This window comes from Cyprinus carpio, chromosome A1, assembly GCF_018340385.1.
Source record: "Cyprinus carpio isolate SPL01 chromosome A1, ASM1834038v1, whole genome shotgun sequence".
In the NCBI taxonomy this organism is placed as follows: Eukaryota; Metazoa; Chordata; class Actinopteri; order Cypriniformes; family Cyprinidae; genus Cyprinus; species Cyprinus carpio.
Window position 1 is genome coordinate 16,400,899 of NC_056572.1, and position 144,179 is coordinate 16,545,077.

Below are 144,179 nucleotides of genomic sequence, written 5' to 3' on the forward strand. Positions count from 1 at the left end.
TCCTGTAATTTCTGAGGGGCCAGAGGTCTTGGGACGGAGTCTGCAGTGACGCCCTAGAAATTGAAGCTGAAGCTACAGTGTGATACGGGCTGTTGCACATTAATGTGTTCATCTGAGCACTTGGTTTTACTTTACTGTCACTGTGTGTGTGTGTGTGTGTGTGTGTGTGTCAGTGGTACATATAGAAATGTCTAGTGTGATGGAGTGTGTGCATGTTTTGTGAATGACTGTGTGTGTATTGTTCATTAAATTTTAAAGGCTGTACTGGGATCAGAGCCCAGGACACAACAGAAGTCTAAATCACACACACGTCTCATAGACCAACAACATGGTTACAGAACCACAACTTTCCTTTGCCACGGTAATGCCAGTGTGTGTGTGTGTGTGTGTGTGTGTGTGTGTGTGTGTGTGTGTGTGTGTGTGTGTGTCTGAGTGTGTGTGTTAATGTGCTGAGAGTGAAGGCTGGTTTATGACCAGGTCCAAAATTAGTACTCACCAAGTAGAGAGTTAAAAACATTTTAAACAGTATTTTGCTGGTTGGCTGCTCACACTATCCTATTATCATAGCAACACAATTACAGCTTGAAAAAAAATACAAATAAATAAAAAACGTTTTATGGCTGATAAAAATATTTAATTTACCGACCATTAACAGGTGTGTCAAAAAGTTAATTTTGGACCTTGTTTGTGACAGAAGAGATGATAAATCAGGTTAAAGCATCATTAAAACACAATACGGCCATCCGAACATGTTGATACTGGACGCTGCTTTTCATCCACTGATGAAGAACACCACATCAACCATACTGAACATCCTAAAAACCACAGCTACAATAACAATACAGCTTAAACAACTGGAAGCGAATGACACTGGAAGTATTGCATATTGAAGTTACAAATGGTCGCACTCACTCTTACTCTAAAAATCAGATGGATAGCAATTTATGCAACACAGAATGTTTCAAAGCAGCTTCACAGTAATAAACAAGAAAATAACAGTATTAATGTTGTTACAGCCTTATAGCAATAATCTAGCAACAACACTGAAGACATTACTATCACCTAGCAAAAACCCTAGCAACCATGCTACACATTAGTCGCATAGCAACACCCTAGCAACCACACTGCACACAAAGCAACACCCTAGCAACTACATGAAAATACCATTATAGCAATATAGTCACTTAGCATCATGTTGGTCAGTTTTAAATGGACTAACAGCAAATGTCTAGTTTCTATAACCCTTTGAGTTTGAGCTGATCAGGACATGGACTGAAGATGGGACAGCGATGCTCTGCTTCATCTATTCATCTATGCTAACCTAATTGAGCTAAAGCACCATCTGATCTGTCAGCCAATCACATTCAGCATTACTGACCACATGTCCAATCACACTCATCGATCTGACAGCAGATGTGCCTTGTGTTCCCTAGTAAAAATGCCATATCTCATGAGTAATATTCTCTGAAATATATTTCACAGGAACAGAAATAAACAGCACCTAAAATACACTAGCTGTAATTGCATTGATAAGCCATTATGTCACTCAGAGCCCGATACTCTGTTTACTCATGGCTAAAATAGAGCATAAAGTCATTTTCTGATAGATTTGGGCTGGTTTTGAGCTGGTACTCACCATCGGCCTGCGATTCTCCACCAGGTTCAGACCAACAATACCCAAGAACGCTCCAAAACTCAGCTGCCATTGAGAAGAGAACAAACCAACATACTTGATTTAACATGAAATAATAACTTCTACTTACAGCAAAATAATGACAGACTTTAAGGCTCAAACGTGCTGTGACCTGCTGCTGTTCTGGTGTTTTATTGCAAGAATAAAAGGACAAAACAAAGAGTTGATTAAAGTGTTGAGATGTGAAGTTCTGTGTGGAATCACTCACTATAATCCCGGGATAGTATCCAGACACTGCCACATTATCCGTCTGTGTGGCCGACAGCAGCCCGACCACAAGAACAAGAACAGAGAGTCCACACAGAGACACTGAACACCAGAGAGCCGTCCGCCGCCGCTTCACAAACACATCTGGACAATCAACAACAGAAGCACAAGTATAAGTCTGTTACACTGATTTCTAATTGTTGCAAACGCAAACAATATTGTAGGCCAGTTCTAAGACCTGCTCTATGGTCAAACACTAAAGCATTACAGACATAACAGTATGATTGTGAAAAGCACTACACAAATAACATTTTCTTGATAATCGCACAGCTATATATAAAGTTGTATTCATATATACTAGCTGACAACGTGTGCTAACATTCCCATTAAGATAAGAAAACCTGATTTCTGATAAACATAAAATAAACAAAATGTTTAAATGTTTTAAAAACGTTTTTTCTTGGTTATGCAAATGTAGGGGCACATTTCATTTTATCATTTTGCAAACATTATTGGAATGTTACTTCTGAATGTTCTGTGAACGTTCTGAAACATGTAACATTAAAAAAAAGCTAGACAGAAAAAAAACGGTTTAAATAAGTTTTTTCTTCTTTTTTTCTCCATTTAGAGAACATTATTAAAGACCAGATATCTGTGAATTAACTTTGAGAAAACCTTGACAGAAAGTTCCTTGTTAGCTTAGACATATAGGCTAACTATACTAAGAACTTGATTGTTTATTTACCTTTATAAACTCATCACAGACATTATGAACGTACAAATAAAGTAAGTCAGTCAGTCACAGTCACGATGGTCAACTGATGAGCTGATGTTAGTAATGATCATTTTATGTTTTAATGTTATTGTTATGATTATAACGTAGATGAGCGGAACTCACCTGCAGGATCCGCGTTCTCCGCATTCGTCTGCGGCGCGTTCTGGGGCTGCTGCATCGCGTCTGTCTGATGTTTCACACACAGAATTTAATCCACAAAATAAAGTTTATAAGGAGACTTTTCCTTCGTATTTATAATAATCCCCGGTCAGTACCGCAGCGGAAAGACGCGCCTCTCCGCTCAGATGCTTGCGGGACTGACGCTCTAGTTCACAACCAAAATTTACGCGACTGACCTGATGGTGACGCATGAGCGTAGGAGAAAGCAAGCGCTCACCGCGACGCTACAAAACGTCTCCGGTTACTGTCGTAATACCTAGGTTCCCTGAGAGCGTTCACTCTACATTGCGAAAGATTCACAATGTGAACTTCATCCCCTTCTCCATATGATAACACCAGTGCAATAAATGGGCAATTGTCGCAAATTATGCAAATAGCATGCAAATTCTGACAGCCCGAACCAAGGACTTAAAGACCACACCAAGCAAAGGGCCAATAGCAACTCTGCAAGGAAAACCTTCAGCTGATAGGCAGAACTATACCAATGAACATCTCAGCAGACGTGGGACATCAGGGTCAGAAGGACCTTCTCTGCTGGCCCTATAAAATAAAATTGTGTGAAAAATGTTTTTTAATTATTATTATTTAGGTATCATTTGTATTTGTGTAATTTGTGCAAAATGGCCTATTATTAGTTTAGTTGCGGATTAACTGGAATATCCTACATAAAAAAAGTCTGTGGCCAGCACTACAGATAGTGCTACCTTTTTGATCAAAGACGTCACATCTAATTTGTAACGAGCATTAGTGACAGAATCATCAGCCAATCAAATTTTGATGTTCAATGACAGCACGCCCTCTGGGACTAGCGATGTGCCCAATACTACCCCCAGCGTTTAGTTGGGAATTTCCAAGGTATGAAAGTGAAATTCAAAGAAAAGAAAATCACATCCAAATAATGAGGGTTCCACTGTATAGAGCAATACTCTAATGGAATTATTGGGCTCAAGTCAGTCACACCTCGACTTTCTTCCAAATAACGCACATTTCATACATAATATTTTAAATACAGGCCTATAGTTCCTGCACATTTTTGTTTTTCTGAATTGTGTGAAATGGCTAATAAAATAGGTAATACAAAATGATTATGTGGTCACCAAGGTGAATTGGTTTAGTCCTGACTTCTGGTCGTGAGTGACAGTGTTGGGAGATGGGATATCTGTTGATTGTCGAGTGCCAAATAAACACAGAGATGGACAGGAAAAGGTCAAAGCCATCAGGTGCCCAATTTAAAAAAAAAAAAAAAAAAAAAAAAGGAAATGAAGAAGAGGAGAAACGAGCAAAAGATAAAGGTATGCAATGTTCTGTCTGTATGATTATTACGGTATCCATGTCATGAATGAAGGGCTATGTTAATTGGTGGGTATAACTCTTTAGTTTGTTAGCCTTTTTGCTTTGATACTTGCTATGCTTATACAACAATTTGGTTTTAGCTAAACAAACACGAGATCTAATTTCACCATAATACTGTGCTTTGCAACAAAACTGTTACAAGTTCAGTTATTATTTATTTCAGTCAGTTGGGTTAATGTTAGGCCCTGTTTGCCAATGGAATTTTCAAATCTGTGTAATTATAATTTAAATCGGACTACTTTTCAAATTGTATTTCATAAACCAACATCTCAGAAGTAATGTCAAAACATTATGGGGTTTCAAATAAAAAAATTACTTTCTGTAAAAGAACAGGGCATTGTCCACCTTAAAAAGTGTGTTTCCTGTTGTAATTGCAATAGTCAACTGGATTCTCTTAAGTGTGTTTTTCAAATGTTGTAATGAAGGAATTGTGTAATTGAGAAATATAATTTTCTCTTTCACTTATGTTGTTATAATAAAATATAACTGTTTGTGCAGAATTTTGTGGGGGTTTTTTTTGGGGGGGGGGGGGGGGGGGGGGGGGGGGTTCGCTCGAAGGGGGTCATGCCCAGGGTACAATTCAGTGTAGAACCACCACTGGTGCTATGAGAGGCTAACAGCTAGCACCGAGCATGTTTACTTTTTAATACGACTAAAGGGACATGGAATGAGAGACGCATGGACTTTATTTACAAATGACAGGTGAGTGCTTTATTATTTGATGAGCATTGTATCCTACACATTGTTATGGAGGTGTACGTGGTGCGTTGATAATACTGTTGCGTGGCGTGTGGATGTCCAGCATTTGTACAGTTTTGCTGCTGTGGGAGCGTTGTCTTTTAAGAGTGACGTGAATATACTTTTACTGATCCATGTAGGGAAATTTACTCTGATTTTAACCCACCCTAATCTAGCCTACTGCTGAAATTGTTTATCAGCTGTCATTATTGTTGAGAGCCTGTGTGCGGCATAATATGCGAATCATATGTATATGGCTGCATTAGCTGTTACAGAGATGTGTAAGATAGATGTGTAAGGGTATGCAGTTTACAGTTGGTTACTGATGGTCCTGACTGAAACCCCATAATATGCCACTGCATCTCAGTTACACCAAATTAGCATAACTGGCCAGAATAAAAGAGCGGCTGCATTGAATACAGGGCAGACACAACAACAGTAGCAATGTAGGGCCGTGCAACGTGACAAAAGCACATAATGTACATAGTCCTGTACAGTGTCAACAGCTATACGTGGTAACTATAGCCTCTTTCACACACAAATTCTGGATAATACATGGATAAAGTGTCCCGTGATTTGTCCTGGCATTCTTTGATTTTTGTTCATTAACACTGCCAGTAATTTTCCAGAATCACATCCTGTAAAGATCCCATAAACACATGACACCCGATAAAAAAGTCACACGATAACATGCGCCATCACTACGACACAGCATTTACGGCATTGTTCCGGGCTTTTGTTCACACAGGGCTCATTACAGAACTGATACCGGCAATGTTACTAGGTCCCCATCCCGGGATCGTTCCCAGAATGTGTTTACGTTCACACAGAAGACACTCTGGCAATTTTCTGGGATCAATGCGCTGTGTGAAAGGGGCTAACCTGTTACATATAACAATAAACTAGAAGAATAAGCGAGGTTAGTGACTCACCTAAAGCACTTGAAACGCCAAGGACGGCACATCCAACTTGTAAAACCTGACGAAAGTATTCTGTGAGGACCAGCCGACTACAAAGCATATAACCCGAAAAGACATGCTTTTAGACCAGGCCCATGAAGAGGGATAGCACTCGTTGTATGGGCTCTGATGTTGAGGGCCCTGAGAGGGCAAACAGTGCTCTGAGCCTCGGCGTCATGTGAGGTTAATGGCTTGGAAGACAAAGCGGGCAAAGAAATGACCTGCGCTTTAAAGCGGATAGAAAGAGATTTAGGCATGTAGCCCAGACTGGACTAGAGAGTAGCTTAAGACTGCAGTCCCCTGGCCCAAAGTGAATACAATCGGCATCCACCGAGAGTGCATGTAAATCTTCTATGCACTTAGCCGATGCAGGGGCAAGAAGCAGAGCAGTTTTGAGGGAAAGGTCCCTCATAGCAACTGATGCCAAGGGATCGAAAGGGGGCAAAGAGAGAGCTTTCAGAACCAGCGCTAGGTCCCACAGTGGCACCGAAGGTGGGCATGGGCGATGTAATCTCCTCACTCCCCAGAGAAATCGGACCACCAGCACATGTCTCCCAAACGATTGCCCACCAACCAGGGAATGAATCAAAAGCGGCCACATAAACCTTTAGCGTTGATGGTAGACTCCTGTTATTTAGGCTGTGCTGCAGAAAACATAAAGCATCCGACATGGGACATATCAACATGGGTCGATATCTCTATCACAGCACCATTTCACTAACACTCCCCTTTTAAAGGGGTCATATGATGCGATTTCAAGTTTTCCTTTCTCTTTGTACTGTTACATGCTGTTCGTTTATAGATAAGATCCCTAAAACTGCAAAGACTGAAGTCTCAAACACAGAGATATTCTTTATAAAAGTTAACGCCCACACCCTCCTAAAATGCCTTGTTTAAACACATCCCCACATTGTTTCTCATATTACTCTTGACAATACCCCATAGATTCTCTATGGGGTTCAGGTCTGGTGAGTTTGCTGGCCAGTCAAGCACACCAACACCATGGTCATCTAACCAACTTTTGGTGCTTTTGGCAGTGTGGGCAGGTGCCAAATCCTGCTGGAAAATGAAATCAGCATCTTCAAAAAGCTGGTAAGCAGAAAGGAAACATGAAGTGCTCCAAAATTTATTGGTAAACGGGTGCAGTGACTTTGGTTTTCAAAAACCACAATGGACCAACACCAGCAGATGACCTTGCACCCCAAATCATCACAGACTGTGGAAACTTACCACTGGACTTCAAGCAACTTGGGCTATGAGCTTCTCCACCCTTCCTCCAGACTATAGAACCCTGCTTTCCAAATGAAATACAAAACTTGCTCTCATCTGAAAAGAGGACTTTGGACCACTGGGCAACAGTCCAGTTCTCCTTCTCTTTAGCCCAGGTAAGACCCCTCTGACGTTGTCTGTGGTTCAGGAGTGGCTTAACAAGAGGAATACGACAACTGTAGCCAAATTCCTTAACACGTCTGTGTGTGGTGGCCCTTGATGCCTTGACCCCAGCCTTAGTCCATTCCTTGTGAGGTTCACTCAAATTCTTGAATTGATTTTGCTTGACAATCCTCATAAGGCTGCGGTTCTCTCAGGTGGTTGTGCATCTTTTTCTTCCACACTTTTTCCTTCCACTCAACTTTCTGTTAACATGCTTTGAAACAGCTCTCTGTGAACAGCCAGCTTCTTTGGCAGAATGTTTGTGGTTTACCCTCCTTGTGAAGGGTGTCAATGATTGTCTTCTGAACAACTGTCAGATCAGCAGTCTTCCCCATGATTTTGTAAGCCTGTATGTGTAAGCCAGGTTAAAGAGATAGGTCTTTAATCTAGATTTAAACTGCAAGAGTGTGTCTCCCTCCCAAACAATGGTAGGTTATTCCAGAGTTTAGGCTCTAAATAGGAAAAGGATCTGCCACCCGCAGTTGACTTCGATATTCTAGGTATTATCAAATTGCCAGAGTTTTGAGAATGCAGCGGACGTGGAGGACTATAATGTAACAAGAGCTTGTTCAAATACTGAGGTGCTAAACCATTCAGGGCTTTATAAGAAATATGCAAGATTTTAAAATCTATATGATGTTTAATAGGTAGCCAGTGCAGTGTTGACAGAACCATGGCTAATATGGTCATACTTCCTGGTTCTAGTAAGAACTCTAGCTGCTGCATTTTGGACTAGCTAGAGTTTGTTTATTAAGCGTGCAGAACAACCACCCAATAAAGCATTACAATAATCTAACCTTGAGGTCATAAACGCATGGATTAACATTTCTGCATTTGACATTGAGAGCATAGGTCGTAATTTAGATATATTTTTGAGATGGAAAAATGCAATTTTACAAATGCTAGAAACGTAGCTTTCAAAGGAAAGATTGCTATCAAATAGCACACCTAGGTTCCTAACTGGTGACGAAGAATTGACAGAGCAGCCATCAAGTCATAGAGAGCGTTCTAGGTTATTACATGCAGAGTTTTTAGGTCCTATAATTAACACCTATATTTTTTCAGAATTTAGTAGTAAGAAATTACTCGTCATCCAGTTTTTTATATTGACTATGCATTCCGTTAGTTTTTCAAATTGGTATGTTTCACTAGGCCGCGAAGAAATATAGAGCTGAGTCTCATCAGCACAACAGTGAAAGTTTACACCATGTTTCCTGATGATATCACCCAAGGGTGACATGTAAAGCGTGAAGAGTATCGGCCCTAGTACTGAGCCTTGAGGTACTCCATACTGCACTTGTGATCGATATGATACCTCTTCATTCACTGCTACAAACTGATGGCGGTCATATAGGTACAATTTAAACCATGCTAATGCACTTCCATTAATACCAACAAAGTTTTCTAGTCTATGCAAAAGAATGTTGTTGTCAATAGTGTCGAATGCAGCGCTAAGATCCAATAGCACTAATAGAGAGATACAACCACGATCAGATGATAAGAGCAGGTCATTTGTAACTCTAAGGAGAGCAGTCTCAGTACTATGATACGGTCTAAATCCTGAATGTAAATCCTCACAGATACCATTTTTTCTAAGAAGGAATATAATTGTGAGGATACTGCCTTTTCTAGTATCTTGGGCAGAAAAGGGAGATTTGAGATCAGTCTGTAATTAACTAGTTCTTTGGGGTCAAGTTGTGGTTTTTTTGATGAGAGGCTTAATAACAGCCAGTTTGAAGGTTTTGGGGACATATCCTAATTACAATGAGGAATTAATAATAGTCAGAAGAGGATCTATGACTTCTGGAAGCACCTCTTTTAGGAGCCAAGATGGAATAGGGTCTAACATACATGTTGTTGGTTTAGATGATTTAACAAGTTTATACAATTCTTCCTCTCCTATAGTAGAGAATGAGTGGAACTGTTCCTGAGGGGATCTATAGTGCACTGTCTGATGTGATACTGTAGCTGATGGCTGCATGGTTACAATTTTCTCCTGAGATAATGACATCTATAGATTATAGATTTTAGAAGGGTTATAGATATAGAGTATAGATTTTAGAAGTAAAGTAGTTCAAGTCAAGTCATTACTGCTGTGCTGTTGGGAAATGTCAACACTTGATGCTTTATTTTTCGTTAATTTAGCCACTGTATTGAATAAATACCTGGGGTTATGTTTTACTTTTAAAAGAGACGAAAAGTAATCAGATCTAGCAGTTTTTAATGCTTTTCTGTAGGATAGGTTACTTTACTGCCAAGCAATACGAAAAACCTCTAGTTTTGGTTTTCCTCCAGCTGCGCTCTATTTTCCGGGCTGCTCTCTTTAGGGTGTGAGTGTGCTCATTATACCACGGTGCCAGACTGTTTTCCTTACACTTCCTTAAACGTAAAGGAGCAACTGTATTTAAAATGCTAGAGAAGAGAGAGTCCATAGTTTCTGTTACATCATCAAGTTGTTCTGAGGTTTTGGATATGCTAAAGAATTGGGATACATCAGGAAAATTACTTACAAAGCAGTCTTTTGTGGTAGAAGTGATGGTTCTACCATACTTGTAACAAGAATTAGAATTTACAGTTTTAGCTACATGAAGTTTGCACAAAACTAAATAATGATCTGAGATATCATCGCTTGGCTGCATAATTTCAACACCATCAACATCAATTCCATTCGGCAGTATTAAATCTAGAGTATGATTTCGACAATGAGTAGGTCCTGAGACGTGTTGTCTAACCCCAATAGAGTTCAGAACGTCTATAAAAGCTGATCCCAATGCATCTTTTTCATTATCAACATGGAGATTAAAATCACCAACAATTAAAACTTTATCTGCAGCTAGCACTAACTCGGATATAAAATCAGCAAACTCTTTAATAAAGTCTGTATGGTGCCCTGATGGCCTGTATACAGAAGCCAGTACAAACATCACAGGAGTTTTATCATTAACACTTGTTTCTCAGGATAACATTATATGAAGCACCATTACTTCAAACAAGTTATACTTGAAGTCGCCCTCTGAGAAATACTGAAAACATTGTTAGAAATTGAAGCAACACTTCCCCTTTACCTTTTGGACGTGGCTCATGTTTATAACAGTAATCTTGGGGGTTAGACTCATTTAAAATAATGTAATCAGGTTTTAGCCTGGTTTCTGTCAAACAGAGCACATCTAGGTTATGATCAGTGATCATACCATTTACAAAAAGTGCTTTTGTAGAAAGGGACCTGATATTCAATAAGCCAAGCTTTATCATTTGTTTATCCGTATTGCATCTGTTTTTTTATTTGTTGAACCTCAATTAAATTGTTACTCTTAAATTTGTTTGGACGTTTTTTTTGTATTTTCTAGTTCGAGGAACAGACAGTCTCTATAATGTGATATCTAGGTGAAAGCGTTTCTATGTGCTGACTTCTGTGACGTGAGGCTACCACAAAAGCTTGTCCAATTGTCTATGAAACCTATGTTATTCTGCAGATTTACAGATTACAGATCGTTTGATATGTATGGAGTATTTATGTGTTTTTAGCCTAAATCACAGCAGCGTCTATCCATGTAGGGTGTAGGCTGTCAAACATACACAACTGTTAGCCAATCATAGCAGTGAGCGGTTACTTATGAGTCTACAATCCACCCCGAAAAATCAAACAAAATTCCCATTAAGTTCTAAAAACTTTTAGATAAAATAGGGTATTACTTCTAAACTATGACTTTTTTGATGTAAAAATCTTGATAACATTTTTAAGTGGACCTCAGAGAACAGTAAAAAATAATCAAAATAGGAAGTTCATGACCCCAAGTGATTCTTCTGCTGCTTTGTGAATGTGAGAATATAAACCACTCAAAGACAAAATGCAAATCAACACAAAACAAATTTACATTTAAAACGCTGACTTTATTTACATAAAACATTAAAACGAGAAAAAAAGCTAACATACACAAAAAAAGACAAACAATGACTGCAGAGTTGAGTATAGTTGTTAGTGCTCACTGGATGTTTACTGCGGTGCATCTCCGGCTGTCAAGATGAACATCAGTTTGATGCATCATAAAGAGCTTCCTGATTTCTGATTTTCCACAGCAGGACAGATGGTGGATGAGTTTAGAAGATGTCATTATCTCAGGACATGTTTAACATTCTACATCAGTTGGTGAATGATTGGACTCCAAGGACTTTTATCTCAAATTAACTTTCCAACAGACAGCAAAAGGGACGGCAAAACAGATCCAAGATCACTGTGTTGGGCAAGCGTTAGCATTCGTGTTAGCGTCAGGCTTTTCTGGCAAAGCATTAGGAATCTGCCACCAGTCGTCTACTGGTGCTGCATCTGATGCAACAGCTGTGCTGGAACTGGAATCTAAAATGAAAACAACAGACAGAGTTAGGGACCTAAGTCAAGTCACATTTATTTCTACAGCACAGATAGTGTCAAAGCAGCTTCACAGTAATAAACAGGAAAATAACAGTGCTAATGTAAAATTCAATTATTTTAGCTGTAAAGCAGCTACAGAAGACAACAGTGTCAATATTCAGATCAACCCTGTTCATGTTTGTTTTCTCATTCAGTAGTGGCAGTGCAGTTAAATCAATAATATAATTCTGAATAGTCTTTTAAACACCAACAAGCCAAGCCAAAGATCTCCAACTCCATCAGGTGACAGTAGTGAAGAAATCAGGCACCAATGTATTAGGGCTGCATGATAATGGATATATGGATAATGGACATATATAATGGATATATATGTCTCATATTTACATCATATAGTTAAGCAATATCACAGTGCAGATGTGATAATGATCTTATACAACAGTTCAATAAATAAGAAGTTAATATTATTGTGTTATTTTAGACAAGTTTATCTGTTTTGCTAAATTTTGACAATGAAAATATAAAGACAAAGCTGAACTGTTTGTCTCCGAGCAATACGCACAGGCATTTAATTTCTTAAAGTTTTGAACAAATTGGGTGAACCATTAGGCTTGTTGGATTTGAAGTGGCACTGCACAGACCGATCGGTGTATGACATCAAAAGTACAGCGAGAGCAATTCAAAAGCTTAAAGAGTCGTCTGCTCTCTAATCGCTCTCGCAGTACCTATTTAAGCCTATTCATTAAGACATTTACCACCACTTACTGGCAGTTTTAGTTTATTTAGAGCATCATTTCATTAAAGAAATAATTTCTTATTTCCATAGTAATAATAATAAAAAATATATAGTTCACCCACCAAAAAATTAAAATGTTGTCATCATTTACTCACTCTCATGGTCCAAAAGAGTATATCTAATAAATGTTATGTAGAATCAAAATATTTATTGCTGAAGCTACTTTTTGTAATGTCTGTTTGATGCTTTACACAACAATGACTTTATCTTTTGGGAGTAATTTCTGAGCCAAGTTTGATGTGCTATTAATTTGCCATTAATTAGACTTATTAATCACCACATCATGTAATCAATTAGATTAAAAATCTGAATCGCTTACCAGCCCTAATATACACTGAATAAATATATAAATGCAACACTTTTGTTTTTGCCCCATTTTTTATGAGTTAAATTCAAAGATCTAAGACTTTTTTTTTTTAATGTATACAACAAAAGACCTATTTCTCTCAAATATTGTTCACAAATCTATCTTAATGATCACTTCTCCTTTGCCAAGATAATCCATCCACCTCACAGGTGTGGCATATCAAGATGCTGATTAGACAGCATGATTATTGCACAGGTGTGCCTTAGACTGGCAACAATAAAAAACACTCCAAAATGTGCAGTTTTATCAAACAGCAAAATGCCACAGATGTCGTAAGTTTTGAGGGAGCGTGCAATTAGCATGCTGACTGCAGGAATGTCCACCAGAGCTGTTGCCCGTGAATTGAATGTGCATTTCTCTACCATAAGCCATCTCCAAAGGCGTTTCAGAGAATTTATCAGTACATCCAACCGGCCTCACAACCGCAGACCATGTGTAACCACACCAGCCCAGGACCTCCACATCCAGCATCTTCACCTCCAAGATCGTCTGAGACCAGCCACCCGGACAGCTGCTGCAACAATCAGTTTGCATAACCAAAGAATTTCTGGGCAAACTGTCAGAAACCGTCTCAGGGAAGCTCATCTGCATGCTCGTCATCCTCATTGGGGTCTCAACCTGACTGCAGTTCGTTGTTGTAACCGACTTCAGTGGGCAAATGCTCACATTCGATGGGGTCTGGCACTTTGGAGAGGTGTTCTCTTCACGGATGAATCCCGGTTTTCACTGGGCAGATGGCAGACAGCATGTATGGCGTCATGTGGGTGAGCAGTTTGCTGATGTCAACGTTGTGGATCGAGTGGCACATGATGACGGTGGGGTTATGGTATGGGCAGGCATGTGTTATGGACAACGAACACAGGTGCATTACATTGATGGCATTTTGAATGCACAGAGATACCGTGACGAGATCCTGAGGCCCATTGTTGTGCCATTCATCCACGACCATCACCTCATGTTGCAGCATGATAATGCACGGCCCCATGTTGCAAGGATCTGTACACAATTCCTGGAAGCTGAAAACATGTCACCCATTGAGCATGTTTGGGATGCTCTGGATTGGTGTATACGACAGCGTGTTCCAGTTCCTGCCAATATCCAGCAACTTTGCACAGCCATTGAAGAGGAGTGGACCAACATTCCACAGTCCACAATCAACAACCTGATCAACTCTATGCGAAGGAGATGTGTTGCACTGCGTGAGGCAAATGGTGGTCACACCAGATACTGACTGGTTTTTGGACCCCCCAATACAGTAAAACCTGTGCATTAATCATGCGGCCTAATCAGCATCTTGATATGCCACACCTGTGAGGTGGATGGATTATCCTGGCAAAGGAGAAGTGCTCACTAATACAGATGTAGACAGATTTGTGAACCGTATTTGGGAGAAATAGGCCTTTTGTGTACCTAGAAAAAGTCTTAGACCTTTGAGTTCAGCTCATGAAAAATGGGGGCAAAAACAAAATTGTTGCATTTATAATTTTGCTTAGTGCATATCTCACAATGTTATTATTTATTTTTACACTTCTTCAGAATTATTGCACTTTCACATAAACACAAATAAAAAAAAAAAAAAACATCGACTTATGGTTTGTTCACAGGTTTAGTTAAAGTTTAGTTTACATTATTATTGCAGCACCTCTTTTTGCAGTCTCTCAAACATGCCATTTAGTTCCTGTTTTGATGAAAATCCACCATATGAAATAGGAAATGTTCTCCGATTGGTTAACTGACTGGCACATATAGTGTGTTCCGGAAATTCTAGCCATTTGTTGCAGTTCTTCAAATGTGTCTATTAAAGAGAATATCTCTCTTTGGTGTGGACTTTGAGCTTTGTAACCTTGCAGATCTTTTTTGTGATAAAACAGCAACATTACACACTAACTAAAGTTGACAAAGCAACCCTCTATGGACACCTTTGCAATTGAATTGCCATTGGCTAGTAAATTTTTTCGTTTACTCACCAGACTGAAATCTACTAATAAGAACAGTATAAATCGCACTAAGACTCTCTCGCTTACTCTCTATTTGCATGTGTGTGAGTCAAAGTAACAGCGAGTCATGCGCCGTTACATCAAATATAGGTGCGCTGCGCATCCATTGAGATGAACTGAAAAAAAAGCACAGATCGAATGACAGAGAGTGAAACTCTGAAGCGCTCAGTCAGTGTTCGGCAAGTGCTATACTTATACTTAGCATCCAACTCACACATAGCGAGTAAAATCTGAGAATTTCTTAGCTATTGGCTGATATTAGACATAATTTAGTCACCTAGAGTAAAGATTTAGTTGCATATGCGAGTGATTTACTCACAATGTAGAGGGTTGCAAAGAGAAAAAGAAAGTGCCCTTTAAGAGAAGAGCTCCCATTGGGGGATATAAACTCTTGAAATCTAGCGACCACAACCATGAAGGCTTGTTAGAAGATAGCGCAAGTGCCAAATTACAATGAAACGCCTTCAGGATGAACAACCAGAGGTCAAATATCACAGACGATTATGCTTAATAAATCGTGAGATGCATTAATCATGATCATAATTAAAAAACAAATCATCATGCAACCCTACTGTTTCCTAACCAGACAAGATTTGAGTGACGAACAGTTTCTCATTCCACACTTAAAGTGAAATTTCTCCATGACACCACATAACCACAGCCAATCAGAAGGTACTGGATTTGGGAGCTTCACATTGCGGCCAGTTAAACACTGTTCTGAAAGCACTGGAGTGTGTGAAAAACACCACCCATAACACCTCACACGTGCATTTACCCTCTTCATCACTGTCTGAAGAATCCATGATGGGCTCGCCCAGCATACAGGAAACCTCTAACATGAAAACACTAGTAACTGATCTGTGTGTGACTGTATGAGACACTGCATGAGACGCAGCCCTCACATACCTGGCATCGTCCCAAGATTGGAGTTATCAAAGAACTGCGTGGGATGGTTGAGGGTGATGGAACTTTGGAGCGCACGTCGAAGAACTTGCTCTTTGGAGAGTCCAGGAACGTCCTCTTTGGCGAGTTGACTTCAGTCTCCGTCAGAGGAGGATGGCGTTTGGTCGGGGTGCATGGAGCATCTCGATTACACTCCTTCAACTTGTACGCTCGCCGCTTCCATTTGTTGATCTCCTCCTGCTGCTTGCTCACCAGACTACATAAGGAACAGTTCAAAGATGTTTGATTCATGGGCTTCTGCCACTTATTTATAGACAGAGAGGAGACAAGGTTTATGGAGGTAAATTTAAGACTTTTTAAGACCAAGTAAAGAAAATTGAATGAATAAACCGAAAGGAACACAATACTTAAGTATGTCTCTAAAAGTAAAAGTTTTGTAATGTAACTTTTACTGTAACTTCTAATCACACTGCAGAAAAAGATGTTCTCCGTCAGTGTTTTTGTCTTATTTTCCAGTGCAAATGTCTAAAGATACGTTTACTATAACAAGTCTTGTTTTATGAGAAAATCATTAAAATGAAGTGAGTTTGATTAAAACAAGACCAAATATCTGCCAACGGGTTCAGAGTAATCAACTTTAATTCGATGGGAAAATTAGTTTTCATTTTCCACTGACAGATATTTGTTCTTGTTTTAAGCATAACTTAACTTAATAAAACTTAATTTAGCTCAGTTTTACAGAAAGCAAGACTTAATTTGATCATTTTGCATCTCAGTTAATCTTGCCTTAAGACAGGAAATAACTGAAGGGACAGATCTGACGCTGCATGAAAGTGGTCAGTGTCAAAAACACAAGTGCAGACCACAGCAGATATGAAGTGATGTTTCAGTGTGGTTACCTCTCAAACTGAGTGTTCTTCTTCTGCAGCTCCTCCATCTTCTCTTTGAGGGACGTGACCGCTCTGGTGCTTGAGCCCAATTTAAGGTCAAACTCATCACCATCTGTGACTGTAGAAGACATTTACACAGATCAAATGGTGAAAAATGAAGTCAAGAAAGATATGCACAAATCACTTAGAAAGTCACAACAACACTTTCTCGATTCATGTTCTTGCTCTTATTGTTAATGATTCATCACTGAAGAAAAAAAAAAAGGTTTGTCTCCATAAGTTTTCAAGATGCTTTTTAACCCTAACCTAACTAAACTATCCAATCACTGGAAGTCAGTTGTGCTCTACGTAATCAGTCATTTGTGAATTCAGTCCGACATTGACTTATCAAATTGTCTTACATGACTGTTCATCGTCCTGCTGCATTTTCCTCAGGGTCTCTTTCAGCTTGCGGATGACATCGGCTCTGTGCTCCAACATGGAGCTCATCTGTGCAATTCTAGAATAAAACAATCACAGAAACATGTTAAATTCACTCGTCCCAGACGAAACTGTACATCAAAGGAGTAAGTGGCTAATAACCAGGCTTATTTCAGCAGTGGGATGGCACACATACTCCTTTTCATGACTAGTTGTGACTGCAATGTGATCCAGCTCCATTTTGACAAGTTTGTCTTTTAGGGTGGCAAGCTCAGCAGCTCCTGGTGTCATGCTCCTCTTAGCCAGAACCTGCAGGACAAATTTAGAGGAAAATCAAGCATGATTTGCACTCAGAGAATCAAAAACTGCATTCTGTCACAAAATGATCATCACATTATATTCAGTATAGGGGTATGCACAAATAGTCAAATATTCAATCTGTAATTATTCGAAAAATAAAAACACTATTCAGTGTTAACTACATGTTGGCTTGCTGGCCGTAAATGTAGGCAATACATGATAAATCCTAAGCACACAAACTAAAAGTCAGTTATAACTAAATGCACTGGGTGGTTCTGTGGAGTGTGTTAACAATTTGATTTTATTTGATCACAGAATGTTGTCGTCTGGCTTGCAGTTTGGAATTATTTGATCAAAATTATCTTACAAAATGGAATTACTTTTGATCAAATGAATCAGTGAAACTCATAGTATCACCACCACAATGAGAAAATCCCATGAAATCCAAACACCAGTCGCCTGAGGAAAGACTGTCCATCACTGCATTCACGACTGCAGGTAAGCGCAGCTGTACCCGAGTGAGCCGAGAAGAGAGCTCATGTGATAGCAAAATGATTGAGACATATGCTTCCTTTAAGTTTCCTCGAGGGAGAGTGGTTTAAGAACAGAAAACACAAAGCATTGTAAGAAACTTTGCTTAGCACAGTTATCTGTGTTTCTCTGCAACGTCTGTGTCGGCACACATTCTTATTGTTCTCAGACTGAGGAGCTAACTTTCATGTGGATAGTAATGTTTTTCTCAACATTAGCATGTGAGGCAATATAAACACGATAAACATAGGCTGACTCGAGTGTATGTACATTTCGTACTGTAATTGGCATGGTGTGCTTTATTTTTTTCCGTTAACTCTGCTTGAGCTTAAATGCATATATATATATAATTTATATATTTATATTTATTATTTATTTAAACATGTTTTCAACCAAAAGAAAACCTTGAGATATAACATAACGTTTTTGTAGAACTTTGTGTATAATGCCTAATCATAAACTTGTTCAGAAATGGTGACAAAAACGTATTTATTAAAAAAAAAATAATGTCTTTCTCGTTAAATACCATTTAAATAAACAAATATTCGAATATTCGTTTTTTACGAGCCCAAATATTTGTATACAATATTTTTGAAAAATGCTCGTCCCTAATTCAGCATTCAATTAGGAAAAGTAAAAATATGCTGCTGAACTAAAATGTGTTGCAATGATCTCAGCATGTTTCTACAGAATATAGATGTGCTTCTGTTTTATAGACTCAAACCTCAAGCATGTACCATGACCAGCACAGACTCAACTATTAACCAACCTCTGACTCTTTAAGTTTGTTTTGTAAGCTCTGGAGGAGGGCTTCTTTCTCTTTTAGCTGGCCACCAAGTTCCTGAAGCTGAAGATTTGAGGCATCAGCCTGGACCTTCAGTTCTTTCATCTGCTCCTGAATATCCTGTCAGACAAACAACAACTCTAAGTTTGGATGCCTTTAAAAACAACACGTTCTGTAACACTGTCACTGTGTTGATGGCAGAGTTTATGCACACTAAGTGACTGGAAAAGTCCTGCATCACCAGAGAAAAAATGCATTGTTTTAGTCAGAAGATCCAGTTACAAAAATTAATATAAAAAATGACGAGGTAAAAAAGAAAAGAAAATCCATGGATAAATCAATTAGTAAACAGTGTAATTTTTTATTTCATGCTGACTTTAAGCCTGCATAACATTGCTGGTCTCCATACCTCCATCTGTTTCTGGGTTTGCTGCACCTGCAGTGACAGACGCTGATTGTCCTGCAGAAGTTCAGTCTCAGTTTTGGGCAGGGTGCCGTGTTGAGCTTGAAGCAGAGTTATAGTCTCTCTTCTGTGATCCTTCAGCCGCTGCTCAGACTCAGCAGAGGACAATTTGAGGGGGGAAATCGCAGCGTCACATTCATTCAACAGAGCCTGTTGACGAGCACTTATGGTCAGGAAAGGTGCAGAACAAAAACACATAAAACCATTTCAAAACATATGCATTGCTTACAAAATAAAACGTATTGAGACGCTCTGTCGCTTTGGTACGCCGAGCGATTTGTCGCTCATGCAGCTGTACAATAGCAGCAGTCTGAGGAGATCTGAGTAGAGATCTGAGCTCCTCCAGTGCACGAGTCCTGTGCTTACGCTCCTCTGACACCATCACTTCATGTTTGGCTAGACCATCCTCCAGAACCTTTAGACCAGCCTCCAGTTTCTGATCCACACACACAAAAATAAGATACATTAGTACCACAAAGTAACTTTGAAACATAGTTAATACATTTATTTCCAGTGTTTTATACAATACATATTGTTCCAAAGCTGCTTCACACTAGTAAACAGGTAAATAACAGTGTTAATGTTACAAAATTAATAATACTGTAAAGCAGCTCTACAGAAAACAATAGTGTCATTATTCAGATCACTATTGATTCTAATGTCAGTGTCAATGTTGCAAAGTTCAGATATGACAAACTAAAAATGTATCAACTAGATTTGTTTCTGTAGTGAATGTGAACAGAAGCCACTTTTCCACTGACAGGCTAGTGCGAGCCAGGGCTAACAACGAGCCATAGCCTTGCACCTCAAGTAGCGTTTCCACTGTCAGACCAGCAATACTCTAAAACCTGCCCTTAACACGCCTCCCTGAAGCAAACGACACACAATCCCACCTTTTTACCAGTGAATGAATGAACACTAACTATATTGCAAAACAAACTTAAAAGCAGCAGATGTTTGGTCCTTCAATAAAGACTTAAAGACTCCAGCATCGATATTTTATCTACCAATGATTTATGATAAAATTTTTGTAATTTATTACTTTCTTATTCTTATTCAGAACCGGTTCTGTTTTTTTTTTTTTAAAGAACCGGAACCGTAAGCAATTTCTAAATTTCGGTTCCGAAAACGGTTCTGGTGCGACACGTGACCAAGCGCTGTGAGCAGCCTTGTGCTGGTGTTCTGACGATTCAGTGTTTCCCGTAAAGGATGTCACAAACCAAATAACAGAAACGCCGCCCCTGCCTCTTCAATTACTGAGCACATTGTTTCTAATAACACGCACTCCACAGACATACGCGCTGCGTCGAGTCTTTAACTGCCGAACACATTTCCCACGACTGTACGCTCACTCATGCCTTTGATAACTGTGCACGTCATTTTGTCTGACTGTACATACCGGCAGCGCGCAGCACCTGCCGCCACTAAATTACATTATATTTGTCCCATATTGTCATTAATATACATACTGACTTCAACTTGGACCACTAAATAAATAGACTGCTATTGTTATGCAAGTATGAGGGTTAGTGTACAGGTCATTTCAAGAGTGATGAAGTAATAGAAAATATTTATTTTCATGCATTTTAAATGTTTAAAAATGTATACATGGTTATAAGTATAACAGTTTATATTTCATTAATTTAGGGAAATGAACAAGTGTCTTAGTCCTGAAGGGACTATTTGGCCAACCAGCTTATTCCTCCTTGAAAAGCAAATGTTATTGATAGTGTAAAAAACATCAATGTTTTGAAGCACATGCTGATTGGCGGACTAGCATTACTTACTACCTTCCAGCAACACTACATTCAATGAAGGTAAAATGGTAAAAAACATAATAGTTATTTTAAATATATTTATCATCATTCCACATAAGAAGAGAGCACACATACTTCTTCAGTCACAGATGCTCTATTTATTTGTTATGACAAGAATGCATGAAACCCTGCTTTTAAATCTAAATGTGTACACGTATAACACAATAGGAAACACTGATAAACTCATATATTTATGCCACATTTCTTCAGAAAAAAATGGGCATTTATTATTTTTCATGTAATTACGTAATCCGAAGGTTTAAGCGCCGTCTCCTGTCTCACTATACTGTTGTGAGACGGGAGACAAAGCAGCAGAGGGAGCTCACGGACAGAAAACCAGACTTACATGAGTTACACAGAGTATATGAAATTTTCCACATCATAATGCAGATTAGGGTTGCCACAATTCTCAATATAATATTGAACCCTTCGGTACAACATGGTTCAATAAGGGCTTGTGAATTGCGTTTTTTTGGTTTTATGTTTAAATAATTTACAGGACATACTGAGAGTTTGAGTCACTTATAAAAGTGAAAAGAAAGTGAAAGTGACGTGACATACAGCCAAGTATGGTGACCCATACTCGGAATTTGTGCTCTGCTTTTAACCCATCCAAAGTGCACACACACAGCAGTGAACACACACACACACCGTGAACACACACCCGGAGCAGTGGGCAGCCATTTATGCTGCGGCGCCTGGGGAGCAGTTGGGGGTTCGGTGCTTTGGAAAAGGGCACCTCAGTCGTGGTATTGAGGGTGGAGAGAGCACTGTACACTCCCCCCACCTACAATTCCTGCCGGCCCGAGACTCAAACTCACAACCCTTGGATTGCAAGTCCGACTCTCTAACCATCAGGCAAATGTTGATGTTAGCTGGTAGTTTCATATGAAAAAACGGGAAATGAGAAGCTGTGCCGACTGTCTCCAAACTCAGATAAATTCTGCCTTAGTTCATCACCACTCCTCAATCCCCTGTTGACCCGCTTTGGACTAAGGTATTTGGCAGGTCAAAAATCCCTTGCTGGTGGCCCAGAGGAAGCCCTGATGAGGCTCACTCAAACCCCAGGAATGACAGTGGAAATGTTTCTAACCCTGGGATGCAGTAGCATGCTCACTTTTGGCCCGATAGTGGAAATGCAGCTAGTGTTTATAAACAATAAACATGATCATACCTGCAAGTACTGCTGACGTCTTTCCAACAGACGTGACAGTCTCTGATCCCAGAGCTGCTGGAAGTCATCCTGGAGTGATCGGAAAGACTGTGATGGAGTCTGAGCCATGAGCACGAGCAAGTCCTGTAGTCGAGATTCCTCAAACAAGGACACGTCACGCTGCACCTCCGTCTCAAAGTGGGTCTTGTAGCGCAGCGCCAGTCTCTTGTATGCCTCCTATAATGTTTTTTCCTTCTGTGAGCATTTCTTAATTTTGCAAAACATCCACTGTTGTGATTTGTGTCTCTGCTGATTCTTACCGCAATCTTGATCAGCACGTGGTTCAGTCTGGTTGTTTTCTTGGTGTGTTTGTCATGGACTGTTCTCTGATCCTTTGGAATGAATGGCACCAGCTGAAAGATCACAGCCCATTCTTCACGGTTCACATCAGATAAAGCGTTAGTGGGACGGTCGATGATCTGCTGGAGCTTTGCAAAGGCCACCTTCACATAGAAGTAAAACCTCAAATCAGACTATTGAAGAAGATCAAAGTCTTGAGAAGACCACACACACAGTTAACATCAGCATTTACCTGCATCTTCTGATCAGCCGCATCAATCTCAGGAACCAGATATCCAGATCTGTGTTTGGACTGCCTCTGATCAGACACACTGCAGTTCACCTCAGTGAGAGACTGAAACACAGTGACACCTGGCTTAAAACAAGTGAAAGGAACTGGTTATTCTAGGTAAGAACATGAAAAGAAGACACACACCTGACTGAGGGAATGGACTTCAGATTCCAGGAGGATCTTCTGCTTTTTCAGCTGCTCTGCTTTTGATTCAATGCGTGTCAGCTGTGGTGGAGTATGACGACAATGTTAACATAAACAGACTTATTGACCAGTGAACACCTTCCTACAACCCAGACTGCACTGGAATATGATCTAAAGTCACATACACTCTTAAAAATTAAGCTTCCGAAAGGGTGTTTTTACAGTGATGCCACAGAAGATCCATTTTTGAACCTTTCAGTGAGCAGTTCTTAAAAGAACCATTTTTTTTCTTAGTGTGAAGAACATTTTAATCATCTTAAGAACCTTTTTCCACAATAAAGAACCTTTAGTCCAAAAACCAGCTCACACCCACCAAAAGACCTGATTTCAGATCCAGTGTTTAGGAGTGTGATTTATTAGTTCAGCCACTCTTTTCAGCACATTTTAAGACCTCACCTTCTCCATTTTTCCCTCCAGTTCTTGTTTGAGTTGATCTCTCTCTTTCGTGACATCTCTTAAAGACTCAAGGACCTGCTCAGTATGCGTCTTATTCTCCAGCTGATCCTTCATGTCAGTGAGAGACCCCAGCTCCCCTGTCAACCGGTTTTTCTAAAGAAACAACAAATTATTTTAAGAAATGAGCTGCTTTCACTGCAGTGTGAGTGGTCTAAACTGAAATGACCACCATGCACCACAGAAACTAGTAACAAGCTTACCATCTCCTCAGTCTTTTGAAGATTCTGTCTCAGTTGTTCTCCCTCCTCTCTGGTTCTCTTTAGCGTGTCCTGGAGTTCATCCTTCACTTTTGTAAGTGAGGTGAGCTTTGATTGGAGGTTTTGGATCTCTGTGTTGTGCTGGACTCGTAAAGCTGAGAGATCTTCACTTATTTGACTCAACTGAGAGGAAACAGAATAAGAGATTTCCAGTATTTAATCATTCACTTGTCTTATTTAAGGATTGTTAAACCGTGTCTAACAGCGCTTACCTGCTGCTGAAGCTGAGACTCTTTCGCAGCACTCTGCTCCATCAGTTCTGCGTTCTCTTTCTGCTGCTGCTTCAGCTCCTCCTTAGTAACGTGCAGTAAATCCTGATACATTTTAGACTACAGGAAAGAATAAAAACAGTCAGTTGAGTCAGATGTGCTGTGTGGAGCTCAGATGACATTACACTGACGACATGAAGCCTCACAATCTCAGTTGCCTCCTGAAGGTCTTTCCTGAGCACCACCCTCTGATTCCTCAGAGACTCCATCTCCTCAGTGAGGGCTTGAATCTGGACGAGATCACAAAGAAATAAAACACAGAACATGAAGAATGGGTATGGTAAGGAACTCTTCTGTATCAGCCATGCCACAAGGATACGTTTTTTACATGTATTTACGCTTTGGTTTAAAAGCAAACAACGCATTGACGCAGCGCGGCTGATACAGAAGAGTGTACGGAAGAGTGCCATCTGCGTACTGCTCAGAATTGCCAAAATGGTGCTATGCTGATTTGGAGAGACACAGAGGAGAGGAATTGTTGAATAAAGTCGTTATTTTTGTTTTCTTCGTGTACAAAAAGTATTCTCGTCACTTCATGACGTTATGGTTGAATCACTGATGGCAGATGGAGTATTCTGACGATGCTTTTCATACTTTCCTGGACCTTGACACTGTTATTTATTTGGCAGTCTATGAGACAGACTCAAGGCTCCCTGTTTTCATCCAAAATATCTTAAATTGTGTTCCGAAGACGAATGAAGCTTTTACGGGTTTGGAACGACATGGGGGTAAGTGAATAATGTCAAAATTTTCATTTTGGGATGGAGTAACTCTTTAACAACATTACAATGTCTGACAACACAACCTCTAAAAATTTATTTTTCAGAAAACACATCAGAATTCACATCTTCATTTTGCATTCCAAGTAAATGTATTTTGATTTAAGGATGTTCAGATATTTGTACTGAAACAAGACAAAAATACAGTGGAAGATTATTATTAATATTTTTTTTTTACTTTTTTGACTAAGGACTTTATAAATTTAAGACTTTCTGCTCAGATTTAAGACCTTTTAAGGCTTTAAAGCCTTTGAAAGCTGGAAATTTTTAAGACCTTTTGAAGACCTGCAGAAACCCTGTACATACTATGTGCTAAAATGTCTCTTGCATTAAAAGATCACACAGAAAGTTACTAGGGATGGAACGGTTCGTGAAAAAAAAAAAAAAAAAAAAAAAAAAAAATCAAACCGTACTCTTCTCCACACACGGTTCGGCATGAGCTGGGACCGCGGTTTAACTTTAATCTGACAACGCATCGGTAATATGGTTTGCTATAAATAACACGTAAAACAAACAGGGTTCAGCTAATATACGTTTGTTGATGGATGCGCATTCTGGCTTCCCAATACATTACAAGAATAGAAATGAAAAAAAAAAAAAGGAATAAACCATCACTCGTTCAATGCGAATGCCGTATGCTGGAGTATGAGCATTTATTCCGTCATCACCTGGGTGCTGAGGCGTGCGCGCACAGATGAGACCTGAACAGCACACGTTGATATCCGTGTTTAAGCTAAACTCATTTAAGTTTTGCAAGTTTAAACATTTAAGATCCAGAGGACATGAGCTTGCACGCACAGTGAGAAGATTTGTGCATGTGCTCATCGGAAGCACGCAAACCTGCCCCTCAGAACGTGCGCAAATAGTAAGCGTTCTCTGAAGTATTGTGTTTAAATAGACAAATTCACACAAAATTGTCAAAATGCCCATCTTGGTAAGTATCCTACACCAGACATAGCCAGCTGAACATACTGTATCAGTGCATTCTCTTAAAGTGACAGCACTTTCTTAATATGAATCAAACAGCAACAACAAAGAAATTACTCACTGCTCTTGATTGAATAGCTTTTGTAACTTTAATCAAGATTAATCTTTAATTTATACAGTCAAATATGCAATGCTGTTTTACATTTCATTACTTTACTCAATTTCTGTACCTAAAAACTAATGTTAGATCTACCTAAAAAACCTGAAAATCACTGTTTATTTTATTTGTATATTTAATCTATTGTATTTATTTGTGCAGTTGCTTGTAATTAGATTTCGTTAATTTTATTTGACAGTATAGTTTTTGCCTAAACATAGCACATACCGAACCATACCGAAACTGTGATACAAACCGAACCGTGAGTAAGTTGAACCGACCACCCCTAACAGTTACGTACCTGCTCAAGGGCTTTCGGTTTCCCCGTGGGACTCGCATGATCAGACACCTGATGTTTCTTCTGTTTGAGCTCTCCTTGGACCTGAATCAACTGAAGAGAGATTTTAATGAGTAAACAAAATCTAAAGCTCTGTTCACACTACAAGCAACACACAATGACAAAGCGACATGATCCCATTCATTTCAGTGTTGAGCTGGTGATTTCCAGCGACACGAGCAACAGCGATCATTGGCGACTGGATGGGGCAAACCACCCATGTGGTGCCAACTGTCTGTTAACTCAGATAAACTCTGCCTTTGTTCATGACCACTCCTCAAGCCCCAGTTGGCCCGCTTTGGACCAACATATTCCTTACCTCTCGAACACCCTGCAGGATCTCCTGAAGGTCTCCTCCCTCACTTAGAGACGTCATACTGGAGGAAGAACCAGATCGGTTACATGCAGCATCTCTCTCTGCCATCAGACGGTCTCTCTCAGCACATGCGGACTGCAGCTCCTGTCTCAACTGCTCCATCTGTGAGGAAGTGGAGATACATTCAACTCTGATCAGAGTCAAACTCCACTAGACAGAAGCTGACAGTATTCATTAAGCTTTGGTTACCATCTCGCTCTTCTCTAACTGATCTCTCTTCAGCTGCTCGCTCTCATTTCTCATGCCCTGCAGTGTTTCCAGCAGCTGGTCTCTCTCTTGAGTCAGAGAGGCAATGTTAGCTTTAGCCATCTTCATCTCTGCTAATTTCTCCTGCTGTTGTTTTGTTCTCTCAGAAAGCAGCTGTTCTTTCTCTGCAGAAGACGACTGAATCTCTTCTTGTAACTGCAGCAACTGATAATTGAAAAATGATCACACAAGGGATTTTTTTCTGATTTAAGAAAAAATAATGGAGCTGTACCCGAAATAAACATCTTTTTTTATTTCACAGTCCACAAAATCTTCTGCTGAACAAAAGATATTTTGAAGAATGATGGCAACCAAACAGTTTCAGTTTCTATTGACTTCCATAATATGGACTAATACACAATGGAAGTCAAAAGGAACCAAAACTGTGAGGATGCCATCGTTCTTCAAAATATCTTCTTTTAAGTTCCACAAAAGAAAGAAAGTCAAACAGGTTTGGAATGATGAGGGTGATTAAATAATGGCAGAATTTAATTTTTTGGGTGGCTATCGCTTGTCAAAATTGAACCTAACTGAAGAATGACTCGAATCACTCACAGTCTCTTCCTTCTCCTCCAGGTCTCTCCTCAGCTGGTTCTTCTCCTCTCTGTTGACCTTCAGGATCTCCAGAAGCTGCTCTCTCTCCTCAGTGACAGAAGCCAGGCTTGTCTGGACTTCCTCTAGTGTCATGTTCTCCAGATCGCTATTGTTCTTCTCAGACAGCAGACTGTCTCTCTCAGTGCAGGCCGACTGGAGCTGCTCTCTCACCTGGACCAGCTATGAATCATGGGAGAATTGAGATTTACATTTGAACAGACAGGAACAGAGAAGAACTACACTGAAAAGGGTCTCACTGTCTCGTCCTGTTGCTGCTGGTCTCTCTTGAGCTGCGTGTTCTCATCTGTAAGCCGCTGTAGAGTCTCCAGGAGCTGATCTCGCTCCTCAGTCACAGAGCTCATTCTGGAGCTCATCTTCTCCATCTCTCCGCTTCTTTCAGATGCCACACGGTCTCTCTCGGCACAAACAGACTGAAGCTCTGACTTCAACTGGACCATCTGAACGAAGGGAATACTTCGTTAAAATTAAAGTGAAAGCCAGAGAGGATAAACCCACCCACAGGAACTGATAACACATTAAGATGGTTTATACTTCCACAACTGTAACTGCTGGATATTTCAAAATGATTATTTGTTGTGCATGGTGCTGGACTTCCATTTTAAGTATAATGTAATTTTAAATCTGTATGCAGATGCATAGAAGCTATTTTAGGATGAGAGTAGCCTAGAATAAGCAATTCAATTTTCCCCGTTGTCATTTTTACCATCTGGTCTCTCTCCTGCAGCTCTCTCCTCAGCTGCTCCACCTCCTCTCTGAGGCCCTGGAGTGTCTGCTCGAGTTGGTCTCGCTCCTCCATCAGAGAGCTGATGCTGGTCTTCATCTGCTCCATCATCTCAGTTTCACTGAGTGTATTGATGGAGCGATCAGACAGCAGACGCTCTCGTTCACAGCACACACTCTCAAACTCCTCTCTCAGCTGCTTCATCTGTGCAGGTCAAACCAAATAAAGTTTAAACTTTTTGATCTCAAGTCAACATTTTTTGCAAATGACTTTCAATCAATGAATCACCAACAAGCACCAATAATGATTAATGCCTAACTATTCATCAACAGAGTTGAGACATTTTCATCAATAATCCTATTGCTAAAGCAAACAACGTAAATTAGTATTTTTAAATAACACACTCATCAACAGTCCATGTCAAACCAGAAAACCACAGTAAATGAGAACTACATGTCAATCAGTCACATGATCGCGATCTACCTGAACATGAAGCTCCTGCAGCTGTTGGGATGTGTTTTCAGAGTCCTGGAGTTTGGACTCCATTAGAGTTTGTTGAGACTTCAGCTCTCGTATGGTGTTCTGAAGATCTTTCACCTTCTCAAGAGCTCCTCTCAACTCCTCTTGATTTTCAATCATCTGCATTTAAGAAAAAAAAAGGATTTATTAAAATAGGCACTTAATGACGGGCTCTTCCAGAGTAAGGCATTAAACTGATCAAAAGTGACAGCAAAGACATTAATATTGCAAAAGTTTTCTATTTCAAATAAATGTTGTTCTTTTGAACTTTCTATTCAAAGAATGTTGAAAAATGTCCTCAAAAATATGATGCAGCAAATCAGTATATTAGAATGACTTCTGAAGTATCATCTGACACTGAAGACTGGAGTAATGATGCCAATAATTCAGCTTTGAAAAACAGTAATAAATTACATTTTACCATCTACACATAGAAAACAGTTATTTAAACTCCAATATTATTTTACAATATATTACTGTTTTACTGCATTTCTGATCAAATAAATGCAGACTTGGTGAGCAGACCCCAACATTTAGTGGTAGGTTTATCATTTTTAAATGTCATGAAATTATAGAAGAATACCAATAATGTGCTCATGTGGAGGAAAACCTGTTTCTCATGTTCTTTCAAAAGCATCTCACCATTTCAACATTTTCCTGTAGATCAGATTTTAACTGGTTCTTCTCCTCATTCACGGTGTCCAGCTCCTCTTGAAGCTGCTGCATCTGTGAGAGACAATTTACACCATGATTATGAAAGCCATGATCATCAGTATCCAGGGTTGTAAAATACTTCAGTAATATTACTTGATTACTGTACTTTACAGTCCCTCCAGGATTTGGCGGGACTTTCTGATTTTTGACTGACTGATTTTGCTGCGGCTTTTCTCAAAATTTGTGGTGATATTTGCGGCATTTCTTACTGTTTTGCAGTGGAAATTTACCACAGATAACATTCTTCAAACATTGTTTTGACTTTTCTGACTTCGACAACCACTTTAGGGCTCCAGATTAACATTTGAGGACACCAGCACCATGTGCCATTAAAGCACTCACCATAATCGCACATGTACTCAATCTCGGAGATATCTTTTTGATGTCTGCATTTACATATGCAAGATGTATTTTTTAGAGTGCTTGTTCATCTGCAGTACGTCTCTAAGACTTTTCCTGTCAGATGTCAAATAGATATTTATTAGAATGCATGTAAAACTGTTTCTTTTATCAGAGTACACAGCAGATGTTTCCAGATCTTTAGCAGACGTCTTACAGATGTAATAAATATATTACATCTGATAAAATGTACTTTTATTACTGTCATTCATAATGTCTAAATATAATTTAATAAATAAAACAAATATATATATAAATTTAAATAAATAAATAAAATTTATTTATTTAAATTTATATAAATAAATTTAAATAATATAATAAATAAAAAGAAAACAGATAGAATAGAAAAAGAATAGAGCAAGCTAGTGTTAGAGGTCTTTTTTATAATTGTATAATAAATGAAAAGAAAATAGATAGAATACAGAAAGATTAGAAAGGTAGTTGGATTTATTATTTTTTTTAAAAATAGAATGGTATTAGAATGGTATTTTATTATATATATATATATATATATATATATATATATATATATATATATATATATATATATATATATATATTAAGGAGTGGAAATGGCTAATAAGCCTATAAGTACTTCTCTGCAGCCATTTACTAGTGGTAATTTAATGTATTTTTTATTTTTAAATAACTTTTTTTTTTTATAAATGGTGGCAATCTATGGAGCATGAACAAATAATGTCATCACATTAAAATAATACGGTAATACTTAAAGCTTTGAAGTGCTGAGAAAAGTTGTGTCAGGCTTTTAAAAACACTCGAAAACATTAGATGATTTCTGCCACAAGTTGTTCCTGCAGTTTTACTGTTAAATCTATGATGAACGGTGGTGATTTGTGTTTACTGAACAATGTTTTTCCTGGCTTCCACATCAGTGGCGTTTTTTCTGATATCTGTAGCTTTAGCAGAATTCTGCACTGAATTTGAATGCTTCTCACAAGATTTCACAGGGGTGTGATCAATTCTGTGGCAAATTCGACTGCTTTCTTCACTGTAGGCCTATCTCCCAGCGCTGTGCGTAACGGTGTCACGTCGCGTGAGTGAGATCAGCCCACGGCTCCGGCCCGAGCAGATAAACGGTCTGCTCTGCGTAGCCCAAAGGAGTAGTGCAGATTCGTTCCACTTTCGGTTTGTTTGTCCAATGTAGCTCTTGTAAATCGGTCATGAAGAGAACGCAAGGCTGTTCATTCCATTTTTGAAACTTTTCTTTGACTGAATGCACATTGCGATGACGTCAAGGGACGAAAATTTGCGAGCTCTTGCAAAAATTGCAGAGTTTGCTTGATTTTGCGATAAATTCAGCGATCGCAAAATCCTGGAGGCACTGACTTTAGTATTTATTAAGGTCTTATTATTAAGATCTGTACTTTATTCAACTACATTTTAAAATGACCACTTGTACTTTTACTTGCTTCTGTTACGGACCATAAATATAGCGATAAGCGCCATTTATACAGAATGCGCTTTTGTGTTGACAAAGATGCGATGTGGGCAGTGGAATAGGTAAAACATAAAAAAAGATGGGAGTGAACTTTTTTTTAACTTGAGCGCCCGTGTTTTTAGAATGCCATTTCATGCATGAGACACTGCAAGAGACGCGAGCAAAACAGTCAACCACATCCATGTTTACACAGGAAAAAAAACAATAGAAAAGCAGTGCAATCGAATAAAATAACCTGTATAGAACTACTACTGTATGTCTGATATTTCATGTTTGCATCATGGTGACAGGCTGAAAACTGCTGTTGTTTTTAAAGAACATTTATAGTTAATAAAAGTTTACTGGTGTTTTACCTTCAGCCATTTTGAATTTGAATTACCTTGACTTTTGTGATTTTCTAAAAGAATTTTCCTCGTATTATTTCTGAACACATAATATGTATAAGACAAGTCTGTACAATATGTAGTTGTAGTTTTTGCATCTTTTCAGCAAAGATATTTACAAACTGATCTGTTTAACATTTACATCATGTTGAAAACTTCATGTGTGTTGCACTTGGAATATAATTTTCTTTAACCAAAGGGTTAATAGATAAAAAGTAACCTGAATCATGTAGTAGTTACATTTTTTAAGTAGACTAGTTAAGAATCGTAAAAAAAAAAAAATCTGAGAATCGTTCAAACATTCTAGAAGCCCAACCTTTAACCAAACCTTTGTTTCTCTATCTGAAAAAGACATTATTTTATTATAGTTTATTTTTAAGCAGTTTCACGCTGTATTAAGATGCTTCAATACAATAAAAAAACTCTTTTCTTTTAACATGAGTATTTGAATACTTGAGTACAAATTCAAGTTTTACTTTTTTCTTTTATGTTTTTAACCAAATGCTTGTACTTTTGAGTAAATTTTTTTTTAATTTTTGAGTACTTTTTACACCCCTGTCAGTATCTGATGTGATCCAAATCAAGAGCTTGTGAAGGTCTCTGATTACCTGCTGGAGGAGTTCATCATGCTGTGTGTCTGTCTGTGAGCCGCTGTGTTCCTGTTGAACCTGCATAAGCTGAGAAAACATTTCCTATATACACACCTTACTTTAACATTTATGCACCATTATAAAACTCTACAGCTGAATTCAGCCTTTACCATCCCATTAGTGTCTTCAAGGTCTCTCTTGAGCTGGTCTCTCTCTTCTCTCAGGCCCTGTAGAATTTCTTGAAGCTGCTCTCGCTCTTCAGTTATTGAGCTAATAGTGTGTCGCAGCTTCTCCATCTCATCTGGGTCTCTCTGAACTTCCTCCATCTTCTCAGACAAAAGCACATCTCTCTCTCCACGAACAGACTCCAGCTCTGCACTCAACTGCACCGACTGACACATGGTAACAACAGTGTTAAATCACTCAATCTGGTAGTTAGTGGAACTGTGTGTAGTAATAAGTGTGAACAGACCTTCTGTGTGGCCTCCTCGAATGATGTGAGCAGTGTGCTGTTCTCCTGTGTGACGTGCTGGAGATCTGTCTGGATGTTCTGGAGCCGTTCTGATGTCTCTGTGAGCTGTTGGCTCAGTTCAGCTTCCTTCAGCTGAGCATCAACCAGATCACTCTCCATCTTCAGCAGCTGATCCTGAGCTTTAGATGTCTCATCTTTCAGTTTCTGATGGTCTTCATTCACACTGGACTGAGCGGATAACAAAGTGTCTCTTTCTTCTCTAATAGAACGCAGCTCTTCTGACAGACCACACACCTGAGAAACATCAAAAATATTCATAAGGCTTAGGACCAACATCACATAAAGCTAGTTTTATATTGTCAGCTTATGTCCCACCTGTTGAGAGGTCTCTTGAAGGTCCAATGTCAGCTGGTTTCTCTGCTCTAATAAAGTCTCAAGCTCTTCTTTGAGTGTCTGAATCTGCAGAATGTGTTACACCATAAGAGACAGAGTGATTAAATGACAAATCCTCACATCCTTGTAGAAAAAACAAACACACAAAAAAAAAAACAGTCAGTCACAGACCTGCTGAAGCATTGAGTTGTTCTCACTAGAATCTTCTTGATCTTGGTTCAAATGCTGCTGCTGTTCCTGCAACTCTGACTGAGCCTGCAGAATCTGAAACAAAACCTTTCACTTATTTTACTTGCATTATAGAGTTCACTGGATTTAAAAAAATAAAATAAAAATCACACCCGTCACACACACACACACACAAAAAACTATTTTAAGTAGTGGAGACTGAAATGAGAAAACAGTTTTACTGTAATTTACTGTAAAGTCATGAATATTTAATGAAACTCGCTGGTGAGAATGAGAATTATGAACAAACTATAAAGAAAAATGTCAATGCATGACTCAACTATTGTAAAAAATTATTCTTGAGGTTTTGTGAAATGTGACCTGAGATCGACCCGTTTAAATGAACTACTTGTACATGTGTTGGTGTAGTTAGGAGTGATGATTATTCTTCTCTCACCATCTCATTTTTCTTTTCCAGATGTGTTTTCATCTGAATATTGTCTCTCTCCAGCTCCCGTAGTCTCTCCTGAAGCTGATCTCGTTCTTGTGTTAAAGATGTGACTTCTGCTTTCATCTTCTCCATCACATCAGACTGCTCATGGTGGTTAGATCTCTCAGAGAGCAGAGGCTCCTTTTCAAAAACAGCAGCACTGAACTCTTCTATTAGCTGTTTTACATGCAAGAAAACATGACACACTTTAATACGGAGCATTTAAAGCACTGAGAACAGTCATAACTACTGATAGATGTTTGTGGATACATCTACTACTGTTTAGAAAAATCATATTTCTACAGCAATTTCTATATGTCAAACTGCTCAGCCACCTGATCTTGTAGTTTGTCCAGCTGTCCATCTTCACAGTTCTTCTGGTCCTCATATTGGTCGACCTTCTGAACTCTCTGTGATTGCAGGTTGTGTAATCTTCCCTGAAGGTCCTTCACCTTCTCCTGAGCCTCTCTCAGTTCTGCTTGAGTCTCAATCATCTGCAGAGAACAAAAAGAGTTTAAAAAAGGTCTGATGTCGGCTGAGATCATCATGTTTGACATGGCTTCAGGAATAAGTGCTCACCATCTCCACATTTTCCTCCATGTCTCTCTTGAGCTGGTCTCTCTCTTCTCTCAGGCCCTGTAGAATTTCTTGGAGCTGCTCTCGCTCTTCAGTTATTGAGCTGATAGTGTGTCGCAGCTTCTCCATCTCATCTGGGTCTCTCTGAACTTCCTCCATCTTCTCAGACAAAAGCACATCTCTCTCTCCACGAACAGACTCCAGCTCTGCACTCAACTGCACCGACTGACACATGATAACAACATTGTTAAATCACTCAATCTGGTAGTTAGTGGAACTGTGTGTAGTAATAAGTGTGAACAGACCTTCTGTGTGGCCTCCTCTAATGATGTGAGCAGTGTGTTTTTCTCCTGTGTGACGTGCTGGAGATCTGTCTTGATGTTCTGGAGCCGTTCTGATGTCTCCGTGAGCTGTTGGCTCAGTTCTGCTTCCTTCAGCTGAGCATCAACCAGATCACTCTCCATCTTCAGCAGCTGATCCTGAGCTTTAGACGTCTCATCTTTTAGTCTCTGATGGTCTTCATTCACACTGGACTGAGCGGATAACAAAGTGTCTCTCTCCTCTCTAACAGAACACAGCTCTTCTGACAGACCACACACCTGAGAAACCATAATGGATGAGACTAAGCCATGTAGAAACAAAGAAAGTTAGCAAAGATGTTATGCAGTTCCTCTAACCTGTCTCTGCAATTCATCCACTTTAACAGGAAGTGTTTCCATCTGCTCTATCTTACTCTGCAAACATCTCTCTGTCTCATGACTCTGATCAAGCTCCTTACGCAAGTCGCAGACCGTTTTCTCCAACACAAGATTATCTGTCAGATCTGTGAAGGGGGGAAAAGAGTGAACATCAAAATTCTGCCATCACTGACTCACCCTTATGTCTGTTCAAACTAGAGATGGACATTTTTGTCAATTTCTCATATAGATCATCAATCAGTCTCAAAAAAAAAAAAAAAAAAAACGTCCAACTTGGAGATAATGAAAATATTTTAAAACTTATGAAAATTAATATTGACACTTATGATGCATCAATGTTATCGAAAAAAGAAATTTGGAAAATGGGGGGAATTACATTTGATGATTGTGGTTTAAAAATGTCTAAAAAATACCTAACTCCCCCCTCAAAAAAAAAAAAAAAAAAAAAAAATGCCCCATAAGAGCCACCTAAAATGGGAATTCACCCAGCTTTCCACAATGAAATTCAGGTCTAGCACTCTTCCCTTAACAGTGCGCTGAATAACAGTCAATTAAAGCACAGAGAATTTACATATTACTATTATTAAAGTACCTGCCAAACGTTTGGAAACATTACAATTATTAATGATTTTGAAATAACTATCTTCTGCTTATCAAGGCTGAATTTATTTGATCAAAAAGTAAAAAATAAATAAAAAAAATATTGTGAAATATTACAAAATACAAAAAAAGGTTTCAATTTTAATATATTATAAAATGTAATGTTATTCCTGTGATGCAAAGCAGAATTTTCTTCAGCACTACTCCAGTTTTCAGTTTCACATGATCTTTTAGAAATCATTACAATTTATTTGACTCAAGAAACATTTCTGATTATCATCAATGTTGAAAACACACAAACAAAAAAAAATAATCACTGCTTCATTTTTTTGTGTGGAAATGATGATGCACTTTATTCTTCAGAATTTTTTGATAAATATAAAGTTTAATGAACCCCATTTAATTTGCATTTATCAAATATATTAAATTCGTTAATGCATTTATTAAATAGAAAAATTAAAAAATGTCTCCACTAACTTTGTGTCACTTTCATGCATGATGAAAAAAACTATTAATTTCACTCTCTTTTTTTAAAACTTATGCAAAAGTTTGAGTGGTATCATTGTTTCCACAAAAGTATTAAGCAGGAAACTGTTTTTAACATTGATAATAATGAGAAATGTTTCTTGAGCAGCAAATCAGCATGTGTGTGTGAATGATTTCTGAAGGATTGTGTTTATTTAGGTAATAGCCATTTGCACGATTTCAATCATCATGCAGTAACCAACCTACAAAAAACAAACAAACAAAAAAAAAACTCGGATCTACGCGATTAGAAATTTTGGGGAGACTATCCCCTTAAGGCTGGTTCAATTTCCCTTAAACATCCAGCATTTCAAATGTTCTGATGATCATTGTGAATTGAGACAGTACTGTACAAGCTGTCAGTTTAGATTTCATGTTGACTTCATGTATGTTCCTCACTTACTTTTTGGCACTTTTCCATCCAGAAGAGCAGTTAGCTTGGTATTCTCATCGAAAGCACCCATTAGTTCTTTTTGAAGATCCGTTTGCATCTTCTTGAAGCGAGACTTCTCCTGCTCCAGCTTGTCCTGAAGCATCTTCACCTCAGCTTCCATCTTCTCATAGCCTGTAGTCAGGGTTGCCTGATTGAAGCAGAGTCAAAAAATAAATCACTACTTATGACCTGCACACCCTGATCTCCCCTAGAGCTTCCCTCTACTCACATCTCTCTCTTTGAGGGAGATGTTCTCAGTCCGCAGGAAGGCCCATTCTTTCTTGGTATCCAAACTGAGACACTCAGCATCGTCAAGAGAGCGCCGTAAACGTGTCACTTCCTGGACAAGATCCTTGTCACTCTGCAGAATGCAATATAGCATAATGAATATGGAAAAGAACAATACAGGACGTTTGTAGTCACAGGACAGCAGAGTTAATATAAATATCTGCATATAGATCTGCTTTGAGAATCCACATCCATACGGCTCCACATTGTGTCGGTTCTAGAGTCAACATACAGTCTTGTCAAAAAAGCGGGAAAAAATAATTGTGCGAATGTTAATAAATATTGCATAAATAGTTTCCATGGCCAAACATTCTCTCCAGATGTCAGCAGCAGCCACTGAACACCCAGTAATTAAAAGTAAATACACAACCAGTAAATAAAAGTCCAGTGATTCAGTGACGTACAAAACTCTGAAGCTCAGTAGTCAGGTCTGTCTTCTTCTGAAGCTCCGATGACATCATCGCCAGGTCAGCCTATGGAGGACAACAGTAATTTAAGTTCATATATCACCTTTGGTCTTTAAGAGCAACACTGAGTCCATCTACAAGACATACATCAAGTGAACATGAACAGACCTTCAGCCTTTGGATCATGTCTTCTGAACGTTGTAAATCCTGCTGCAGTTTGGAGTTTTCAGCCTCCAATTCTCTCTGTATGGAGAGGAATTAATTTTAATTTAATATTTATCTTATTATGAGCTGTCACACAAGGATTATTAGAAAAACACGTGTAGAGACATCTTCTTAGTATTAGGAAGAATAATAATCCAAGTGAGAATTTCACGTTTTAAAGCTTTGATGTGATCACCTCATACTCTCTCTTGCTCTCCTGCTCCAGTTTCTCAAACTCATCTGCATCTTTTCTCTCATCAATGTCCTTCTGCAGAACATCTTTATCTTTCTGAAGAGAGTCTTTCTCTGCCTTCAGACTCTCCAGATCTTCAGTTATCAGTTGAAGCGTGTGTTTGATCAGGTCTCGTTCGGCAATAACAGCATCCTTTACAAAATAATTTTCAAAATGGCATTCAAAACCCATTTTACTACTGTAACGCAAGGCATTTCCAAATGAAAAAGTACATTTAACAGGCCAAAGAAAAATGCAGGATATTGTTGTTCACTCACTTTCTCAAATCCAAGACTCTCACAGAACTGAATGGCCTCTTCCAGATCTTTTTTTAGCTAAACACAGAACAGTTTTTTTATTCATTGTCAGAAGAAAGAGAAGTTTTAAAAACCCATCACTGTTCATAGAGCATGGACAAATACCTGTCCAATCTCAAATACAAACCAAGAGCTGCTTGTAGAACAGCTGTTGTACCTGTTCACATGTGTGCTGTGAGTGCAGCAGGGCTTCTGAAGTTTTCGCCAGCTCTGCCATGTTCAGTTCCAGTGAGGAGGTTTCCTCCTGAGCCTTCTGTCTCTCCTGAACCTCCTTCTCCAGTCGACTCTGCAATTCCTCCATCTGTTTCTCCAGTTGAGAGATGGTCTTCTCCTCTGATGGTGTGGCTTGAGCCTCCAGCTTGTTCTGCAACTCAGAGATCTTCAGCTGGAGTTCAGTGCTCATCTCCTCTGCTCTCTGTTTGCACTGAGTTTCTGCTTCCAGCTGACGCTCCAGAGACGCCACCTTCAACGTCAGCTCGCTCGCTTGGGGCGAGTCTAAGAAATGACTCCTGAAGGAGAGCAGACTGTCATTAATTGGCATTGCGTCTGTTTGTTGATGAATTGATGAGTGCATTTAGCAGATTGTTTTTGTTTTGTTTTTTTAAATCATTGTGATATGTTGGGACCCCCTTGAAAATGAGATGACATCAAGGCGTTTATCCTGATAAATAAGTTCAATTCAAATCCAACTAATGGCAAATGACGGAAACGTGATCAGACCTGTGCAATACTGTAAGTGATTTCACTGCTCCATTTATTTCTGCCCACATAAAATAATCAAATTATGCATGGAAAAGTTTGTCAGAAGACACAAATATGATGTATTATTCACTGAAGATTATATACTAAAACTGTCCCCTCCTGAATGTTCATTTTTAGCAGTAAACAAAACTAGGTAACCATTTAAATGGCCTATTTTGAGTGTAAAAGCAATTCTGAGACAGTAGTAAGAATAATGGTGTTCTCACCCTTCAGAGGAGTTGCGGACAGTGGTGCTGTTCATCTCCATGTCCATGTTGGGTTCCTCCAGAGCAGTGAAATCAAACCGGCTGTCAAACTCATACACATCTGTACAGAAAACATTAAAACTGAGCAACTGCTTCACAAAACTTCATCTGGGGTCCGTTCTTCGTACGTCGCTTATTACATCTGAGATGAAATGTCACATCCAAGATGATATCATCGCGCTGATCAGGATCTGGCTAATCTGTTGTTGATGATTAGTATGGCTGGATTGAGTTATCTGAGATAATAGCACGTTCATGTCGAGGTTTAAAAGGGGTTATGTATCGATACTCGAAACCACGATCAGCAATGCAGCGATTGGCTGGAGGCAAGACAGCAATGTAATGACATCACATAATTAAAATAGACACCTGACAAAAAAACTTGACAAATTTCTGGACTTTTATAAGGAAACAGCCAAGCGAACAAAACTACTTTTGTGTTATTATAGATATTTTTTCAATGTAGTAATTAGCAATTCATTTAATTTTATATTTGAACAGATTTGTTATGTGACAGCATTATTGAAAGTTTAAGGATCAAGATTATGTTATCTGCATCTCCTGCGCTCCATCAAGCCACTCCCATAATATCTGTCACCACTCAAATTAATGCACGACTCTACAGTATAGCATCTTTATCCTATAGCATGTGTGTAAGACTCAAAGAATACAATTATGAAGTAATAATTTTATGACAAATAAATATTTCAGTGAGTAAAACTGTGTCTATAGTAGGTTATTATAGACTACACGACATTATTATATTATCTTTAAATTAATTTTTAAATCAATATTATCTTCAATAACCCCCCCTCTATAAACAGAATAAAATTTAAAATCTGTAGAGTGGTGTGGCAGCGGACATATTTTGAGTATCAGTTCTGGTTAAAAAGATGCAATCTAATACTGTTTACATGAAATAAGCCTGCTCCCGAGCAGGTTTAAGCTTACGGACCTGTTGCTATGACAGCAACTCCGGGATGAGCTTCAAAGAAACAAACTATCTAAGATCATGCCAAATCATCAACAATCAAATCCAGCTAACTGAGTTAGCGACATATGAAGAACGGGCCCCTGGTGTAACACTGACCATGATTACATTTACATGCTTCACTTCTACAGCATCATAATTTTCAAGTGCACATAAAGCTAATTTTCTCCAATGATAAGACAGTCATACCATCTCCCTCATCGGGCAGAGAGCAATCAGCTCTTCTCTTCTTGATGTACGGCTCTGCAAAACTCATGTCACTCGCGCCGAGATCATCATTTAGAAGACGAGCAGACCTTAGCAGTTTTCCACCCCATGTCACTCTCCTCTTTGGAACCTTTACAGTTAAACAACAATCAGATCCATCGACTTCACTAACACTGAGGTTTACTAGTGTTAAAACTAGTGAAATCTGTTACCTTAGGGATTAGGGCGACATTTGAGGCAGTAACTAGTAGCTTGGTTAAGTTCTTAATCCTGTCCTGCTGCTCTCTCTGGAGCTGGTCTTTCTCCTGCAGAAGCTGACACAGGGATTCTCGCTCGGTCGCAGTTGTTTGTGTGACAGAGGAAACCTGTGAAATGAGTTGGAAAACAATCATGTGAGGAGATGATGGATCATGTTATTGCTGGATGATTGTCAAATAAGTGAACCACATTCTTACCTCTTGCAGACGTCGTCTGAGATCAACAATCTCATTGCGGTATCTTCTCAAGAGAGCTCCTTCATCAGAGACCTCTGTGACGTGAGGGTCGTTCTTCATGCGCTTGGCAGCACTAGCAAACTTTAACCACAGTAAGAACCCAAAGAAATTCAATACCTCTAGCCATATCAATCCAGAATAAGAGTAAAAAAGGTCTTCTCTCATACCTGTAAAGTGCTGACAGTCTCGTCGACAGTGGCTGGGGTGATGGTGCAAATAATGACAGTTTTGGCATTGCCACCCAAAGAGTTCTGAAGGATCCGAGTCAGTTTACTGTCTCTGTAATTCAAGAAGCCCCTTTGGATGGAACAGAAACAAGACATTATGCTTTAGCTACAGCTTGACCAAAAACAGATTCAGTGAGGGTAAAACCTATTATGGTAAGTCATGAAATAACTCACTTCTGACTCTCATCGGATAACTTTTTAATGACTTGACCGAGAGTGAACAAACTGCGGTTTATATTGCACCCTTCTTTAAAGCGGGCTCCTGAAATGGAAGAACAAGAGAGAGGTTATAACAGACCCCAAAAATTACCCAAATTCACTGCATTCATTATTAGCTTTTCAAAAAAGGCTCACACTTTAACTGTAAACAATTCTATGATATATTAAATAATTCTAGATTTTTACCCAATTGCTCCTAATCACTTACTGTGGTCGGTCAATTTTGCCCACAAACACGCGAAGTGCAACTTTTTTAATGCCCACTTACAATTACTGAGAATCCATTTCTTTGCTCAAATTCCATATCTAAAAAATTACCAACTTTTAAACTTCTCAGTTTGAGGAAACCATCTTTATTTAAAAAAAAAATTAATTAATTCATAAAATATATATATTATAAGGTTTAAATGAAACTGACAAAAAAAAAAAAAAAAAACATTACCCTCGGCTCCTGTTTGACTCGCCCGCTCAGCACCAGCAAGATCCACCAAGTTCTACAGGAACAGGAAACAACAATAAACTGACTAAACATATTAAATGCTGCTTATGATCTACATTACATCAGTGAATGAAATCACACCAACGGTTTCTGGTTTGTTTTGAACTCACCAAGTGTGACACAATGATGGCTCCATCAGAGTTTTCCCCGGATGCCGGGTCACTTCTCTCACGACTCTCCAAGATCTGACACGGACAAAATAAACGAGACGCTTCAGAGATGAATACTATTCCAAACACACTCCAGTTCATCACGCTTCTTACCATGCGGAAGATGGTGTGAGAGCGGCTGCTACGCTGGTTCATTTTTGTTTTTCCATAATGTCGGTTTTCTGTTCGAAAAAAAAAAGTGATGAAGAAATAAGTACCGCAGTATTCCAAAAAAATATAAAGAATGGCGGACGATCAGTGAGTGCAACTTTACTTTCTCCTTTGGTGATCCAGGACAGGGCTTGTTCCGGAGACGTCACCAGCTCTTCCGTCAGATCAGCTACGTACACGTTTTTCTGAGAATGCAGTTGGCAGGTTAAGAGCTAAAACTACTTTCAAATCCCCAGTGCGAGTCCAATGAAAGATGAAACTTACGTAGTTCCCTTCACGAATTTCCAGAGGTTTCCTTTTCCAGCTCTCGCAGAGCAAATCTGTGACTGTTTCATTGTAGATTTCCATGTAGCTCACACGCAGGAGAAACTCCTTCTTTGGACACTAGATAGATGCAAAGAAATAAAACTTTGGTTTACTTCACTGATACAGAATGAAAAATATGCTGATTATTAAAGGAATACTTAGCATAAAAAAAATTTGCTGAAAATGTACATTTAGGTGCACTATTCATTTAATCCTTTGTTAGGGGAAATGACTGAAATATAAGCTGTTATTCACTGTAAAAGGGTTCCACTCAGATCTCAAATGCTGTGCCATATGAATATTTTTTTTTTTCATGTCATGAAAATTTGCAAACACTTACATTTTTAATAGTTTTGAAGACATCAGCCATGGCAAGAGGAATCACTCCAGGGTTATGTTCACTTCCCATCATGGTGAAGGTCTTTCCAGAAGATGTCTGTCCGTAGGCAAATATCGTGCCTGAAAATAGGAGTTTATGCATTCAGAATCAACAGTGACCAAGCAAATGAAATACATAAGTACAAATCATATCTATGTATATTGTGATCATATATACACTACACAATATATATTTTCTGTATTTATTTATTTTTTTGTATTGCAACATGTGCGGTTTTGTTGACTTGTTTGCCTGATATTGCACTAAGCATGCTTTTCGAAGGATTTATAAGTACCTTTTTGAATAAATTGTAATTACTCTGATTTCTGGACTCACCGTTATAGCCTTCAACTGCTGACACGACCAGTGGCTTTGCAATGTCCTGGTAGAGCTGAGCAGTGGTCTCTTCAGCACTGAACACACGGTCTGAAACACACGAAGGTCAGAACATAAAGCCCGGCTCTACTGGTCAGTGATGATCCGCTGATGTTCAACTCACCGAAACTGTAGCTCTTAGTTTGAGCTCCATCATCATCCAGCTGATGGATGGCCTGTTTGTCAGCTCTCCAGTAGAGCTGCACTGGCTCCGGGCTTTCAGACTCCTCCTTAAATCATCAGTATCATCATTACATTATTGTTGAGTCGGAGAATCAACGTTAAACAGAGCATTAACCGACATAATGCATTCAGGTCCGTTTTTACCAGGAAGAGATGCAAAAAAAAAAAATTAAAAAAAAAAATCCGGCATGTTCAAAGTTCATGCAAGTAAAATGAATTTATTTAGTTAAAGAACTTTTCGGAGTAATATTTTTTGTTTTGTTAGAGGATTCATAGGATTCATAAATTTAGATGTATATACATGCACAGACATATATATACACATTCAAATTCACACTAATGAGAAGTTGCTGATCAGATACAATATGGGTTTAGCTGAAATATGAATTATTAATTTATGACTGTTTTATAAAATAACTATTGGATACAAACGGAACCAAAAATAACGTTAAACATTTTGAATGCATTATGCGGGTTAATGCAATAAATGAGCTGTTTGACAGACTTGTCAATAATTCTAAAACCTGGTAAACCAGCAAAATATGAAGATATTATTATTGTAATAATACATAATATTATAATATTTTATTGTTTCTATTCTGTTTTTAAAATAGGTTTACTTCAGAAACATAACAAAAACATCCTTTTGTATAGATTTTAGAGGATGTATTAGATAACTCGTCATTCCTTCACTAATAAACTTTTTCTAAATTCTCTTTTTTTTTTTTTTTTGCTTAAAATTACCTTAACACAATTAAGTACATTCTGTTTTTAGAATAGGTTTACTTTATAAATATAATAAAAACAACCTTTTCTAGAAGTCATGCATCTGTTCGCTCCGCTGTTCTCTCAGCAAATAACGTAGGGCTGTTTTATGTTACATTTAGCTCCACGCTTTTAATATTAAGCTTTTCTTACCTTTTAATAAGAGGTCTGACTCTAACGCACACTTTTACTGCGGATTCCTCGTCATTTTCACTCCATCAATGCTAAACTGACTGAAACTAACTGACTGACTCTGACTGAGCGCTCAGTGAGATTTAAATTTTCAACCCGATTTTCCATTGGACGGCGATTTGTGCGCATGCGCGCATCAACGGTCACCCATTTCCGTCGAGTTTCCGGTGGAATGTAGAGACTCTCCGACCCCGCCTTCACGATTTTAAACGAAAACTCATTGAATGTGCATGTACGGGGAAGACGCCTCATGAATATTACTTTTGAGGGATTGTCACTTCGGCGAAAGCCGTGTCATTGTTTATATGTTGTAATATTATACAATTAATTAATTACTTTCTTTTATATTTTTGCATGTTAAAGGAGTAGTTCACTTCCAGAACGAAAATTCTGTCATCATTTACTCAGCCTCCACTTGATCTAAACCTTTATGAGTTTCTTTCTTCTGCTGAACACAAGAGAAGATATTTTGAAAAATGTTAGTATCCGAACAGTTTCCATTCCGTAGTATTTTTTTTCCTACTATGGAAGTCAATGCTGCCCATCAACTGTTCAGAAACTAGCATTTTTCAAAATATCTTCTCTTGTGTTCAACAGAAGAAAGAATAAATGTTTGGAACAAGTGGAGGGTGAGTAAATGATGACAATTTTCATTCTGGAAGTTTTCTGTTTTTGTTGTTTCACAGTTTATATGTTGTAATTTTATACAATTCATTAATTAATTTCATGTTACCTTTTTTAAATTTTTGCTGTTTCTTCAATTGTTTTGGTTTCAGAATAATTTTAAATACATTTTAAATTTAGTATTTTAGCTAGTGTTTCATGTTTAAAACATGTATTCTTCTCAAATCAGTTTCGATAAATAGATTTTCACTGGTCTATCCAAAAAACTGACTTTCATTAATAAAAACCCAGCCAGAGAAATATTCACAGGAGTAAAAAGTGTGGCAGCTAGCCCCGGGCTGATGGTCTAAACTCCAATATAACAAGAATTCCTTGTTATTCTTTATTTTTCTCAAAACACACAGAGACCCAGAGTTGAGATGTATTTATGGCAAAACATTTATTTGAAATCATAATTATGACAACTATCACATTATTAAAAAGGATGATTTGGACTTCAATAATCAATGCAACCTAAAGACATTTACAGCTTTTTACATGAATAGAAATTGTTTCCAAAAAGTAGAGCTACCTGTATCTTTGCTACAGCACTTAAAAAGCGATTAATGCACAGAAGCGTCTTTGTGTTTATGGCAACAACGGCATGACTAGTCAAGAGCACCTGACTATTCTCTGACCCATTAACCGATCACTCGACCTCAGACAACATTCACTCGCACTGTGAACGACCTCAGACAGGCTCATAAAACACCGGTGGGTTATCACAATCAACAAAGGCATTAAATAAAGCAATTAAAATCAATCACTAAGACAAGTCAAAGACAAAAACATTGAATTCAGGATAAAAAGGGTTCAAAATAAATTAAATAAAAATGAGAAATGCACTGAATTATTCATTCAGACAGTATGCAATTGTTGAAACTAAAGTCTATATTCAAAACATTTGTAATCCTGAACTTGAGTTTATACATGTAATTGGTTATAAACACAAATATACAGTTATTTGTCCAATTTGACATTCAGATCAGAGAACAATGTGATTACTACTCATAGAAAATAGTATCTAATATTTATTTCACCCTTGTGCTGCTGAAAATTCTATACCTATATTTGTGTTCCTGTCAAAAATGTGCAGCCTTTTGCTTGTAAATCTCTCATTATGTTACATTATCACCAATTATTGGATTCGGTCCTTTTTGTCAACTTGTTCTCTTTCAATAAGGACAGGTTTTGTGTTTCTGGAACTGATTGATCGTAGGCCTCATTGATCTGAGCTTATGCACCTGCAGTTTATGACTGAAAAAAAACAACAACATTATTTGTGGATAATTTGAACAATATTTAATTTTTGAGTGAAATAAAGCATAATTGATGGATAATTTTGGCAATATAAACTACAAAACTAAGATGAATGAGCTCAGATCAGTAAGGCCTATGATCAGAACTTCAAAAGAAATTCAAAACTTGTGCTAAATGAAAGAAAACAAGCAGACAGTCCATTTGGTATTTGGATTTACAAGCAATTTTTGTAGGCTGGCCATTTTTACGAGCGTAACAAGGTGGGGGGGAAATCCTAAAAAATTGCAAAAATTATTTTTAGGAAGTTGTCATAGTTTTAATACAATGTGATAACATTTTGGGGAAAACAACCGGAACACAACCCAAGGGTTCATTTTACTTACAGATGTTATTACTTACTGAGCTTTATGGATATCAAAATAATGACTGCAAAGCATTTCGCTCTTTATTCTTTCCTCATTCTTAGATATTCTTTCTCATTCCGTTCCCTTTAAAAGCCTAAATGCTAATCATGCTTGAACAGAATGGTGCATGTAAACTGGCAGAGTGTATGAACTCAGTTTACAGTTCAATAATGCCAATAAGATCAATAATCACTAACACGAATACTCAAACTTCACCTTGCGCTCTTAGAATAAATGTCAACCTGTTTAAAACAGCGGAAGCAAATCTATGTTGTTATTTGACAGTTCAGTGTTGGTGTGATTATGAAACGCTACAGGTGGAGGATTTGGGTGGCTGCTCCAGGATGGACTCTCGGCGCAGGTCGTTGGGCACAGTGCCGTTTGGACCCCACACGTTCAGCTCACCGTAGATGCCCGTCTCGAGCATCTCCTCCTGCCAGGGTATGGAGATGTTTCCTGATGCAAACTCATCAAAGAACTTCTTGTCGTCGTCCTCCAGGCAGACCCCCTTCACAGTGGAGAAAGCGCCCACGTCATCCAGATTCTTGGCATAGACTGTCTTGGAATCCGGTACGAAAGGAGGCGGCAGAATCCCTGTAGGGCACCAGTGTGGTGTTAGTGCACTTAGAAGAAAACCAAGGCTGCATTTATTTGATCAAAAATACAGTAAAAACAGCAATATATTGAAATATAATTATAATTTAATATAGCTATTTTCTATGTGAATATATTTAAAAATTTAATGTACTCCTATGATCAAAGCTGAATTTTCAGCATAATTACTCTAGTTTTCAGTGCCACAAGACACTTTTTTTTTTTTATAAATTGAGATTCAAAAATTTGGGGAATATAAGAAGCTAATACTTTTATTCATCAAGGATGCATGAAATTGTGACGGTAAAGACATTTATAATGTTACAAAATATTTCTATTTCAAACAAATGTTTTTTTTTTATTATTATTCATCAAAGAATCCTGAAAAATAAAATGCATGGAAATTCAGTTTTGATCAAATTACATTTTACAATATATTCACAAAGAAAATACTTATTTTAAATTTGAATAATATTTTCACAATACTACTGTCAAATAATTGCAGCCTTGGTGAGCTAGAGAGACTTGAGAATGACCCCAAACTTTTGAACAGTAGTGTAAAGGTAAATTAAATCCACAATTTAATCATGCAGCTCACAGAGGAAGAGTTTGCACTAAACTATCATCAGCTTTACACCTGCGTCCAGTTTCCTCCAGTTGATTTCGCTGAAGAACGGATGTGCGCGTAGCTCATCACACGTGCCGTTCTTGAAGCCCAGTCTCTTGTCCACCTCTTTAGCCAGAAGACCCTCACAGATGGACTTGGCATTCTCACTGAAGTTTTCTGGGTACGTCACCGGGTCGTTCAGGATTCGCTTCTTAACCTCTTTATTCTCCACCTGAACAGCACAAAGTTTGTTACACAAAGAATCAAAATTATAGAGCCAAGGATAACAGCGGCACATATACTAGTGTTTTTGTACAGACAACAGAACTGTCAGTTTCCAACTTAAAGGGATAGTTCTGCTGAACACAAAAGATGTTTTGAAGAGTAACCAAGCAGTTGATGCTCCCATTTGACTTCTTTTTGTATTTTTCGACTTCTTTTTGTATTTTCCCATACTATGGAAGTAAAAGGGGACCAACAACTGTTTGGTTAAACATATTCTTCAGAATATCTTCTTTTGTGTTCAACAGAAGAAAGAAACTCATACTAGTTTAGAACAACATGAGGGTGAGAAAATGATGCCAGAATTTTCATTTTTGGGTGAACAATCCCTTTAAACCTTTAACCCTAACCTAGACTCGCGTAGCCAGACCTTCAGAGCTGAAGGTCTGGAATTCATGGCAGCTTTCATTGGTCAAGGCCCCGCCCATGAGGCCGTTTGAGTGACATGTCAAACAACCAATCACAGTTCATTTCGTTCAGCGTCATGTTTCGGGGCGTGGAAATGTCGCCACAATTACAGACCGGTGTGTAAAACTCTCAGACGTATTTGAAAGATTCTATGCCGTGAACTTTAAATATTTCACATACTTTTGAAACTCCAGTGTTTAGTTGATCCTGACAAGTGCTCGTCATCAAAGTTGTAAACACTACGGCTTTCTTCTTTCGTGAGGGGTTTTGTTTCCAGACAGAACTTTAAAGAACACGACACATGTCTCCTGGAAATCCTATAGAATTCAAGCAATCCGATGACGCCTTTGACACTCCTGAAGTGTTTCCACTTTTGTGTCCCATATGCATCAGACGTTTAGCCAACGGTCTGTGGGCGTGATGTCTGAGGCTGAGACTAACCCCCTGACACATTCAGCCAGTAGGTGGTGCAGTCATTAAACAATTACAACAGCCCATGTGGAAGTTTACATTAAAGTTTAAGCGTTCGGCAGACAATTTTATTCAAAGCAACATTTCTTGCATTGACACTTTAAAGCCAAAGCATATTTTATCAATTCGTGCATTTAATGAGAATCATACTCAGTACTTAAGTGTAATAATGCAATAAGCACAAACAAATGCTACCAGCACGATTCACGAAACATCCTCACCAGATGTCCTGCTGTTCAGTTCATTCACATTTACAATGATTAGGTGTATCAAAACCGCTTCAGTACATTTTGACAAGCATAATCTGGTAGTATGTTTTTAACAAAATTCCAAATGTGTGAAAATCTAGTTGGATAGAAACAGGAACCAGAGGAAGAAGTGTAGTTTCTTGGTCATTTGGTTCAAATGTTAAGACCTATTAATATATACGAATCTTGAATTGTGGATTGAATTCTTCCATTCGTTTCTATGGGATGCACTTAAACAAGATGTCCAATTAAGTCCCAGTTACATTTGGTATGTTCAGTAAATATTATTTGCTAAAATGTAAATAAATATTACTCTACTACATCATATCAGGTTTACTACGAAACATCATGTATATAGTGTATTTTAGTAGTATTAGTTTGCATCTGAAGAGCATGACATAGCGTTCTCAAGTTAAAATTTGTTCATCTTTTAAAAAACCTGTCACACGCCCCCCCCCATTCCAAGCAAAAGCGTGTTCTGAGTCACTCTGGATAAAAAACATCTGCTGAAAACATAAATGTGAATCTAATAAAGATCCTCTGAAGAATGAATGTTGAATATCACCTTCTCTCCTCGAGTCCTGAAGGGTCCTTTGGCCGCAATGAACTCGTACAGCGTGACCCCGAGAGTGAAGTAATCTACTGAGTAATCATATTCTTCACCCTTCAGCAGCTCTGGGGCCATGAACCCTGAAAACAACACACAAACACTGGCGAGGTGAGTTGAACATCTTTATGAAGGAACCTTAAAGCATCAGCTCTCATGACCCAGTGTCATCCAACAACATTATCGTGTTTATATGAACATATATGAGCAACAAGATATGATTCTTGACATGTGAGTTTTGATCATGATCTTTTGTGAACACGATGGAGGTTTTCACCTGGAGTTCCAGCGTAGCCTTTGGTTTTCAGCTGGTCATCTGCAAGCTCCACAGCCAAGCCAAGATCAGAGATACGGACGTTACCTGAAAACACCAGCATGATGTGCATGACTGAAATGGCTCTTAACCCCTCAGATTTGTGTGTACAGGTCCTTCTCAAAAAATTAGAATATTGTGATAAAAGTTCATTATTTTCCATAATGTAATAATAAAATTAAACTTTCATATATTTTAGATTCATTGCATGCCAACTGAAATATTTCAGGTCTTTTATTGTTTTAATACTGATGATTTTGGGCATACAGCTCATGAAAACCCAAAATTCCTATCTCAAAAAATTAGCATATTTCATCCGACCAATAAAAGAAAAGTGTTTTTAATACAAAAAAAAGTCAACCTTCAAATAATTATGTTCAGTTATGCACTCAATACTTGGTCGGGAATCCTTTTGCAGAAATGACTGCTTCAATGCGGCGTGGCATGGAGGCAATCAGCCTGTGGCACTGCTGAGGTGTTATGGAGGCCCAGGATGCTTCGATAGCGGCCTTAAGCTCATCCAGAGTGTTGGGTCTTGCGTCTCTCAACTTTCTCTTCACAATATCCCACAGATTCTCTATGGGGTTCAGGTCAGGAGAGTTGGCAGGCCAATTGAGCACAGTAATACCATGGTCAGTAAACCATTTACCAGTGGTTTTGGCACTGTGAGCAGGTGCCAGGTCGTGCTGAAAAACGAAATCTTCATCTCCATAAAGCTTTTCAGCAGATGGAAGCATGAAGTCCAAAATCCAAAATCTCCTGATAGCTAGCTGCATTGACCCTGCCCTTGATAAAACACAGTGGACCAACACCAGCAGCTGACATGGCACCCCAGACCATCACTGACTGTGGGTACTTGACACTGGACTTCAGGCATTTTGGCATTTCCTTCTCCCCAGTCTTCCTCCAGACTCTGGCACCTTGATTTCCGAATGACATGCAAAATTTGCTTTCATCCGGAAAAAGTACTTTGGACCACTGAGCAACAGTCCAGTGCTGCTTCTCTGTAGCCCAGGTCAGGCGCTTCTGCCGCTGTTTCTGGTTCAAAAGCACACGCCTGTGCAAGGTGGCTCTGGATGTTTCTACTCCAGACTCAGTCCACTGCTTCCGCAGGTCCCCCAAGGTCTGGAATCGGTCCTTCTCCACAATCTTCCTCAGGGTCCGGTCACCTATTCTCATTGTGCAGCGTTTTTTGCCACACTTTTTCCTTCCCACAGACTTCACAATGATGTGCCTTGATACAGCACTCTGGGAACAGCCTAATCGTTCAGAAATTTCTTTCTGTGTCTTACCCTCTCGCTTGAGGGTGTCAATGATGGCCTTCTGGACAGCAGTCAGGTCGGCAGTCTTACCCATGATTGTGGTTTTGAGTAATGAACCAGGCTGGGAGTTTTTAAAAGCCTCAGGAATCTTTTGCAGGTGTTTAGAGTTAATTAGTTGATTCAGATGATTAGGTTAATAGCTCGTTTAGAGAACCTTTTCATGATATGCTAATTTTGTGAGCTAGGAATTTTGGGTTTTCATGAGCTGTATGCCAAAATCATCAGTATTAAAACAATAAAAGACCTGAAATATTTCAGTTGGTGTCCAATGAATCTAAAATATATGAAAGTTTAATTTTATCATTACATTATGGAAAATAATGAACTTTTATCACAATATGCTAATTTTTTGAGAAGGACCTGTATGTTGAGAAGTGGTGCATTTTAACATCTTCACCTTCATTATCTAGCAGAACATTTTCTGGTTTTAGGTCTCTGTAGATGATTCTCTTCTGGTGTAGATGCTCTAGGCCTTGAATGATCTGAGCAGCATAGTAACATGCTCTGGCTTCAGAGAACCCTGGGTTATTCTCATCCACATTATAGATGTGGTACCTGTGACAAAAAGATATCTACTCTTTATTATGTTTACAAACAGCCATGAAATATTATTTTTAATTAAATAATTACATTACAAAAAAAAAAAAAAAAAAAAACAGCAATCACAAGCGAAGCAGGGCATTGACATCATCAAAAATGCAGTACATCAGAGCCCTTTCAGGCCTACTGGGTCAAAGGTTACGAGGGGTTTTAACCATTCAGTTTCAGTTTTATTTTACAAGGAAATTGAATATAGTCGTTATTTTTGAAAGATGACTTTCATACCTATTATGGACCTTGTCACTGTTATTTATTTGGCAGTCTATGGGACAGTCTCAAGCCTCCAGGTTTTCATCCAAAATATCTTAAATTGTGTTCCGAAGACGAACAAAGCTTTTACGGGTTTGGAACGACATGGGGGTAAGTGATTAATGACAAAATTTTCATTTTGGGGTGGAGTATCCCTTTAAGAAGGTGGGTTGGTTTTGGTTTCATCACCATGGCTACCCTGCTCCCAAGCAGGTTTTATTCTGAGTTAGAGATCGCAAACCAAAGCTGGACCAATCAGTTCTGAGCAAAGTAACGTATATCTGATGCAATAAAGCCACCCCCCTTTATCTCTCACTACAAATGAAAGTTTATAGTGATAACATTTTAGAGACAAATCTTTTGCTGCTAATTTTTTATTATATTTATATTTTATAGATTATAATTATGTAAAATTTATATAATATAGTTAACAATTAATATTAAACTTAGCATTTAAATTAATAGCCTATAACTATATAAATGTAAATACAAGGTTCAGTATATAAAGCTTTTTAAACTGATGAAGCTTGTTTTCTTTTGAGCTCCTTGTAATAGAAATTATTTAAATTTAGTTGATTAACTTGCACTGATATAGTCAGTTGCTGCCTTCTCAAACTTTCACTGCAGCAGTGTTTATTCCTGCCTTGTAAATGTGTTTCAATTCATTGTATTTTTTCAGAATCTCTTCATCTTCAACAGAGAAGTGAATTGTTCTGACTCTCAAGAGAAGTCAATCAAACTGATGCTTTCCATGTTTCGTGTGATTGGCTGTTTGCCGCACGTGTCACACTTTCTGGTGCACACACCTCACAAACTCTGGATCAGTTGACAGAGATCAGTTATACCAAGTGTTGTGCAATAGCTGATCCTGATCTAAACTGAGGTGGGTTTGTCAGGTTTTGTCAACTCAAAACTTATTATGCAACTCGGAGTTTGTTCATCTCGCTTCGAGATGCTTCGAGGCCACTGGTGAATTCATTAGGTTCAAAACACATGCTTTCGGATATCAAATACCTATGTGATTAATTTTATCAGAAAGGTTCTAAAGACTATCTGTACCAAATTTGGTGAAGATCAGACAAACTTTGTGGGAAATGCAGCTCAAATGGTTTTGATCTAATTCAATCACTACATGCCAAAGATGCCCAGAAAAATATCTAGATGGAATTCAACAAGCAACAATAACATGGTCATTCTAAAGAACTGTCATGATTCATAGTGTGTGCTTGACTGACCTGAGGTCTCCTCCATTCATGATGGTCATAACCAGACACAGTTCTGTTTTGGTCTGGAAGGCGTAAGCCAGTGACACAATGAATCTACTGTGAACTCGAGCCAGGATCCGTTTCTCCACCATGGCACCCTGTGAAAACAGAACAACATTAGTCTGAAGGATAATCTGCAGTTTTTTCAGTCAAATTGTTGTTAACAGTTTAGAAGAAAAAATTCATTTTAAAAATTATGCATTTGGATAATTTAACATTTTAACAGTACATAAAAGCATATATTTTACAGATTAATGCATACATTCAAAATGTGCAAAATAAATAGAATACATTTTAACAACCTCAGTACACTAACACAGATCTTCTGCAAATGCTATTTGTATATGACATCATTTGCATGTGAACCAGTGCACTAGTTTTACTTTACATATTATGTACTATGTAGGATGCATTTCACCATTTTGTTTCTCAACCAATGACCTAACAGAAGAAACACACCATTAATGATGATTGAGTGAATGTTTACAAACAGCACAGTACTTTGTTTGTAAACATTGTTTTCAAGATTTTAAGTATAAATGAGGTAAATATTAACATGAATCATGATCTTATGAATCATCTGATGGACAGTGTTCATCATTGACACATGGACACATGTACAGTCAGTATCATCTCCAGGGTTCTTCCTGTCCAGGATTTCCACAACAAATCTGTTCCATAATTAAATGTGTTGGACTTGCATTTCATAATGAGCTGAAGGCCAAAGCATTAAAGCTTCATCAGCTCTAAGACTGCCTCTGGTTCACAGCACTGTTCACTCAACTGACTGATGTTTATGGACACGTCAGAGTCAGACATTTAAACACATGCGAACTAATCAATACTGATGAAGAATAAAGAGGAACATGATGAACATGATGCCAGAGATTTATGATCACAGGAGGTTTTCAGAAATAGAAACCGTTACCAGTCCAAAACTGATAAAAGCAAAAAATCAAATTCAGAATGTTTAGTCATTTCATTTGTTGGGATCTAAAAAAGGATTGTTTTGTAGAAACTCTAGTAAAGCATATTACCCACAGTAAAGCCTTCACCTTCATCATCAATGTCACGTCTGAGCTGCTTAATCGCACAAAACCAACATGTCAATCAGGATCCACATCCTGTTATCTAAGCGTTACCATTATCAGTCTAGCAATACTTATCCATTAACCTGACATATTCTCAAAAACACACCATGACTCATAAAAAAAAATCAGGAAAAGTTGAAATTTGTGCCTAAAAATGTTTGGTTTTGATTTTATTTTTTACAAGCGATCGCCCAGGTGAATTCACTAGTTGTAAAACACATGATTTTAAATATTATCTTAATATAAACTTAATATTACACCATAATATAACATTATCAATTATCTGTGTCATTTATTGTATCAGAAAGTTTCTAAAGACTATCAGTGACAAATTTGGTGACAATCATAAGCAGCTCAAATGGTTTTTCTCTAAATCACTCACTACAGGCCAAAGGCGCTGAAAAAATATATAAACAGTAGCTGGAAAACAAGCAATAATAAAACAATGATTGTTAACAATTGCCATGATTCATAGTGTGGGTGTGATTGACCTCAGGTCATCATTTCATCAGTACAGCTTTACTTCCTAGACATAATATTTATCCATTTCAGGTCCAAAGTACCAGGGCACCAACAGTCATTTATCCTCACTAAACATATTTCAACCTTATTAACTTTAGATTTCCAATCATTTGAACAGATCATTTGAACAGTGTTCTTCTATCAGTAGTAAGTCCTTTGGATGACAATGGCACCTTTTCCCAAGAAAGACCCTCATAATTAATCTCAACCAAAGGCAACGAGCTGCTTTCATACCTCATAGCCTTTCCTCTTCCTCAGCCTCTTCTTGTTGAGCTTCTTGCAGGCGTACAGCTTCCCTGTGGCCCTCATCTGACAGGCGGACACCTCTCCGAATCCACCCTTACCCAGAACACGGAAGTCCAAGAACCAGTCCTCGGCGACCGGCTGCATCTCCAGCCACTTCCACTGCAAGAAGCGTTTAAAGTACATGGACTCTAGATAGAACGTGAAGGGAACCTCTTTGAGGAAGTCAAACACACAGGCCAGGATCTCCACAAACAGGTCATCCGTTGCTGCCTCGTGCCGTTCTTTCACCTTGGTGATGTCATTCTCGGGTAAAAATGGGCAGAAGAGCTTGGCAGAAGGCTCCATGTAACGCTGGAGTATTTTGGCGGCTTTCTGAGCTCGATCTTTATCCTCGGCTGTGTCGTATGCCTCAATGTCCTTCCAGAGGCGACATGGTCCCTTGTACTCATTGGTGATTTCCAGGTACTCTTGAAACAGCCGTTTGCCGATGGGCTGCTCCACACAAATGCTCTTAAACTGCAGATCCAGGGTTTCCCTCAGATCTTCACACACTGTGATGTGGGGCAGCTTGAGTTTGGCGTGGTACTTCTTGTCTCGGTTGGCCGCTGGGTTGGCCGTGCCATCGAAACTGCCACGGGCCGAGATGTATGCCGAGTTGGCCACCACCGTAGTCAGGCCACCGATGTCCATGGCAAGGTGAAGAAGCTGAACGTGGACTGACGGAGGGAGAACAAGACAAGACTGGCAGCTGAAGGGTCACAGCGAGAGCATTGAAGCTCAGCGCCGTGTGACTGGACGAGACTAGAGAGGCCACGGTCCTCACTGGAGATGTGTGGGATTAGATCATGAGACCCTGGGGGTCCAGATGCACAGGAATGGACAGTGACTGATCGATCCAGCAGCACGTCTTGAGTCTGATGGCAAAGTGAACGATAAGCCTTGTAACACACACAGACAGATCCACCTGACTCAACATCTTTCATAAGGCTTTATCCTCTAACTCTATAATACCTTCCTCAGGTTAACACCTCTCACTGATGGAGCGAGAACATCACTCACCATCACAATGATACTCCAAACAGCTGTCATACATCATGTAATTCAGAGTTCAGAATTATTTCAACAGATGATTCAAGCACATCTAGTCATAGAGGTTTTGCAGAACTTGAGTGACCAAATACATACAGTATGAACCACTTGATTGTTATTTTAATTCAACTACAAAGACTGATTAACATTGCCAGAGTAATAAATCTCTGAAACATGAAAATATTGCAGAATTATGACTAATAACTCTTTTTATTTGGTCTCATCTAAAGGATGTTCTGATTGCCTTCCAACACATCAAACAAGAAAAGCTGGATGATTCTGAATGACAAAAGAGGCTCATATTCTGCTGCTAATCATTGGCATTAGCTGGTCAGTATGGTTGATAAGCTGAACTGTGTGTTGGTTAGCCTGGTTTGAGCCAGTAGACCAGCTTGCAAAAGCAATGTTATATGTACAACTGCACTATTCCATCAGATAGGATCAAAGAGAGTAAAGGTAATGGAAAGAAAATTGGTGCCTTAAGATGCGGTAACGTTTACTATCATTCAGTGAATTTTCATGGGCAAAATCCAGCCATTTAAATAGGAAACCACATATCTGGGAAATTTGCATAAGGGACTGAAGAACTTGCACATGCAGATTTCGCAACAGGTTCAAGTTGGTCACATGAATTCGCCACATTAACCAGCAGAAAACTGCTTGGTTTGAAGTGACTTCTGTGTGAGCTGTGCTTTATCATACATCACTTTACTACTGACAATAGGTAATGGACCTTTTATGACTGAGAAATTTCTGTAATGCAATAAATATTCAAAACGTGGGCATGACTGGGTTTTATCCACAATGAACTGATTCAATGTTAAAAATTCTTTATTATAAAGATGTTTTTCAAAGGAGGAGCAAATTATTATATTCAGATTAAAGATTATGAAGACAAATATTTCTCTTCCCTTAAGGATTAAACAGACATTAACTGGAAATTCATTTTAATTTGTGATTAAGGTAATCAGTGATGGCAAAAAGTGAAAATAAAACATTATGAGAACATTGACCATATGAAGGAAAGTCATCTTGCTCCTGATATTGCTCTTGCTACAGATAAGAGATCAAATTTGGTGTAATTGCACATGAAAACACTATTACTGGACTATATGAATCATATTGTTTGCAATTTACCCTTCATTTTACTTTCTGAATATTTTAAATGAAGAGGTTCTCGCAGGTTTGATATTTTGCTAATGAAATTAGAATTGTACATTCATTAACATCTCTCACAATTTCACTGTGAGCACAATATGCATCATCACTCAGACAAAAAACAACCACACAATCATATAAATCATTCTTTCGGTTTAATTTCTATACATGAATAAGAAAAGTATATTTTCTATAGTATTTGTTGCATTGTACAAAAAAGGCCAGATGTTTTTTGGGAGTTGTTGATCTGTCCAGACGTGTTGATCTCATGTTGAAAGCGTCTTTGATCGAAGAGCTGTGGTGATCAGAGCTCCATCTGCCATGACAAACGTCCAAAAAAGCTCCGATATCAAAAATAGCTGCCTATGAGAACAAATCACAACAAAACAGGGTAGAAAATTCAGTCTCGGCAAACAGTGTTAGAAGTCCCCGCGTAACCCTCACTGCAGGAGTTTCTTCAAAAGTAGCCCTTAAGTTACAGCCGCCAGCAGGAGCAGCAGCACAAAGACGATCAATTGAGCTTATCTGCTCATAAGCTACAGAAGATAATAGACTGAGCTGAAGAATTATGGGGAAGCATTTGAGGTTATCCTTACAGCAGGATCACCATATGGAGTTTCAACAAGAACTGAGGGAACAAAAGTAATCTGCATATGATCCCAGCAACAGGTTCAGGAGCTCAAACTCTGAATCCATCCTGTTCAGCAGCTCTAAACCTGCCCTAATCATCATCATCATCATCAAAGTCCTCCTCATCATCATCATCCTCTTCATCCTCCATGTAAGATGTGGGCGTTTCCACGCTGGAGCTGCTGTTGTGGGACCCATTGGAGTTGGATGCACCGCGGTCACTGGAGACACAGATAAGTGTGTGTTCAAAAATCTTGTTTTGAACTGAAATCTTGTTATAATTGGCTAAATAATTAAATGTAGTGGTGCACCAAAATTTCGCCAACCGAACATTTTCAGCTGAAACAGCAATTTTCAGTGCCGAAATCATTGACTGAAATGGTGACATTTAATTAGTGTTTCTCCTTGATGGTGTGTTTTAACTGCGTAAGTATTTATTTCACACAACGTGGATAAACTACAACAGATAAACATACCAGCTGTGTGATGCTTGTACTGGATTAACAATAACCATTTTTCGTTTTTAATCAATACTAATAGGGATTCTTAAATCTCAAGAACAATCTTTTAGTCTGTGCTGTTTTCAGTTTATGCGTGAACTTCACCAAACATTATTTGTAGCACCTACAACCCAACAATTGCAATAAGCTTTGTTCTTCGTTACTTTTAATATCAAACAGAGTCTAAGATTCCAAATTGTAAATTTTATCACAAAATTCAAACAATAAATGTGGTTTTTAGGCTCTTTAATGTGGCATAACATATCACTAGCGTCATGTGAACGATCAGATCTTCCTCTTTACTACTACTTACAGCAGCAAATAAACAAAAACATCAGAAGGTGTTGAAAAAAACAGAACAACTTAAGGCCAAAGTATACTTCAGTCTTTACACATACGGCAAATTTCGTCACCAGAATGGTACGCGTGCCATACGATTTCTGTAACTGGGCGTACCTTGTATGCGCAGGTCGCACATGCGCATTCAATGACTTTAGAAATATGGCAGCATCATCATACTATTTTCACACAGAGATTGGTATGTCTATTAGTAAAAACTGTTGACCATCTTTGTTGCATTATACGCCAGTGGTGACCATTCAAAAAATGGAAAAAAGAACCTTTCAAGTTTTTTCTCCAAAGTTTGCATGCCTGTAACTCAAAAAGTATTAAATACATCTCAATATGATTTTAGATTCTGGTTCTTAAACTTTTCTTTTGGAATCTTCATTTTCAAGGCCCTATATCGTTCAGTCTCAGAGATAAGGGGATCTCAGTGCAACTCCATATTCATGTTGAATATTACTCATTTTCAGTGGTAGAAAAACAAATGTTAGTCACTTTGCTGATTGCTTATTGTATTTAAAGGGGAATGTCAGAAGAATAAATAATTCTGAAAGTAGAAATGTTACTTGTTTCCTTCTATCAAAACAACTACATAGAACATACATGTCTTGAGTGTTAAAAATGCACCAAAATGGTCAAGTTGAGGCACATTAACTTGCAGTAGTCTATTCCTAAGATTCTATATTTGAATTTGTTTCAGAGATATTTGGAAGAAGGGATTTTGCGTGGCTGCTCTATGCACACATTTTATTTACAGCAATAAACCAAGAATTACCAGTTTAATTAAAACCCTGGGTAACTGTAGGGCTGGACCAGAATATTTGATTATTCGATATTCGCTCTTGAATATAAACCACCCATGAGTGAACGAAATGATTCAGTTCATCTGGAAGAGAAGACAAAATCACCAAAGAACTCTGTGTGGGAGCACTTTAAATTGAGTGAGGACAAGACAAAGGCAGTGTGCCAAATATGCAATTTGAAACTGGCCTACCACAACAGCACCTCAAGTTTGAAAAACCAAACAAAAATCAAAAGTTCTGTAAGTAGTAAACTTTTATTGGTGTAAAAAATGAGCTGTTTTTATCCGGCATGTTAATCAGTAATTTTACACAAGAAAAAAAAACACACACTTAATTTGCTTGGAAAATACTTGCGAATACGGCAGTCATAATAGAATGTACAGTAGCCCAGCCTAATAATAATTTGTCTATATTAAAAGTATTGCTCTTAACAGACCTGTGTGTTTTCTATCATTAGTGTAGTGTCTGTTCTCAGATCATCATCTCAGATCATCAAGTCCTGCACGCGTGAGGCACGTTGCTTCTGGCTCGCACTGTTCTGTAGTATATTAAAAGTTTATTAATTATGAACGTGTTGCGTGTCCATATTGCACCAAAATGCGACACTGCACTCCATTGGGTCCGCAGCAACACACCCGCCACGCGTGAAGTAGACTGGATGAACGGTTCTCGACATAACAAAAATGCAAAAAGACAGACAGACACACAGAGATTCCTGCCTTTATAACACCGTGTCTACACCAGACACCGCGCCGCAAAAGCTGTCTACACTGGATGCGACAAAGCGACTGTTGAAAATCATTTTAAATTTGTGTCAGTACGTCATAAATAGAACGCAGCAGCAGTTTACTGTCGCAACACACCTCGCCGCATCCAGTGTGGACAGCATAATAGGTTCTACTGTATTTTGTCGCGGCACGGTGTTTGGTGTAGACATGGTGTTGAGAGAAAAATATGTTCAGCCCCCTCCCTCCGAAGCTTCGAATATTCGGTGTTGATTACTTCCAAAGCTTCAAAGCTAGAAAAAAATGGTATTCGGCCAGCCCTAGGTTACTGTTATTATTTACTTATTTGCATTGTCAACAGTCATAACTAGATTAACACAAATTCACATAAATTCACATTTGGTTTTTTAACCATTGAAAATAGGCAGGATTCAGCAATTTCTCTGGGATTAAACCATAAATGGCCTTAAAAATGAAGATTCCAAAAGAAAAGTTTATTAAGAACCATAAGCTAAAATCGTATTAAGATATCTTTGATACTTCTTGAGTCAGAGGCATCCAGACTAAAGAAAAAGGACATTTTTGGCACTCAGACGCGCAAGTTCTATGAAATTGTCTTGGTAGGATGAAACCAGATATAATTTCAATGTCATTTCATATATAAACACAGGACAAACATGAAGTTTTTTTTAGAGCGCTTGCATGTGTCAAACGCCTGCATTCACGTACACCTCAAATGGACTATAATTTGAAAGGCTTTGTTCACATAAAAAAAAAAAAAAAAAAAAGTATACTTGGGCCTACAGTGACTGATCAATTACACAAGACATGATTCATTTCAGTGTTTCAACCAAGGAAAGATGTCAATAAAACAGCTGGTGACTAATAATGTCAAGTGACATCACATTTACCTCAGGCCAACGCCAATTACTACCAATGACCATGAACTCGATAAAAAGCTATAAACAAGCCAGAGTAAAACATAATTATGTTATTAAAAAGTTGTCAAAAAAACTTAATGTCTTTTGTGCAATTTAAATGTGTGTAAAACTTGTTGATTATTAAATACAAATAATATGTATTTTTGGTTTCAGTTTTCGACTAAATGAAAACTTTAATTTCAAATTTAATAAAAAAACCAATAACATGTTTTCAGCCAAGAATATTTATTTCAGTGCATCACTACTTAAATGTCAACTAAACAATCCAATTATTAAATTAAATGTTTTAAGATGATGTGATACTCACGTGCCCACATGGGAAAGCTCTCCGATCAGCTGGTTAATGGCACCCTGGGCCATTTCTACAATAACAGACAAACTAATCAGGTTTCACTCACTCATGAAGATTGTTTTACAGCAGCTTCACAGTAATAAGTAGGAAAATCAATTATGAAAACATCTTTATGTAATACAGCTGTAAAGCAGCTCCAGAAAACAGTAGTGTCATTATTGAGTTCAGACACAGACACAGTGACTCTGACCTGTGACATAGGGCTGTAGGGCTTTAGGAACGAGGGTCTTGGCAATCTTCAGCTGCTCCACGCTGCAGCGGCCCAATTCCAGGCCGAACGCCATGCCCATGCGCTTCAGCACCTCCACGTCATCGTGGATCTCAAACATGTTGTCAAAGTTAAAGAGATACTCAAATCTGCAGAGATAGAAGCACTGTGTCAGAGACAGGAAGAGCAGACAGAGCTGAAGACACGTCACACACTCACTTGTCATTGGAGATGCTGCAGTCGATGACGGTTCTCTTGCTGGTGCTGACAATGATGAAGGGCAGGTGGATGACCGTGTTTGCTGGTGGAGGTCTCTTGTTCTGCTGCTCTGCCTGCCGATTGCGCTGCACCAGGTTTTTAAAAGCAATTTGCTGCAAATCACAAGAAATCGGTCTTACAAGAATCATCATCCATCATCATGAGCATGACAAGTTTCTAATAAAAGATTGTTTATTATTCACTCCCTTCCACCTACAACTCCTGCCAGCAACCGAGACTCAAACCTGCGACCTTCAGGTTACAAGGCCAAATCTCTAACTCACACAGCTGCCCCAACCAACCAATAAATAAATAAATAAATAAATAAATAAATAAATAAAAGTTTATATCTGTAATGACAATGTGGCGCTTTTTTTTTCAAATTTCTGATCAAGCTAAATTTTTATTTTATTTTTATTTTATTTTTGTGCAATTAATCAATAAAAAGGTGTCTTTACACATTTATTTTATTTAATTTATACTGCTTTATCAAACTAAATGCTGGTAAATAAAACATCTGTAATGAAATTTGGGACTTAAATGTGCTTAATTATGACAATATTGTGCAATTGTACACACAATTTTTTGTTCAATTGCAAGCTTTTGCTTTTATAAAGTGCAAAAACAGCAATAAAACAAACCACCACACATCTCTCTTTTTCTTGCGTTTGATATGATTAAGAAGCTCAGTGTAGAGTGTTTTTGCTGCTGTGACAGACAGGAAGTGATGTGATGTACCTGCAGTATGAGCTCCTGCAGCTGAGACTGCTTGTGTTTAATTCTCTCCAGACGTCTCTGCCGCTCGGCTTCAGAAAAGCAAACAGGTTCACACGCATTCACAAAAACAAGACATGACAGAAAGCCTCCTCCTCACTGACTGACCTCCAGGTCCTGACACTCTTGTGCTGAGTTGGTGGGGAATCCGATCCATTTGATCTCCTTCTTGTCTTTGGAGATGATGTTCATGGCCATCAGGACATTCAGAGCATCATAGACTCGTCTCCGGATGTTCTTCTGATCGTACACATGCTGGAGGACAAACATGAGTGAGCGAGTGAGTGAGTGACGGTTCTCAGTCTGATATGAAGTGAGTGTGGCAGCAGCAACTGAACTGACCACGTCGTTCGGGGACATGTTGTCTCCAGAGCTGAACTCGGCCACCAGCTCGTCTGCCACCTCATTGTAGGACGTCACCACTTTCTTCTGCACCTTCTCACACACTTTCATGGAAAAATGCCGCAAACCCTTCCCGTTTTTATCGCCCTTCCTGCTGCGCCTGCCAGAGGAATTACTCAATCATATTAAATGTTGTAAAAGAAGAGAATAAAGGAGATTTACAGGCTATGAACAGAGTTTGAAACAAAACACTAAATGGGGTGGGGGCATTTTTTAAAATGTCAATCATCTCACCTAAAGGTTCCAGTGTGTTTGCTTTTACAATTTATAGAATAAGGTGTTGATTCATATTTATATTGTTAGAAAGACACTTTAATTTGAGAGTGTACAAGTCTAGATGTTACAATGTAATAATTTTGTTGTTTGTAAATAAACAGCGCTTTAAGTTTTTCAGTTAGCTCTATCAGGCATGTGATCAGCTAGAGACAAAAGAAGGAAAATCTGACCACGCCCCCAGCACTCATTATTAAAAATATATATTTTAGCACATTAAAAGATATATCTTATATTGTAAAAATACATACTGTCCTGTAAAAAAAGGAAAAGCAGCATTTAATAATAATGACAACAATATAATATTATATTATAACAAAGTACTATAATATATTATAGTAAAGTATATAGAATTATTATTAAAGTACCTGCCAAAAGTTTGGAAACATTACAATTATTAATGATTTTGAAATAACTACAGGTCCTTCTCAAAAAATTAGCATATTGTGAAAAAGTTAATTATTTTCCATAATGTAATGATAAAAATTAAACTTTCATATATTTTAGATTGATTGCACACCAACTGAAATATTTCTATCATGAAAAGGTTCTCTAAACGAGCTATTAACCTAATCATCTGAATCAACTAATTAACTCTAAACACCTGCAAAAGATTCCTGAGGCTTTTAAAAACTCCCAGCCTGGTTCATTACTCAAAACCGCAATCATGGCTAAGACTGCCGACCTGACTGCTGTCCAGAAGGCCATCATTGACACCCTCAAGCGAGAGGGTAAGACACAGAAAGAAATTTCTGAACGAATAGGCTGTTCCCAGAGTGCTGTATCAAGGCACCTCAGTGGGAAGTCTGTGGGAAGGAAAAAGTGTCGCAAAAAACGCTGCACAACGAGAAGAGGGTGACCGGACCCTGAGGAAGATTGTGGAGAAGGACCGATTCCAGACCTTGGGGGACCTGCGGAAGCAGTGGACTGAGTCTGGAGTAGAAACATCCAGAGCCACCGTGCACAGGCGTGTGCTTTTGAACCAGAAACAGCGGCAGAAGCGCCTGACCTGGGCTACAGAGAAGCAGCACTGGACTGTTGTTCAGTGGTCCAAAGTACTTTTTTCGGATGAAAGCAAATTTTGCATGTCATTCAGAAATCAAGGTGCCAGAGTCTGGAGGAAGACTGGGGAGAAGGAAATGCCAAAATGCCTGAAGTCCAGTGTCAAGTACCCACAGTCAGTGATGGTCTGGGGTGCCATGTCAGCTGCTGGTGTTGGTCCACTGTGTTTATCAAGGGCAGGGCCAATGCAGCTAGCTATCAGGAGATTTTGGAGCACTTCATGCTTCCATCTGCTGAAAAGCTTTATGGAGATGAAGATTTCGTTTTTCAGCACGACCTGGCACCTGCTCACAGTGCCAAAAACCACTGGTAAATGGTTTACTGACCATGGTATTACTGTGCTCAATTGGCCTGCCAACTCTCCTGACCTGAACCCCATAGAGAATCTGTGGGATATTGTGAAGAGAAAGTTGAGAGACGCAAGACCCAACACTCTGGATGATCTTAAGGCCGCTATCGAAGCATCCTGGGCCTCCATAACACCTCAGCAGTGCCACAGGCTGATTGCCTCCATGCCACGCCGCATTGAAGCACTCATTTCTGCAAAAGGATTCCCGACCAAGTATTGAGTGCATAACTGAACATAATTATTTGAAGGTTGACTTTTTTTGTATTAAAAACACGTTTTCTTTTATTGGTCGGATGAAATATGCTAATTTTTGAGATAGGAATTTTTGGGTTTTCATGAGCTGTATGCCAAAATCATCAGTATTAAAACAATAAAAGACCTGAAATATTTCAGTTGGTGTGAAAGTTATATATAAAAATATATGAAATATATGAAAGTTTTTAATTTTTATCATTACATTATGGAAAATAATGCACTTTTTCACAATATGCTAATTTTTTGAGAAGGACCTGTATCTTCTGCTCATCAAGGCTGAATTTATTTGAACAAAATAAAGTAAAAAAAAAAACAAAATAATAATTTTTATATATATATATATATATATACACACACACACAAATATTGTGAAATATTATTACAAATACAAAAAAAGTTTTAAATTTAAAGACATTATAAAATGTAATGTTATTCCTGTGATGCATAGCAGAATTTTCTTCAGCACTACTTCAGTTTTCAGTGTCACATGATCTTTTAGAAATCATTACAATTTATTTGACTCAAGAAACATTTCTGATTATCAACAATGTTGAAAACTATTTTGCTGCTTCATATTTTGTGTGGAAATGATAATGCACTTTATTGTTCAGGAGTTTTTGATAAATATAAAGTTTAATGAACAGCATATATTAATTAAATTTGTTAATGCATTTATTAAATAGAAATCATTTTAAATGTCTTCATTCACTTTTTGTCACTTACATGTATGATGAATAAAATGATTAATTTCCTCTTTTTTAAATCTTATACAAATGTTTGAGTGGTATCATTGTTTCCACAAAAATATTAAGCAGCAAAACTGTTTCCAGCATTTATAATAATGAGAAATGTTTCTTGAGCAGCAAATCAGCATATTACACAATGATTTCTGAAGGATTATGTGACACTGAAACTTCTTTGTAAACAACAACAGATTTATAAACGTTTCTAATGACGAATGTTGCGTTCCCAAATGCAAATTAAAGCGGCTCAAACCAAGCGCAGCACTAACAGTGAATCCAAACCAAAAACAGTACTGTAACAGCAGACATGTAGCGCATCAAACTACAGCCTATAATTTAATTACAGCACAACCGTTGTGTATTTTATGACAGCACAACCAATCTCAAATTCTCACCACCATTCATAAACAGTCACCGGGTCGAGTAACACGTTTCAGCGCTGATTCTGCTCGTGTTTGGCGCTTTGAATCATTTGAACTGTCCTCCTGCCTGCAGATGGCGCCGCGAGCTCGTGCAGCGCTCTCAGGACCATTTCGTCCATGATGTTTCTTTAGGCAGTTTATTTAGGTAATAGTTTAAGGCCATTTCAATCATCATGCAGTAACCAACCTTTACATTGGCACAGATGGCACCAGGTTTATTAGACTGCTGTACCTTTAAGACTTCATACAAAGACTTACCGTTACCCATGCGTTTCTTGCAACTATGTTAACATGAATACTTGCCAAGATGGGAATTTCAACAATTTTGTGTATAATGTTTATATGCAATAAGCCACTCAATTCAATATGTGTGCACTGTTTGAGAGGTGGCTTTATCTGAGTGCGCTTTGGGTGTGTGTGTACAGTAAACTGTCTCTCAGAGAGCACGCGGGTACTGAGCGGAGTACTCTTTTGCTGCTTATTGAGCTTGAATGGTTTAAAATTGCTAGAATTAGAAACACGTGCAAATGAGACATTCCATCAACGGTCCTGAGCGTATTTCACGCTGAAATGTTTGCAGGAATTTCCAGCATTGTAAGCACAGCACCTGCAAGAACAGAGTAAAATATTTGCAATACCCACAAACCCAAGCTGAAATTCAAGCCCTGGGCTCAGTTTGATTATCAAATTACAAAGGCTGTGATTTAAATAAATATCTGCACTGTGTTTTAGAGTGAAGTGGCACTGTGTTCACTTACACATGAGCTGCTCATGATAAGGGTTTTCAGCATCTCGAGTCACAGTAAATGTGATGCCACACAAACATTTGCTCTGTGTTTGAGTCGCTTTAATGTGCAATTTGGCATGAAATGTGCAAACCATCTTTACAAACCTGTCATCAATCAACAAAAGAGGAGCTTTCAGGAAGAGTTCTCTAAAATTTTGATGGTTTAATATGTAAAGAAATTAAGACTTAAAAGGGACAGTTCACCTAACCAAGAAAATGTAATTTTTTATTCACGTTATTCCAAACCTGACAGTTGACAGTAGCCGCTGACTTCCACAGTATTTTTCCCCCATACTATGGAAGTAAACGGCTACCGTCAACTGTTTGGTTGCCAACATGGCGGAGTTAGGGGGCGTGCCCGAAGCTTGACTCCTTAAAGGGTTAGTTCACAGAAGTTTCAACAGAAACAGCGTATCGGCATGACGCAGCCAACACAGAACAGCATACGTCCAGCGGATGTTCTCCAAAAGGCACCAGGGTGATGCGGAGGAGACAAATTGTTGAATAAATTAGTTTTTTTTTTCTTTCTTTTGCACAACAAAAGTATTCTCGTAGCTTTGTATAATTGCGGATGAACCACTGATGTCAAATGCATTATTTTACAGATCTCCTTGCTACGTTTCTGGACTTGGGAACATTTCAGTTGCGTTGCTATGCAGGGTCACTCAGACAACTCTCAAATTCCATCAAAAATATCTTAATTTGTGTTCCGAAGATGAATGAAGGTCTTACGGGTTTGAAACGACATTAGGGTGAGTAATTAATGACAGAATTTTCATTTTTGGGTGACCTAACCCTTTTAAAGGGGGAAACGATTTCTAATACCGTGTCTACAACAGATGCAAGCACCGCAACAAAATACTATAGAACCACTGATCTATAATAGAGATTCATTATATATAGATCAGTCAAAAGAACTCATTATAATCAATGATGCTGTCACACTGGATGCCGAACGGCATGACATCACAAATCCCTGACAGTAAACTGCTGCTGCTTTCTATTTATGACGTGCTGACACAAATTTCAAATGATTTTCAAATTAAGTCTTTAGCTGATGCGGCACGGCGCCACATGACAACTTTCGTGTCCGGTGTAGACACAGTGTAAGGAGAGATGTGAATGATTTACAGATCCTCAGTACCACTGACAAACATAAAATCTTGTAAAATGTGTGGTAAGTACTGTCGCTCCATAGCATAAATGGAGTACGTGCGATCGTGAATCTCGAAAGTGATAGTGAAACTAAACCATCCCTCCAGGATTTTGTGATCATTGAATTTATTGCAAAATCAAGCATCTCCGCAATTTTCGCAAAAGTTAGCAAATTTTCGTAATTGCCGCAAATTTCCCGTAGAATTTGGGCTAAGACGCGCACCAGTAACATCATCACAATGCGCATTTAATCAAAGAAAGGTTGTTTCTCAGTTCCCAAAAATGGAATGAACAGCCTTGTGTTCTCATCATGACCGATTTACAACAGCTAAATTGGATAAACGAACAGAAAGCGGAACGAATACACGCTACTAGTTTGGGCTACACAGAGCAGACCGTTTATCTGCTATACACTGAGAACAAAGTTAATCTCAATCACACGACACTTATACACACATCACAGGTAGACAAAATGTGAAGAAAGCAGTCGAATTCACCACAGAATCAACATCTCTGTGAAATCTTGTGAGAAGCATTCAAATCCGGCGCAGAATTCTGTAAAAGCTACAGATATCAGAACAAAAGCCACTGATGTGGAAGCCAGGAAAAACATTGTTCAATAAATACAAATCACCACCATTTACCATGGATTTAACATAGTAAAACTACTGGAACCACTTGTGGCAGAAATGGTCTAATGTTTTCAAGTGATTTTAAATTCTTCACACAACTTTTCCTACTTCAAAGCTTTAAGTACAACCGAATTTGAAATGTAACGAAATGTAACGATATTTGTTCATCCTTCATAGGTTTCCCCATGTATAAAACTAAAAGTTTCATAATGTAGGAAAGCAAACAATTATTTAAAAATAAAAAATATATTAAATTACCACTAGTAGATGGCTGCAGAGAAGTACTTATATGCCATTTCCAATCCCATATATATATACATATACATATATATATATATATATATATATATATTTGTATTCATTAAATTATATTTAGACATTATGAATGACATTAATAAAAGTACATTTTATCAGATGTAATATATTTATTACATCTGTAAGACGTCTGCTAAAGATCTGGGAATCATCTGCTGTGCACTCTGATAAACGTCTCAGAAGCAGTTTTACATGCATTCTAATAAATGTCTATTTGACATCTGACAAGAAACATCCAATTGGAAAAATTTGTTATTTTAGTTTTATTTTGGCCAATCTCTATTCCTGAATTGTATACAAACTGCATTGCAATAATTTCCCAAAATGTAATTTGTGTGGATATATAGTAAGTCTGCAAACAGGATGCTAACAGAAGCTATAGATGCTTAAGACAGACGCAGAGTGAGAAAATACCATACCAGGTAGATCAAGCTCACTGTTTGTGATGCACAAACTAAAAATATAAATGCTGAATTGGAGGTGGTGGGTTATATGAATGAGGAAAACTTACCATTTTCAGAAAAGCATATAATGCATATTAAAGTACTGTTTACAATTGCAACAATGCTTTGTTTACAGTGGTAACCAAGAAAACGCTATGCGTTTTCATTCAGCACGTCTGCTGTTTTTGTTTTGTGCAGGTGTCTTATGTAGCATGATTACACAAATCAAAAAAGTCAAACCATTAGGTTTTTGCTTTAAATCTTGAAATTACAAAATTATCTATTTTAAATAAAAAACAACTGCTCATGCTACATGTGTGTAGCACTACTGTCTATTCAAAATAAATGGAAAAAATAGCATTGGAGATTTGTTGCTTTTTCCTGTTGTACCAAACTCGTATCGAACCGTGATTAGGGCTGTGCGATTAATCGAAATCATGATTTGAGACATTGCGGTTTTGCTAATCGCAAAGCCTGTGATGTGGACACGATATTTCTCTGTTCCAGAGCATATGCATGACTGCCAGCCTTGAGTGACAGCCTTACTAACCAATAGAGTGAGCGCACCTCCGTTCTCCCCAATCAGCACTGCTCTAGCCAATGGCACAAACACCCACTGTAAAAAAAAAATTAAATAAAAATAAATCACCCCGGAAAGCGGGAGAGAGAGAGTGTGATTATGGCGTCTAAAGGGTCAGATTGATAGTTGGTAAATTAATACTAAAGAAAAACTTGTTTAATTTGATATTACTTTGGCTTCGAAATGACAGATACCAAACAAAAAAGGTACGTTAATGTTAATTTGCAAGAGCTGTGTCACAACACATATCAAGAGCTCCCTTGTCGGTTCTGCTTTCAGTACTGGAGAATAATATCTTCCCAACAGATTATAATTTTAACGAAGTTTATAATGCATGTTCGCTATTCCCAATTCAGAAGACAGCACACACAGCCTGTGTCTCTGAATGCTTCTAATACTCACTCCTCTCATCCGCGTCTTACACTCGCCACACACATGCAGTCTTTCTCGTAATGCTCAGTTATACTCGCGTGAGGCTCCGCACCGCAAGTGTCCACGAGCACATCTGGCAATAAGGACGAGGCTAGACGCACGTGCGCAACCTGTGTCACCTCACGCCTGGCTCCGCATTTAAAACAAGTGTAAATTTAGTCTAACTGCTTTGATAAATTCCCTTGGATGAAATGAAACATTCAGCACATTTGTTCTTAAAATCCCAAATGCCTAAAAATTAATAAATCAGCCTATGTAACCTATGTAATACTTTAATAATTTACTGAAGTAATAAAGTTCTTTATTTGCACAAAATAAATTAACTTTTTCTGTGTAATTTAGTAATTAAGTAAATTCTGTAAAAGTAGTAATACCATTATAATATTCCCTACTGAAAAACAAACAAACAAAAAACAATAGAACCCCTCCCAAAACACAATATGAAATGTAATGGATTTCAGGGTTATAATGGGAATTATATTGGCTTTAATGTAAACTATAATGGTGTCTACTGGTATTTGATGGATTCTATTGGTGGGATGTAATCTGGCAGATGGGAAACAATAGAACAACAGTAATTCCTACTGGAATAATGCCCAAAAGGCACTACAAAAAGGAATTTTGTAATTGTTTTAATGGAAACCATAAGAATTCCTGTGATTATTTCTATTGTTTTTTTCAGCAGGGTAACGATCCCCATACTGTGCTGCACACTATTGACAAAGTAAGCTGAAGCCTGATTTTGCAAAACTAAAAATCGCAAATCAAATTGCATAATCAAATAAATATCTGTCAAAAAATAAAAAATTCGCAATTACATATTTTCCCCAAATTGCACAGCCCTAACCGTGATCCTAAAACAGAGGTACGTATCAACCCATAACTTCTGTGTACTGTTACACCCCTAGTTATAATGAAAAAAATATATACTTTTTCTTAAATATTGCATTTTTATTTTACAATTAAATATTAGAATAGTCATATTTTAATTTCATTATTTAATAATGAAAAAATATTCTAAATGTGTTTCTATTTGATAACATTTATATTTCTAGAGTAATAAGAAATTAAAAGACTTATATTATATTAAGAATTCTTATTACTATTACTATTATCATCATCATCATACAGCCATATTGATATATAATCACTAAATTTTGTACAGATTGTGCAGCCTCACAAACAAGCACAGCAAAACCTATAAATTTTAAATCACAATTTTTATCAGAGTAATGCATCTGTGATGCATCTGGCTGTAGACGGTTGTGCACAGATGATGCAGTGTTAGTGTAACGGATGAAGGACTTGTGTGAGAGAGCAAGACGGGTTAACTAACCCAGTTGACCAGGGAGAGGACTCTTGAGTCTGTGTCTGTGGCGTGTGGATGTGTGCGGTGGGTGTTTGTGGGCTTGTCAACAGGACACCGGTGGGGACACTGGTCCTCTGAGGGGTGCCGATCACCTGCAGGAACAGACACAGGCCCATTAACATCATCACTGTGATTCTCAATATAAACCGTCTGTGCTAATGAAAGTACAGGAGACTGAAATCTGTGATTCTGACACTCTTTAGTCTGTAGTGGGCATTTGTCCAGCGTCTGGACCCATGAGCACCTGAGCACATGTACCTGTGTGTAATAGGATGATGAGGAATGTAATCCTGCTGACTCCAGTGTTCTGTGATCTGCTTACACAGACTCTCCCGGGTCACCTCACACAATGTTAATGGAGGGCTTTATCGCCATGGAGATAGTGGGACGGGCCAGAGAGGGGTCTGTGTCATCATGTGACTCTCATGCTTGAGTACTGGATTCTTTAAACAGAGTCTTTAATAAACAGCATGATTGTAAGTGTCTTACCAAATGTGGCAGCACGTTAACGCCTGCAGCGGTGAGTGTTTTGGGCAGAATCTGTTTGACCGCAGTGACTGATGCTGGATGAACGGTCAAGAAGGACAGAACACCTGCAGCTGCATACAATCACACACACACACGTCTTATTAATATTCATGATATGAATCCTGATAAACATGTGCAGTGCATTTAATCACAGCGACCCCTGCAGGTCAGGAAGTCACCGTCAGCACACGAGCACAACAAGGACTAGTTAAGCTGTGGCCTGCTGTCAGTAAAGAAACATTTGGCCTGTCTCCTGAGGCCACAGGAGGGCGCAATGAGCAAAATAATCCACCTCATTAAAGTGTTTATTCAGTGCAATAAAGTGCATACCGTCTAAACTTATATTTATAAATTAAAAAAAAAAATAGCAAATTGCATAAACAATATATACAAAACAGCATCATGTATTTATGCAGAGCTTAATACAAATGGCCAAAGTGCTGATCACACGATTGCATTTAGAAACATATGAGACAGTGGAATGGTATAAACCCCCCACAAATACGAGACATGTCGAAGTTAGAAGAGTTGAATCTCTTTTATCTTTACACAGCTTTCTACTCATCTCTTGTGTGAGACGCGAGTGCAACAGTCATAGTTGTAGGTCTCAAAAATGCACTGAATATGCGTTCTGTGTGAATGGCTTTGGGTTTAACCTAACCAATATCTTCTCCGCATTGAGCTTCTATATTTCACTAATATTTTGAATGTTAAGCAGTGGTGTATCTTGTTGGCACAACTGGATAGACTAACAAAAACATCAAAATGCAACGATGACACTTGCATCATCACTGCATCTCGTACACAGCTGGTAAGGCTCCATGATGCACACCAAAAATTCAAATACACTGTTTTTGCATTTGAATGTGAATTTTTATTTTAAATTCAACGAATATTCCTTTTTTTTGATTCACAGGCTCCCAATCGCAAGCAGGCACGGCACTCTTTTCAGCATGTGTTTGTGTGTTCTGTTGACTGTGTGCTTGTCACTCATAACACGCGCCTTTAAATAAAAAACAAGTGTAAAATTATTGTGCACTATATCAAAAACTTTTTCTATCGTTATCAATTTTGGTGTACAGCTGATAAATACCGATACAGTTTTATCGCCCAGGCCTACTTTGAATGCAATGTAAGTCACTTTGGATAAGCAAGCACTTGTGGTTTGCATATTAATTATTGTAATTCAGCTTGAATCCATGTGTATTGGAATGCTTACTCCTTCGGTCAGTGCATTACTGTGAAGAGGACTGTGGTACTAGTTTCTGTAGTGAACCTCTGAAATCATACTGTGTATGAAACGCAAATGTCATTACCCATCATGCACTGAACTGATGGTTAGTGTGCACTCACGTTTCCCTGGATTCTGATTCTGGTTGACAAACACCTTTATCTCTCCGTTAGTTTCTTTGAGTCCAGCCTGAAGATCAAAGAGACAGACAGAATCACAGTAAACAGGAAGTTCATGACCAGATGACTCTCTTCTAAAGCTTCTTTAATAAGATTATGATGATCAAATGTGCTGGGATCAATATAAACATGATTAGATAATTGGTTGCTGGTTGTGTTTAGTAGTCTCTGGTGTAACTATAAAAACCATCCAGACCAGCTCCACAGAAACCACAGTGAGATGTAATGAGAAATTAAATGTGCAAGTCTTGCAGCTTTTGATTATGACACGTGATGACAGTGAGTGTGAGTGCACACATCTGCATGAAAAACCATACATACAGCGTTAGTTTCAGGTCAACATGAACATCACGGATCACATCAGGAATACCTATATCAGCATACTGTTTCTATGCTTTTAGGAGTTTTTGATTTTATCCATCCATATGTGATTTACATTTTCCTACTTAAATGGTCAATTTAGACTAAACCACAATTCAAAATTGCCAAATGAAAGTAGACATTTAAAATAAAACTGTAAACTTGTGTAAACAAGGAAATAGTCTTCAGTAAACAAGTTTTATTTTAGTATATTGAGATGGTATTATTAATATTTTGAATCAGTTCCTATATTTTCCTTTTTCATTTTAACTTTAAAGTTTGTCATTTTTATTTTTTTTTGTGTGTGTTTTGGTCATTTTTATTAGCTTTTTGTACCAGTATGTCAATTAAGATTTTATTAATTTTTATTTCAGTTTAGTAATCAGGTTAAACTAAATTAAAATTAGAAATGTTGCCTTGTAAACTAGCTGATTTTTTTTTTAATATTTTATTTTAGTTAATGTTTATTATATAATGTTTAAGTAATGAAAATGTTTTTAGTTTTAATTTTAGTTTCAGATATTTGGTTTTAATTTTATTTTCAGATTTAGTTTTAGTTTGCAATAAACATGTTTGAATGAGTTATATTGTAGTAAGTGTGATTCTCACATCTTTAGCCATGATGTCTGTGCAGGCGATCGTGTGGTCAGTCTTTGGTTTGTGACTGCAGTTCAGCTGAAAACACAAATATTAAACATTAAATAATCTGCATGACAATCTTAAAAACAACAAGACATTTAAACTAGCTCTATTTACTTAGAAGACTTATTTCTATAGCACTTTATATAATACAGATCGATTCAAAGCAGTAACAGTAATAAATGAAAAAAAAAAAAAAAAAAAACAGTGTTAATGTGGCAAAATTAATCAATTATAAAAATGATGCCCTTTTAGATTTTGGGTCTTAAACTTTCTTTTTGGCATCTTCATTTAAGGCCCTGTATTATATGATCTAAATATAGCTCAATGAGAAAATTGTTAAATGGCATAAAAAAAAATTTAGTGGTCAAAACCAAATGTGGGTCACTTAAATATTAGAATAATATTATTAATATGTGCAAAAAAAAAAAAAAAAAAATTTATTCAACAATTTTTCTCCCCCGAGTTACAATCTACCGCCATTATAGAGAGTAACACGACGTATGTGCGTTCTTTCCTCTGCTTATAAACAAAGTGCAGCACATGCGTGTTCTACATCAGCAGCATCACACACGTGTTGTGTTACTCTCAATAATGGCGGTAGATTGTAACTCAGGGGAAAAGAATTGTTTTGTTTTGGTTTCTTTGCACACAAAAAGTATTCTCGTAACTTTGTAAAAATATGGTTGAACCACTGATGTCACATGGACCATTTTAACGATGTTCATACTAGGTTTCTGTGCTTGACTGTGGTAGTTACCTTGTTGTCTATGGAGGGTCAGAGAGCTCTCGTGTTTCATTAAAAATATCTTAATTTGTGTTCCAAAGATGAATTAACGTCTTACGTGTTTGGAATGACATGAGGGTGAGTAATTAATGACAGAATTTTCCATTTTTAAGTGAACTATGCCTTGAATCATTAACTCCAGGTAAAGTATGAACAGAGTAAAACGTAAAATAAGATTACCCAGGATCCCATTTACCTGGGGTTTAGAATTGGCCAGTGTTAATTATTTCAAGTGTGAGAGAGCTTAAAAGTTTAAAAATTGGATTTACTTATCAGTGGTTCCTCCAAATAGGCCCCTTAGCACGAGACAGGCCTCCTACTTGATCTATGACTATGCTTCACATGTTATGCCAATAAATGAGAAAAATAAAGTGTAATACTTAATCCAGGCAATCTTGCTTTGTTGATGTGAATACACTGTATGGGGAAAGCAACCACACTTCCCTAGTAGGTGAGGGATTAGTTTCAAAAATAGTTAAAATACTGCATGTTTGTACTCTTTGTAGCTTCACAAGCTGTTAAAATGAACAAAATCCCTTCTTTCAAATATTCCTGAAACTGCTTCAAATATAGAATCTTATGAATAGACTAGTAGTATATTATTAAATATAATAAGTATCAGCTGTATACAAAGTGACCCAACATTAGGTTTTGAAAATGGGTAAAATTCAACAAACTGGACACACTTGGCTCTCCATAATCAATCTGGGATTGAACCATACACGGCCTTAATGAAGATTCCAAAAGAAGACTTTATTTAGAACCAGAATTTAAAATACTATTGAGATATTCTTGAGTTACAAGCATGCAAAATTTGGAAAATGAATATTTATGGCACTCAGACAGGTAGCCTATGTTTTATGCAATTGTTTTGATAGAGGGAAATAAGACGCATTTCTATTTTCAATATCATTTGTTCTTCAGACCTTCCTCTTTAAAAGAAAATAGTATCAGCTGAATGCAAAGTCACCCACATTTGGATTTTGACCACTAAAAATGTGTACAATTTAATTTATTCCTAAAGTCAACAGATTTTACTAATAGACATTCCAATCTCTGTGTCAAATAATATAATGATGCTTCAATCTTTCTGAAGTCATTTTTATGCCCCTGTAATTTGGCTGTGAATCTCGGGGAATTTTCATTTTGACCTCTCTCTTCAAAATAGTGGATTACTCAGTATTGGTTTAGTCAGTGGATTAGTCAGTGAATATACATTTGTGACATTTAATATTTTGGCTTTCATCAGCATAAGCATTTATCTTTCTTCTGAAATAATATTGACAAAATCAAAAATCTGAGCCAGGGAATTTCTGTAAATTGGTTGATTTGACATGGAATGACCCAAATGTCTTATATTAGCAACACTTCAACATTTGAAAATACAACAAATATCTGCCAATGGAGTCAGAAAAATTAACCTAATTCTAAGAAAAATAAGTTTTTCCTCCCCACTGACAATGAGGGTATCGTGTTTAGGTATAAAAGTAACACCTCAGTCTTTGAAAGCAAGCTGGATCATGGCTCATCACTTTGTATCAAATTTCATAAGAGGAGTGTCAAGAAAATCGAAGAAGCCACATGGGCTCAGAAGTACTTTGGAACACCATTGTCATCTAACACAGTCTGCCGCTGCATCAATAAATACAACTTGAATCTCTGTACTCTAGGAGAAAACTATACGCCAATTCTATGCAGTGATGTCGCAGGGTTCTCTTGGCCAGAGCTCATCTCAGATATTCAGAAAGACAGGGGAAATGTGTGCTGTGGTTAGATAAGTCCACATTTCAACTTGTATCTGGGAAAAATGGACAGAGTTCTCGGTCCCAAATACCAAAGGGACCATCCAGACTTTCACCAGCGACATGGAAAAGCAAATGTCTGTCATGGTATGAGGGTGCAGCAGAGCAAACTGCATGGGTGACTGGCATGTGACATACTGGAATTGAACAGGGACATATACTACCATCAAGAAGATGTCTTTCCATGGTTATTAAATCAAGACAATGCCAGCTCTCATTCTGCATGTGCTACAACAGCGTGGTTTCGTAGACATACAGTGAATGTGCTAGATCAGTCCAGATCGGTCTCCTATTGAAAATGTATCAGCAATCAGAGACTGCTGAGCATCTGAACTCTTGTATATAGTGTATCGTATTTCTTAAAAATCTGAATTATAAAGCTCTCTAATTGTAATTGTAATTAGTAAAAATTGACTTGTAGAACTATGTAATTGAAATGTTACTAGTAAAAATGCAGTTATTATGATGAGTAGCGCCGGGAACATTTTAAGCTAACACGGCTTGCCATAATCGAAATCCTGAAAACACTGATAAACGCTTTCACATTTAAACAAAAGGGAAATGGTAAAAATACTGCCAGCTGATGAAAATACAGTGAGAAATGCCGGACAACTTTACAAAACACATAAAAACGCATTACTAATGACTGAACTGATGCGAAATGTGACCTACATTTTCTTCAAAATAAAAATCACACAATTATGCAAACTCAGACAGATATGAAGTTATATAGCCCATGTTTAATAATATCAACTACATGTTTATTAGATTAAGGTGATATGAGCTCTCGTGTACTATAAACATAAACAGCATTCGCGGTTTTGTGACATGTTTTTTGTTCAGGTGAACAGATGAAGCTTCCACCCGCGCGGAGAGCGACGGCAGTCATCCTCATGCCACGAGAATCGCGCTGTTGACGCGTTGTTTACAGATGACACTATCGCGTTAGCTCGACGCGGCTACAGCTAAGCTAACCGAACCTAGCGAGCTAATGCTTCCACTTACGTTACACTCACAAACTATGTAACACACGCGGACCACCGCCGTTTCTCTTACCTGAGCCAGCCTGCTTACAGCCGCGCCATAACTCGCGCCGATATTTACAATTAGTTGGATAAAATCTGCACTTATCGCGGCAGATTCAGATCGTCTGCGCGAACTGCTTCAGCTCCTACAGCAGTCAAACTAAGCTTGGCGGTGTCCTGTCAGGACGCGAGCTGATTGGACACGCGCGGTGTGACGTCTCCTAACCACGACTCACACGTAATACATCAAAATCCAACCTATAATTGTAAATTTTGCAAAAGTAAGCCTTTCTTTATAAATTTTCTTGAAGATTTAAAACTCTACATGTGTTTGATCTATGACTCTACTAATAAGAAAGCTGTAAAGACTGCGAATCTGTTCAAAATATATATTTTGTGTCTAGCTCCCTGCTGGCATATGATTTAATGTCATTTTGTTACATCTGCAGGTCATGTGACATACCCGGGTGTGTTTGAGGATAATCAAGTGGATAACCTCAGCTTTCAGTTCCAAAATCGGAGGTTACTTTCAGCTCACGTGTGATCTGCTGACGAGCCTTCAGTGAGCGTGACAGATAGCGCACAACATTATATAATATCACAATATGTAATATAGCCTATCATATATATATATATACATATATATATATACATATATATATATATATACATATACATATATACATATATACATATATATATACACATATATAGATATACACACATATATATATACACATATATATATATATATATATACATATACACACACACTGTATGTATGTATGATATGTTAATGATGAAGCGCTAATATAAGTAATAAATAAGGCAATATATTATTCTAATATGGTTATGTTTATTTTATTGGCATATATAACAGTTATCTGTATAAATTATAAAACACAATGACAAGGTAATGTTTAATTTACTATATTATATATATTAATTTATTACATTTGATATATTAACATCTCACACATGGATCTGCATTTTCTATATTGTCTAAATTCTAAATCAAAATACATATCTTATATGACGATATATAATTAGCATTAAATAAACAATATAATTCATATTCTCAAGGATTAAAAATTAAACAGGAAAAAATTAAATGACTGCACAACCATCAATTAGGCGGTGATATGCACTAAGCATGTAAATAACCATTGAATAAAAGAAGAAAGAAACAGCATGGCACACTTTTTCTTAGCGTCCATTTCCATAGTGACTCGTTGATTCATCGCTCTGTTGAGAATGTCTTGAGACTTAACCAGGAACATACTCTGAGTTAAATGAACTAGCCCTGCGTTCCATTCGGAAGGGCTCATCCCTATGCCCTATTCCCTTTAAAGGGTTTACCTTCCGGAGTGAGAGCTTTGAAGGGTGAAGGGTGTAGGGGACCAAACAACTGTTTCTTGAAGTGCCCTTCTGCGTCATTATCAGGTGCCCACACGGAGGAGCCATCATCATGCAAAGAATCTGCGCAAAGGATCACGGGAGCCCAAAGTGTCCATCAGTTGAACCCTTCGAAATCCTTTATTCCGAATGGCCCTTTGAAGTGGCTAGTTTTGAGCACTTCAGTTTGGAATGAGCTTTCAATATGGCGGCCATGATTGTTTTCACTCCGAAGTGCCCTTCGGAGGGTGATATATCCCGTTTGTAATGCACCGTAAAGCCTGTGTTATACTTTCCACATCCAAGAGTCCGCTAGTGTCCGCTATGGTATGCGTGATGTAAAAATCATCATAGGAAAGTGTGCTTGGAGGCTCTGAGTGGACGACCATGTGCCTCTCATTTTTTGTGACTTCAAAAGCACCAACTGCACATGTGCAAGCTGTGTGAAGAAGCCTGTTGCTACTCGAACCTGTACAATCCGTCGATAAAACAATATAAAGACTGGGCAATTGTTTGTTCACATGTTTGTTGCGGAGTGGACCATCAGTGTACGCTTTCGGTAGTATAAATGCAAGTAGTCCGCGTCCGCGCAGTCCATGTACGTGTCCGGATTGCTCATGCGGAAAGTATAACACAGGCTTTACTCCAGGACACGCTTTTGGAACTACATACCTCGAGGTTTGGGGTAGAGACCTGCACGGGATGCATTTTTCAGTCCCGCTCCTGCCCACTCCCACAATACTCTGTCCCGCTCCAGATATCAGATACCATATCTGGTACCGCCCGCGACATTCATGTTTTGTCCCGCTCCCGCCCCCACTTTCTCTTAGTGACCTGCCCATATTAACCTAGCATCAAAAAACATTCTCCAAAACCTTAAGGACTCTATTTTCTCCAGGACATGTCCATATAATTTAAGATTAATCTCTTACCTTACCTTTTTCCTTGTAAAGAAAACCCCATCTCACTGCTCTACCTGTTCTTTTGCTTCCTGGACCTTACTTATGGTGCTTTTCTACTGCACTTTTGGGGGGTTTTCCACTGGGTACAGTACCTGGTACTTTTTTTAGTACCACCTCAGTTGAAGTTCCAAGTGAACCATACCGTTACCAAAACGTGACTTGTAAACTCTACTGATCACGGATTGGCTGGAGAGAATCGTCACTACCTGCATCACTGAACTTGTGACACAAACACAACAGAACCGCTAGATTTAAATCAGCACAGCCAGCGAAGGATCGAACACAACTCTTTTGAACGAGCACACCTTTTTTAACAACCAAAAAGTTTCTGTTTCATTGTCTTTTGAGGAGGTACAGATGTTCCTATAATGACATGTGAATAATCCCGACCACTCTAAAGTGGCACTAAGCTGCAGTGGAAATGCAAACTGAGCCTAGCTGAGCTGAGTCGTACCACACAGTGGAAAGGCGCCATTATTATATTATTATAGTATATTTTATGTTTCTTCCCCTCTTCCACAAGACCCGTCATCTGCAAACAGTGATCTTCCAATCTCAGGCCCTACATCTGAAAATACATCATTTATCATGATGATAAAGAGCAGTGGGCTAAAAAAACACCCCGAGGGGTTCCATTTTCTACCATATAACTACCAGATAATTCTTTCCCAATTCTCACCCGGATAGAGCGTCCATACAGGAAATCCTTTACCCAGTTAAAAGTCCTCCCTCCTATTCCCAAAAGATGTAACTTAATCAACAGCCCCTCTTTCCACATAATATCACACGCTTTCTCAATGTCAAGGAAGACTGCCACCACTGATTCCCCATTAACCTGGGATTTCCTTATTTCATCTTCCAGGCATAGTACTGGATCCACGTTGATAAGAATCAATTAATTCCTCCCACAGTCTTTTATATAATCTAAGCAGTCTTCCTAATGCAATCTCACCCATAAAAGTCAACATAGTATAACACAGTTCATCTCCTCCTGGTGCTGTCATCCCTGCCCTTTTAATTGCTCTTTTCATCTCTGCCTTAGAAAATGGCGCACTCAATACATCATCCACTTTCTTTTTTTCCCCTAAGACTCCAGGATATGTCCTCAATGTCATTTCCCGTCCTTTCTTCCTTTCCTGGATTATCAGAGCTATGCATTACTACAAAAGCTTTTGCCATCATTTCTGCCTTCTCCTTCCCACTCACCATTACAAGGTAAACCCATTCCCTTCTTTCCCCACCCATCCACTTTATCATTCCCCACACTTCTCCCATAGGTGACATTCTACCTACTGAGCTGCAGAACTGACGCCAATGGTCTCTTTTGGCCTGACGAATTGTCTTTCTTACTAATGCTTGAGTTCTTTTATACTGAATCAAATGCTCAAAATTATGTGTCTGTCTCAACTGCCTAACAGCCCTATTCCTATTTCTTACTACTTCTCTACATTCCTCTGTCCACCAAGGAGCCACTTTCCTTCTCCTTATTCCAGAGCTCTTAGGAATACTTTCATCTGCCACTCCTTTAATAATTTTTCTAGAAACTACTGTATTCTCTATCAATATCCATATCTCTAACCACCTCATCTAACTTTTCCTCACATAGCTGCTTAAATTTTGCCCAATTTGCCTTACCAAACATCTATATTCTTCCTCCGTCTTCTTTCCATCCTCATTTGAATTGAACATAATATAGGAAAATGATCACTTACTACCGTTGAGTCCGCCCATACCTCCCATTCACATATTCTTGCTATATCATTAGAAGTAATTGTAAGATCTAACGCTGACTACTTTCCTAATACCAAATCAATTCTTGTTCCTCTACCATCATTAAGACACACCAGCCCTTTTAAATCCAACAACTCCTCTATCACCTGACCATTTCTATCCAACTACTTCCCACCCCAAAGTGGGCTGTGAGCGTTAAAGTCCCCACACCATACTATTTTGTCTATCCTGTCCCTCAACCTCTTCCATTGAATTTAAGTCCAATTTCCTACATGGATTGTAAAAGTCAGTTATTGTTTTACTGTCCATCCCTATCCACACTTCCACTGCCACATATTCCAGCTCCTTTCCCAATCCCAGAATCTTATATGGAAGCCCCTGTTTAATAAATGTAACACACCCTCAATGAACTGCCACATATCCCTGTATCACAAAATCCAAATTTGTACAAAGCCATGTTTTTTTGAATACAAATAACATCTGGATTTTTCACCATTCCATCTATAAAAGATGTAAACTCTTGTCCATTTGCTATCAGGCTTCAGGCATTCCATTGTCCACATTAACCACATCGGCAATAAATGTCACTTCCTTCCAGTGACTTGCATCATTTTCCCCTCACTCTCCTTTACTTGCCTTGCTTCACTCTCCACACGATCCCCACTGCTACCTCCTGTCGACTGGTTTCGGACCATTTTAACCGCTTCTGCATATGAAACCTTCTGCCCCACTCTTACTTGCTTCCTTCATCACTGCACATATCAGAGTATGTGAGCGGATTGGAGCGGCAAAAATTTCCCCTCCGCGCTCAGAGCATTTAATAATCACTCTGCTGCAGCTCCGCTCCGGGTCCACCATTTCCCACTCCCACTCCACTTCATGCTCACTGATACCAGAAACACCGCTCCGCCTTCGCTCCATGGCTAAAGTATTTCAGTTTTGAAATGTTATGTTCATAACGTAGCCTATATTAAAATGTAAATTAAATGAATAAAATAACAGGAGAGTTTCAAAGTGGCTTAGGCTATTATGTGCAAACCTTTTTTCCTACCACATGCCAAACTAATAACATGGTTGTCAGCATTAAAAGGTATAATTGCTGCTTTCTGCTGTGCAAATTTTGTTTGTGATGAAAATAACTACAAATTTCGTCAGTTATTTTATCAACAGATCAATGCATTTCTTACAGATTTCTGCTCATTCAAAATCAGATACGGATGAAGTAGCAATGTAAGATTACATTTGTTTGAATACATTATTGCGAAAGCGATTGCGTGTGAATGTGCTGTACCTGTTTAAATCATGGTTTAACCTGAAAATATTCAGTAAAAGGAACAGACAAACTCCTTGAAAACTAGCCTGTAACTTCTAGATTGACTATTGCCATCATTATAACCTTATGATTTGAGAGATCCATCTGTATCAAGCTATAGCTAAATATGTTTAACATGTGAATTCTTGCTAAATATGCAGTTACAGTATATTACGGGTTGTTGGCATGAATTGTATTTGTGATGGAGTGGTGGTGGAGCACTCTAGGAGTGATTGAAAACCACAAAGCTCTGACTTTTAAAAAATCCACTCCTCACTCCAGTCAAAATCACACCGCTCTGCTCACATACTCTGCTGCACATCCACCATAAGCCACATTATGGGAACCTCCACAATTACAACAATTTGGTGTAACACCTTCCCCACACTGGCCATAATTATGATTTCCTCCACATCTGGCCCACCTTCTAGTTTCCTTGCACATCTTTCCAGCTTGAGTGCCCGATCTCTCTGACCCTCATTTTTACACGTAATCAGTAAGCTTCCATTTCTCAGTACCCTTGCTGCAATTATATCTCCAACCGCTTTCTTTAATGCCAGTCAGTCTAACTGGATTTACACCTTCCACTCCACCTTCATCCTTAAACTTAATAACTACTTTAAACTCTTCATCATCTCATTCTTCTAAAGTGCACATATCACTCCCCTCTCCACTTAAATCTGAGTTACTACTAATATCTAGTGTACTTGCCTTCCTTTTCTTCTTCTGATTTTCATTTTTACTCCCTATCTGGTTTCCCTTTCCACTTTTCTCCTTATCTTTTCCTTTTCCATCTCCGGTCCAGTCACAGTACAGCTGTGCCAAACCGCCATCTATTGTTGTAGGTGCACCTCGCCTTTCCATAAGTGTCCTGCCTTCCTTCTACAACCTATGTTTGTGATACCCGTTAATTTTAATTTCATCTTTTGTTGTTTCAATTTATTGTTATTGCAGTTTCATTTGTGGTTGCAAATTTTATGTTTTTATTCCGTGGTGAACATAATCTTCCAAATAATGAAACAAACAAATCAAACATAATGAAAGAAAGCTCAATCAGTCTGATGAAAACCCCAAATTAAATGATCATAACAAGCAAATAGGAACTTTAGTAATATTAATATGTGTATAGTAAGTAAATTTTTATAGGCTGCACTGCAGTCAGTTGTTATACAACCGTTTTGCGAGTCGGTTCTACTGAATCATTGAAAGAATGATTCATTTGAGACTCAGACATCACTCAGTCCAAACTTTGCATCGGGTATCTTTTCTGCTATTTTACTAAAGATATCTGTATGTAAATGCATAATGTTACGGATGTGATGTGTATCTATATGTAACACGCAGATTAGCTTCTTTCGTTAATGACCTGATTAAATCTCTGTTTCTATGATCTGTTATTAAGCATGTTGAAACATGTCAGAGATGCAGTATGCATTTTGCATTTTAAAATGTTAATTTTGCACATGCACACAATCGACCAATAGACTGCATTACAATGATCTACAGTAGTATATTTACATTCACAGTAGTGGATGAACAGCTTTTAAAACAAGTGAGCTAGCCTACAGACATTCAATCAAAACCTAATTTGGCTTATTTGTTGGTGACCATTATCATATATTAATGCACATATATATTTATGTCTCTTTTTATGCACAGATAAATACACAATGTATTTAGCTGCATCCAGTAATGCATAGTAATGAAGTAAAAAAAAAAGTCTCTCCTGTTGTGTATACACACTTATGAGGAAACGCCTATTTACTCTGAATAGTGAAGCCTGAAATTGTTTACATTCATGTAGCTGCACAAATGCCACTTCAGCCTGCCAAAATGGGTGGAGCCGACTGCTATACAAGTCGGCTCTGAGCGTCATTTCGTCAGAATTTTCTCCTTCAGTGTGAAGATCATCTCATCACTGGACTCTGAAGATAAAAAGCCAGAACCTTGAAGCCTGCAACTCCCTGTGGAAGAGCCCCGGTAGCAGAAAGACGCTCCTCTACAGCGCTTCTCCTCTCCGCCTATTCAGCGATCACAAAGAGCAAATTTCCTAGAACAAATTTCTGTGGCATTGTTGTAAATGCTGTACTGCAAGTGTGGCTCCTGCATCACACCCCCACACACATCACACCACCACACCAATTGCGTCGCTTGCCTGAGCCGCGCCAATGCTGAGGCTGCGCTTACTGAGACAAACTGCACTCACTGCGAGAGCATGAGTCACGCCTTCCTTCGCTCTAGGATCACCTTCTTCAATGAAGGCGACCCCGATCTCTTTTGGCGGATCATCAAAGGAAGCTGTCACTGATGACTCTATAACATTGAAAGCTTCAAATGCAGAGGATTGGGTGTGCTCCAGGGAGGATCCTGGCATCCTTCCACCCCGATGAGTCAATGTGAGCCGGAATGGATAGCGAACTGATTCACATCCTCACCAAGGCTGTGGAGGATCTCGGCTTAGAATGGTCAGCCCTAGAAGAGCCCCGCCTACAGCTACTTATATGAATGGTACCTTCCAGGCCATCGTCAACAAACTTCCCGCCAGAGACTGGTGAAGTTTTTCCCAGAAGTTCACAATGAACTTACCAAGGCGTGGTGCATCCCTTACTCAGTGCACGTCCACTCTTCTACTTCTGCCGCCCTCACCTCTGTTGACTGCACTGAAGAAAACGGATATGGCTGCACATCTCTGCCCTCCATCGGCACAGGGACTGAATGCCAAGCCATGCAGGACCATCTCAGCCCTAGCGGGCAGGGCTTATTCAGCGCCTGGCCAGGCAGGTTCGGCGCTTCACACGATGGCGGTGCTTCCAGCATTTCAAGCCAAACTTCTCCATGGATTGGACGAGTCTGGCCCAAAACTTGATGCTTTTAAGGAGCTGCGCATAGTAATTGGCAAGGCCATGGCCAGTCTGGTGGTGCTTGAGCGCCACCTTTGGCTGGACTTGATGGAGATCAAGGATGCAGACAAAGTCACCTTCCTATACTTCCCTGTCTCCCCCACAGGGTTATTCGGCCCTGCAGTAAACCATTTTGCAGAGTGCTTCACTGCAGCACAAAAGCTGTTGCAAGCTATGCGTCACTTCCTGCCTAAGTGCTCCAGCTCAGCGTCTGTTTCAGGTCACCAGAAAACTCCTTCTTCCCAGCAGCATGTGAAGCCCATGCTGTCTCCATCTCAGCCTCAAGCTAATCAAAGCCTAGGCTCCAACAGTGCACTCAGACAGCTAAACACTACCTCTTTCCTAAACGCAAGAGACCCTGCCTCAGAGTGGCGTTGGACCCTAAGCTATCCTGATCTCGATGCAGAGAGAAAGAGGAGAGGGCCAGGTCCCACCGAGGCTGGAACACCCTCAAAGAAGTCTCATGCTCACTCTCCAGTTCACCGTTTGGCTCCAGGTGATGGAAGCTTTGTTCATGCCGGGCCCATCCTTCCCACTCAGCACATGCCCGAGCAAATTACTGCTGTAATAGTGGACCCACATACTCAAAGAGCACTTCTCCTCTTCACAATACCACGAATGTCAGCTTCTTGCCTCAGTCCAGGGACCTGCCACTCTGAAAACTAGGTTCTGCAGATCATAGAACCAGGCTACTTGCTCCAGTTTGCTCGCAGCCCTTCTTGCTTCAGATGTATTATTCAAACTTCGGTATAGGACCACAAATCACACATTCTCTAGGCCTAAGAGCAAAGTCTGCTTGCAAAAGGGACCCTAGAGACTGTTCCCTAAACAGCGAGTCAGGCTTTTATAGCCGTTACTTCCTCGTTCCCAAGAAAGATGGTGGGCTCAGGCCAATCCACGATCTCAGACAACTGAACCATGCACTGATGAAACGCCCGTTCAAGATGCTGACTTTGAAACAGATCTTTGTGCAACTATGCCGCGGGGACTGTTTTTTATTTGTGGATCTGAAATATACTTACATTCACATTCACTTACATGCCCCTCATCACAGAGCATTCTTGAGATTCCCGTTTGAGGGGGTGGCTTATCAATATACTGTGCTGCCCTTCGGACTGTCTCTGGCCCCGCGCACTTTTATAAAGCAATTGGGAATCCTCATTATGCCAGCCAGTGAGTCATTTTCTAGCATTCTGTTGGGCCTGTTTCACATTTGGTCCCTCCAATTTTGGCTCGAAGCAGATGGGAATCCTCATTATGCCAGCCAGTTAGTCATTTTCTAACATTCCGTTGGGCCTGTATCACATGTGGTCCCTCCAATTTTGTCTCAAAGCCTGTGTACCATCCCATGCTTGGTGCCTGGGATGTCTTCACCTCAAGGTGACCATGCACTGCATCAGAGCTGTGGCCCCTTGGAAGGCCCTTTGCCTGTTTAAGACAGGCGTCCCATTGGGACTGGCTTCCAGAAGGATGTCATGACAGATGCCTCCTACTCTGGTTGGGGAGCACTGTATAAGGGCAGACCAGTGTTCAGCTCCTGGTCCAGCCTGGAGCAACACCTGCACATCAACTGCCTTAAGATGATGGCAGTTTTTCTAGCCCTAAAAACGTTCCATTCTTAAAAGTGCACCACATACTAGTCGGTTTGGACAACATGACAACACCAATGCAGTGTCAGGTCACGATTTCTTTACAAGATGGCAAGATGCAATCCTTCTATGGGCACAGGGCAACCTTTTCTTACTGAGACCAGGGCAGAATAAACCAAGAAACAGACATGCTGTCCTGGGGCAATGTAGCTCCAGGAGAATGGAGACTACACCCCCAAGTGGTTCAAGCGATTTGGTTTGTCTTCGGGAGGGCATATGTGGACCTCTTTGCCTCAGAAGACAACTTTCACAGCCCAACATTTTTCTTGAAGGAGTGAGATGCTTTGGCTCACTAATGGCCCAGTGTAACCTGTATTGCCCTGCTCCCTCAGGTCATCAGACAGGTCAGGGAAGTCTGGTGCTCTGTCCTCCTGGTGGCCCCACTCTGGAGGAATCAGATGTGGCTTCCCAAGTTAATCCAGCTGCTATCGGCATCTCTTTGGCCAATTCCATTGAGGAAAGACCTCCTCTCTCAAGCAAGAGGCATGATCTGACATCCCCAAGTGTTTTTGGTTTGGCTTTATTAATTCTCGCTGTTGTGCATTCTAACAATGCAATATTTTTGAGTTCTATAAGCCACATTTTCAATGCTGGAGATGTGGGTTCATGGCAGATTTTAAAAATGATCTTTTACCACACAACAAAACCATTTCAAAGGATCCATCTACTAATAAAATTCAGAAATACCACATCATCATAATTAAACAAACAAATACTAAAATATAAAAACATAACAAATACAAAAATCTCTGTCAGAACTTGAAAAACCCTTATCCCAAAATTTACCAATATGTTGACACTCATAAAACATATGCATATAAGTCCCCACAGTATTTGAATTACAGAGTAAGCAAAATGGGGTAGGCAAGCGCTTCATTTTGTGCAGGACATATGGAGTAGCGTAAGCCTTGTGGATGAGTTTGTAATGTATTAGTTGGAGAGCAAGATTTTTGGACATCATTGGAATACATTCCCAAATCCAGTCCCAGTTCAGTTTGAAAGGGGCCAGTTCCTACTCCTATATAGTAAAAAAGAAAAATTCACACAGTCCAACAGAGAATGAGAGTCCAGATTATGGTTCCACGGTACGCCATATGCACGCATTGCACTTCTTAACCTTAAATTCAGAAAGTAGGAATGACAAGGAAGATTGTAGCAGACTTTCAGGTCTTCAAAGGACCTTAATCTGTGATCGTTAAATATATCACCCAAAATGTGTACACCTCGTTCAGACCACGGCTTGAAAACAAAGGGTTTGTTACCAGATTGTAATTGATGATTATGCCAAATCGGGGATTCAGTTGTAAACTTAATAGAACTTTCCATAAAATTGCAGACATCGTGCCAGATTTTAAGAGAATTACCCACAATTGTGTTTCCAAATTTCTGGGCTCTCTTTGGTAAACCTGCTAATAACACATCTTGAAGCTGATGCGGAAGCACTGCCGATGCTTCCATATCACGCCAAGCAATCTTTGTGTCAGTCTCTAACCAAGTCTTGAGAGAGCGCAGCTGACATGCCCAGAAATACAGCTGGAAGTTTGGAAGTGCTAAACCTCCTTTGTTGGGTCTTCTCTGTAGCGTTCTGAGTTTAATTCTTGGGTGTTTCTTGTTCCAAATGAATGTTGTAATCAAGGAGTTTATTTCTTTAAAAAATATTCTATACAAAGAAAGAGGGATCATGGAAAACAAAAATAAGAGTCTAGGAAGGATATTCATTTTAATAATTGCAATCCTGCCTTGAAGTGAAACTAGAAGAGCGCCCCATCTCTGTAGGTCCTGTCTGATAGTAGTGAATAAAGAGATATAATTTTGCTTGACAATATCGTGCAATGTGGGAAAGATCTGAATTGCTAAATATTTAAAAGTCTTACTAATTGGGATCGAGGTGGACAATAATGCAGTATTGGCCGATGCTGACAAGGGCATTAATACAGATTTTTCCCAGTTAATTTTGTAACCACTGACATTGCTAAAATTTTTAAATATTTTAAGACATTGAGAGAGACGTGGAAAAGTTAGATGTATACATAAAGATATCATCTGCAAAAAGAGAAATATAATGTTTGGAACAGCCTATAGTGATAGGGGAAATTATGTAATCCTGACGAATTGCCTGCGCCAAAGGCTCTAATGAGAGTGCAAATAGCAATGGCGACAATGGGCAACCCTGTCTCGTGCCTCTCTGAAAAGCAGTTGAGCAGCATAAACCAGTAGAGACTGAGAGAGTCTGAATCATATGGATAAAGCGAGAGCCAAAACCGAATCGAGTTAAGACAGACCATAGGTATCTCCTCTCAACCCGGTTGAAGGCTTTTTTGGCATCTAGTGAGAGGATAGCGTGTTGGTCGTTCGCCAGGTCGAATGAGTCAATAATGTTCAAAAAGCATCTTAAGTTATTCATAGCATAACGTCCGGTGAGAAATCCTGTCTGGTCATGGGAAAAACGATGGGCTAGAACTTTAGCGTATACCTTAGCATCCATACCTTAGCATCCAGAAATCGGCCTTTAGCTTGAACAGCAAAGGGGGTTCTTCCCTTTTTTCGGAACCAAGGGCAGTATTCTGATCTCTGTGAAAATGACCTGTATCTATCACAAAATTTATAGAGTCGAGAAGTAGTGATCCAATTAGATCCCATAAAACCAAATACAGCTCCGGGGGTAAACCATCCAGACCAGGTGCCTTACCCTTATTCATTGACTCTAAAGCCTCCTTTAATTTTTTCAATTTTTTTGGAGAATCAAGAAAAGTCTGTTGTTCATCTTTTAGGTGAGAGAGATTTAGTTTTGACAAAAATTCAATACCAGGTTGTTCATCCATTCTCACCTCTAATGTTTAGATATGCTCATAAAATTCTTTAAATATCCTGTTCACCTCTCCCAGAGCTGTATGAAGGTTGCCTGCACTATCCTTAATGGCTGTTATAGAGGACAGAGCCTCGTTGTGCTTCAACCTTAAAGCCTTTACCGGGCCGTTCTCCATTAAAATAGTAATTTTGTTTAGTGCGGTGTATGAGAAATTCTGCCCTTTTTGTAAAATTGCTTTATAATCAGTTCTTAAATTCCCTAAAATCCTACTGTTCTTTTCCGTAAAAGTTTTGTTAAGTTCCTTTTTTAACAGTTTAATCTGGCCCTCAAGGTGAGTTACTTCTCTTACTCTGGATTTATTTATATAGGAAGCAAAAGAAATATACTTTGCCTCTCAAAAAACATTTAGTTGTTTCCCATAGGATTTGTGGATTAATAGATGAACCAGTGTTTTCTTTAAGAAACAAAATCAAATTGGAACGTAGCTGTTTAACAATGTCTTCGTTTTGCAAAAGGGTTGTATTAAAACGCCATCTTTTTGGACTTTGAGGTACAATCGGAGAAGACAGATTGCAAACTACAGCGGAGTGATCGGAGATCAGAATAGGTAGGATATCAGTGTGATTTACACATTGAGAAAGGTATTTAGAAATTAAAATATAATCTAACCTGGAAAATGATTTATGATTTGCAGAGTAAAAGATATAATCCCTACAATTCTCATTCTTTACTCTCCAGATGTCACACAGGTCATTATCCACGAAGGTGGTCACTTAATGACTGTGAGGCCGGATCTCCATGTACAGTAGAAAAAGATCTATTAATTAAGGGATTACAAACTGTATTAGCGTCCATTCCAACAACCAAATTGTAATCAGCAAAACTAAGGAGGAATTAGGTAAGGGCTGGGAAGAAATCTACGTCATATTTATTAGGGGAATAAACAGAGAATTTTTTTTTTTAAGTTATTCCATGATCCCAAGGCATATGTAATCCACCCATTTTCATCCCCTCCTGCTTTCTCTATTAGAAAAGGAAATCTTCTGTTCTGAAGTATAACAACTCCTCTTGAAGCACTATTATGAGATGAGGAAGCTATCAGTTTATAATATCTATTCTGACACCTAGTCACGTCGGAAGCCTTAAGGTGGGATTCTTGTATAAGGGCTATGTCAGCTCGCTTACGATGTAAATAATCTAGGCATTTTGATCTTATTATGGGAGAGTTCAAAGCATTAAAGTTCCACGATATCACATTAAAATCCCTCATCCTGGAATTGTCACGGTATAAACACACGAGAGGCAAAGGTAACCATGGACAACACACACACACAAAAAAACCACACCCCCTAAAAAAAAAAAAAATAATATAAACAAATACTGCAAAAAAACTTTAGAAAGTTTTGATGGTATTTTTTTCTTCTCATCTTGCCTCTGTATAATATATATTAAAGTAGTATTTATATGCACAGCACTGCTTTGTTTACAGTGGTAAGCAAGGAAATGCTGTATTGCTGCTGTCACCTGCTGTCCGAGTGAATTTAATTTAGCTTGTCTGCTGTTTTTGTTTTGTGCAGGTCTGTTTTATTTAGCATATTTTCACAAAACCAAAGTCAGACCATTCTGTTTTTGCTTCAAATTTTTAATTTATACAATATAATTTAAATCAAAAACTGCTCATGCTACATGTTGCATCTTTGTTTGTATCGTGATTAAGATGCAGTGGTCGCCTCTAATTTTCAGTGACTGCAGATAGTTCTGCCTGTAAACATCTTGTTAATGTACTCATATTTTCATTATTTCTTGTCTTTTGCTTAAAACAAAATGAAGATTTAAAAAAAAAAAAAAGTCAATTGGTATCAGAATCAGCTCATTTATTATAAAAAAAAATTAGCAATCAAAATCAAGACCGATGTATCTCTAATGGACATATTTGACCATTGTGCCTCACTTTTTTTCTACTGGCCAAAAAAAAAAAAAAAAAAAACATTTTTTTTGTGAACAATCCCTTTAACTATATATCCTATACATATATCTATATATTATATAAAACACACCTATATATCCAGACTCTCAGTATAGGTTTTGCTTGATACTATCAGCTGTGCCATTATTTATAAAATGTACTTGTACTTTTGATAATTATGTAGTTTTAATATCAGTTGAAGCTTTAATACTTTTACTTAAGTATTTTTCTTATGAGCAACTTTAACTTTTACTTGAGTCAATTTCCATAAAGCTATCTGTACTTTTACTAAGGTATAACAATTAGATACTTTATACAAAACTGGCTGCATCTTTGATTATAAGATTGTTAAATATCTGCCATTGAAACACCCTTATTTTTATCATACTGTCACCCTCATTGTGTACAGTAGTTTTGGCCCTGCAAATATGTAGCTCATATCTTTCAATGTAGTCACTCATTTTACACATAAAGAAAACCCTCAATGATTGGAGTGAGTTTTTAATTGTATTTTTTTACCCAATTGAGAATTAAATGTCCAGAGAAATGATTCTATATATTCCAGTTACATCTATGATTAATTTAACCTATCATCCCAATGAAGAACTGCCACCTTGTGCTTAGAATTCAACTTCAGTATGAATCATGAATGAATACAATTAATCTTTAGTTCTTGTGCTGTGAATCATCTTCAGTAAACTCACACATCTGATGTACCAAAATCTGCAGTGCAAAAGCTTCTCATCTTCATAACAGGTGCATTATTTGGCTTGTCTGCTGACATCTGCTCCTTTCAAGGCACATGTTACACAAATAAATAACATTTGGTCATATATAACGTTATAACACATGATGACGTTATAAAAGCTGGAGTCTTTTTTTTTTTTTTGCAAGCTGTGTCCTTTTCTTTCACTACCGTGAAAATATTTCATATATTAATGCTCTGCCCTTCTGTTTCTTACAATCTGTCATCAATATGATGCATTAATGTGAGATGCGTCATTCTAACACAGCTCATCCGCATGTGGCGTTGGTTCAGGTGAGTGGTTTCCTCTCAGCCCGCGGGATGCATTCAATCGAACCTACTCTCCATAACAAACAACCAAGCAAGAAACATAATTAATTTACTCACACAAACAACAAACACACACACCAGCAACAAAAAACAAAGAATAATAACTAGCTAAAGAAAATTTAGTGTTATTTAAGTTCTATTTATATACTTTTCTATTTACTTATGCACCAAAAGGAAAATGAGGATGCACTTGGCTGAAAACCAAAAATAAAATGTATTTGATAATCAATTAATTAATTAAATGTATTTGATAATCAACACTCATAAACTGAGTTGTACAAATATTTAAATTGCACACAAGACTGTTTTTATATCACCTTTAAATAACAGAATTATGTTTCTGCTCAAATATGTTGTTGAAATATAAACATTTAAAGGGAAACTTTAAAAATAACTTTTCATGACATCAAATAATGAAGACAACAGGTAAAGTAAAAATATTATGAATCTCTAATATCTGTAAAGTGTATATATTTATCAAAATGCTCCTTTACAGAGCTTTTTATCTGACTAACGTGTTTATGGACATTGAATGGTTTTCCTGAGTTTAATGTGATCTATTTGCATAGTTTATCCACTTTGTGTTCCTGAATTAGACACTGACAGTCAAAACATTCCATCAGAGCAATGCTAAATTAAAACTGTTTCAGCCAAAAACGTTCAGTTTTGAAATTTTTGTGCATTACTAATTAAAGAATTTAGCTTTCTTTTTTTTCATATTTTCAATTTTTTTTGTTTAATTTTTGTTTAAAGTTTAGTAATTTTATGTACTTTTTTCTTTTATTACTTTATTTCTATTTAGTTTTAATTTATTTGTATTTTAGTTTTAGTATTTTTTTTTTAGTACATCAACTTATGCTTTAATTTCAGTTAGCTACCCAGTCAAGATTTCCATTTTTTTCATCTAATATTTATATTTTATTTCAATTAATGAAAACTATGTAGTTTTAGTTAACAATCACTGCATCAACACATTCATACGTGTCTAAAACCACTAGTTCACTCCTACACTATTCAGTAAATGCCACCAAATTCACTTAAAAAAATAATTAAAATCAATATTTAAAAGTATACTATATAGATTGGATAAATTAGTATTTTTTTCACTGCCTGTCTGAATAAAGCCACCGTTTCAACACTCTAGGAGCAATGAGAGAGAATCAGACATCAGTCTTTCACGGAAGTGAAGTGAGATCACTGACCTCTCTAGAGATGATGCCGGCCCGACGCGCACGACTGCCCAGGACGAAGGAGAATTCACTGACCTGCGCCAGTCCAGCTGACACCAGCCAGCGGATGTGACGCGATCCCGGAGGAAGGATAGCCGAAAGAACAAGAACCGCCATTATGAACTGAGATGAGAAGAGCAGTGTGAGAGTCATATTTAATAGAACAGGGCTTCTGAAAAAGGGTATTCCCTTCCATAATTTAAGGCCCAAAAAGCTCTTACAGCTTTCTTGATTGCTAACACACAATTGATGAAACAATTCACCAACTTTAAACACAATCTCAAAACTACATACCTACTTGTACAAACTTCAAACTTCTAGGTCAAAGTCAAACATTTCAGTTACAAAAACCTCCTTTTGGGAATTAGGAATCATTTTGCAAGTCAATGTCTATTACAGTATACAACATAAATAGAGGGGCAAATATACAGTGAAATTCAACAATAAGCTTTAAGAAAGGTTTACTTTCATTACACTACTGATGAAAAGCACTAAAACAGAAAAGTTTAAATACCAAATAATTGAATAAGAACACACAATACATTTTACTGTCAATTACTGTACAGTTAAAAATAATTAAATGCATTCAGCATCCTCTGCCATACTACCATACTACAGTTTCTTAGTCTTCTGACAAAAGACTTTCTCTACCTCCCCTGGACAGTCATCTATCATAGGATGTGGCATTATCCTCCACGGGTCGATCACCTTACGTACCACCAGGGTATAGCAACTGCCATACGGAAAGAGTTTGCGGGTGTACAACATGTGCTACAGTACAGAGTAGTGAAAGTTCTCTCATCTAAAGTACTGCTAGTATGTACTGTAATTATACTGGATGTGTAAGTAGAATAAAAACCATGATGACCTTATAGGCCAACTTCCCTTATGGTCATTCCATGCAAAAGAACATGGACTACTATAGTCTTTGTACTTTATCAGGAACAAAATGTCCTTTCACGCCTTCATTTTTCTTGTCCCTTCCTCTTCCTCTCATCTTTTTCTTCATTTTCCAAAGCAGGTAGTCATCTGTGCTCCTATTTATATCATCCTGACATTCTGACTGGTGTGTCATCAGTTTTGTGTGCTATTTGAGGTCAAATTGTGATGCTTAAGGTAATTCAATTGTGCACTTGAGTTTTCTCAATGAAAACAGATAAAACATGCAAAATGAGGGCATTTTTGTGTAGAGTTTTGAAGAAAACATTAAGCAAATTGGTATATGTTTGTGAAAACAGGTGAAATGTTCTGAAGTTCTGAGAAATGTGTCTTTGTTTTGAGAACTGAATGAATAATTTGTAAAAGTGGGCCAAAAGAATCAGTTATGAAATATCTGTGTGAAATATATGAGATATCAGTGTGAAAAAAAAAACAGTAAAGTGAAGTCTTAAATTCATAAAATCATGGCATGAAATGTGGCATGCACTGCAAAAAATGAATGTATTCCTCTGTATTTTTGTCTTTTCTTGTCTAAACTTTCTTAAATCAAGAAACATTTACAGGAGATGAAAAATGAACATATGAAGTCTTCTTTAAGAAACTGAACAAAATGAAGTGTTCAAGCTTAAAACAACAACAAATATCTGTCAATGGGGAATGAAAACTTGTTTTCCTTTGAATTAAGTAGATTTTTTGAGCCCACTGGCTCAAATATTTGTTCTCATAGCAAACAAACTCATTTTGATCAATTTGTCATTAAAATAAGACTCATTGTATGTCATTTTGCTTCTCCAGTAAATCTATCTTGATTTAATAATATTTATTCATTTGCACTGGAAAACAAGACAAAAATACTGATGAAGAACTTCACTTTTTTTTGCAGTGTGATCAGAAGGTACAGTAAAAGGTTTTTTTTTTTTTTTAGAGCAGAGCAACTCAATACTTGTTTTTTGTTTGTTTTTTGTACAGTGAATTAAAAAGTAATGGATATCTGTTGAAAGTTGTATTTTCAAATGTTGACCTGTTGATAATACAAGACATTTACATTTAGAGACCATAGTGATGTATTGTGTTCCGTAACCATTCGGTTCACTTGGTCTTAAAAAGTCTTAAATATTCCTTCATCAAACCATCAGAAACCCTGATAGAAAGAAACAAGTCTGATATGAACACAATTACCTTCATAATGACTAGTGAGACGGTTAAGACCAGCAGGATGGTGAGCTCATACAGGACGAAGGTCGGAAACACGTGTAGCCCTGTGGGAAACATCATCAGATATTCAGTGTGCTGCTGCAGATCAAACCGCATTTGTTTTCCAATATATCAAAATTCCAATTATGTTTTTATTATCATAGTTCACAGCTACAGGACCGTCAGCTCACCAATAGATGCAAAGAAGATGATGGCCAGGAAGTCTCTGATTGGTTCAGCACAGCTCATGACCTCAGTGGTGACCATGTGACCTTGTGAGGAGAGCAGCGCTCCTGCCAGGAAGCAGCCCAACTCCATCGACACGTCCATGAATTCTGTCACCTGACATGATGAAATATGTTACATTACATCGGAGGTGAGGTGCTTCAAGGGACAGACAAACCTATGTGTAGGAGCCGCTTACCGTCAGCATCAGGAACACAAATGCACTGGTGCCCAGAACTAGTATTTCCTTGTTTCCTTTGCTCTCTGTATGCAGCTTCCTGTAGAACGGACCAACCAGATGAGAGCGCAGCAGCCAACACATCAGCAGCACAGCCACCAGAGACACCAGAACCCGAGCCAGCAGAACCAGCACATGCAGCGCTCCCATCAGCACACTGTGGAAAAACAAGGATTCATATTCACTCCACAATCAGAAACACGAAATTATCTAAGAAAATGAAGCCTTGTTTTGGACCCACCCAGTGAACACACTGAAATAATCGAGATTTTTAATGTTGTTGAAAGAATCTGGATGCTGATTCACCTGTCCGTGTCTCCATTTCCTCCTTGAATGAATGTGGGCATCACAGCGATGAACAGGCCAAGCTGCACATCCTGCATGACTAGCATGCCCAGCAAAACACTGCTGTAGTCAAGCTCACCTGTGTGAATACACACACAATCATAAACACAAACAGATCCCTCTGGTCTCCAGCTGAACGTCACTACCATGGTTACCCGCTATGATCTCACCCTCCTTTGATTCTCCTCTGGATCCTCCAGCCAGGAAGCGAGACACCAGTGGAGTGCTGGAGAGAGATAGACAGCTGGAGATGAAGACGGTCTGTGTGGGATGAAGGTCGAGCAACTGACCCCAGACCAGTCCAGCAGCCACCATCAGCAGACTCAGATTTACAGAGCCCTGCAGCGAGATCTTCCACACCTGAACAACAACCATCATACATCACACATCACACATCTATTTATCTATCTATCTATCTTATATGTACAAAATTGTTAGAACACCTATTAATTTTGGAATTCAGGTTTTTTAATCCGACCCATTTCCACAGGTGTATAAACGCATTTGTGGGGGAAAAAATGGATTGTTCTGAAGAGCTCAGTGAATTCAAGCATGGCACCATGTTAGGATAATGTAAGTCAGTTAGTGTAATTCATGGGTGTCAAACATACGCCCACAAAGGCATCTCATCCGGCCCGTGGGATAATTTGAACAATAATCTAAAATAATAAATGAAAACATTATTTTGAAAATTAAAGTGTATTCACTGCGTTTTATTTTTAATAGAACAAACTGCTCATTTATTTGCATTAATGTTACACGTCTGGACACCTAACATACATATACTGCCAGAATGGCGCCAGAATCTCGAGCATCACATAACTGATGATAGCTGCTCTGCAACTGATGCTTGTGTGGCAAGTAACATGTGATTTTAAACATGTCCAAAAGAATAAATTTGACCTGAAATGTTGGAAATTTCAGGAGAAATGGAAAGAAAGGTATTTGTTACGTGAGATCAACACTTACTGGTGTGTTTAATCACAACCCCTGGCTGTGGTAAAAGTGTGCAATATTAAATGACATGATGAGATGCACTGGACAGTTTAGCATGTAAAAAGTAAATGAGCTAGGGGTGTGCGATATTTATTTTCTACTATAATATCATAATTCAATTTTAAAAAAAAAAAAAAAAAAAAAAAAGTAACCCCCTTTACCAAAATCTAACAAATACATGTTTTGAGAGACTTTTACTGTGGGATGAAGGCTATTAGAATGCAGCTGTGATATAATTCAAGATATGGCGACAAAAAAAATGCTCTGTAAGATTTATATTATATATATCTATATATATATATATATTATATATATATATATATATATATATATATATATATACATATATATATATATATATATATATATATATATATATATATATGTAGCACACAGGAGCAAGACTTTTGTTTTCCTGAATATCAGTGTGAATGCAAAAGAAGTGTTTTTATACAACAGTGCAACAAACAAGATGTTAGTATTAAGTGAGTTACATTTTTAGTCACAGTTTCGCTTGGGGGAATCCCCGCTGCCATTTTGAATCAAATCAAGTTCCACTTCATGAATTGGAAGGGGGAAGTTTATATGGACAAACCATCGACCCCTCAATTTTGACCGAGGGAACGAGTCAACTTCATATGCACACTTCAGGCCGCTATATAGACCACAATGCAACACGACTATGACGTCATTGCAGATCACATTCTGTATAAATTATTATTATTTTTATTTTTTTACATATTTTATATATATATATATATATATATATATATATATATATATATATATATATATATATATTTACATTTATAACAGCCCAAGCATACCTATATACACACAGAATGCTGCACCAAACAAATTTGTTAGGGGAAAAATGTAAACAACCAACTCCACAGTGGATTCTAAGTGATCAAGGGCTTAAGACGTTCCAATTCAGCCCATTCCAAGAGTTCCGCCAGTAGTGGTTACTCATGCAATGTAATCAATGAGGTACATCCTAGTAAATGAGATGGAGGGAAGTTAGCGCCAGTTTGGAGAACATCGTCAGAATAGTCCACCTATCATCAGTGGTTCCACCATAACGTTATGAAGCAATGAAAATACTTTTTGTATGCGAAGAAAACAAAAATAACGACTTTATTCAACAATTCATCTCCTCTGTATCTCTCCGCATCACCGTAGCGCCATTTTGGAGAATATGAGCTGAACGCAGGCAGCTTACGCTCTTCTGTGTCAGCTGCACTGCACTAATGTGCTGTTTTCATTCAAATCAAAGCGTAAATACGCATAGAAAATGTTTCCTTGTGTCGCGGCTGACACAGAACAGTGTACGCAGTTTGCATTCAGTGGATGTTCTCCAAAATTGCGCTTCGGTGATGCGGAGAGACACATAGGAGATAAATTGTTGAATAAAGTCGTTATTTTGTTTTCTTGGCATACAAAAAGTATTCTTGTCACTTCATAACGTTACGGTTGAACCACTGATGGCAGATGGACTATTCTGACGAATTCTTTCATACTTTTCTGGACCTTGACAGTGCAATTCACTTGGCAGTCAATGGGACAGTCACAAGCCTCCCGGTTTTCATCCAAAATATCTTAAATTGTGTTTCGAAGATGAACAAAGCTTTTACTGGTTTGGAACGACATGGGGGTGGAGTGAATAATGACAACAAAAAAAAAATATTTTGGGGTGGACTATCCCTTTAAGGTTCAAAAACATTATTTTCCACATACTGTACATTATTGTTGCTCCTCTATGGCCTGCCTTTCTGAAATGCCTAGATTTTTACAAAGCTCATCCTTTTTAAAAGCGACGTGTACACTGATTGGCCAGCTATCCAGTGCATTGTGATTGGCCAAATACCTCAAGCGTGTGACGGAAATGTTATGTAAATGTAAAACCATGTCTGCATTTGTGATCGGAGAAACGACAAACAACAAGTTTGAATCATCAGAGGCAAATTCTTTAAATATGAAAATGTACTTACAGGCTGTGAGTCAGAAGTGCCAGACTGTCATTGCAAAGTTGGAATTGTCCCACTTTATAGAAACAGCCTTTGTGCACAGCCTTCCCAGGTTCAGGAAACAGTCCTTCGTAAAATGCGCATCACACATCTGAATATTTGGGGTAAACTGTTCTTGAACAGTGTTGTAAATACAACTTAACCACTGATTTCTAGTTGTGTCCTCTTTTGGAAGACCAAACAAAGTAGTTTTGCTTTCACAACGAAACACAGCGTCTCCACGACATGGCGGTGGCAGCAACAATACTACAGCGAGAATAAAAGTTACGCCTTCTTTCTTTGTGTAAACATTTGTGCTGTGTTATGCAAATCTTCCCACACAGTGACGTAGACATGTGGGGGCGTGTTTAAATTAGGCATTTTAGGAGGGTGTGGATGAGTTGTAACTTTTATAAAGAATATCTCTTAGTCTTTGAAACTTTAGGGATCTTCTCTATGCATGAACAGCTTGTAACACTCCAAAGAGAAAGAAAATCTTGTAACTGCATCATATGACCCCTTTAAACCAACCAAGGCAGTATCTCAAAAACACACTAGACAAAATATTGTCTAATTATCATTATCAAAAAAAAAAAAATATTGAGATATTTTGAGAATTGAGAATTTTTTGTCAGTATCGCACACCCCTAAAACAACCTGGCATCATCTTTGAAAGAACAGTTTTCCTGGTTTTCTAGTAAATTATATTGTAGTTTGCATAGATCCAAACTTTCACTGGCTTTAATGTGAGCACAAAAACTGTGTGGCTGGAGCTTCATGGAATGGGTTGGCTGAAATGCTGCATGAAGCCTCACATCACCAGGAACAATGCCAAGTGAGGGATTGAGTGGAGTGAAGTATGCCAACAATGGACTCTGTATAAGGAGGGACAGTGTGAAAGTGAGACATAGTAACCAGTGGTTGGTTTGTATTTTGTAGTGTCATAAACAGGAAACCAAACGCTGATTAACGGCACACTGTGTTTCCAGCAGCACACAGATGAGAAACATGTCTGATTCTTGGTTTTTGCTGTGTTTCTGCAGCACTAGAGGGCAAGTCCCCAGAATGACTGGAGATTCAGCTCATTTTCTTACTATTGAGGAATTTGGTGTGACTTGTCACACACCTCCACCCACATTCTTTAATGGATAGTCCACCCAAAAATAAAAACTCGGTCACCATTTACTCACCCTCATGATGTTCCAAACCTGTATTAATTTTTTTTCAGCTGTTGAACATAAAATAATTTTTTGGAAGCATGTTGACAGTAGCCATTGACTTCCACACTATGGAAAAAAATACTATGGATGTCAGTGGTTTCTTCAAAATATTTTCTTTTGTGTTCAGCATAAGAAACAAACTCTTTTTTTTGTGAACTATCCCTTTAAGTTGCTCTAAATAACTTATTTTCTCAAACCTGTTGATTTTGTCTTTTGTTGTTTTGATGCTACACTTGTTTTTACCTTATGGAGGCGTTCGGGTGAAAACTCCAGACCAACCACAAAAAGAGTGAAGAACACACCCAGCTCTCCTAATGTTTCCACCTGAACCATAGACTGCAGGCGGAACAGAAAACATAACATCACATACATGTCCAACTGAGATCATGCAATGTGCACACGTGCATCTGAAGAGATTCATCACTCACTTTGATGCTGTTGAGTCCTGATGGGCCGAGAAGAACCCCACAGATGATATAACCGAACATGGGCGGCAACCGCATCAGCGTACAGAGCCATCCACACGGTAGAGACAACATGACCACGTACACCAGATCCTGTGCAAACAAATACATACAAAATATAATTTCCCATTTGTGTGAAAGTGCTGAGCCTGCGATTGGCTCCAGTGAACTGTGAGAACACATAGTGAGAGGTCAGAGGTCAGGTGCTGACCTTGATGAAGTGGTGGTCGGCACGGGGGATGGTGGAGTCGCGTGGTTTGGTCAGCACATACTGGTTGTTTTGTGAGTCGATCAGCATGCTGAGCCCCAGATTGCCTTTGTCCACCTGCCTTGACTCATTCTTCCTCTTACCGTCCTCATCATCCTCCTCTACTCTCAGGACGGCCTCGACATTCACACCCTTCATCTGGACAGAAAGAGAGAGACAGACAAAAAATAACTACAAATGGGTTGATGAGCAAATAAGTTTTACGAATCACTTAATACTCATTCTTTCTCAATTAAAGCTAGAATTCTAATGTTTTCTGAGAAATATGTGAGCAAAACTCACCTCTATGATGCCGAGGTCGTGTCTTAAGTGAAAACAGTAATGATTGTTTTGATAATTGTTTAATTTGTTGATTATTTCTTCAATTAATCAGATAATTTTTTTAAAAATTATTTACACAGAAACAGTTATTTTAAATTGCAATACTATTTCCCAATACTATTTTTTTCCTGTATTTCTGATCAGATAAACACTTTCAAAACATTATAAAATCCTTCATGTTAAATGATTCCAAACTAATTATTTCAAACTTTTGGCCGGTAGTGTAAACATCACATTATAAATCAAAAACAACTGTTTGCCCAGCGTTTTAAAGCAGAAGTTGACAATCACTAAATGAAAATGATGAAAAACAAAAGATATCTGACAACCATTTATGTGTTCACTGAAGTATATTTAACAGTCACATTTGCTGTCAGGACGAGCATTTATGCAAAATGGCAACACTTGTGTGTTTCTTCACATTTGCGACTAAAATAGATGTGTGCGAACTGGAAAATGTATTTAGGATGTGTGCAAATAAAAAAGCCCCTGCGGGTCCTTAAAAAGTGTAAAATATTTGGTTTTATGAAGTTTAAGGTCATAAAAGTCTTAAACATCTTAAATGGTATAACAAACAACTTAATCATCATTTTAAGACTGAAAAACAGGAATCGTGATATAGTCTAATATATGGTTATTAAATGTGAAAAGGCTGTGACTGAATTAAATGTGAGTACTGCATGTTCAGAATAAAAACGCAGTGCTGTTACACATTCTACAAGCTCAGAGTCTCAGATCAGTTCACAATCTTTTATGCCATGCGATTGCTCATGATCTGCTGTTGATGAATGTTGCTGCTGTAAATATGTGTAACTGGTTTACCAAGCTTAACACACATAATGAAGTTCAATGTTGATCACTTTCATTATGATTTGAGGAATAAGTTTGACTCAGGTGTGTGTGTGTGTGTGTGTTTCTTCATGATATTTGTGGTGGTTAAACATGCTGTGTTCGGTCAATGTCAAGCGTATCACATCACTGTATGTGTATTAGGGCCTGTATTTCAGGTCCAGAGACATTTCTTCACTGTGCTGTATTTCGTTTAGAACAGCTGTGTTTGCAAAACCTGCACCTGTTTGTTGTTGTCGAAGGCGTGTTCTTCAATGTCCTCCTCCAGACGGTCTGCAGCCTTCCTCACGTCCTCCAGGATCTCATCCAGCATGGACAGGGTTTTATTCCGATCCTGTGCCACTTTTAGCGCCTCCTGCTGGTGTTTCTCTGCCGCCACCAGCTCCATGTACTCCTGCTCCTCCTGGAAAAACACGTTCAGTCATGTGTGCATGTCTAACGTCACAGGAACCACTTGTGTTGTGCTTCACTATCCTTAAAGTCACTTCCTGCTTACATCAGCTTCATGAGTCGCCCACTATTTGCTAAAATAACTAAACAAACACACTGCGACATATCACATGACTGGAGGACAAATCATTTATAAACTGCAGCACAGGCCTGTCAGTTTTCCACCCATTTTAAGTTACAAATATTTAGATCACCTCGCAAAAGAAGAAAAACAAATGTAAGTTTTGGGCTCTTGTGATTCATATTTGGGCTCTAAAATGCTTCATGTGGCTTAATGGACTAAAACAGTCAATTTAAAAAGATCAAACTCAGTACACACCTTATTGCTGATGTAAACTGTATAAGGGCAAGCAGATAAACCCTGATTATAGACGCAACACATTAAACATTGTCTTTCTAATGTTTTCATAGAGGAAAATGCATACTATGAAACTGCATATTGCATTCATATTTTGTGTTTATTTGCTTTCCTATATGTAGTATTTTTTTTTCATTGTGCTAATAATCCTTTACATAATCTGGTGTTCCTTGTCAAAAATGACCAGCCTTTTAAAATTGGCTTATAAATCTCTCATTATTCTATATTATAATCAAATATTGAATTCAATCTTTTTGCCAACTTGTTTTCTTTCAATTAGAACAGGTTTCGTATTTCTTTTTGGAGCTGATTGATCGTAGGCCTCATTGATCTGATGCACCTCAGTATTTGAGTGAAAAAAATGTATTTATATTTGTGGATAATTTTGTTAATATTCTGTTTTTGAAAGAAAAAAGCATTTTGCCAATATACAGTTTTTGAATGACAAAAGCATTTTGGCACCATTCAGATTTTTGAGTGAAAACAAAAACATTATTTTTATATTATTATTTTTTATATTATTATTGTGTATAATTTTGTCAATATTTACTCAGAAACTGAGGTGCACAAGCTCAGATCAATGAGGCCTACGATCTATCAGTTACAAAAACAACTGAAACAGTTCCAAAACCTGTGCTAATTTAAAGAAAAATAGTTGATAAAAACATTTAATCCAACATTTGACGATGTTATAGCATAATGAGAGTTTTACAAGCAATTTTTTGTAGGCCAGTCAATTAAAAAAAAGAAAAAAGTTGTTATACACTTTGTGAGCAAAGTCAGTGAGGGTTTATAATGTTTGTTGTTTACTGAATTTGGTCCTGTAATATCTCTTTCTTTATAATGGATCTCTATTAGAAAATACTGCAATTTATTGTGTTGTGTTCATATTCTGAGCTCATCTGCTCTCCCGTATATAATTTACATCAATACAGTGTAGACTGAGTTTGGTCTTAGTATATTAGCTCTTAGTACAAACCTGGTGAAAATACCTGCAGTCAGTGGAAGCAAGCTTTGTTTAGCCCTTCAGGTGGGCGTTTCTATGTGCGTCATAAACATATGAGAATGCAAAGATCTGGTTTGCCCAAAAACAGGCTTGATTTTGCAGTTGGTGTGATTCCTGCAGGATATGACATCACACAACTGACCTTGATGGCAGCTTCCCTGAGCGCCTGCAGTCTCTGCCGGCTGCTGTCCTTCATGTTGACCACATCTCTGAGGTTTCCCTTCAGCACGCGCTGCAGCCCCTCCACGGCCTGGAAGAGTGAGCGTTCGCTCTCATTCAGCTCGCGCTGAAACACCTCCAGCGTGTGAATGCGGAACAGTTTCTCCGGCGGTGCTAGCTTCTTATCCCGCTCCAGTGCCACGCCGGCCGCACTCAGTTTACGGACGGCCGACTGCTTATGCCTCAGCAGGTTAGAGAGCCGCCTGCAGTTCTCCGTCACCCACTGGTGGCCGAGGATGCCCGAATGCACTTTGTGGACCTGTTGATTCGACTGCAGTGCCACCACCAGGCACAGACACAGCATTGCACAGAGAGCTCGCATGATCCCATCGACACGCTGCACACAATCAGACAGAGACATCAGAGCACCGACACAAACCACAGCACAGAGAGAAACAAACGATGAATCACTCCCCAAATGACTAAGACAGAGCACAGATCTTTTATTTACAAAAATAAAATGTACGGAGCCTCACATGACAAGCAGACAAAAATTTATTTATTGTGGCCAGCCACAAATTAAGATTTCCTTCCTATGACTTAATTTGTTTCAAGGTTTTATTAAATCATGGCCACATTTTCTTGTTTAGATTTCATGACAATGATGGAATTATTAAAATGTGGCCACCATTTATTAAAATGAAGGAAAGAATTCTTAATTCATGGCGAGTTGGCCACAATTTAATTTAAACAATGGAACAAATTAAGTTGTTGGAATGAATTCTTAATTTGTTTGTTGCTTTGACATATATATATCGATATAAACCAGTGTTGTAATACAAATAAATGACAGATCTTTGGATTTCCCCCTTACTTTAAAACGAATGCTTATTTTTTTAACGAAAAACCCAATAAAACACAACAAAATAACGAAAGACAAACTCGCTTACATTAAACATAGAAATATTGCCATAATGGGCCTTTTGAGTAGCGTATGGCTGAACACCGGCTAACACTGGTAACACTGAATACCCTGGTATGTTTGTTTCATAACAGTGTGAACAGCACAAACCAAAGCGGCAGCTGTCACCAAATAGATGAACAGTAAAATCTCTGTTGGTATGAGGTGTGTCACTAACTAGACAAACAACCCTGACGTGTGCACCTACCGTCACACCTACATCCTGCAGAAAAACAGGTTCAGACGCACAGCTGTCACTGACATACAATCATATTCACCAGCGTTTCAACTGGATCACGAGAAAGACGTGTCAATCATTCACAAAACAACTCGACTCAAGCTCAAGCAGCAAACTTCAGTTCATTGGCTAATATTGATGAAATGATGATAATGTAATGTTGCCTAACAAGACGGATGTCACAATAACACAATAACACAAAAAATAATACAGATATTATGCATGCTGTATACAATTTAGGAACGAGAAAGAAATAATTTTATTCTGTAAAAAGTTTTATTTAGAATTGTAATCTCATTTATAAATTTATAAATGTGCTAATTTTTGTGGGAAATTTTGTCACCTGTTCAGATGCCTTTTACAGTTTCACAAGAGTGTTTTACCTATCTTGGAATAAAAATTACTCCTACTGTTAATAAAATTATATCCGCTAATCTATAATTGCTCTGCTGAACAGGTGGACACAGCTCCTTATTTCCCTTAATTTGATGTCTTTTTAATTAAAAATATAAATTTTCCCTAAATAGTTATATCTCTTCTAATCCATCCCCCTTCCTTTTTTTGCCCCGATGGAAAACAAACTTTAACAAACTTCATCTGGAATAACAAGCACCCTCGACTAAAGCCACGTTCTGTTTTCTTTATAATGTTTTCTATGGGGGAAAACCACAACATGCATTTTAGCGCATTACGTTCATATTCTGTGCTATTCTGATTGTCTGTAAATAGTATGCTTTGTAAATAAGATGTTTACTGAATTCGGTCCTCCAATGTCTCTGGTTTAGTACATTAAGCCACGGTAAGTCTTTCAGAATGTCCCAAAACGGTGCCTTGAAGTAAGTGGTGACTGTATTTCTTTATACGTACATGAGTCAAAGTTCAAAATAAAACTCTATGAACCGCTCTATTGTGAACTTACGGAGCTGTAAAATAGAGGATGTGTTTGTCCAAACTCAAGTTTTCTGAGAGAATTCATATATCTTTGTGAGAGAAAGCAAATGTTTTGTGAACAAACTCAAAGTGTCTCGGGGGAATGAAAAAGTTTTGCGAGAGAATGCAAAAGATTTGAAAAAAAAAAAAAACTCCCTTCTTGTATTTTTTCCACCACCATGTCTCTTTAGGGGCTCCATAATGAGCACCCATTTGAGATTGCTTCAGTATAAACGGTTAACTAGTCAGTATATCACTCCGGTCAAGTTACATCATTTAACCCCAATATTCCTGATGTATGTTATAAATGTAAACAAGAGTAGGGAACTTTATTTCATTGTATGTGGGAGTGCACTAGAGTTAATTGCTTCTGTGTAAAATACTGGATATAGTCAAATTATTGGCAAAGAGATACCTCATGACCCCAGGCTGTGTGTATTAAACATTTATTTATCCGCTGAATTTTAGAATGACCAAATATGAAAGACTGCTGTTAACTCTATGTTTACTGGAGCCTTAACATGTAAGTGCCTACTCTTGGAAAAAAGAAGAACGGTGACTAGTGAATAGATAGACGGGATGACCTCATGTCTTGCCTAGAAAAGATTGATTTTTTTTTTTTTTTTTTTTTTGTGAAAACAAACTTCCATCTGGTCCATCTGGAAAGTCTTTCATGACTCCTCAGAAAATCTTAATGATAATTATTTTATAGAATTGCTGGGTAGTACAATGAGATGCTATATTATTTTTGCAGCTGAACAAGTACAAAAGCAAGTCAAAAGCTAACCCTAACAGGGTAATGGTTAGTAATACTGAGGACAGGCAGGAAGGATAACATTTTCGAGATGTGACATATTTCATTTACATTTAATATGACAGAGAATGACACGCATTCGCATCCGACACAGCGATGACGTGTTGTTTATGTTTAAGAATCATTTCACTTATTAACTAACCAGCTGCCAACTGATTTCTCGCGAAAGATCACCACTTTAAATCACTATTTTATTAAAAATCATAAGGCAGATTTATGCCGAGCTATGATCCGCCCATCAAACGATTTACATCGCAGATTATTACTCACGGCTGTCTAAATCATCCTCTTCAAGTACGTTACATTTTATAATTTACAATCTGCAAGACAATATCAGCGATGATACAAAGAAAGGGAGTCCTAACTCATACCTGGTGAGTAAACTGCTGTTGACTGGTGGAGCTCGTCAGTAAATGAAGGAAACAATCGGGCTCTTGTGACGCCACATACTAAGAGCGAGCGCTGCGCGCGCACACCGACCTCAGGCGGCTCTTAAACCGACATAAGGCTCCCGGACAGGCAGTCATTCATCCGCCGGTAGTTACTTTCGGGTCCCGGAACAGGTAACGGGCTCGGTTCGCGGGAGATGATGAGAGCTCCTCACAGACTCGACCCCACGGCACTAGACACTCTCATACTCGATTAAACTCAACAGAAAGTTCGCGGAAGATAAACGAACATTAGTCGCGTTTCTGTTTTCGCACAGATCGGTGGCTGTCATTCTCCGGTGCTCGTTTTTCACCTGTGTTTTATTTTATTAGCTCTGAAAACAGAACTGTGATGAGTTCTGAATCATAACAGTAGCGCGTGCATTGTGGGATTTGTAGTTTTTCTCTGCTCCAGGAAGAAATTCCTAAGTATTATGGAAGTTTGTTTCTGCCTCGGGATAAAAAGGTAATTGCGCCTTTTTATTTCAAAACTCGAAATTTTATTATTATTCCTTGGTGGAATAAAACAGAAGTGCAAGATGTAAACTTAGAATTCAGGGGGAAAAGGTAAACACAGTATTGCAAAGTGTAAACTCAAAATTGAAAAAAAAAGAAAGAAAAAAAAATCAGAATTCTGAGTTTATATTTCAGAATTCAGACTTTTTTTTCTGCAAAAAAAATAATACAAATTATTTGTGAGATATAAACTCAAAAAATTGTGAGATATGAACTTAGATATGAAAGTCTTATTCATATATTTATACATTTATTCATTCATTCATTCCATGGCAGAAATGAACTTCTATAAATATGCCATAGGTATAATAACTAATAGCACTTTTTTGTAATTACAAATAATTCATAATTAATTACTACTCCATACTTATATCAATGCCGTGTTTGTGCACAAAATTAAAGATTAGAGGTTATGTAAGTGAAACTTCTGTCATCTTACTTCGAGAGCCGCCCAGGTGGAAAAACTACAACTCCCAGAATTCCCCTGAGCGCGAGCCGTCGCTGGTTTCCGCGCATGCGCACAGGGAGCTCCGCTGGAGATGAAGCAGCGCGTGAAAAGATGGTAGGTGAGCGAACTAGAGGCTCGTGCAGGGGGGCAGTAGTGTTTATCTAAAATGCCACCGGGGCAGCGTGCTGACTGTCAACAGACGCTCGTTCTGCGCTTGAGTCGCTCACGATATTTTCCGCGCGTCAGTTTATGAGGGAAATGGAGGGTCAGATGAAGGCGTTTTAGGACCTCACCGGAACCGGTTTCATACACGGATACCAAGATCTTTAACCCTTCAGAGACAAAAAATACGTGTACCCTGGTAATACCACGTAAATATCATTATGATATGCGTAATGTGGTAATCAAAACTGTGATATATTTCAGAATATGGTATTACCTACCTGATGATACATCACTATACCATGATACAACCACTGTACTTTATGATGAAGGTTTGATTTAACGTTCAGATCAGGCTCTTCGTATATAGGTTACATTGTATACATTTTTTGTAGTATTTGAATAATCATAATTTCGTATACATATGTCAGTTTACCATAGTAACTAAAGTTATGCATAAAAATTCCCTATTGTACACATACTTTTATAATGGTAAACTGTGGTAACTATTGTCTTAAAAAATAATTAGTTAAATTATTATTTTTTTCAATTTACTATGAATGTTAATTAGCTAATTAGCTTAGAATTCTGACTTTTTTCCCTCACAATTTCAAGTTTACGCTATTCTGACTTTTTATCAGAATTCTGACTTTACATCTCGTAATTCTGAATTTGTTTCCACCACAGAAAAGAGAATAAAAAAGGTAACTGTGACTTTTGTCTCACAATTCTGACTTTTTCTTGCAATTGCAAGTTTATATATTGGTTTATGGTGGATTTTTCTTGCAATTCTCAGTTAATATCTTGCTGTTCAGATTTTTTTTCTCTCTAGATTACCAAGGTAAAAAACACAGAATTGTGGAATATAAACTAAGGAAGAAAAAAAATCTGAATTGTGAGATAAAGTTGTAATTACCTTTTTAATTTTTTTTAAGACAGGCTTCGGAAAAAAGCTTCCTTACAAGGTGACCATTGTGTCATGTTGAAATTTCACACAGTGAGGACATACTTAACTAACTACCTGTGTTTACTGTAACTAATGTTTAACAGCAGGGCAGTCAGGTTACTGAGGCTGGTGTTGTTGTTCAGAAAGCAAGCCCTCACATTAACTTCTGTTCCCCAGCATAAATTGAAGTCCTCCCAGAAGGAAAAGATCCGTCAATTTATGTCCTTCACGCGAGCTGCAGAGAGAACCGCCCTGTACTGCCTGACCCACAATGACTGGAGACTAGAGACGGCCACCGATAACTACTTCCAGAACCCTGATATCTACCGCAGAGACTCCATGAAAACAGCAGTGGATCGCAAGAAACTGGATCAGCTGTACAACCGCTATAAAGGTAAGTGCCACTGAGCGTGTGTGTTTGTGTGTGTTAGTATCTTTATTTATGCTGCTTCTGTCTGCAGATCCACATGATGAGAATAAGATCGGCATCGACGGGGTCCAGCAGTTCTGTGATGACCTCATGCTGGATCCGTCTAGTGTCAGTATCCTGATTGTGGCGTGGAAATTTAGAGCGGCGACGCAGTGCGAGTTCAGCCGCAAAGAGTTCCTGGACGGCATGTCAGAGCTGGGGTATAGTTAACAATATCAATTAAACACAATGTCTTAATCTTTGGAAAACACCCTAAATACATAAGAAATATATACAGTCAAACCAAAATTTATTCAGACACCTTCAACATTTCACACATTATCACAGTTTTTTCGCTATAGTTTAGAAAATGGTAATAAAGTATGACAGGAACTCAAGAGTTAAACTGTGTCAGAACAAATTCATCTTGATAATGTCAGATAACACTCAAGCAAAACATGCTTAGGTCAAAGTGTCTGAATAATTTTTGGTCCCAAATGTTTATACTGGTAGTCCATTGTATGAAGAATTTTTGGGTATAATGTGTCACAGTTTACTATTTTGTTATCTCTACTTACATTAATGAACTATAGTGTCCTGCACCCACCCACTAGTGAAAAAAAATAACAAAAATTAACTCTGATGTCTGAATAATTTTTGGTATAATTCTATCTGTCTATCTATCTAACTGTCTATCTGTCTATCTATCTATCTATCTGTCTGTCTAACTATCTGTCTGTCTATCTATCTATCTGTCTGTCTGTCTATCTATCTATCTATCTATCTACGTATCTGTCTATCTGTCTGTCTATCTGTCTATCTATCTGTCTGTCTGTCTGTCTGTCTGTCTGTCTGTCTATCTATCTATTTATCATCTGTCTATCTATCTATCTGTCTGTCTGTCTGTCATCTGTCTATCTATCATCTGTCTATCTATCTATCTATCTATCTATCTATCTATCTATCTATCTATCTATCTATCTATCTATCTGTCTATCTATCTGTCTATCTATCTATCTATCTATCTATCTATCTATCTATCTATATATCTATCCGTCTGTCTATCTATCTATCTATCTATCTATCTGTCTATCTATCTGTCTATCTATCTATCTATCTATCTATCTATCTATCTATCTATCTATCGCTGATGCATTAAATTGTTCAGAAGTGACAGTAAATAGATATATAATGTTACAAAAGTTCTCAATTTCAAATACATGCTGTGGGGGTGGGGTGGGGGGGGATTAAACTAATCGATTAGTTATGAGCCCTACAAGAAAATAACTGTATTAATGTTACAAAATTCATCAGCAGCTCTACAGAAGACAATAAAAAGAAATAATTAACTACAAATAAGAAATTAGATCTTACAATGAAGTTTTAAGGCTATTTGACATTATTTCCATGCAGATACAGAATTTCCTCCCTGTATAGTTGCAGTGTGTTTTTCATGTGTTTGTTTGTCTAGGTGTGATAGTCCAGAGAAGCTGAAGAGTCTTTTACCCAGACTAGAGCAGGAGCTGAAGGATTCTGGGAAGTTCAAAGATTTCTATCAGTTCACGTTTAGCTTTGCCAAGAATCCTGGTCAGAAGGGTTTAGGTGAGTGAACAGTCTAGTAAACATCAGCGCTGCTGTTCCCTACACAGTGATCGTGCTGTAGCAGTGTTTGCATAGAAACACCAATGTATTTAGTTGGTTTCAATGGAAGTTTGTTTCTATCATCGGAAAAAATAAAGGTAATTGCGACTTTTTTATTTCACAATTCAGACTTTTACATCTCACAATTTATTTTTATTTTTTTGTTTTACGCCACAAAATAAAAAAATTAAAATACTACTAACAATATTTTTTCACAATTGCAAGTTTATATCTCACAATTCCAAAGTTCCTTCTCAGAATTATGAGTTTATGTCTTGCAATTCTGACTTAATATCTCAGAATAGTGAGAAATAATTGCAGATTAAAAAAAAATTGCAATTACCTTTATTTTTCTTTTATCCTGTGGTGGAAACAAACTTCCACAGGTTTGCAGTGACCTTGATTCTTCACCCAGTGTCTCACAGTGTCTTGCTCTGCCTCAGATCTGGAGATGGCCGTGGCCTATTGGAATCTCATTCTCACCGGACGCTTTAAGTTTCTCGACCTCTGGAACACTTTCCTTCTGGTACGTCACTTATTAGATAAATATAATAGCAAACCACAAGTTCTTTCATGTCACACATACAGGTTTCCACTGTGCAGCAGGAACGCTCTCACCACATCACTGATCTTATCTACTTACTGAACTAAACAGTCCTATTTTTGGTGATACTGTATATATTTGAGGCTGATGCAGCTGTAGCAATACTGAAAGTGCAACGTGTGATTCTGCTCTGTGAAACACGCATTCATATTCGTGTGTGGAGACACTTGATGCATGATGAGAATCCTGAAGAACTGATGATGGTTTTGCTTCTCATGCATCTTGTGTCTGCAAAGGAGCATCATAAAAAATCCATCCCTAAAGACACTTGGAACCTGCTGCTGGACTTTGGAAACATGATTGCAGATGACATGTCCAACTACGATGAGGAGGGTGAGTCTGATTCATGAACTTACTTTTATAAAGGTCATACTTGAACTGGATATTCGGTGAGGAAAAATGCAGGACGGGCTTGATTTTATAACAGGCATGTAACTGGATGAAGATTATACAGTAGAGATCAAAATTTGAGAACAGCTTATAAATACTTGCTTTTTTCTGAAATATTGTTAACTTTCATCGCTCAAAATTTGAAGTAATATTAGCTGTGGGTATACCACAGTTATACTAACATGTTTGACAAAATAACCAAGGCATTTCAACAAAAACCTACATTTTATGGAAAACACAGTGATCAAAATTAAAGAACAGTAACCACTGTAGCACGGAAGAAGATTACAACTTAAATTTTGGAGGGTGACAGCTGTCAAAAATTAGTAGGAATTGTAGAGGCCCCTGCTTTGAATGACTTCAGCACATCTGCAGCCGCAGGACATCAATAGTTTCTCACACTGCACTGGTGAGATCTTGCTCCACTCTTCTTCCACTCTTTTCCATTGTTCTGTTACTGTAGTGAGTTTCTTAGCCATAACCTTGCAGTTTTCAAGAAATCATAGATTTGGAATGATCAGCTTTTCTTGCAGTGGCTGAAAGGGTCATCCTTAGAAGGGTCACCTTAGACCGGCCTGCTATCTTGCAGTCTCAGTGAAAATTGGAGGAATGCTGCCAGTTAAATAGGGTTTGTCATATAATTAAAGTAGTAATATAATTCCAGATTGAAAATTTTGTCATCATTAACTCACCCTCCTTTTGTTCCAAACCTTTATGAGTTTCTTTCTTCAGTTGAACACAAAAGAAGATATTTTGAAAAAAATTAGTGTCCGAACAGTTTATGGGCACCATTGAATTCCATAGTATTTTTTTTGCCGCCTTTTTCCATCATCAGGCTGCACGGTTCGGCACGGATGTGATTCGCGGATTAACTGTTAATTTTACCATCATAGAGTTAAAGTTTATAAATTGAACATGTTTTGTCTTGCCAGTTTACACATTCAAGCAATTTTAACTCGCGCGATCAGCCGCTGCCACACACACGCAGAGAGACACCGTGTGACCAGCGAAATGATTCCTCTTTCACATACACACAAAGTTATGTTAAAATACTTGTTTTGGCAAGTATTCGAGTAAACACAGTCGGTTATGTCTTAAGTGAATGTAAACAGCTGAGAAAAACCCTTGGATGTGTGTCAGTATTAGGTCCGTGCATTTGGTCTTAAAGAGACAGCAGCCAATAAATACCTGTTTCTGTCTGCTAATCAAATAACACCACAGCTCTAACAAAGATGAATCTGTATTTAACTTGTGCAGTGAGCACTATTGTGTTATTTTACACTTAATATTACATTTCTGCACCTAAATGCTACTGTTACTGACTTTATTTGTAACTGTGCTATGTTGTATTAATCTATGCTTGTAATTTGTGTAATTGTTCTTGTTTTATTAATAACTTTATTAATTAAGCTAATAGTTTTTGCTGTGGTATAGAAGTACTTAAAGTAAGCTTTAATCAATTTTTTATTTTTTTTTTGGCTGATACGAAAAATGATCAGATCCGTGACTCAAAATCCGTAAAATTACTGAGTTTTGTGATCCGTTGCACTACTGTTGTTCTCTAATTTTGATCTCCACTGTATATATTTATAGAATAATATCCACTAATGAATTGTTCACAATAACATGTATAATAAGTGTATAACAAGCGTTAATTGAGATTTTATGTCAGTGCTTAAATGTTTTGTCATCAGGTGCGTGGCCGGTGCTCATTGATGACTTTGTGGAATTCGCTCGGCCGATCGTGACTGCAGCAAATCACAAGACTCTATAATGAGCGCTTACAGGGAGGCCTCTCTATATTGAATTTTTTAATAAAAAAAACAAAAAACAAATGCATTTAAAAATATATATTAATAAACAGAGAGAGTTTGTACATTGAGTCTGCTGCTGTCAAGAGGCTGAAGATCAGCAGCCTCTCGGACTGAAATACATCACCATGAAAACATATGAACTACCTTAACTAAACCTACAGATTCTTTATATACTATTTTGAAACTTAAATATTAAAAACAAAAAATAAAATGTACTTCAATAACGCCGGCCTTTGTTTTATTTACAACTTTGAAAAATAATTTTCTACACCGTAAATATTGAAATAAAAATGAAATAGGATTAATAAATGCTTTAGAAGTATTTTCTATTGTTAGTTCATGTTAACTAATGTAGTTAACTAATGTTAACAAATTGAACTATTGTGAAGTGTTATCAGATATCTTGTGAATATGAATAACCTTACATGTGACTGACACAAGGTGGCACCAAACTCTCAACTGTGCTGTAACTCATGTTTACCTGCTAAATAAAAAGCTCTTTGAGTATTACCATCATTCACAATTATCAGCTGGGTGCTTAAACATCATTAAATCAAATGAAAATAATTTGATCAGTTTATCAGCATGTTTAGCATATGAAATATTTATCATAATATCAGTTAAAAAAATCTACCTGTTTATGTTTAATGCTGCTGTGATGTTTTTATAATAACAAACATGAAAACAGCACTAAGAGTCTCTTTAGCCAATCAGACATGCTCTGTGCCCATCAATCATGTTTTCTGACACTGGGTTGGCTGTTATATCTGTGGAGGGTGGGGTTTAGGAGAAAGGGGGTGTGGTCAAAGTGATGTTCAGTGACTAACACTCACAGAGTTCAACTTTAACATTTATTTACAGATTAAAGATTTATTTGAAGTCTTTTTTATGATCTCTTCAGTGACTCTTATGCACTTGAAATACTTTTCCTAGAATTTTAAAGACTTTTAACTAGCTGTGTCAATCATTCTGGATAATGTCCACTACCTGACTAACTAGTCATAAACTCTTCCCTTTGGCTGATTCACTGTGATTCTGTACATAAGAAGTCACATATAGGTTGTGTCACTCCTTTCTGAGTGCACAGAAAACACTTTTATTCCACAGAGCTCAGAGAGAGAAGGAGCAGCTCTCCATCATCCCAACCCTGGATCGGCGAGCCATGAAACAGCTGATCCTGGATTGCGCAACACATCCGGAGGTCAGGGCCATTCTGGAGAATCTGCTGCTTTACCAAAGCCAAGACCTACCAAACTCTCCGTCAGCGGCTTTAGGAAGAGCCGGTCCACGTCTCACTGCCTTCCAGCTGCTCAGATCTAAGTTTCTGAGGAGTGTGCCGAAGCCAGCACTCACCTACAGACGAGAGGTGGGCTCTCTGAACATGAAACAATGGCATATTAAAGAAACAAGCGGGTTGAGAGCTTATTCAAGACCCGGGATGAAGAGAAAAACCTCCAGGGTTCAGAACATGCTGGAGAGATTTACAGCAGCAGAGAGCAACAACATAAAGAAACCACAAACAAACAGACGAAAAGGTGGAACCATGTTCAGCTGTTTAATCAAAAGATTTGAGAGTCTAGTGACGGAGCACAGCAGAAATGATTCGACACACAAGATCAAGAGACACAAGAATGAATCAAGTGATTCACAAGAAACACTAAAGCAACAAGAGAACAAATCAACCAATTCACAAGACATACTAATGCAACACAAGAACAAACCAACTGATTCACAAGAAATATTAAAGCAACACAAGAACGAATCAACCAATTCACAAGATGTACTAAAGCAATACAAGAACAAATCAACTGATTCACAAGAAGCACTAAAGCAACATGAGGACATATCAACCGATTCAAAAGAAGCACTAAAGCAATATGAGAACAAGTCAATTGATTCACTAGTACTTAAGCAACACACAAATGAATCAACCGATTCACAAGAAGCACAAAAGCAATACAAGAACAAATCAATTGATTCACAAAAAACATTAAAGCAACACAAGAATGAATCAACTGATTCACAAGAAAGACTAAAGCAACAGAAGAACAAATCAAATGATGAACAAGAACAATTTGAGAATAAATCAACTGATTCACAAGAAAGATTAAAGCAACTGAAGAACAAATCAAATGATGTACAAGAACCATTAGAGCAACACGAGAACAAATCAACTGATTCACAAGAAGCATTAAAGGAACACAAGAACAAATCAAATGATCCACAAGAAGCACAAAAGCAACACATGAACGAATCAACTGATTCACAAGAAGCATTAAAGGAACACAAGAACAAATCAAATGATCCACAAAAAGCCTAAAGCAACACATGAACGAATCAACTGATTCACAAGAAGCATTAAAGGAACACAAGAACAAATCAAATGATCCACAAGAAGCACAAAAGCAACACATGAACGAATCAACTGATTCACAAGAAGCATTAAAGGAACACAAGAACAAATCAAATGATCCACAAGAAGCACTAAAGCAACATATGAACGAATCAAACAACAAACAAGAATCACTAAAGAAACACAAGAATGAATCAACCAATTCACAAGAAGCACTAAAGCAACGCAAGAACAAATCAACCAATTCAAAAGCAGCACTAACGCAATATGAAAACAAATCAATTGATTCACAAGTACTGAAGCAACACAAGAATGAATCAACTGATTCACAAGCAGCACAAAAGCAACACAAGAACAAATCAACCAATTCACAAGAAGGACTAAAGCAACACAAGAATGAATCAACTGATTCAGAGGAATCACGAAAGCAACATGAAAATAAATCAACTAATTCACAAGAGACATTAAAGCAACACAAATACAAAATATCAGATTCACAAAAAGTACTAAATCCACACAAGAATGAATCAACTAATTCACAAGTACTAAATCAACATGAGAACAAATCAAATGATTCACAAGAACATCGGCATCACACTGCAGTAGCAAATGACAAAGTCTCAGCAGGGCAGAAAGAGCTCAGACACCAGGAGCTGAGTGAGACCTTCAGTCTAGAAATGAAGGGTGCATGTGTTGCTGATGTGACTCTGAAAGAGTGTCAAGCTGAGGAAAGATCAGGACATCAGCGTCTCAATGCAGTCAATATGCATCTGGACTCAGTCAGTTCATCTCCTGAGGTTTGTTTGGACATGAACTCAAAAAAACCTCTCATACAGGCTTTAGAGATGAACACACAGATCCTACAGAAACCTGAAGTACTGAAGAACTCAGAAGATCTGCCACAAGAACAGCCTTTGTCCTCAGACGGTACAAGTGACTTCAGCATTAGTGCTTCTGATGGTCAGATTTCATCTGAGCTGAAGGTTGTGGAAATGAAGGACCATCAAACAAAGGACGAGAGCACATGTCATCTTTCTACAGGAGAAACACCAAAGTACAGGAGTATGAATTACTGTGACCCTTCAGTGAGACTCACCTACGTCCCAAAAACCATCAGATTCACCGACACCTTCAACTTCTGATGGCGTGATTATTTTTTTATTATTGTGCATGTTAGAATCAAAGTTATTTGTTGCATGCATCATGTAGGTTTAATCACGGTAATGTCAGATCTAATTTATCCACATCAAACAATATATTTCATACACAAAACAGTAGCTGTGAGGCTCATGTAGAACAACTTGTTTTTATTTTCAGATGCTGTTTCTCTGTGGTGTGTGAAAGTTTGTCTCGCAAGATAAAAAAAAAAAATCAAAAGGTCATATTTGTCACACAATTCTGAGTTTTTCTCTCACAATTCAGACTTTTTTCAGTATTACGAGATAAAAACTCGCAATTCAAGAAATGTCACAGTTATTACTATTATTTTTATTCTGTGGTGGGAAAAAAATCTGAATTGTGAGAAGTTTGTATTTTGGAATTCTGAGTTTCTCACAATTTTGAATTTTTTTCTTTGAATTCTGAGTTTATATCTCGCAAATCTGAAAAAAAGAGAGAGAAAAAGAGTCAGAATTGTGAGATAAAAAGGTCAAACTTAACTTTTTAATTTTTTATTTCATGGCGGAAACAGGATTCCAGTGGTGCAATTCACAAAAGGAAGAAAACTAAATAAAAACCAATAGGAGTTATTTTAGAAAGACAACTACGTGTGTAGCATTGGAATAATAAAGTGAACTAACTGTTTTCTGGTGGGTTTATCTGGTTCACAGCTGTGAACCTCTACCTTCTTTACCTTCCTCACGCTATCAATCGGCCACGTGTTGTGTTTCACATTAGAGTCCTTAAGCAGGACGACACCCCCTTCTTGAAGATTTTATTTTTCCTCTGTCCACTTTCTTCGTACTTGCAATGTTGCAAGTCTCCATGCCTTCCAGAAAGCATCTGCCAGACATTGAACCTGTCTCCACTCTTTCTTGTAGAGGTCCTTCATGTCAAAGTCCCCAATAGGTTCTGGTACAGTACTAGCCTTTTGTGTGAGAATCATTGAAGGAGACAGAACTTCCAATGTGTCAGGATTATAAGATATATGAAGCAAAGGTCTAGCATTCATTATTGCCATGACTTCCTTCTGCCGGCAGTACAGTCAGAGAGGATTTTTCTAATGCATCTGCTAACGATAGTTTTGATGTCAGTAAGTATATAAGACTTGTGCCTCCATTTAGAGAAACAGAAGTTGACTCCTACTTTGTTGCATTTGAATGCGTCACTGGTAAGTTAAGGTTGCCAAAAGATATGGGGGCTCTGTTACTCCAGAATAGTCTTACAGACAAAGCTCAGGAGGTTTGCTCTGCTCTTCCTATAGAAAGCTCTCTTGACTATGATATAGTTAAATCTGCAGTTTTGCAAGCATATGAACTGGTCCCTAAGACCTACAGACAGAAATTCTGCACTCATTTGAAAACAGTCAACCAAACTTATGTTGAATTTGTCAGAGAGAAAAGGGTTCGTTTTGAAAAGTGGTCTCTGTCTAGCAAGGTTACCACCCTGGAGGACTTGCAGGAACTAATCTTGCTAGAGGACTTCAAAAATTGTGTTCCTGTGAAGATTGTTGTGCACTTAAATGAACAAACAGTGACATTGTTGGCTAATGCTGCAGTTTTGTCAGATGAGTTTATGCTGACCCACAGAAATCTATTTTCAGCACACACATCTGCCAAACTTTCATTGATGAATGTGAAAAGCTCGGTGGTCCCACGTTGCACACTCGTCTAAAATAAGACGTCATCTAAAACGGTTTGTAAGTTTGTGAACAGTGGTGATAGGTGAGTTTGTTTTTCCTGCCTTGATCCAAACCATTTGATTGCAGATTGTAAGGCTTGGAAACAACAGAGTGGCTTCCAAGCCCAAAAATGTGACACTAGTACAGACCCTGTCTCTCTTAATGAGCTCTCTTAATGGAGAGAGTTATCAACTTTTCTTGTTTGATGGCACAGTCTCTCTATCTCATGATTCTGTCTTTAAATCGTAAACAATATTGCGTGACACAGGTGCAGTCCAGTCCTTTATATTTACAGACATACTGCATTTTTCTGCTGACTCGTTAACTGGTAACAACATGTTAATTTGTGGAATTGATATGCCCTGTGTGAATGCATCTGAAGTCTGACATTGTGAGTGGCCCATTCAGCTTAGCTGTTTGTCCACAGTTATCTGTTGAGGGGGGTGACCTTATTCTGGGCAATGACCTTGCATGTGGCACAGTCTTTCCTAGGCCAGTTGTATCCTATAAACCTTTTTTTACATATAAACCTGATCTGGCTGAGAATTCCCCTGTGCTTTTCCCACCTGTGCAGTTACCCGTGCCCAAGCAAAGAAATTTGAGGAGGTGGTGGATCTCTCAACCTCCTTTCTGGTTAATGATCCTGACTTTGTGGAATGTCTTCTGTCTATAACTCCCGACACTGAAGTAATCTCAGAGGAGTTAACCTCTGAAACCCTGTAAAGGCAGGTAGAGAACACTTAGCTGCAGAACAAAAAACAAACCCTTCCCTAGCCAAGTTTATAATGCTGCAGAATGTGCTATTCGTGCAACTGATTCGGGGGTGGTTTACTTCTCTACTACTTTTTTTTTGGTGTGGTCTCAAGTCAGCAGTGTCCAGATTCTGTAAATCATGTCATACATGTCAGTTGGCAGGTAAACCCAATCAGAAAATCCCGGCTGCACCCCTCTGCCCTATTCCAGCTCTTGGTAACCCATTTGAATGCTTAATTGTTGACCGTTTTGGACTGTTGCCCAAAGCTAAGTTGGGACACAAATACTTTTTGACCATCATGTGTGCTGCAACTCCCCTCCCTGAGGCTGTTCCACTACACACATTGAAAGCTAAGGTTGTTGTAAAAGAGCTACTCAAATTCTGTACAACTTTTGGATTGCCAAGAGTAATTCAGAGTGACCAAGGGTCAAAATTTACTTTTAGGGCTTTTAAGTAGGCTCAAGAAACACTTGGTAAAGTCACCCAATGTCTACTGCATATCACCCAAGGGGTACTCAAACGGTTCCATCAAACTCTCAAAAACCTCCTGCGTTGATACTGTGCGGAAACTGGGAAAGACTTGGTTGAGGGTCTTATTTTCCTAATGTTTGCAATAAGAGAGTGCAAGAATCCCTTGGCTTTAGCCCCTCTGAATTTGTGTTTGGCCATACAGTTCGTGGCCCACTTAAGTTGCTAAGTGAACAATTGTCGGATCAGAGTTCTAAACCTGTCACTGTTGATGATTATGTCACTTCTATCCATGAGAGAGGTTGCACAAAGCCCAACTTCTTGCCAAACATAATCTGTCCATTGCTCAGACTAAGATAAAGGCTAATTTTTACAAATAGAAGATAAAAAGAAACTTTCGTCCTGGCGATCCTGTCTTGGTTCTACTTCCAACCCCTGGTTCTATTTTGCATGCAACATTTTCTGGTCAATACCTGCACTGTAAAACCGAACAGTGAAAATTAATTAAAAAAATTAAAGTTAATTTCACTCAAATAATAATGAAAGTTCATTGGACTTAACTGAAATAAGTTCTGTAAACTCAAAATGGTGTTGTAGTAAGGTGAACTTAAAATGATTGCGTTTTCTAGTTCCCAGCATGCTTTGCATCAGCCAACAAGGAAAATAAATTTAGAAATTAAGTGTTATTTTGTGTGTTTTTACACAAGACTTAAATGTTGTGTTATGTTAGGATTTACATATGTTTCTGTTATGTTGATTTTGTAGTGTTACTGTTGTGGTGAAGAGTAATGCCTGTGGTTAGGTTGAGGATGGAAAACAAAACTTAAAAGCTATATATACTGCATGAAGTTTGAATATTTGCAAGTTTTGAATATATGCAAGTATTGTGAGTATTTTTGATAACTACATTAGTAAATACCAGTGTGCTGTTTGCTAACTAGCACTGATCTATAAAGATCTGAATGAATATGCTGTTAATGGAAGTAAGTTTTATATGATTATCATTGTGATGAGTGGGGTGGGATCATGGAAGCAAGGCTTGGCTTGGCTCCCATGGCTCTCAGCCCGGCCCCTCTTGTCATAAAAATGTTAAGCCTTATTAACTTTAAAAAAAAAATCAGTTTGTTTACTCAAATATTTTAAGACAATACGTTTCCACATATGTTTTGAGTATTCTTAGCTTACCAGGTTTTACAGTGTGGTTGAAAGGAAGTTAAATGACACAAACATTCTTGTCGCCAGTACTGACCAAAAATGTAAAAGTTGTCTTTGTCATGTAAACAGACTTAAGGCCTATGTAGACAAGGCTCACTTTGAAGTGGCTGCAGTGGCAAATTACTCCTAAGAGAAAGATAGGTTGATGAGCAGAGATGTTCCAATTTTCTCTACTCGTTTGAAGAGTTTGTAGCTTCCTAAAATACAGGGTCCTATCTTTTGGGATGTGAAATGTGCCTGCTACATTTCAGCTTTAGATACATCAGATACTGTCAGATGTGCCACACAGTGAAGTGTATCTGGATCATATTGTAATGTATTCAAATAACTAGACAGACCACATGAAGACCATTGAAAAGGTTTTCAAATGCCTGATTGCAGCTTCTTTGACACTAAACCTTACCAAATGCAAGTTTGCAAAATAAGTTATAACATACTTGGGCAAGCAGGTAGGCCAGGGAATGGTTAAACCCACTGAGGCTAAAATTTCAGCCATACTTGAATTCCCTGTGCCCTGTAACAAACATGAACTGAGATGCTTCCTAGGTATGAGTGGATATTACCCAATTTATCTGCCCTTATCTCTTCACTTACAGACCTGTTTGTACAGCCAAAAGGTTTTTATGGACCAATGACAAAATGCCAAAGACCTCCTTTGCCATGCTCCTGTCCTGTCTGCTCCAAACTTCAAATTGCCTTTCAGACTGCAAGTAGATGCAAGTGCTATAGGAGCTGGTGCAGTTCTGCTACAGGAGGATGAGAACCATATTGAACATCTGTGAACTGTTTACTACTTTTCTAAAAAGTTCTCAAAGACCCAACGTAACTTTAGTGTAATTGAAAAGGAAGCTCTGGCATTATTGCTTGCTCTTCATCATTTTGATGTTCAATCACCTAAAGGATTATTAGGAACACCATACTAATACTGTGTTTGACCCCCTTTCGCCTTCTGAACTGCCTTAATTCTACGTGGCATGGATTCAACAAGGTGCTGAAAGCATTCTTTAGAAATGTTGGCCCATATTGACAGGATAGCATCTTTCAGTTGATGGAGATTTGTGGGATGCACATCCAGGGCACGAAGCTCCCGTTCCACCACATCCCAAAGATGCTCTATTGGGTTGAGATCTGGTGACTGTGGGGGCCATTTTAGTACAGTGAACTCCTTGTCATGTTCAAGAAACCAATTTAAAATGATTCGAGCTTTGTGACATTGTGCATTATCCTGCTGGAAGTAGCCATCAGAGGATGGGTACATGGTGGTCATAAAGGGATGGACATGGTCAGAAACAATGCTCAGGTAGGCCGTGGCATTTAAAAGATGCCCAATTGGCACTAAGGGGCCTAAAGTGTGCCAAGAAAACATCCCCCACACCATTACACCACCACCACCAGCCTGCACAGTGGTAACAAGGAATGATGGATCCATGTTCTCATTCTGTTTACGCCAAATTCTGACTCTACCATCTGAATGTCTCAACAGAAATCGAGTCTCATCAGAGCAGGCAACAGTCTTCAACTGTCCAATTTTGGTGAGCTCGTGCAAATTGTAGCCTCTTTTTCCTATTTGTAGTGGAGATGAGTGGTACCCGGTGGGGTCTTCTGCTGTTGTAGCCCATCCGCCTCAAGGTTGTGTGTGTTGTGGCTTCACAAATGCTTTGCTGCATACCTCGGTTGTAACGAGTGGTTATTTCAGTCAAAGTTGCTCTTCTATCAGCTTGAATCAGTCGGCCCATTCTCCTCTGACCTCTAGCATCAACAAGGCATTTTCGCCCACAGGACTGCCGCATACTGGAATGTTTTTCCCTTTTCACACCATTCTTTGTAAACCCTAGAAATGGTTGTGCATGAAAATCCCAGTAACTGAGCAGATTGTGAAATACTCAGACCGGCCCGTCTGGCACCAACAACCATACCATGCTCAAAATTGTTTAAATCACCTTTCTTTCCCATTCTGACATTCAGTTTGGAGTTCAGGAGATTGTCTTGACCAGGACTACACCCCTAAATGCATTGAAGCAACTGCCATATGATTGGTTGATTAGATAATTGCATTAATGAGAAATTGAACAGGTGTTCCTAATAATCCTTTAGGTGAGTGTATACTTGGGGAGTAGCTCCAATCCTGTCATTGTGTACATTGACTATAACCTTTTGGTATTCCTTTTCCGAATGTCAGGCTCCAACCAGTAATTACTATGGTGGACTCTCAATGTCCAAGAATATAATCTGGACATTTGACACAAAAAAGGCACTGAAAATGTAATGGCAGATGCTCTCTCTAGAGTAGTGGTTTTCAAATTTTTGGAAAGTGTGTACCCCTTTGTAGTGTTTTTTTCCCCAATGGCATCCGAACACAATTCAACTAAATGTAGTTGTAATGTAGTTTTACTGTTCTCACAGCGCACACTCTTCAACTGTACATGAGTATGAGGCGCATGCTCTATATCACTTCATCATAAATAAAGCGCACAAAAGGTGATTAAAGCTGCAAAACTGTGCATGCCTGTATGAATATGCATCACATGTAAGCACGCCTCTTAATTGCATGGGGAAGTCGTGGGCTAGTGGTTAGAGAGTTTGACTCCTAACCCTAAGGTTGTGGGTTTGAGTCTCGGGCCGGCAATACAACAACTGAGGTGCCCTTGAGCAAGGCACCAAACCCCCAACTGCTTCCCAGGCACCGCAGCATAAATGGCTGCCCACTGCTCCGGGTGTGTGTTCATGGTGTGTGTGTGTGTGTGTGTGTTCACCGCTGTGTGTGTGCACTTTGGATGGGTTACATGCAGAGCACGAATTCTGAGTATGGGTCACCATACTTGGCTGTATGTCACGTCACTTTTACTTTTTAAAAAAAATATTCTCTGCAATTCAAGATCACAATATAAGGCACAAGCTGATATGTTATTATTATTATTATTTTTTAATTTAATGCACAACTAAATGTGAGCACAGTGCAATTGTACTAGAAAATATGCAAAAAAAATTGTTAATTGATAAAGTAAAAAATAACAGATTTTACAATTGGGTATTTATGTGCTGTTGACTTCCGCCCTTTTTCATATTCTTGCACAAAGGGATTCAAAAGAGAACAGGGGTGCATCCCACCCCCCACCCCCCCCTTTGTACAGAGTTCAATTTAGGTATGATAGAACTGTTGCAATTAATTTATTTTGACAACTAATAGAATTTTAAACATTCATTGTTTATTATTATTATTTTTTTAGAGTTCATTGATTATATAAAATCACTGAATAATATAATACAATATAACATCAGTGAAGGTTGACTAAACTGAACTATGTAGTTATCTGCATGTCTTAACCAAGCTGACTGAGTAATAAAGCTATAGTGAGCCCCCTGATTAAAATACCTGGAGGTGAGTAATACTACAAAAATTGTCATTTTCACTCCTTATTACTTGATCTAATTCACAACTATCTCAATTACAATTAAGTACAAATTAATTGTATTTAGCTGTGTTTTAGGCACTAAAACAGTCCAGTAATTTATAGTCAAACACTTTTTTATATTGAAATAATGAAGATTTCTGTGCCACCCCAGACTGCTTGCTGGCCCCTATCTGGCCACCCCTATAAAAACATCCTGGCTCCGCAACTGACCCCTAGCCAGCAGTCACGGCACCCTAGAACATAACAAGGTGGTGTGTTTTTTAGTCTCTTGTAATTTTTTTATTTGTATTTTCTAACGTTAACGTTAAGAGTGAAAGTATTTGGTCACAAACTCTAGCTTGTGTTCTTGGTGGTGGGGGTGTTATGTTTATACTAGGGCTGTCAATTGATTAATCACGATTAATCACATCCAAAATAAAAGTTTTGTTTACATAATATATGTATGTGTACAGGGTATATTTATTATGTATATATAAATACACACACATAAATTATATATTTAGAAAATATTTACATGTATATACATTTATATATTTATATTCTTATATTTTATATTATATATAAATATATTTAATATATAAACATAACATATTCTTCTTAAATATATACATGCATGTGTGTGTATTTATATATACATAATAAATATACACAGTATACACACATATATTATGTAAACAAAACTTTTATTTTGGATGTGATTAATCATGATTAATCATTTGACAGCCCTATATACACATTTATATGATGTGTATAAATGTGTTTGGGTATGTATCTTACTCTGTATGAGTATAATTTTTGCTTTTGAGCTCTGTCTCTCTCTCTCCTTCACTCTGCTTGCCTTGCAGTTAATTAGCAACACCTCCTGCTTGTAAGGATTGTGCTGCAAAGTGTGCTGCTTCAAAAGAGCAGCGTGAACACTGCTTGAGGAGGTTCACTTCTCCCCTGCACCGGACTTGTGTGTTCCAGATACTGAGTGTAGAATTTTGTTGCTGATCTTCTATGTATTGCCATTACTTTGCACACCTTGTGATTTGTGTGTGCTCTGATGTAAAAACAGTGCTGTGGCCCTTTTGTTATCAGGCAGTGATTTATCTTATGTTCATTATTTTAGTGTCATAGGAAGCTGTAGGGAGAGGGTGCCACTTTTGCTGTTGAAACATGTTTATCCCTGTTTTTGGTTAGTAAGGAAGTAGGGGAAAGCTTAAGTTGTTTATTTCTTTTCTTTTACCAGTATTAATTCTCATTTAGTTCTCCTCCCGGTAGTTAGTAACTCGTTTGTTTGTTGCTCTGGCTAAGACCCTCTCCTGAAGATTAATTGCTTCCACTTTCTTTAAAAACAACAAGTGGAAGTCAAATTTCTGTGGCAGACGACTCAAAGTAATCCTCCATGTTTTCTATTTGTTCCTCATTTTTGGTTAATTTTTCCCGTTACCCCCTCTCCCAACCCTAGACTGGGAGAGCTTGTACCAACACTGAGCCCTAGAATCAAAGACCACCCTAGACACACCAAATACCAAAAAATACCAACATACATCAGCAAGATGACAAAAACAAGAAAATATGAGAAATCTAAAACTGAACGGAGCTACCCAGTGTTTCAATTCATCCATGTACATTTCTCTGTTGATAATATCAAGAAAAGATGCCATCTTCAATAGTCAGCGAAATCTTATCATCACTGGGAGTCCTTTAAAAGACGTCGTCACCCAGGTGATCTGTACAAGAACTTATGGCTGGATATCGAGGTAGAGTGGACTGGTATTGATTAACGGGAGAGTCAAATAGTTCTTTGACCTGAATTCCTTAAAAGCAAGGTGGGAAAAAAGAGGTGTGTACATTTTGCAGTATGTCTGACCTGAAATCATGATAAATCACCTGACAGCTGCCCCCCCCCCCCCCCCCCAACTTTTAAAATGGCTGCTACACCCCTGATCACTTTAATTACTTGATGAAAAGTTGCTGTGTAGCATTCTGCACCTCTAATAAGTAAAAAAGAAAAAAAAAAAAAAATGAAGTTTTATATTCTGGCGAATAGACAGACCCGGCTTCACGATGAAATAAATAAATGTCGCTCCCAGATATTTTGTGATGTAAAACAACTCCAACAAAGTGATTGGTAAAAAAATTCTGAGCCTCCAGGGACCATGTTGCTCTAGATTCCTGTGTGATATAGCACATCACCGAATATAGGCTAATAGCACTGAGTAACATTGCTGCTACAGTCGAAACTGTGCATGGAAGCATGACAAGTCATAATAGTTTTTATGTCATAGCTTTAATGAACATGAGATAACAATATAGACTGTTGCAGGACCCTGGGATACTGAAATTACAGTCAGATTAAATAATATAAGACAGAGTTTGGCATCATTGGCATGCAAGCAATAGGAAAAACTGCATTTCGACATACATTTTGAGGTAATAATTCCTCAGCACAGCTGGTTAGGAGCTATAAATACAATGTGTGAAAATTAAACTGCGCTAGTATACCGATGCGCGTGGTTCTGGTATCGTGCCAAAACATTGATCATCTGGCGAAAACTGATTACCTTCCGTGGGAGCGTACACAGCATGTTAAAGGTGTATCGCCCCAGTTTCTACATGTCTACAGTTGCTTTTATCAGGATCAAATGGCCATAACCTGCAAATACACATAACCTTATGTCCGTGCTAACAGCAAAGAAATTTTCTTGTGACAGAATAATCAAAAGAAGTGTTTGACGTTATAGTGTAATCTGGCATGATATTTACGTGATTATAGTCAATAATAGAAGCCTATTTTACCAACCAATCCAGTCCTTTTTACCAGATGAAATATGTAGTAACATGTAGTTTCTGCCTCAAAATGACTTGATTTCATTCATGGTTGTTATATTTGACAGATTATAGCTCATGCAGTTCTTTTTACCGGTTGAAATACCTTTAAATGGCCAATACAACCCATAAAATGCTGTTTTCGACTTGCCAAAAAGTGATTACAGACAATACTTATTGAGTGAACTGTTCTTTCTGCCTCAAAATGACTTGATTAAATTCATGTTTGTTATATTTGACAGATTATAGCTCATTCAGTCCTTTTTACCTGTTGAAATACCTTTAAACGGCCAATACAACCCATAAAATGCAGTTTTACACTTGATCACTACTCACTGCTGTGTGTGTGCTAGGGCTGTGAATCTTTGGGTAGACAGCGTTTCAATTCACAATTCATAGGTTTTCGATTCGATTCAAGAACGATATTTGCAAATTTAGAACGACTCAATTCCATTCGATTCACAATTAAATTTAATTCGATTCTATTAACAATTTGATCCTGCAACCTGCAAAGTGCATTCACAGGATTATTTAAATGCTTCCCTTAAATTCTTTAAATGCTTAGACAGGAGGCAAATTACACAGCAGCCTTTATGATTAGAGAACCATAGGTTATAGAAAAAAAAACACTTGATTTTAAAAAAGATTTTTAAAATAATTTCAGAAGTGACAGAAAGAAATGTCAAATGAAATAATTTTATGTATTATTATACTTTTTTTATATCTATTATATCTATTACTTTGAATTTGCTATAAGAAATCAAATACACTACTGGACAATAATCAATTGTTTTTATGACAATTTTATGATTGTTTTATATACTACAAACAATTATTTAAATTTTCTGCACAGAAAAAGGTATAAAATATACTTTATTTTCTGTACTGTAATAAATGATATGTCAATTAGCACTGCATCATTCATAAATTGTATTTATTTATTGTGTTTATTGTCTTACTGTTTTATCAGTTCATTCTGCTTTTTTATTCAGATTAGGTGCAGATATAGCCTGGCACGTCTTAAATTCTATGAGTGCAAGATCACTTCTCTTTCAGTGTGAAAACTTCTGTATCTCATTTTCATAAAATAAAATGCTATAGTAATTATCTTTTCCTGTCCATCGGCGAATGATGATTCTGAAAGAAAATGTGCCTGATGTCTGTTTGCTATAGCAACAAACGCTACTTTCATGCATCTGATTATCAGATAAAACTTACGCTCTTATTTCAAGGTTGTTGTTAATGCTGTGGTTATTTTAACAGTCCTTCGTACATTCGGTTGAATGACATTGTTAAAACACATTTATCATTCAATGAAACTGTGCGTATGCTTTAGACACTTACATTTCTGCTCCATCCATGCAATAAATATGCAGCTTTCGACTGCTCAGGTAACGGCGTCTGTAAGATGCAGAGAGCCATTGAAAAACTACAGAAAAGGAAAACTACTTCACTTTAGCATTACTGGCCATGAGTACTAAGGAGAGATCACACATCAGCAGCTCAAAAAATGTGTCAGTCAGACGAATGCAATCCTGTGACAGTCACAGGGGGTAAATAGTGAAGCGTGTGAAGGAGAGATGCGAGGCACGAACACTGTTCAATGTCTCCATTAACTTGTGCTTGTAGTAATTTAATTTGTATATATTTTGAAAGCATTGAATCGCTACAGAAATCGCAATTCATTCGATTCTTAGCGTTTTAAATTGATTACAGTTCGAAATCGACGATTTACAATTCAAAAATCATGTTTCAAGATCGATGCATATGCATCGTCAGGGTTTGTAATCAATGCATCGATAAAACAAATGAATCATTACACCTCTAGTTTGTGCACATGTATTGTTGAAATGCAGAGCACAAATTCCGAGTATGGGTCACCATACTTGGACACGTTACATAATTTCCCTTCCTTTCCTTAAAAGCTTAGCTGTTCTACCTGGGGCCATACCATGATGGTAGTTAAACAAGAGTTACAGGACTAGTTTCCAGTTGCAAAAACCCAATCACACCAATCCGGCTTTGTTGGTAACAACTTTCTTTGTCAACTCAGGCTTTGATCCTGAGTTTGTAGAGCATGTGCGCATGAATGTATGACATCAATGGCAGACAGCCAATCACATGCCTTGCAACACAGAGCAAGTGTGATTCACTTCTTGCGAGAGAGCCAGCAAGACTCAAGACTCTTTTGATAAAGTTTAAGAGATTTAAGAGAAGAGAAGGATATGAGGAATTTAAACAAATTAACACTGAAAAAAGTACTTGTCCAAGAAAGAGGACAAATACATTGCTTTATCAGTGCAGCACAAGTGAAATTTGTGAAGATTATATAGTTTAGTTTAGTTATATGTAATATAGAGACTAGATGTGCATGTGTCCCTTTTTCTCACATCTGATTGGTCCGATTTCAGTTTGAGGTCTCTTACTCAGAACATAACCTGCTCTGTACTGTGTGTTACTATGGCAATGAATGCCGCTAAAAGCCAAGCCACTTTCATGGTACCTAAAACTCAAGATTGGTACAAACTAAACTGAAGCTTATCTGGCTAGCCAGCTAATCCAGCTTCATGCTACAGGTGCCTGGAGACTCAATCAAGTAACAAAAATGTCAGGAAAATTCTGTTGGGTCATTTGTCCAGTCACAGATACTGTACAGACAATCCAACCCAATATATCGACACAAATGTGTTCATGTGGTTTAAGGTTCAAAAAACATATTATTTTCCACATATTGTACATTATTGTTTCTCCTCGACCCCGGGCTGGACTCCGCTTTGTTTACGGTGAAAGCCGATCTGGCGATCCACAGTGCAAAGTTGATGTATTTCCTCAGCGACCAGCAAGGATCAGCTCCAGGCATGACGAAGCGGATATCATCCACTTTTGGAAGGCCAAACAAAGTAGTTTTGCTTTCACAGTGAAACACACAACGTCTATACGACATGGCGGCGGCAGCAAGAACAATACTAAAATGAGAATAAAAGGTATACCTTCTTTCTTTGTGTGAACATCTGGGCGGTGTTATGCAAATCTTCCCACATACTGATGTAGAGATGTGGGGGTGTGTTAGAACGAGGCATTTTAGGGGGTTGTGGACAGTCTTAACTTTTATAAAGAATATCTCTTTGGATTTGAGACTTTAGACTTTGCAACTTTACAGATCTTCTTTATTCACCAAGAGCTTGTAACACTCCAAAGAGAAAGGAAAAATTTAAATTGCCTTTAAGGCCCTTGAAATGATAATAAAGACTTTTTACTGCCTTAAATTTGATACAATTACATTTAAGACACAGTCTCAAAAACTACAGATCAAAAGTTTGAAATTATTATTATTTTTTTTAAATAAATACCTTAATTACCACAAACTTTAGAATGCTAGTGTATCAGTTTCCCCCCCAAAAATCAGAAATGTTTCTTGCAGCAAATCATCATATTAGAATGATTTCTGAAGGATTGTGAGACACTGAAGACTGGAGTAATGATGCTGAAAATCCAGCTTTGAACACAGGAATAAATTACATTTTACAACATATTCACAAAGAAAACAGCTTTTTAAAATTGTAATTATATTTCACAATATTAATGTTTTTACTGCATTTTTGATTAATTAAATGCAGCCTTAGTGAGCAGAAGAGACGTACAGTATTTCTAAAGCATGCTTGATTATTCCAAACTTTTAAAAACTAGTGTATATGATCTGAATTCATTCACGGTCAATGGAAATGCAGGCAAACAGAGCACCACATTATGCATTTGATGTGGGTAAATGGGTTAAACTCAGTTGCTGACTAGCGTGAGCTCAGTAAGCAGACACACCCAGATCATGAAGGTGTGTCAGAAAACGGCAGCATTACGTGATTTACTTTAGAAAACACTGAAGGGAATATTTTTATATGTGTGTCAAAGAGATTCATGATTCTCCGAATGTCAGACTGCTGTGTATCTGCTGATCATCTCATCTGTCAGAACACACCATGTGTTCTAGTTAATCTGATCAGGATTAGTTTAGGGACTAGTTTAAGGAGGCAGTGCTGCACATGCTGCATGTTCAACCGACCGACCTCATTTCACCTGTTTATAAAACAAGTCGTGGAAACAGTATGAGGTGGTTAATACGGTCTAGTACTGATCAAAATAGACAGGGTATGTATGGAACAAACCTGCACAGCTACAACACCCATTTCCTTTCTGCAGTAGATTTACATCATTCAAATCATTCAAACTCTTCAAAGAAAACATTTGGAAAAAGGGTTTGGAAAAAGTAAATATGGAGTCTGTGTTCTTGGAATAATAAAACATCACAGACGGGTGGGTCTGTGGTTAATCCACTTAATTCACTGGCCACAACCGGTCCAGGATCAGCATGATTTGCTAGGACAGTAAAACATCACTGGACAAACTTTAGACGCAATAAAAAAATAAAAATAAAAAAGAAATAATAATAATTATACATATATACAGTTTATTTGCTTTAGTTTAGAAAATGGTAATACAATAAAATGGTAATAAGAGTTATACTGTCAGAACAAATTTATCTTGAAAATGTCAGATAACACTTAACTAAAAATATATCAATCAAAAAATTATATCTGGTGTCTGGATAATTTTTGGTTTAACTGTATATATATATATAAAAAAAAAAATATTGATGTATGACGATTGAAACCAGCAGCAGCAAATAACACCAGATCTAGAATATAAATAATAGTGTAATATATATATGTATGTATGTATGTATGTATGTATATATATATATATATATATATATGTATGTATATATATATATATATATATATATGTATATATAATGTACCATAGACTTTAGCCTTCATAAAAAAATGTTTTTCAGTTACAAGAAAATACATTTCCAGTCATACAGTAGCCTACATTTATGTGTTATATCTGTGTTATAGACAATAAAGTTTTACTTCAAATGTGACCTCACTGTTATTTTAGTATCACTGAGACTGTGTTATAGTTTTGGTTAATATTTTAAATTTGATTTTTATTTGATATTTCCCGCTTTCATGTTAATTTTAGTCAAAAGTAATTATGTTTGTATTTTTGTCATTTTTAGTTTCAGTCGTTTCTATCTATAGAGTTTTTATTAATTTTTGTTCCAGCTTTTTATTATTTCATTTTATTTCAAGTGACAATTTTTTATTTTAAATAATAACCCTGACATTTATTAATTTTTTTTGTATTGAAATATATGGAGGGCAAAATTTATTTTTAAATGCTTCTAAAATATATGTGTATATTCTAATTATTTTAAAAAATAACCAAATAGTAAACGTAACAAAAATAGTAAATTAAAGAGGCTCAAAAGTTTGAGACCCATGATAAACTCTTGCGTTTAGCTTCCCCCCCCCCACCTCATTGAATACAGGTTTTAACTGAAAAATTACTTTCTTCAACATTTTAAAACTTTTAAAGGTTTAAATTTCAATGTCAATATTATATCAGACTTTTGGACCCCCTGTATACCATGGTATTACAATAAATATTACTATATTTAGGATTTCTGGTGCTTAAGACCTCCATGGACCATTTTGTAGTAAGCTCGTTTTACAAACTCTTTTTACAGTTAAAGACAGGCTCAGACAGGAGTCTAATTATCGCACCTCATAATTCTCATAAAACCTTGTACGACAAAGAGGCGTAACCTTTGCGCACAAATCCCGCCCCTCGGTTTGACTGACGTTCGAAAGATTGCGTGCTAAAGGGCGTGGACTTTGCGATCATAGCCACGCCCTCCATTTGATGGACGTGTTGTGTGCCCTTGAGCTCCCTGGAGAGAGTAATCGCATGTGTTGCTCCGCAAAGTGCTCGATATGGATGATGCGTCCAAACGCGTGCTTAAAGCAACAACTATACGCACGGATGTGATAAAGTTCTAATGCCGTTAAGCTCCGTGCGGGTGTGATTACTGGAGCGCACGACAGGTTGATCGGCGGCTCGCTGTCCCGCAGGAGAGGGGGCCATTACTGTGGCGGCGTGGGAAAAGTTTCACTTACGTGACGCGCAGGAGAAAGGCGTTTGCATCGCGTCACGTCTGGAATAATCGGCTTCCATGCAGCAACAGTGCAACGCGGAGCAGCTGTGAATGGAGTCCCGTACCTCTGAGCTCTGACTATGGAGCAACGCAACGGGACGCGGCACTCCAATCAGCCGCAGCTGCGTATCAACGTGCCGAGCACCGCCAAAGAGCGAGCGGCCAGGTACCGCACTACATACTGCATACTACACACTGTCCTAACTATACAACATACAACACAAGCTTACATGTTCGTCATAATAAAAAAGATCTTTGAAAAATTTGAATAAAATGAATGCAATATTTATTTTATGAATCCCTTTTCCATTTGATGCAATATGTGGATAAAAAAAAATTAGAATCAAGAATAGAAACACACAGGTGTCAGTTTTCCCAGGTGTTTCCTAATGACACACAGATCTTTCAGAGTGTTAAAAAAACCTTAATTCGCTTTAAAAAGTCTTAAATTCATAAAATCATTAGCTTTAAATGTTGTATCTATTGAAAAAAGTCTCCGTCTCAGTGTATTTGTCTTGTTTTCCATTATAAATATCTAAACATCCTTAAATGAAAATACATTTACTTGCGATGCAAAATGAAAATGTCATGTTGTCTGAGAAACCGAACAAAATAAAGTGAGCTTATGATTAAAACAACAATAAATATCTGTCAATGGGGAATAAAAACTTTCAATTAAGATTATTTTTCTGACTCCATTGGCAGGCATTTGTTCTTGTTTTTATCAAACTCAGTTTCTCGGAATACACGGAGATTATTTATAAAAAAAAATTAATATATATATATATATATATATATATATATATATATATATATATATATATATATATATATATATATATATACAATGAAGAAATATATGTACTGTATAATTGACATAATTTGACACATATTGACATAATTTGTTCCATTCAGTTTCTTACATTTTCTTGGCATTTAAAGGTTTAAATTGACCTTCATAACCCCTGTTTGTTGGACTGTATGTGTGAGATTCGTTTGCGTTTCGGTTTCCACCCATGACTCTGTTTACCTAGTTAACCAGTGGTAGATAAGTTGCTGTAAATGTAGCCTCAGGGTTGAGATTTTTTTTCATGAGTCACATGATCTTCTGACCTGAACACACACCTGAGGAACCACTCGAGATTTTCTGTGTTCCTGCGTCAGTGTAATTAATCACAGACAGACCAGTGTTGTATGAATGTGAGTGTGTTTGTGTTTCAGTGTTGATCCTTATGGGTTCGAGCGCTCAGATGATTTCGACTATGAGTCCTATGAGGAGCTAATGTCTGAGTATCTGGCCGTTCTCACTAGAAGGTCCATCAAGTGGTCCAAACTGCTGAAGGGGAAGCGGCGTGTGGACAGGAACCTGAAGGGTGTGTGACTTCACACAAACATGAACATTCATCAATGTTAACACAGTATATTTGTGCCCTATGAAGATGAGATCTGTTTTAGCATCATCATCATTCCCTGCATTATTAAGGGTCATGTGCTGCTTTGAGACACATTTAAGTGGACACCCCCCCCCCCAAAGAAAGAAGATTATTCTGTCATTGTTAATTCCAAACCTGTATGAATTTCTTTCTTCTGTGGAAGGTAAAAGAAGATATTTTGAAGAGTGTTGGGAACCAAACCATTTTGGGGACCATTGACTTCCATTGTATGCAAAAAAAAAAAAAAAAAAAAAAAAAATTCTAAATATACATTTCTAAAAATAACTTGTCTATACTGGTGATGTGTGTGCAGTGAAGCGGTATATACGGAAGGGCATCCCGAATGAGCACCGGCCACTGGTGTGGATGATGGCCAGTGGAGCGCAGGAACGGCTGGAGAGGAACCCTGGGTACTTTCAGTCTCTGCTGGACGCACAACACGACCCCAGACTAGTGGAGACCATCCGCACCGGTGAGATCTCACACAATTCTCCACCGGATCCACACTGCTGTCTGATGCACAAAATCATACACTGATGTCCTGCATAAATCACCTTTTATTTTTTTTGGGGGGGGGGGTAGGGTAGCATTTTATAATAACTTTCATTAATAAATCCTTAACAAACATTACATAATGCGTAATGGATCATTAGTTAATATATTCAAAGAGTTAGAAACGTGAGCTAATGTGCTTGTTAATGTTTGCTAATAAACATTTAACATTAGATAATGTTTAAAAAAAAAATCATTATTTCATGCAAATTAAAATGCTTACAAATGTCATTAAACTTTCAATTCCATATGATCAAGCACTTATTGAAAATATCTACTTATCTACAAATTATTTTAACAGATGTTATACAATGATTTAAAACTTTGGTTAATGCACAACACTTCTGGACAGGTTTGGTGGTAAGGGTAGGTTTAAAGGGGTCATATGACATTGCTACAAAAAGAAAATTATTTGGTGTAATGAAATTGTTTATGCGGTTTAAGGTTTAAAAAAACATTATTTTCCACATACTGTACATTATTGTTTCTCCTCTATGCCCCGCCTTCTGAAACGCATTGTTTTTTTACAAAGCTCATTATTCTGAAAAGCGAGGTGTGCACTGATTGGCCAGCTATCCAGTGCATTGTGATTGGCCGAATGCCTCAAGCGTCTGACGGAAATGTTACGCCCCTTACCATACTGTGATGCCGTGTGTCCCGGCACGACGAGACAAAACCAATAAAACTCATTACAAATGAGGCATTTGTAGCATCCAGTGGGGACATAACTGCTGATTGTAATGACTTATGCTGTCTTTTTATGCATTGTGCCGCATAAACTTAAAACAATGTCTGCATTTGTGAATGGAGAAACGACAAACAACAAGCGCTATTATACACTGCTCAAAACTCGCGTTTAGTTCAAAACTCATAAGTGGCAAATTCTTTAAATATGAAAACGTACTTACAGGCTGAGTCAGCATTATTTGTCAGAACACAGGCATTGTAGGCTACTCTCCAAGGAAACAGTCCTCGTCCTCCGTAAAATGCGCTGCACACATCTGAATATTTGGGTTGTACTGTTCTGGAACAGTGTTGTAAATGCAACTTAACCACTGATTTCTAGTTGTGTCCTCTTTTGGAAGGCCAAACAAAGCAGTTTCGCTTTCACAAGGAAACACACGGGGTCTACAAGACATGGTGGCAGCGGCAGTAACAAAACTATAGCGAGAATCAAAGTTACGCCTTCTTTCTTTGCGTGAACATTTGGGCCGCTTTATGCAAATCTTAGACTCGTAGACATGTGGCAGGGTGGATGAGTCTTAAATGGAGCATAGCGATAGTTCTGTGAGGCCATGTTAGTCAAGCTCACATCAGCTGATCCACGTCTATCTATAGGATCACGACACCAGTCATAATTCCCTTCATAAGGTCCCTTCATTATTCAGCAGCTATCGCTCGCTCAGGAACTAATAAATCAGACGGTGAATTTCATCTCCAGAGGAAGTGTTCAATCAGGATTTTCGACAGGATTCCCACAGAGTATCACCAGATTCAAGTTGTGTACTTAAGTGAATTCGCCGCGTTGTTTGTCAAGCTGATAGACTGAAGTGATCTGAGCGTGATCTGAATGTGCTTGATACTTAATGCGCAGATTGTAAATTTGCTTCTAAAGTTGTATCATTGCTAAATGTTATCTGGACAAGGGCAAATGCTGTTGCCTAAATTTGAGTATTGACCATATGCCGTACTGCTTTAAAGGGGTCATTATGTAACGCTCAGCCCAGCGGGCTGGATTACTAAAATTGAAATGGGGTCTGACTTTTCTGTGTGGGAGTTAAAACGTGTTAAAAGAATGACATAAAACAGAAATACGGTTAATAAGATTAAATAAGGTGTATTTACAGGTTCACAATAAAAGACTTTAAAACAACACAATAAAACCAGGTAGACTCAGTCTGTTAAAAGAACATAACCTAAAAACAGTCCAAGAATCCCTGTGTGTTGTTGAGTCCCAATGTGAGTGTCCAGCAGTTTATATACAATCCAATCTGAGTGAAATCCAAGTGGCTGCAAATGTCCGAAAATGGTAAGTTCAATAAAAGTAACTCCACAGTTCAGGTGTGAGTGGAAGCTGTTAATGGCTTCCTTGTTTGTTTGCCATGCTGCTCTTTTTATAGGGCTCCTGCTTCCTGTCAGGTGACTGATCACCTGACATGCCAACCATACAGATCTTAAAGACATACACACACTAAAACGGATAAGAGGCGTAAAATGGACCTAAGAACATGAAAACCAATTAAAACTCTATAATACATAAAATCACTGTAATAAATAGAGTGGTTAAAACATGCCCTTGTGTGATAGTGTCACATAGTCTCCCCCCTTTTGCCTACGGCATCCCAGGGATGAAACTAGACCTTTAAGAGTCCTGTCACCCATTGTTCATAAAATGTGTACCCTCTTTCCAGTGTGGCTTAAAATGTCTTTGAAATAAATTAGCTAAACCTGGGCATTCCCAGGCGGGCCCTAGTTTGCTGGAAGGAGCATGGGAACCGTTGTAGAAAGATGGCAGCCGGTACCAACCTGGGTAACCCTGGGTAGGTGGCGCAGTTCCTCCCTGGTGCTATACCCAGCATGGCTGGCCCGCTGCTCCCTCCATAGATTCCTCCTTCCTGGCTTGATGGTTGGTGATGAAACAGGGTGAAGGGATGGATCTTTACCTTGGTCGGTGACGGTGCACATTCCACATTCCCCCACATACTGCCAGACATCCTTGCGGACTGTTGGCCACCAGGCGACCTCCAGGATGCGGAGGAGCATTTTCAGTCGACCATTATGTTCTGCTGTGGAGGATCTGTAGCATTCTTTGGATCAAGGCCTTCGGAATGATGTGTTGCATTCTGTGCTGGCCATCCTCATGCTTGATCTTTCAATACAGCAAGCCATGGTGGATGATCATGATGGTCCTGTCTGTCTGGTGTGTGGAAGGGGAGATGGGAAGGGAGATGGAATCTTGTTGTGCAATGATGACTTCCTCGCTGGAGAAGGGAAGAACAGAGAAGATGGTGGAGAGATCAGGCCCTGATGATGTCTCGAAGAGTGTGATTCCATCCTTCGCTCTGTCGTCAGTCTGTGAAGCTAGTGAGAAGGTGGTGCAGCGGAGCGGATAATGGCAGGTTCAGGGTTAGTGGTTTCTGTGTGAGGGGAAACAGTGGGTTCTGGAAGTTTCTTTTTATCCTTCATCTGTTTTGTCAACTGTTTGTCTCGCCTCCTAAAACACTCCACAACCTCTTTTTCCAACACCGCCATTTTCTCCTTCACATATTCCTCCATCTTAACAAATTTTAACTCCACACTCTCTCTAAAACACACTTCACGGTTAAAATGACTTTCGACAAAGTCTCTAAAATCCTCTAAAATCAGATTTTACTGTGTGAGAGGTTTGTAGGTGTTAAAAGAATGACATAAAACAGAAATACGTTTAGTAAGAACGGTGTATTTACAATGTTTGCATAAAAGACTTTAAAAAACATGATAAAACTAGGTAAACTCAGGCTGTTAAAAAAATACAGTTAGTTTGTCCATACCCTAAAACAGTCTGTGAATCCCAGTGTAAGTCCAATGTGAGTGTCCACTAGTGTATATACAATCCAAAATGAGTGATAATCCAATTGGCTGCAAGTGAATCTGGAAAGGTAAGTCCACAGAAAGGAAACTCCACAATCCAGGTATGTTTTGGTAGCTGTTAGTGGCTGAGTGTTTGTTGGCCATGCTGCTCTTTGTACAGTTCCTGCTTCCTGTCATGTGACTGGTCACCTGACAGGCCAACCATACATTTCTTAAAGACATACACACTAAAATGTTAAGAGGAATAAAATGGACTTAAGAAAACATGTAAACCCATTAACCCTTTAAAATCTAAGACTAAAATAGGCCGTTTTCACTCATTTTGGTTTTTTGAGTATAAAATTATAAAAAATGTGGTATCTTCAAGTGCAAGGTGTCATTTTTTTTTTCAGAAAATTATTGGCTTTCAGGAAATTACAGTTATTGTAAATTATTGTGTGTGGTGAGATAGTAAATTGAATTTAATTTTTTTAAATGTTTTTTATTTAGAAAAATCTGAAAACTCATGAACGAAAGAATCTAATGCCTCAATCTTGAAAAAGGAACTATAATACATATATACAAGTCTTTTTGGGACACTGGATTGCAAAGTTTTCACTCAGGAGCCATTTGTTTTACCCCAGTTCTCCACGCGTTTTTGGATCCTTCAATTCAGTCATTTAAATGTGGTGCTCTCTGAAGCAGTTCCTCTCTAACTGCAAGCATAGTCCCACATCACATTCCTGACACCTCCATGGGGTGCTCCTTTTGCATCGTATGCAACGATGCAGACCCATGCTGGCCCTTTGTGAAAGGCCCTGAGTGTCACTCACAGGAACAGGTAGATGAGCCTCTCTTGGGCTGCCATCCAGGGGAACACCTGTGAGCTGAGCAGCTAGCAACTCTTGAAAGTTTTGCCATGTCATGTGTTTGTCATGGTGAATGACACACAGCTCTTTGTGCAAAATAAAGCTGTTGGTCTGGAAAATTGTCATGTACCACTTCCGTGTTTTACGGTGCACCGAATTTGTTCCAAGCATCTGGTCAGAGGTGTCAACTCCACCCGTGTACTTATTGTACTGCTGAACTGCTGTTGGCCTGGGAACAGGGACCTTCTCTTTTCGCCCATCCTCTGTCGTCTGCCATCTTAGCACGGTCTCTCCACTGTAAACTGTGTGGATAGTTGTGCACATGGAGACCTCCCTTGTGTCCATCCACTTCACAAACAAAAGGACATCTGTCTGATCCAACGAATGGAGCCTCTTGGTGATCTTTTGTTCAGGGCATTTTGTTTGGTTGAGGGAACTCTTCCTTCTCGATAAGTTCCACATGTGCCAAATCCCACCTGATGCAGATGTCGAAAGAGGAGAGGGCTTGTGTAGAAATTGTCACAGTAAATCACATAGCCTGACCAAAGGTAGTCTCGGTTCACCAATGATGTGACAACATCAAAAGATAGACCTTTCCCAGATGCAAATTTTGACTTCCCAGTGTGAATTTTGAAGTCAGTGGTGTAGCCGTTGACATCAGCTA

At 38.1% G+C, this 144,179-nt stretch overlaps 7 protein-coding genes across 14 annotated transcripts in view; 2 read left to right on the forward strand and 5 right to left on the reverse strand.

Moving 5' to 3' along the window:
• LOC109094833 (transmembrane protein 255B) overlaps positions 1 to 3,259 on the reverse strand; it is a 29,949-nt gene extending 26,690 nt beyond the window's left edge. Inside the window, exons 1-4 of the mRNA XM_042752001.1 lie at positions 3,032 to 3,259; positions 2,799 to 2,862; positions 1,902 to 2,044; positions 1,637 to 1,699 (exon numbers count right to left, since the gene is read on the reverse strand). Of these exons, the coding sequence (XP_042607935.1) occupies positions 1,637 to 1,699; positions 1,902 to 2,044; positions 2,799 to 2,862; positions 3,032 to 3,046 (285 nt within the window). The 5' untranslated portion in view covers positions 3,047 to 3,259. The remainder of the gene's footprint in view (positions 1 to 1,636; positions 1,700 to 1,901; positions 2,045 to 2,798; positions 2,863 to 3,031) is intronic.
• A 7,947-nt stretch (positions 3,260 to 11,206) lies between these two features.
• On the reverse strand, positions 11,207 to 45,434 carry cenpe (centromere protein E). Its single transcript, XM_042750853.1, is given in 59 exon segments — positions 11,207 to 11,690; positions 15,638 to 15,694; positions 15,769 to 15,825; positions 15,828 to 16,021; positions 16,665 to 16,773; positions 17,057 to 17,154; positions 17,272 to 17,384; positions 18,676 to 18,810; positions 19,100 to 19,303; positions 19,383 to 19,589; positions 22,145 to 22,360; positions 22,444 to 22,626; positions 22,716 to 22,817; positions 22,899 to 22,979; positions 23,355 to 23,507; positions 23,615 to 23,794; positions 23,884 to 24,000; positions 24,087 to 24,170; positions 26,105 to 26,194; positions 26,460 to 26,618; positions 26,706 to 26,927; positions 27,318 to 27,536; positions 27,614 to 27,814; positions 28,081 to 28,302; positions 28,582 to 28,737; positions 29,260 to 29,343; positions 32,181 to 32,249; positions 32,333 to 32,554; positions 32,635 to 32,928; positions 33,010 to 33,093; positions 33,199 to 33,291; positions 33,653 to 33,865; positions 34,021 to 34,179; positions 34,265 to 34,486; positions 34,567 to 34,860; positions 34,939 to 35,084; positions 36,488 to 36,665; positions 36,747 to 36,878; positions 37,210 to 37,278; positions 37,381 to 37,455; positions 37,613 to 37,801; positions 37,927 to 37,983; positions 38,123 to 38,474; positions 38,934 to 39,033; positions 40,153 to 40,300; positions 40,383 to 40,535; positions 40,626 to 40,745; positions 40,832 to 40,961; positions 41,066 to 41,153; positions 41,553 to 41,604; positions 41,720 to 41,794; positions 41,873 to 41,940; positions 42,033 to 42,114; positions 42,194 to 42,313; positions 42,576 to 42,694; positions 42,951 to 43,040; positions 43,114 to 43,220; positions 44,091 to 44,150; positions 45,415 to 45,434. Coding segments are annotated over 59 exon segments (8,148 nt in total). The 3' UTR covers positions 11,207 to 11,565.
• On the reverse strand, positions 45,174 to 56,240 carry grk1a (G protein-coupled receptor kinase 1 a). Its single transcript, XM_042752088.1, has 7 exons — positions 55,270 to 56,240; positions 53,393 to 53,520; positions 51,706 to 51,863; positions 49,951 to 50,034; positions 49,632 to 49,756; positions 47,688 to 47,889; positions 45,174 to 47,050 (listed from the first exon to the last, which is right to left on the reverse strand). Exons 1-7 carry the CDS (start codon positions 55,969 to 55,971, stop codon positions 46,758 to 46,760), a joined length of 1,692 nt encoding a protein of 563 aa, XP_042608022.1. The 5' UTR covers positions 55,972 to 56,240; the 3' UTR covers positions 45,174 to 46,757.
• Positions 56,241 to 57,666: 1,426 nt separating this feature from the next.
• On the reverse strand, positions 57,667 to 79,036 carry LOC109082766 (transcription factor Dp-1-like). 2 transcript variants are annotated; one of them, XR_006158482.1, is made up of 13 exons: positions 78,866 to 79,036; positions 75,191 to 75,256; positions 74,165 to 74,231; positions 72,773 to 72,882; positions 72,251 to 72,375; positions 63,407 to 63,566; positions 63,173 to 63,319; positions 63,029 to 63,097; positions 62,252 to 62,403; positions 62,015 to 62,181; positions 61,780 to 61,834; positions 58,125 to 58,379; positions 57,667 to 57,891 (listed from the first exon to the last, which is right to left on the reverse strand). XR_006158482.1 is itself a non-coding variant. In XM_042752164.1 (12 exons), the coding sequence occupies exons 2-12, from the start codon at positions 75,200 to 75,202 to the stop codon at positions 58,250 to 58,252; spliced, it is 1,194 nt and encodes a 397-aa protein (XP_042608098.1). In that variant the 5' UTR covers positions 75,203 to 75,256; positions 78,866 to 79,036; the 3' UTR covers positions 57,667 to 58,249. The 2 variants fall into 2 exon arrangements, 1 of the variants encoding a protein (XP_042608098.1); XM_042752164.1 differs by having other exon boundaries at positions 57,667 to 58,379.
• Positions 79,037 to 95,680: 16,644 nt separating this feature from the next.
• tmco3 (transmembrane and coiled-coil domains 3) lies at positions 95,681 to 110,353 on the reverse strand. The gene is made up of 12 exons (XM_042752245.1): positions 110,215 to 110,353; positions 106,884 to 107,297; positions 105,151 to 105,330; positions 103,701 to 103,895; positions 103,454 to 103,582; positions 103,269 to 103,361; positions 98,974 to 99,163; positions 98,765 to 98,882; positions 98,420 to 98,615; positions 98,187 to 98,337; positions 97,981 to 98,060; positions 95,681 to 95,985 (listed from the first exon to the last, which is right to left on the reverse strand). Exons 2-12 carry the CDS (start codon positions 107,280 to 107,282, stop codon positions 95,809 to 95,811), a joined length of 1,908 nt encoding a protein of 635 aa, XP_042608179.1. The 5' UTR covers positions 107,283 to 107,297; positions 110,215 to 110,353; the 3' UTR covers positions 95,681 to 95,808.
• dcun1d2b (DCN1, defective in cullin neddylation 1, domain containing 2b) lies at positions 110,085 to 117,333 on the forward strand. Of its 7 annotated transcripts, none has more exons than XM_042752511.1 (7): positions 110,085 to 110,217; positions 112,521 to 112,737; positions 112,805 to 112,973; positions 114,224 to 114,354; positions 114,837 to 114,919; positions 115,234 to 115,330; positions 117,082 to 117,333. In XM_042752511.1, exons 2-7 carry the CDS (start codon positions 112,563 to 112,565, stop codon positions 117,159 to 117,161), a joined length of 735 nt encoding a protein of 244 aa, XP_042608445.1. In that variant the 5' UTR covers positions 110,085 to 110,217; positions 112,521 to 112,562; the 3' UTR covers positions 117,162 to 117,333. The 7 variants fall into 7 exon arrangements, with proteins under 7 accessions (XP_042608445.1, XP_042608381.1, XP_042608513.1 ...); XM_042752447.1 differs by lacking the exon at positions 110,085 to 110,217 and adding an exon at positions 110,268 to 110,406; XM_042752579.1 differs by lacking the exon at positions 110,085 to 110,217 and adding an exon at positions 110,601 to 110,737.
• A 19,481-nt stretch (positions 117,334 to 136,814) lies between these two features.
• grtp1a (growth hormone regulated TBC protein 1a) overlaps positions 136,815 to 144,179 on the forward strand; it is a 17,883-nt gene continuing 10,518 nt past the window's right edge. The window contains exons 1-3 of the mRNA XM_042752777.1: positions 136,815 to 137,278; positions 138,334 to 138,485; positions 138,859 to 139,017. Coding sequence (XP_042608711.1) covers positions 137,193 to 137,278; positions 138,334 to 138,485; positions 138,859 to 139,017 — 397 coding nt within the window. The 5' untranslated portion in view covers positions 136,815 to 137,192. The remainder of the gene's footprint in view (positions 137,279 to 138,333; positions 138,486 to 138,858; positions 139,018 to 144,179) is intronic.

What these genes read in the sequence shown, in the direction of transcription:
- LOC109082766 (XM_042752164.1), bottom strand. An exon ending in TCCTCTCCCTGGTCAACTGG is followed by an intron (nt 63,567 to 72,250) that starts GTTAGTTAACCC and finishes TTCCTCTGGCAG; the next exon opens with GCGCAGCAGGAAGGGCGATA. An exon ending in TGCAGCATCTCCAATGACAA is followed by an intron (nt 62,182 to 62,251) that starts GTGAGTGTGTGA and finishes CTATCTCTGCAG; the next exon opens with ATTTGAGTATCTCTTTAACT.
- grk1a (XM_042752088.1), bottom strand. Translation starts at nt 55,971, where the DNA reads ATGGACATCGGTGGCCTGACTACGGTGGTGGCCAACTCGGCATACATC. An exon ending in GGAAGAGGAAAGGCTATGAG is followed by an intron (nt 53,521 to 55,269) that starts GTATGAAAGCAG and finishes CTGTTTTCACAG; the next exon opens with GGTGCCATGGTGGAGAAACG. An exon ending in TGTTCTGCTAGATAATGAAG is followed by an intron (nt 50,035 to 51,705) that starts GTGAAGATGTTA and finishes TGGTGTTTTCAG; the next exon opens with GTAACGTCCGTATCTCTGAT.
- dcun1d2b (XM_042752324.1), top strand. Translation starts at nt 111,302, where the DNA reads ATGCGCACAGGGAGCTCCGCTGGAGATGAAGCAGCGCGTGAAAAGATG. An exon ending in AAGCAGCGCGTGAAAAGATG is followed by an intron (nt 111,350 to 112,520) that starts GTAGGTGAGCGA and finishes TCTGTTCCCCAG; the next exon opens with CATAAATTGAAGTCCTCCCA. An exon ending in GTCCAACTACGATGAGGAGG is followed by an intron (nt 115,331 to 117,081) that starts GTGAGTCTGATT and finishes TTTTGTCATCAG; the next exon opens with GTGCGTGGCCGGTGCTCATT.
- tmco3 (XM_042752245.1), bottom strand. Translation starts at nt 107,282, where the DNA reads ATGCGAGCTCTCTGTGCAATGCTGTGTCTGTGCCTGGTGGTGGCACTG. An exon ending in CCTTCGACAACAACAAACAG is followed by an intron (nt 103,896 to 105,150) that starts GTGCAGGTTTTG and finishes CTTTCTGTCCAG; the next exon opens with ATGAAGGGTGTGAATGTCGA. An exon ending in CAGGACTCAACAGCATCAAA is followed by an intron (nt 103,362 to 103,453) that starts GTGAGTGATGAA and finishes TTCCGCCTGCAG; the next exon opens with TCTATGGTTCAGGTGGAAAC.